Raw genomic sequence first — 144,179 nt, forward strand, 5'->3', positions numbered from 1 at the left:
CTGTATAAGTTTAAGGTGTACAGCATAATGATTTGCATTACATACATTGTGAAACAATGACCACAATTAGTTTAGTGAACATCCAACATCTCATATACATACAAAAGAAGAGAAAGAAAATGTTATTTCCTTGTGAAAACTCTTAGGATTTACTCTTTTAACAACGTTTACCTGTAACATTCAGCAGTGTTAATTATACTAATCATGTTGTACATTACATCCCTAGTACTTATTTATCTTACAACTGGAAGTTTGTACCTTTTGACCTCCTTCATCCAATTCCCCTCACTCCACCTCCCACCTCTGGGAACCACAAATCTGATTTCTTTCTTGAAACCCTTTTTGACTCCTGGAATGCTTATAGACCTACATATCCTTGAACACCTGTGATACTTAATAGTTTAGAATTTATCAAATTACACAAAATCTAAGATGCCATCAACTAAAGATGCACCATTATTTTATGTGCCATTAGGAAAACCCTTCTAATTAAACTGGCAACTAGAGAATGTAAGACACCTTTTGATTTCAGAAATGTTAAGCTGTAATAAAAGGACATGTTAGAATCAATGAAATATGGTAATTATTTAGTGGTACTTATTATAATTATAATGGACATTATCACTGTTTCATAATTGCTGTTTATTTTCTGACTCCCCTACTAGAATAAGGACTTCATGAGGACAGATTTCATGCCTGGCTATTCACTTACCATCCAGCTCACCCTGGTACTCAACAAATGTTTGCATAAGTAGATTTCTAAAGTGAACAAAAAGTTCCTTGAAGACAAGAATTATGTATTACACTCTTATGTATACTTATTTTTAAAGTTGACATGTAACACACGTAAAGTGCACTAGTCTTAAATGTAGAGCCTAAAGTCTTTTTATATATGTATACATCTGCATTATAATCACTCAAATTAAGATATAGAACATTTTCCTACAGTACTTTTCCCAGTGCTGAGGAAATACGAGGTATCCGTCTATACTTATTGATTGATTAAATGGTCTTCAGCTACCCTTGTATTGCTCGGTTTCAACTCACTACTGTTTTCCCTAGTTCAATGGTTCTCAAACTTGCAAGAATTTGGAGAATCACCTGGAAGGCTTGTAGAAACACAGATTGCTGGACCCCAACCCCAGGTTTCTGATTTAGAAGGTCTGTGGTAAGCCTGAGAATTTGCTTTTCTAACAAGGTAGTGCTGACGTGGCTCTAGTGGGATGGAGGAGGGGGGCGTGTCTTTCCAAAGGTATTAAATTCTCCCTAGTCATATGCTTATTCTAATCAGGGGTTCTTCACCTTTTCTGAAAGCCCTGGCAGTGTGGTGAAGCCCACGTACTCCCTAGAATAATATTTCTAAATGGAATAAAGTAAAATACTTGGGACTACAAAGAAAACCAATTATATTAAAATGGATTGTTCAAATTATTTAAAAAATTGTAATATGTACAATATTTGTGACAAGTCAGCTGTGATGTGATATTAAAAAATTTGAGGTTTCTGTTGGTGAAAAACTCCCACACCTACCGATAGTACTACTGTGGTTTGTTGCATACATTTACAGTTGAAAGAAATGGTAAATTTCAGATAGAGTTTAGTGAAAATAAAGAACCTAGGTTAGGAATACTTGCCCTTGTGCAATCTGAAATGGGGCGCTCTACTCTTGACATTTGGTGAAGTTCCAAACAATTCAGTTTGGTGGTTCAATATTATTAATTAAGTATCTCCTATGTGGAGACACTTTGATAGATGATCGACATTCAGAGAGGAATAAGACACTGTCTCTTCTCTGTACAAGTACCTCCCATTTTGGTGGGAAATATAAAAATATAAAGTGATGATTAAAGTGGAGTGTGACATATGCAGAAATAGAAGTATGCACAAGGCACAGAAGTAAAGAATGGAATGATTTATGCAGAAGCGTGGGAGATGGGGATAAGATCTAGAACTCGGTCAAATGGAAGTTGTAGTGGTAGACTATTACCTCGGTGGTCCTTGATGAAACATGCCTCCACATATTCAGATCCCCTGTATTGACTCTAAACTTGGCCACAAAACTTGCTTTGGCCAGAGGATATTACCAAGCATGACACAAATAGTTGCACATGGGGGCTTGTCTCTTGTAATGCTGGGGTTCAGCTGCCATTTCAGAAGCTTGGACTTAGAAGACTGGATGAGGAAAGGCCATGTGGAGAGTGGCCCCAGAGGATGAGAGGCCATCTTGGATGTTCCAGCCTCAGTTGAGCTCTCAGCTGAATGCAGCCACTTCAGAAATCCCAAGCAGTAGTGAGGGAACAGCAGCAGTACCGCCCAGCCTACAGAGTCGTGAGAAGTAGTAAATCGTTGTTTTAACCACTATGTTTTGGAGTGGTTTGCTACACACCAGTAGGTGATTGAAACAGTTGTTTTTATTTTATTTTATTTTTTTAAAATAAATTTATTTATTTATTTACTTTTGGCTGCATTGGGTCTTCGTTGCTGCACACGGGCTTTCTCTAGTTGCGGCGAGCAGGGGCTACTCTTCCTTGCGGTGCGCCAGCTACTCATTGTGGCGGCTTCTCTTGTTGCGGAGCATGGGCTCTAGGCGCACAGGCTTCAGTAGTTGCAGCTCGGGTCGCGGGCTCTAGAGTGCAGGCTCAGTAGTTGTGGTGCACGGGCTTAGTTGCTCCGCGGCATGTGGGATCTTCCCGGACCAGGGCTCAAACCCATGTCCCCTGCATTGGCAGGCGATTCTTAACCACTGTGCCACCAGGGAAGCCCGAAACAGTTGTTTTTAATTTCTTTACTTTCTGTCCTCTTCCATTTGGCTTTTAAAAAATGCAGAGGACAAAACACTGTTACAAAAAAAAAAAAAAGCTGATGCAGAGATTTTTCTGCAAACAAATAGGCACAATTTCCAGGGAAGTGTCTAGTGCTTCATACTTTTAAATCCTGTAAGATCTATGGCTAGAGAATTGATATGATAGTTATGACTCTGGTAAACTTAAATGCTGATCTTCAGAGAATGATTACTTTAAATCATAAACTCTTAAAACCTGGGATTTTGAGCAGGAAGACATCTTGGAATCTATGAAGTCTAATCTCTTAATTTAAGGACACTGAGGCTTGAGAGGTTAAAACCACACAGTGTGTTGTTAGTAGGGTCCAGAAAGGAAGCCAAGTCTCTTGGCTTCTAATGCAGTGTCTTTTAATAAGTAAGAAATGGTCATTTGTAGATTACCACTTTCATTATCTTATTTTCACAATAGGCAGAGTTGGTATATTTATACTTTCCAATTTTATAAATGAAAAAACCTGAGATTTGGATTTGAAGAGACCTGCTCATTTCACATAACTCATAAAACCAGGACTAGATTCTGGGCATTATGACCCCTGGTCCAGGGCTTTTTTATTATATCAGGCTGCCTGTGATGTCCAGTGTAATAAGCAAAGAAATAAATGAATATATTTTTGAAAGAGAATCAGCAGCAGACACTAATCTGGTTCATCTTTGAATTCCTCATAGCAATATACCATGTACATAATGTTCACTCAATAAATATTTGTAATATGAAATGAATATATGCATGAATGAATGAGCAACTGAATAAACAAAGGATAGACCAAGATTATGTTTCATTTTAACCAGACATTCCGTTCTTGAAATGTATGATTACTCAAGATCCCTCTGTACTTGAAAAGGAATAGGGGATAAAACCCCCAGTCAGTAGTAATGACAACATTTTGTAATTATTGTGCTTTGAATTCGAAAGCAGAGTAATAGACACAAAGGTAAGCTCTTTCAATATGTCTCTCCTATTTTGTACATAATAACTCAAAAGGCCCTCTCTGGACATGGCACAATGGTGGGAAGGAGGTGAAGGGAGAACTTTCTACTGAGCCATTGGGAAATGAAGGTTACTCCCCTTCTCCCAGTGAAGAACTAAGGTAGCAGAAGTGACCCAGGCAATCTTGAGGGGCCTTGACCAGTAGAAGGAGAATGAGAGCAACATATTATTTATTTATTAAATAAATAAATAAATAAGTAAATTTAATTAAATTATTTATTTATTTATTGGCTGCGTTGGGTCTCTGTTGCTGCGCGCGGGCTTTCTCTAGTTGCAGCGAGTGGGGGCTACTCTTTGTTGCAGCACGCAGGCTTCTCATTGTAGTGGCTTCTCTTTGCTGTGGAGCATGGGCTCTAAGTGTGCAGGCTCAGTAGTTGTGGCGCACGGGCTTAGTTGCTTTGTGGCATGTGGGATCTTCCTGGACCAGGGACTGAACCCATGTTCCCTACATTGGCAGGCGGATTCTTAACTACTGCGCCACCAGGGAAGTCCCTGGAGGTCTTTATTTTTTGAAGTAACATGTTATTTCTTTAAACATTAAAGTAAGAAAATTTGTTCTTATGGATAGAGTAAACCTAGAAATGTTTTTAAAGAATAATTAATGTTGGAATGCATGTTGATGTGTGCAGATGAAAGGCACTGAAGTAACAAATTATGACTATTACACATACATATCTGAGGGAGATGATCACCATGAAGGTTTTTCTTTACTTTTTAAAAGGAACTCTGTATGAAAATATATGCACATGAATATAAATTAGGACGTCTGCATAAGACCGTTGCTCATAAATGTCATAAATAATCAAAATGTTCATGAATATCAGAAATCTCTCTGGTTTACAGATCCTTGGGTTCCAACCTTGGCTGTGTCACTAGTGAGCCATTTGGCCTGAGCTTGGGACCTGATCCTCTCAAGTCCCCCCTATCTTCATCTGTAAAATGCAGATACTAATAGCTGCCCTTCCTACATCATAGGGTTGATGTGAAGATCAAACAAGATAATCAGAGTGAAAGAGCTTTGAAAATACAAAGCCCTGTAGAAATGCAAGGCATTATTAAAGACTGTGGAGAGATTGCTAACACAATTTGATTCAAGGCCAAAGTTTTGTACTTCCAAAAGTTAAAAAGATATTCAGCATTTGCAAATTATTTAGAAAACCAAATTCCTGCTGTGGCGACCCAGTACTATGACTGAATTATATGCTAAATGCTGTACATTTGATACCTACTGCTTGCTACAAGTCACATAACCACATTACCACACTAGATGTAATTGTACAGCATTTTGCAATATCTTCCATTTTTGGTGGGTAAGAGGTTATAAATCCACAGAGCTTAAAGACAAACTCATGTCTTCACTAGAAGATTTGGTTTTTGTTTAATTTCTTTTACTTTTCCATGGTGGCAACAGTGCTGCTCTCTGTAACATGTCTACTATGAGATGCAATGTAACAAGCACTAATTGAGTGCCTATGGTATACAGTCATTTGGGGTAGAGATGGGGTTGGGGGAAGGGTGGAGGTCATGAGAAGAAACACAAAGAGAAAAAAGGGGTCCTTGAATTGGGAGAGATTTAAAACTGGTGGGGAGTGGCGTATCCTGTGACAACTAACTATAAAGACACAATGAAATCAATGCCGAGAAAAGGCTTAAGGGGCTTCCCTGGTGGCGCAGTGGTTAAGAATCTGCCTGCCAATGCAGGGGACACGGGTTCGAGCCCTCGTCCAGGAAGATCCCACATGCCGTGGAGCAACTAAGCCTGTGAGCCACAACTACTGAGCCTGCGCTCTATAGCCAGTGAGCCACAACTACTGAGCCCAGGAGCCACAACTACTGAATTCTGCGTGCATAGAGCCTGTGCTCCCCAGCAAGAGAAGCCACCGCAATGAGAAGCCTGTGCACCGCAATGAAGGGTAGCCCCTGCTCGCCACATCTAGAGAAAGCCCGCGCGCAGCAACGAAGACCCAATGCAGCCAATAAATAAATAAATAAATAATAAATAAATTCTTTAAAAAAAAAGAAAAAGAAAAGGCTTAAGTAATACATCATGCGGGTTGGAGATGTTCAAAGGATTGATTCATTCAACTAGGAGGGCAGAATCTTGTGAGATTTGTCCCTGGTCCTGATGCCTGAGAAGGATTCCTTGGGTCAGAAATAGAGGTGAGGATGTCCTGAGCCTGCAGGAACCACACCTAGCCTATCCCACAAATATTTACCTGCTAACTGGCTGATAAAACTAAACAACTTGGCAATGTGCCTGTGACTCTACAAAGTAACAGCTGGGTGGTGTTAGGGTTTAAATCCCAGGTTCTCATCTGAAAGCAAGAGCCTTTGGCATTCCACCATCCCAGGAGGCCAGTTCAGAGGGCAGTCATACACACCTCTGCAAACAACACTTCATTTTATTTCAGTTCCATAGAGTTGCAAGAATTTAATCTTTGTTCAAACGGAGGTTCCAAATTTAAATAACCCACGCGCAGCTGGAAAACTCTCCAGGCCCAAGTTCCACCTGCTTGTTTCTAAGCTAACTTCTGCTTGTGTCCCAGTCAGTTTTCACAGATCCAGCACCAACCTTTACGTTTGAGTTTAGTTTTGGGGGGAGGGATTACACTTCCCCTTCCAATTCATTACTGTTAGATTACTTTTCCCTTTCCCCAAAGTATAAGAACTCTCTTCTAACCATTATCATACTATTAGCTAACATTTATTGAGATCTTACCTTGGGCCAGGCAGTGTGCTATGCATATTACAGCATCTCCCTTACACAAGACAGGTAATATTACTATTTCTATTTAATCGCAGAGGAACAGAGGCTTAAAGAGGTTATGTAACTTTTCCAAAGTCACCTAGCTAGTTTAGTGATGGAGTCCAGTGGAGTCAGGACACGCACATATAACCACTGCACTGCATTATCCCTACCCACTTGTCTTTCTCTTCAATATCAACAGAGAATTCTGTGAAATTTATGTGTCACTTGTAGGCAAACCATTTTGAAGGGTGGCAATCTGTAGGTTAAGAGGAACAAGCCGCTCCTGACTTGCTAGGATCATGTTAACTAAGATTTATTCAGCACTCTCTATGTGCAAGACACTCTGCTAAACACAGGCACTTTCTCATTTTAACCTTCACAGTAGCCTTAGAGAGGGGCATGATTATCATCTCTTTAACAGATGAACAAACTGAGGCACAGAGAGGTTATGCAACTGAGCTCAGGTCCTCTTAGAAAGTGGTGGGGACAGTATTTGAACCTTGGCCATTTGATGTCAGAGCTCTAGCTTTTAACCTCTGAGCGATATGGCCACTTCGGATGAGTTGAGGGTCGCTGACAAGACCCTACCTCAAAATTTCTCCCCCACTTGCCTGCCCCAGAACTTGAAGTGAGAAGCCTTAGACCCTCCTTTGCAGTTGGGAGTTGCTGTTTGTTTGCTGGAGAGGAGTGACGCTGGGAGTAGCGAGTATCAGTTTCCCTCAAAGCCCTGTACCAGGTGATGCAAGGCAACCATCAAGGCGGGGGGCGGGCAGGGCAAGACCCAGTGCCTGCCCTCCAGGCTGGAGAGGAGCAGGAAGGAGATAAACAAGGCAGGTGCAATCGACACTGAAATTGAGGCACCAAAAGCAAATGAGGTCATGCCACTCCTTTGCTTAAAATCATTCACCAGCAGTCATCACCGACAGGATGATGACAGCCTGCTTCCCTCAGCAAGAGAGGCACAGCTACTCCTCCTGCATCTGTCTGCCTTCCTCCTTAGCTTCATCTCTGCCCCCCTGTCACTCACTCTGTGCAATAGCCAGGCATATGACAGGCATCTTCATGTCCTCTTTGCGTCCACCTGACCTAAGTTATAGCGCTCCTTCAAGACTTATCTTGGTCGCACTTGTATTCAAGCTTTTACTGCTCTCCTCTCCCCAGTGTATGCGACTCTATAACACTTTGTACACCTATTATAGCAGTTATTACCCTAAATTGAAATCGTTTACAAATTTGTCTCTTCAAAGGCTTAATCCTCTTTTGCATCCGGAGTGCTCACTCAGCACGGGGGACACACTAGGCTCTCAAAGCTTGGGTGAGAGCCAAAATACGCCCATTAACCCGATGCAAGGATTCCTAGGTCGATTAGCAGTCCTGCACCCAGCGCTAAACGAAGACACTTGGGTATCAGCACTTGTAAGTTCGGGAGAAGGAAGATCTTTGGAAGGACCCAAGGCAGACCTGGGCTACACTCAACTGGATGTTCAACAGTAACTGGGGAGATGATGAGGAAGCAGAAGGCCTTAAAGTTCACCAATTTCGGAAATTTGCCTGGTCTGGCTCCAGCATCGGTAACTTTTTTTTCAACTGGCCCTGATACAATATTGTATTTAAAGGCGTGCCTGCCTCTCCACCAGCCAGCACCTTCCAGCAGTGTACCAGTCCTCATTGCGCATCCATTGGGTGGCTCAGGCCGTACACATCACCCTCACCGCTTATCCAGGTATTATTGTATTAGACATTTTAAAATCATCAGCTCATTTAATCCTCTCAACAACCTGTGAAATATTTTTGTTTGTTTTACTCGTGAGGAAGCTGACGTCCGGAGTGGTGAAAGCACCTTGTTCCGTACCACTGTGAGCTCCTTTCCACTGCGCCGGGGCGGACCCCGCTCTCTGAGTGGAAGGTCTCCTGGCGCTCCACGCTCTCGGGCTCCAAGGACCCCTAAAGCAGAGTGCTCAAAAAATGTGTTGCATTCTTTATCTGCACGGTGAAAAAGTTGTTTCGGGGTAAAAGTTGTTGAGAAGGAAGCCAAGATGGGGAGCTATGGGGGAGAGAAGAAACAGGAGGGGGGCGGGGAGGGGTGGGAGAAGGACCCGAGAGAGGGCTGGAGTCCAAGGCAGCGGAGGCCGGGCCGGGCCGGGGCGGGGCGCGGGGGCGGGCCGGGCGCGGGCGCAGAGCTATTGGCCCGTGCGTCCGGGAGTGGCCCCTGCGCGCCCGCACGCCGCCCGACGGGGAGTCCGCACGCGCCTCCCATCGCTCACAGCGGCCGGGCGGCACCTGGACCGCAGGGCGAGCGAGCCGGGCAGAGCCGCCAGCACCTCGCCGGGGGAGAGGAAGCTCGCAGCGCCCAGTCCGGAGGAAGGTAACGCGCCGCACCGCGCTCGGGGTTGCGGGGTTTGCTCCAACCGGCCGGGGTCTGCGGCCAAGAGCACGAGGGAGGCGGCGAGAGGCTGTCCCTGCCCGGCAGCGCGCCCGGCTCTAGCCTCGACTAATATGCCCACTCGCTGTGTTACCTCGGGCAACTTTCTTTCCCTCTCTGGGTCTGTGTTTCCTCCTCCGTTAAATGAGGGAGTTGGTGTTGAATGATGATGCTTTTCTGGTCTTCTGAGTTCTAAAACGTGAACTTCGTTTTGGCACACTGCAAGCGCCCTTTCTCAATTTCCCACTCACGAAAGAGCCGGCTCCGCTGCCCAGGGGGCGGTCTCCAGGGAGCCGAGGTGCTTGGGTAGGCGGCGGTTCCGTGGGCTGTCGCGTTTCCTGGGGCTTTCGAGGACTGAGCCTGGGCTTGGGGCTGGCTGCTGGGTGGCCCTGACTACAGAGCAACTGTCCCTAGATTGCTCAGGTGGAGTAAGGTAGGGCGTTAGGACCTATCTACAGGTGTGGGGTCGGGAAGGGGGAGTTGGGTGCTGATGATTTCTACCTGGAAAATAAGCAGATTTGTTTTGGAGTTCTCCTCCTACACTCAGACCTTGTCCCGTGGTGAGTTATAAATTACAGGAATGAGATTTATTATCTTTCAAAGTAGAAAACCAACTGCTTCAGCAGCTAGGACAGAGGGCTCTCCCAGCATGTAGGAAGTGGGCCTCTCTCTGTGCAGCCATCCTCCTCCCTCTTCCTTTTCCTCCCTCCTCCCTTTATAAATCCCCTTTGACTTTGAGGGGCTCCACTTCCTGCCTGAATGAAAAGTCCTCATTTTCACTGAGTGCTGGTTTGTGACCAGCAGCCTCCAGGGCTTTGGGCTCTGGGTTGAGATGGAAACCTAGATAAGAACAGACTATGAATCACACTGTCAGCCTCTACCATGCAAGGATGTGCAGAGGAAGCCCCATGGGGTTTCAGACAGACAGACAGACAAACACTGGAAGGTGGGATGGATTCCAACTGTTGTTCGGCTTCCCGTCCCCTTCTTGGCAGCCATTCTCAGCTATGCAGCCAACTGTCAGTAGGATGGAGCAGCCAAACAGAGGAGGGTGCTTGAAAGCAGCAGAGGACTTTGGTGGGTTTCTGTGGAAGGTCTCCAGCAATTCTCTCCCTTCTCTTTCCCTCAGCCCTTAGTGTGGTATCCAGGTGAAATTAGATTCCAGGGCCCATCAAGAGCAGCGGAGGAGGGGGGCAGGGCAGTGGCAATATTGACCTTTTGGCGGGCACTTATGGGCCAGATACTCTTCTTTGCATGGAACACGTCCTTAGTTCTCACAAAGCCACGTGAGGGCTGGTATACTGATATTTACCCCATTTTACAAATGAGGAACTGAGGCTCAGAAAGATGGCTTCCCTTAGTCACATAGCTAGTAAGTGGCAGAGCTGGGATTCAAATCCAATCTCTCTCATTTTAAAACCTGTGTTCTTTTCCCTTTTTTGGTGCTCCTTGAGTAAGGGCAAGTTGGAACAGTGACAGCAAAAATGATTGTTATTGAGTTCTCACGAGGTGACAGACTCCATTCAAAGCACTCCAGAGGTGTTAGGTCATTTATGATGCAGGCGTTTCAGTCATTCTGGTGGGCATCAGTGATGCCTTAGCCTCTCTCAAGCAGCAGTCCCATTCCAGAACGCCTGCCTGACCCCACCCAGCTGCTGGTGAGTGGGCTGGATGAGGGCCCTGTTTGCTTTATCCTGGAGGTGGCTTGAGGTCTCATGAAAGATTGATTGTCCACAGCTGATCCATTAGACCTGACCGTTGGCTTGTGAATGATCCCACTGTCCCCTAAGAGGCCTTTCTCAGGCTTCGCTCAATAAACATTTGTGGAATGAATGAATTAGCACCTTGTGCAGAGTGGTCTGCTGTCCTGAAGAAATGTGAGGCGGCCCCTGGGGCAGCCTGGGCCCTCACCATCCTCAGAACCCGGGATGCCAGGCCAGGTAGTTCTCCCCCTTGGGCAAGGAAGGTAGGGCGAACTGTGCCCCTGTGGGCTTACAGATTTCCCTGCTAATGTGTTGGCTGCCACCTGTTTTATAAAGGAGTTTTTAAAGATAGTAGATGAAGGGAAATTTGACTTTTTAAAAAAGTTAAAAGGAAAAGTGACTTAGTTTTAATCAGGTTTCTGCTCTCTCAAAAAAGGGGGGAAATAAGATGGTACTATTTGCCTTAGGGCTTCCCAAACTTCTCCATTAGAAGAGTCTCTAATAGCAAAAGAAGCCTGACAAGTGCTCCTGGGGGTTGGGTTATAGTTCAGATTGGCCCCAGCGAGCACAAAAATTGTTTTAAGGATTTATGCAGGTTTTTTTCGTTTGATTCCGTATGTCTGTCAAATTTAGTTTTTCTGATAAATATTTATATATGGTTTTCTTCCCCAAAATATTTGTGTAAAATTGGTGTCCTGGCATATTGCTTTATGTTCTTGCGGGGCTGAGAGTACCCAAATGGAGAAACAGGGCAAAGGTTCTGGTCTGGGAGCTTTAAGTATTGTTTGCATTTTCTAGTCACTTGGTTCATAGTGATAGAGCTTCCCAGCCTCCTGTGGTGATAACCTCTTTTCCCATTTTTCGGAGTGAAGAACATATTTAAAAAATAAAAACAATCATTGTTTTCCCTCCCCACAGACTTATTAAGATATAAATGACATTGCATAAGTCTAGGGTGTACACATGATGATTTTATACATGTATATATCACTACTATTTTTCTTGTAGTGAGGACGTTTAAGATTTAGTCTCTTAGCAACTTTCAAGTATGTAATACATACTATAGTCACCATGCTGTATATTAGATCTTAAGAACTTATTCATTTTATAACTGGAAATCTGTATGCTTTGACCAAGATCTCCCTATCTCCCCCACTCCCCAGCCTTTGGCAATCATCGTTTTACTCTCTGTTTCTATGAGTTTAGCTTTTGTAAGATTCCACGTGTAAGTGATATCATTATTGTTTTCTTATTACCAAAACTATACTTATTTGTTGTAGAAAAAGATAAAATACAGATTAGCATTAATAATAATACATCTGTACTCAGAAACAACTAATGTAAAACTTGGGATACAGCCTTCCAAATCTTTTCTCTGCATCTGTACGTTAAAAAAAAAAAAGAACAAATGAATATAACTCTTACTTTTTTTAACATAAATTTATTTATTTATTTATTTATTTTTGGCTGTGTTGGGTCTTCGTTTCTGTGCGAGGGCTTTCTCTAGTTGCGGAGAGCAGGGGACACTCTTCATTGCGGTGCGCGGGCCTCTCGCTATCGCGGCCTCTCTTGTTGCGGAGCACAGGCTCCAGACGCGCAGGCTCAGTAGTTGTGGCTTACGGGCCCAGTTGCTCCGCGGCATGTGGGATCTTCCCAGACCAGAGCTTGAACCCGTGTCCCCTGCATTGGCAGGCAGATTCTCAACCACTGCGCCACCAGGGAAGCCCAACCCTTACTTTTGACTGTATTATTGTCAGGGCTAAGAGCCATCTCAGGTTGCTTTTGAAAGAATGTTGAAAGTAAATCATGAATAATTAAAGACATCATAAAGGTTAATCCTGTTTGTGAACCCCAAAGTTCACCCCCTAGAGTTCCCCTGTGTCATTTAGTTTCCAGCAGAAAGAAGTGCCCGCAGTGGGGCTGCTGCTGACATTACGGGGTCAAGTTGTGCTCCTTGTTAAAGTGACTCAAGCATCTTAAATGTCTCAGATGTAACAAAAAGGTAGCTCTTCAGCGTTGTTGATGTGCAAAACGTGAGCAGAAAATTCTAAAGCTAATAGCACAGTGAGGAGGAGAGAGCCTTAGAAAAGGTCCTTGCTCCAACATTGCATTTTAGTACCTGTGTGACTTTGGGTAGCTTCTGGGAACCAGTTTTTCCTTCCGTAATTTGGAAATAATGACACCTACTTGATTTTTCTCCACCGAAGTCACTAGGAGGGCCAAGTGGCAGGTGTTATTGTTTGTTACTTGAATTGCATGTCAGTGTGTATGCAATTTAAAAAAAATTTAAAGGTAGAAAAAAACAAAAACATTGTCGGTCTTTATAAAAATGCTGAAATCTAACTCCTGGGCCTAACGTTAGTAGGACTTAATTATGATGCAGATGCTCTGTTGGATCCCTACTCTGTTTTCTTCAAAGAATATAGGATTCCTACGTGGCTGGCATGTCACTGATCTTCATCACAATCCTGAAGCGAAGAAAAGGACAGAAAATAGTCCCATTTCACAGAATAAAAAACAAGCTTGCCATTCAAGGGAGCTGTTCCTTTGCACAGGGAGTCCCAGAGCTCCTGAGGGCTGTCTCTAGCTGCCTAAAGCAAGGCAGAGGCATGCTGGGAGGAAGCAGTGAGAGCAGCCGGAAAGGTGATGATGTACCCCTGGGGGCACTCACCCAGCTCGGAGCAGCTCTGCCGAGAGGAATGGGCCCTGTAATGGGAGGCAGGTGGCTTGGCTTCCACTCCTATCTCACGGATAGGCTGTGAGCTCTGGGTTTAGTCATGTCCTCTCCCGGAGCCTTGGTTTTTGTTTTTTTTTTAATCTATAGAGGGAGTTGGACCAGATGAAGTTCTTTCCAGTCTTAAAAATCTATGATTCTGGGTTATTTTCCATTCACATTTGCCCACATAAAAGTTTGGTAGAGAATCCAAATGAATCAGGTGTCAGAAAATGTTCCCACTTCCTGTTGCTTTCAGTGCCCCCTCATTATTTTCTAAGGGTCTCCCCAGCTGACTGCCCTCATGCAGAACACGTGATCCATAGATCGTTGAGGGGAGAGTAGTTTCTGCTCATCTATTTGTTACTCTTAATCTAGAACACCCTCAGACTGTAGGAGGGAGAACTGCTTTGAGGCAACTTTTGGGAAGGTAGGTTGACAGAAGTATAATGAAAGCAGGTTATTTATGTTAATAAGGCTGTGTGTGTCACAAAGTACTCACTTCTGAAATCACTAAGTACAGTACTTTTCTTTAGTGCCCACTGGGTATTGGTCCTGTGCTGGGACCCTTGCAGAACGTGAGAGAAGCACACTCTAGAGTGGTTCAGAACCGTAGGCTAGGGCGAGGGAGGGAGAGAGGAGACCGGAGAGAGGAGAGAGCGCCAGGTGTGGCTGGAACACCTTGGAGATGAAAAGGCCAATTTGGGAAAAGGTTGAGGCTCTAAGGGCTTGGAATCTCTGGTTTAATTCTGCATCCAATTGCCTGGCACTCAATGGGAACTTAGTAAAGTATTTTCAATGAATTAATAAATGAACAAACGGAAGAGTGAATGAATCACTCTTCTGAAATGAAGTCTATGCTGAAATGTGGTGTAATGATCCTCAGGTGGTTGCAGTGACTTTACATATGTGAAGTACTTACCACTTACAAAAACACGTTGCTATGCATTATCCCTCAAAATGATGATAGAGATTAAAGAAAGCCAAAATAAAAGCATTTCCTAATGTCATAGTTTCTAGATATTTTGCAGCAACTAGTAGAACAGATTTGGTTTGTTATTCATAGATAAGTCTTCTTTCTATAAATGCATCAAGAAATATTTGAGAGGGGGGTATAGGACCTAGTAAACAATTCCACAAATTTGCATTGTGAGTTAGAGGGAGAAAGAAAGGCATTGCTTAACTTCTGAGTGAATAGACGTTCTTTTTTCCCTTGTAGAACATTGTTTTACTGTAACTCCTGGTGTAACTGACACCATCAGCTTCTGATTAGACAGATGTGTTTTGTGCTGCCATTACTCACGGCCACAGGCGCCTGGTCTCTCCTGCCACTGGCTGAGTCAGTTGATTAAAACACAGGGCTCTGCGGCTGAGGGCATGGGCTGGATCCCAGGCCAAGCCAAGGCGCCCTGTCAGATCCGTGCCTCAACCACTCCGCCCCCTCTGCCAGCCATCTGCGCTGGGAGGAAGACTGAACTCTGGCATGTTAGATTCTTTAGGGCAGAATCTTCACCACTGCTGGTTTTAGACTAATCATTTGAGTTTTAGAAATAAAGGGTCTGGCTCACAGACTTAGAAAATGAACTTATGGTTACCAGCGGGGAATGGTGAGGGGGACAGATAGACTGGGAGTTGGGATTGACGTGCACACACTGCTATATTTAAAATGGCTAACAAGGACCTACTGTATAGCACAGGGAACTCTGCTCAGTATTCCGTAATAACCTAAATGGGAAAAGAATTTGAAAAAGAATTAAAAAAAAAGAAATAAAGGGTCTGGGTTTTCAGTTTAATTCTTTGATTCTTTTTTTTTTTTTTTTAAAGAGTAACACTTTTTTTTTTTTAAATTTTATTTATTTATTTATTTATTTTTAGCTGTGTTGGGTCTTCGTTTCTGTGTGAGGGCTCTCTCCAGTTGCAGCGAGTGGGGGGGGCACTCTTCATCGCGGTGCGCGGGCCTCTCACTATCGCGGCCTCTCTTGTTGTGGAACACAGGCTCCAGATGCGCAGGCTCAGCAGTTGTGGCCCACAGGCCCAGTTGCTCCACGGCATGTGGGATCCTCCCAGACCAGGGCTCGAACCTGTGTCCCCTGCACTGGCAGGCAGATTCTCAACCACTGCGCCACCAGATTCTTTATAGAATGGATTCTAGGGTTGTTTTAGGTCTGCCATCTTGGGACATGTTGAAGGGCGCATCCTGAGACCTTGGTTGTCCCCCAAGTCTGCAACTATCGCCATAGCATATCACTTCCTCAATGTGTGTGTAAAATGGGAATGATCAGACCTGCCTCACAGGTTGTTCAGAGGATTAAATGAGGGCGTATATTTAATGGTCATATATTTAACGTGGGGGGGCTGATGCCCAAAGGTGAAACCAGGCTAAAAACTTGCCTCTTATCTTGAAGGCAGCAAGGAACTAATGGAAGTGTCTCAATATTGTGTGTGAAATAACTAGACTTTAGGACAGTAACACTGTCCAAAGTATGGAAGGTGGATCTGAGGTTGATCGAAGGCACGCTTGTTTGGACTTGTGGGAACAGATAAGATATTTTAAAGCTTTTGGTAAAAGGTACTTGTAGGAGCAGAGATGGTGCTGCTGTTTAATTCAAGACTTCTGGAGGGAGGTACACATGTGTTGGAAAATGGTGACTCCATATACTAATTTATGGACTGGACCACATTGGAGATTAATTCCAAGATGATAACTATGCCTGCCGTGGAGTTAAGCGTATTTACCACTTTTAATAAGGACCCAGGTGTGCTTCTGGCAAGACGATTGAGGCTTGGACCCAGAAAGAATGTGTAAGGCCCGTATTTCCAGAATTGAAGTTCTGGGAATTGTTGACACCCAGTACGTGCTGAATTTGGTTCGTGCTTTGCAGAATTTCTCATGCTCAGCAGGCACTGCTGTGGTTAGCAGTCTCTGAGTTTCCTGGCGGGGGAGGAGCAGGGAGGCGTGGGCCACGAAACTCTCATCTGTGGGCAAATTGCAAGAAACTGAGTGGCCCTTTTCCCCAAGCCATCAGCGTCAGACACAAGTACACACAAGTGTGTGTTTGTATGTTTCTGGGCCTGTGTTTCTGTTTCCCTGAGTGTTGTCGGCTTTATCCAGACCAACGGGAAAACCTGACATATACCTGGAGTTCCTCAGGGAAGAGCCCCTGGGGAGATCAGCCTCGGTCGCTAGAGTTGCATAGTTGTGGAGAGGATCACCTGCTTCCCACATGAACTGGGTGGTGGCCCGAGCCAAGGGTGTGGAGGAGATGTGGCTCCACCTGTCAGAAGCTTCCGGGAACAGATGTTCGTGGAATGGAGCACAGGTGTTTGCTTGGTGTGTGAGGAACTGCGGATGGAGCGGACGTGCTCCCTTCTTCCCTTCTCTGGTAACCTTTCCCCATGATCTCACTCTCTGAGTCATCAGGAACTGAAAGCTAGTCTCAGGCTGACAGGTGGAACACAGGGAGCAAGATGTACCCTTTAACCTCCTGGAGGCACCTCACCTTGGGCTTTTGGCATGTGAGACCTTTGAGCCTGTCTTCCTCACGTGCCAAGCCCCAGGTCCTTCTCAGTGGGTTAATCAAGCGGAGGAGGAATCCTTTGATAGATTTGGGTTTGGTCTCTCTCCTTTGAGACCACAGGCACCAAGACAGATGAGCTGTGGGTGGGAATGGTCAGCTCTTTGAAGGGTGTGTTTGTGTGCTTCACTGCCTACAGGTACAATGACCACGTGTTTAAGTTTAGTTTGATATTTAAGTATAGTATGACTGGTTGATCTTTGGTGAAATTTTGTTGCTACTCTTTTTAAGCTATTAATAAATAGCGAACGTTTGTTGATAAAGGGGCAGCATGCTCTGGGGGGAAGGATATCAGACTTAGAGACAAGAGTTAGTTCATTCAATAAATACTCAGTGTTTACTGTGTGCCAGAAATTGTTTTAGGCTCAGAGTCCAGTGGGGAAAGCAGGCGTCTATAATTACACATGGTGTGATGTTAATAGTCAGATGTGAGTATAGAGGGAGGTGGGGTGGTGAGAGGGAAGAGGGAGCAAGTGCCAAGGGCTTCTTGGAAGAGGTGACACTTGAGAGGAGACTTGAGGGATGAATAGGGATCAGAAAGTTAAGAGGGGCAGGAAATAATGTGACGGGCACAGTTTCACGTTCAAGGCAAGGTTGGCAGGAACTGAGGCCAGAGACGTAGCGAGTAGGCTGAACATGGAGAGCTTTGTAAATCTCATTAAGGAGACTGGACTCTATAAAATCCTAACTTGTATTCTGCACTGTGTGAAAATTGGGCAAGTATTTCCTCTCTGAGTCTCAGTTTCCTTATTAGTAATATGGAGATGATAATGATTGCCTGGCTTTATCTCATGACATTATAGTGAGACTCAATATAATAATAGTGGCCAACAATTACTGAACACTCACTATGTGCCAGACAGACTTTGCATTAAGCTCTTTACATGATTTAACTCATTGAATCCTCACCACAACTTTATAAGATAGGTACTATTATTGAGCCCATTTTATAGATGGGAAATCAGAGGCATAGAAGTTAAGTAACTTGTCTCAGATCAGAAAGCTAATACAAGGTGGAGTCAGGATCTGAACCGAGGCACTCTGGCCACAGAGCACTTCTCAGTAGTGTGCACGTGTGTGTGTGCGTGCATGCTTATGTTTATAGTGCTATCTCTCTGTCAAGCTTAAGAGCCTAGTTGTGTTTGCTTGAGGCAGAAGTAATGCATAGCTCTTGACTTGCCTTGTGTAGTGTTTGGCTTCTCCTCTGCTGTAGCTGAGCCTCTAAGCTGGCTTCCTCCACATTTGCCATTCTAGTCGCCACCTCCTTCCTGAGCACTGGTTCCTCATCTCCATCGGAGTTCTAGACACAGCCACTGAATTTTCTGCCCTGCTATTAGTTTTTACCTTTAACCTGGCTGCCCTTCCAGGCACTTCTGGTTGAATGCACTAATCCCGCAGTTGACTTAAGAACTTTGAGTCTAGTTTGATTCCTGCATCTCCTGAGGAGCATTGTTACTGCTTCCTTCTCAATGTTGTTCCCAAAGGACATTTATATTTCACCTCTTTGCACCTTCTAGCTCTCTGCGGCTTTTGTGAGATCTAAGGCAAAAGCCCTGGTCCTTTCAATTATAGTGACTCCTCTCATTCATGCTAAAGTAACATGTTTAGAAAAGTAAAAAAACTCACACACAGACTCCCCCATTACCCACTGCATAAAACTCAATCTCCTTAGTTTGACATCTGAGACCTGTGTTTTAGATTCATGTCTTCCACTATCCCCTTCTATGAACCCAGTCTTCCATTCAAACCGTATTCCCCTTTCCCTATAGCAGCCTCTGTGCATTGTTTACATAGCTTCCTGTCTGTGCCTGGAAGGATACTTTTATTCCCCTTCTTGAGCTCTTCCCTGCCCTGCCACTTACTCTCAGATCTTACCTCTTCCTAAAACTGCAGCTCTGTGGTAATTCTTACCAAAATCTTCCTGGTTCATCACAGCAGGAAGTTTCCTCTCCCTTCTCTAACTGGTTTAGTGTTTGGCTTATACCTCTTTTATGGTCGTCATCGCATACCACCTTGTGTTAATGCTCTTTGTGTACTCATCTTATCGTCCCTATTGGTCTGAAATTTCTTAGAGGGCAGGGACTTATTGTTATTTCCTTACTGCCTGGAGCCCAGCAGGCTGACACAGTACAAATGTGCTGAATGAATATATTTTGAAGCACTGAGTTATATTCACTATCTGTTTTTTTTTAATGAGAATTTCAATATGTCAGTGGGCTCTAAGAATTTAGTGGTCAGAGGGCAGTTATTAATTAGATATTTGGGTTTTTGCTTTGTGTGTGCGGGAAGGAATTAACATAGGGAGCCTGAGACGGCTTGTCCTTAGAAACACCTGCTTGCAAGGTTGGTCCTTGACTGGTATCTGGGAACCTGGATTGCAGAAGGGTTCCCATCACTCTATATGATACCAGTAGCTCACTGTATATCTAAACTGTGCAAACAATGCAGTTTATGCTGAGCACCTACTTTCCTTCTGGGAGTCTGGAATTTGGGTACATGCCAGGCAGGGGGTATCTACATGACCAGTCTCCAATAAAAACCCCTGGACGCTGACTCTCTAATGAGCTTCCATGGTTGTTAACATTTCACACATGTTGTCACAACTTGTGTGTATGACTCAGCTGAGATGGGCCTCTTTGAAGCCCATGCCTGGTTTTCCCCAGACTTCACCCCATCTACCTTTTTTCCTTGCTGATTTTGCTTTGTATTCTTTCACTGTAATAAATCACGGCTGTATGATTGTATGCTGTCCTATGAGTCCTCCCACTGAACCATCAGAAGTCTGGGGCTGGTCTTGGGGATCCACTCAACACACCATGAAATGCCACAAATGCAGACCCAATCCTTTTTTTTTCTTTTTTCTTTTAGCTAAGCCTTCAGAGTTATTAAAGTTTTGGAGAGGTTATTGGTCCTCACATAAGAGAAGAACCCAATTCTTAAGACTGTATGCATATGGGCATGTGAATGAACATAATGCTCTGTGAGATAAAGCTGAAGCCTTCTTGATTGCTCTCTGTAAAATTTGGGTGAGAAAGAGCTATTGGAGGAGGCTTGGTTTGATTTTTCATAACATCCCAAGTACTGTCAGAGTCCTAAAAATATTAGTTATCAGAACTAGGCTCTTAGAAAAACTAGGGGCAGTATTAGCCTGGGATCCACCCATTCTTATTATTCCTCTAAATCAGGAGTTGAGTTCCTTGGGACATTTTTCCTGCCTGAAAATAAGGGGTGGGCAGGGCATCCATAAAGTTGAGATTCTATTGTGTCAGACATCAGCTAGGTGCCTAACGTGAATCATTTCCTTTAATCCTCACAAAGATCCTCAAAGGTAGGAATTTTAGGCTGTACAAATATAGTTAAGGAAAATGAAACTTAGAAGAAGTGAAATACTTGTCAAGAGTCACACAGCTAGTGAGTGGTAACCCTGGAATTCAAGCCTAGGTCCAAACTCCCAAGCCAGTGCTCTTTTTTTTTTTTTTTTTTTCCCATTGTGCTGCCTGAACACAATGGTGTGACTTCATAAAATAATTAATAATCAATCAGTATATCAGCTCTTTTACAAGTGGCTAAGCCTTACCTGGGCCTCAGTAAATGTTAAGTTTTGAGAAGTTTTATCTTCTGGTCCCTAGCTGGAAGGTTTAGAGAAGGAGGAAGTTTCCCTGGCAATGGTGGCTTCCGTGCATGCCCTATGCTTGTGTATTGCCTTTCCAGGGTCCTGGCTCTATTCACACGGCCCAGGAGTGTGCTGCAGTCCATGAGTGGGTGGAGGCAGGCATGGCCTGCTCTGTCATTTTGTCAGTTTCAGAGCAAGTGTGCCTGAAGTCTTTCTTCCTGATAATCTTGGATAAAAACTTATCTGGGAACAATTGCATTATGAAATTTGAAAGTAAATGGAGAGTTGTTTTTTTTTTTTTTTTAAAGAATAGAACTATAAGGAGGAGAATAGAAATAGGTGATTTGGGGTGCCCTCTTCTATTCTTATTAGTTTCATCCTAGGAAATGTTTTTATACCGCATTGCTTTTAGATGATAAGCATATTTCAATAAGGAAACAAGGCCTTGGGCTCCACAGAGTACAGTGGGAAGTGCTGGGTATGAGCAAATAAATTTAGCATCCGGTACAGGGCCCAGCACAGACTAGGTACACAATGAACATTTGCTGAATAAATGCAACTGGGGGTAAGTGTCTTACCTCTTTTGCTGCCCAAAGGACAGAGTAACTTGGGCCCCAGTTCTCATTAGTGTGCTCCTGCTGAGGAAGGGAAGATTCACTTTTTTTAGATCAGATGTTGAACCTGGGGCCAGGCCATCATCATTTCAGAGAATGAAATGCAAATGGTTTCTCCTTGGTGGGATGAGATTTTATTTGTGATGCTGAGAATAGATTTAGTGGTGGAGCTAGTACTTAGGTAACAGCTAGTACTTAGGTAGTGTTTATTATGCGAGACTAAATGCTTTACACATACAAACCCATCTAATCCTCACATCATACCTTTATGTAGATATTTTACCAGTGAGGAAGCTGAAATGCAGAGAGACTAAGACACTTGCCCAAGGTCACATATAAGTGGTAATTCTGAAATGTAAATGTGGATACCACTTAACTGCTCTTCAGTGATATTATAAAAGAATAGGAACCTAGGCATTTTCCCCCAATTTTTTTTTATTGGGGTAAAATACCCAGAAAATTTATCATCCTAACCTTTTCTAAGTGTTCAGTGGCATCAAACGCATTCACAATGTTGTGCGGCCATCACCCTCATCCATCTCATAACTCTTTTCATCTTATAAAACAGAAATTCTATACCCATTGAACAATAAATCCCCATTTCCCCCTACTCCTACCCCCTGGCAACTACCATTCTACTTTCTGTTTCTGTGATTTGATTACTCTAAGTACCTCATGTGAGTGGCATCATACAGTATTTCTCTTTTTGTGACTGGCTTATTTCACTTAGTATAATGTCCGCAAAGATCTCCCATATTGTAGCATATGTCAAAATTTCCTTCCTTTTTTAAGGGCCAGTAATATTCCAATATATGTATATACCACATTTTGTTTATCCATTCATCCATCAATGGATACTTGCGTTGCTTCCACGTTTTAGTTGTTGTGAAAAATGCTGCTGTGAACATGGGTGTATAAATATCTCTTCCAGACCTTGCTTTCAGTTCTTTTGGGTATATACTCGGAAGTGGAATTGCTGGATCATATGATAATTCTACTTTTAATTTTTTGAGGAACTGCCATACTGTTTTCCACAGAGGCTGTACCACTTTGCACTCCCACCAACTCTGCGCAAGGGTTCTAATTTCTCCACATCCTTGCCAACACTTGCTATTTTCTGTTGTTTTTTTTTTCTTTCATAGTAGCCATCCTAATGGATGTGAGATGGTATCTCATTGCAGTTTTGGTTTGCATTTCCCTAGAGATTAGTGATGTCAGGTATCTTTTCATGTGCTTATTGGACATTTGTATATCTTCTTTGGAGAAACATCAAGTCTTTTGCCCATTTTTAATTGGGTTGGTTTTGTTGAGTTTTAGTAGTTCTCTATAACTTTTGGATATTAATTCTTTATCAGATATATGTGATTTTCAAATTTTTTTCATTCTGTGGGGTGCCTTTTTACTCTGTTGATAGTGTTTTGATGCACAAAGCTTTAAAATTTTCATGAATTCCAATTTATCTATTTTTTTCTTTTGCTGCCTGTGCCTTTGGTGTCATAGTCAAGAAGTCACTGCCAAATCCAATGTCATGAAGCTTTTGCCCTATGTTTTCTTCTAAGAATTGTATGTTTTAAGTCTTATATTTAGGTCTCTGATCCATTTTAAGTTAATTTTTGTATATAGTGTTAGGTAAAGGGCCAACTTCATTATTTTGCATGTGGATATCCAGTTTTCTCAGCATTATTTATTGAAAAGACTGTCCTTTTTCCATTGGGTGGTTTTGGCACCCTTGTCAAAAATCATTTGAGAGAACCTAGGCATTTTGAAAGGCCATCTAGTTCTTGCTATTTCTTTGCTTTATTTATTAAAAGAATAGTACAGGTGAAAGGCTTCTCTTTCCATGAATTCCTGGAGCAATTTCTGGAAATTCTGCTTTTCTTTTAGGTCTATATAAACCTTAAACAATATTTTAAATTTTTATCAGAAAGAAATGAAAGTTCATGTTTGAGTCTTTTTATACTTTTCACCCTAACATAATGTTGTTGTTTTCTTCCCTCAAATACCAGGCAAATAGTAGAAATCAAGTTCAAACAAGCAGCAAAGACTTTATAAACTCAAGTTCCCCCACTGGGAGACCAGTTCATGGAGAAACATGATGACCGGTTGGGAATTTGGATTCTTTTGAGTTTTGTGATATGAAAGTCTATTCTGTGACCTTGAGGAAATGGGAGATTTTATTGCTTGTTCTGTTGTCCTTTAGAGTTGAATGTGCATTTTTGAGTCATTGGAGCATGGGGGTTGAGGAACTGTGAGCTCTTTTCTCTAATGAGTTTGATAGCATCGTTAATTAAAGATGGCAAAGTGTTAACTTCTCATTTGGACATGTTTCCAGTTGTGCTGGACTTGTTTTTCAGACCACATAGTTATTTTTAATTAAATATTTTACAGTGTTCATATTTGCATTGAGGGAGCGTACTGACTGAAACAAAGTGGAACTGCAATTGCTTGCCAGATTCCAGCCACAGATCCTCCAACCTTTTTTTGGTAATAGGATTTTTCATTTGTGCAGTACTAAATAATATGACAGCTGTGAGGCCTTAACCATGGAAATGCCTATTTATTTGCCTGTTGGAACAATTTCCATGACAGAGAGTGTTGAGAGCATGCCCTTGATTTTTAAGGACAGGTTTATAAAAACATCAGTTATGAGATATATCAGCTTACATTTCATGCATGTTTTCAAAATTTGATGTGGCTGAAACTTTCCTCCATGTCTGTCTCTTGGAGAAAGTTTATAATTCAAAATCCTTGAAGAGAAAACAGAAAACTACTCGTCTCTAAAACATAGAATTTGATTAATAACAGTTCTCAAATTACTTTCTTCCTGATAGGTATTTGTATTTTGTAATGAAACTGGGCAGGTGGAGAAGCAGTTTATTAATAAACAAATAGCTTTTGTGATTACTTCTCTTGTGAAATCATTTTGATTCTTTGGTTTATTGTTTCTAAAAGGTAATTGTTTGAGGAGGAGGAAAAATCCTTCTGGAGACTTCAAGGTACTTAAAGTGACACATTTCATAGGAGCCCCATTTAGCGATGGTTTGCATTAAATGAACTAGAAAGTTAAGCTACAGGTTAAGAGAGAAATGAGCAGCCCTGACTGAGAAGAGAACACAGAAGGGCAAGGGACATGCGGCTGACAATGGCCGCCACTGCCCTGTCAGATAACCCTTTCTGATCTATCCCAGAAGGGTCTGAGGGAGCTCTATTGGTAGAGCCCAGGGTCACCCCTAATTTGAAGAGGTTAGAGGCTGGGTTGGTGTCATATTTTCCCTGGTGAGTTGTGTCTTTTTCAATGATTCAGAGTCCAATCTATAGAACAACGGGCTTTCGCTGAAGCAGACTATACCCCACATCGGACCTTGCTCATCTGGCTTCCTTTGACTCACACTGGGTACGTACCCAAATTTAGCACATAATAATAATCTTTCCTATAGAATTCACCAGTTACATACTGTGTGTAGGTTCAATCTCAGCTAGACTGTCAGCATGTCAAGGTTATTCATCCCCTTCTCCTGTAGCTTTTGTATTCCTGTAACAGCTGGTAGGATTCCCAGGGAATGAGGTTGAGAGTTATGGGTCTTTCTCAATTTCAAGAAATTGAGAAAGCAAACAGCTATTTGCTGCATGTATTCCCTTATTTATGAGCTCAAAGTTTAGCTATATGACTCCACATGAGTTACTCCCAATATCTTGCTAACCACACGACTTAAGCCAGAGGAGAGGGATTGAAGTGGGCACACATGAGAGACTTCAAGTATGTATTTGAAGAACGGTTGTAGGCGTGTTGGAAAACAGCTGTTTGCTGTGTCCACAGTGGACGTGCAAAAAGGAACAGATGGCAGATTAGATGGTAAAAACTTAGATGATAAAGGGCTCGTCCACCTTTATGATAGGAAAGGAACTTAGAAGTTGTCTCTTTATTCTACAGATGAGGAAACTGAGGCAAAGGCAGGTTGAATGATGAATCCAGGCTCACAAAGCTACTGAGTAGCACAGTTAGTGTTGAATTAATGTCTTGAGGCTTGCCGTTTGCTGTTTTCCCATAATCCTCTACTCCCAATCTTTAATCATTGCAAATGCTGTGACTAGATGCTCAAGTGCTCTACCCAGCAAAACTGAGGTCTCTTCCTTCTGGATTTTTTTTAAATTTAAAAGGCTAGATGACTATCTTCCTGGTGGAGGGGGTGTGCAAGTAAAGTCCAGAAAAAAGAATATTTTCTGGAGGTCACTGTGAGCCAGTATACTTACTGAGAGTTCTTTGTTTTGGAAGATGCACATTTGTACACATGTACCATTTCTCTGCCACACCATACTTTATCTCTTCACTCTGAAGTAGTTTCTAGGTCATTTGGTTTTCCCTTATGCTGTGGAATGGTGATGGGGCAGGAGCTGCTAGCATCCTACGACACATGCCAGTTTCCCTAAATAGAAGGCAAGCAAGAATCCTCAAGCTGGGTTTTTATGTCAAGAAGTGAGAGCCCAGGGATCAGAGGAAGCTGCTGGGAGGCTGTCCTTGAAATGCAGATGAATTTAGAATGAAAGAGAAAGCACAGTGTTTGGTATGTAGTTGTCACTTAAGAAATAATTATTGAACAAATGAATTATGGTGCGTCTCTTCCTTCCCTTGTAATTATAGAGCTGGAAGGGAACTTAAAGACAAATTCAGCTCAACCTTTTCATTTTATGGGATGAGACAAGTGAAGACTAGTGATTTGCCCAAAGTCTCACAGCTAGTTAGGGATTGTGCTGGGGCTAGGCACATGTCATTCTCTGTCTTGATATTATATTACGTTGAACCAAGTGAAATTGTCATTTCTATGGATCAGAACATTTGCATATTGGCAGTTTTGTGTGGTTCCACCAATATTTTTGAAGGACCAATACTAAGTATACTTTCTTCTCAGTAATAGCAATAACAACCATGGCCTTCTCTGTAAAACAAGCCCAGAGTAGTGTAGCTTAGTGTGAAGATCAAGAATACTGGTTCTGAATCAGATGATCCTGGTTTTATATCCTTGGTCTTTCTAAGCTGAAGTTTCCTCATCTATAAAATAGAAAAAATATTATGCACATCGCTCTTGAGATTGTTTTAAAGGTTAAACGAACTGATTCTTTGAAAGGCTTAGTATATACTGCCTGGCACATAGTAATTACTTAATGAGTGTATGCTATTATTCATTGCATTAATAAGGAAGAGAATAGAACTCATAAAGTTTTAAAGATTTTTAATCCTTCTAGACAGCACATTCATTTTTTTTTCTCTGAAATCTGTGGGTTATGCCGTACGTTTGTTGTCTAACTTGGACATATCTTTATATTCTATTTCATACACTTCTGCTGGTTATAGGGAATATGCTTGGAATGATGTTCTTCTTTTAAGACCTTGGCTTTGACAAAACGTGCTGTTGTTCCATGCAAGATCATCATGGTAGAAGTAAAGCAAACATGTGTGAATATGCAAAATTAGACCAGGATCTCCATTAAGGGACGGGGTCTGTTCTGTAACAGTCATGCGTGATTCCTCCTCAGTTTCTAGCTGAGGCCAGGTGTGTAGTCAGGGCTCAAAATGACTGACCAACCGACTAAGTATATTCTTTTAAAACCTGGACCCTGGAACTATATCCAGTGTTTGTCCGTCTCTGTCTTATGGGTCAGCAAATATCTCCACTGCCTGGGCTTGGAAACAGCCATGTGTAAAGTATTTCTCATAAAACTCTTCATAACCCAGTGACACATCCAGAGCAAATATGTTTTCAGACAGCTGCATACTTAGGGGAAAAGTTATCACCCTCTGGGTAAGAACGGACTAAGGCACTCCCAGCCCTGAGAAGGAAGCAGTAGACTTACCCTGAAAACAAATACTTCCCTGGCAGAGAAAATAAACAGAAGCCCTTTCTCCTTCTCTTCAGTACCACCAACCCACTATTCTTAGGGATCGTAGACTTTTGGGGTGTCTTGCCCTAGTATCTATGCTGCTTTTGGACAGGACCAAGGCATGAAACCAAGGGGAGGAGGCCATGCCTGAGATAAGCTTTCTTCCACAGTGATTTGCAGGGAGGGGTACTTGCGGTGCACTGTCCTAACAGCTACCAGTAAATTCCCTTGTCAGCTTCCACTTGAACTGGTCTGCTCCCATTTCTCCATCCTCTATCTCCATTTACTTTGTACACATTACTTTTGCCATTGTAAATGGAAGTAAAGTTCGATCTTTAGAGAAACGTGCTACATGAATAAAACACTATTTATTGAAAAGGCATAAACTTACTAAGAATTGGCCACCATTTTGCAAAAATAAGCAGTATCCCCCATTTTACAAATGGGAACACTGAGGTTCAGAGAAATTAGCTGGCACAAGATCACACAGCAAATAATCAATGCAGCTACTACTGCAGCCTCAGTGGGAGGTGATCTTTAACCTCACTGTAGGCCTGTAAGGCTGGGGTGGGGAGCACAGCTTTTACAGGCCTTTCAGAGTTGAGAAAATTGGAGCAAAAGGATTGTGAATTACTGGTTTACCCAGCTCTACTATAAGGAGTAGAAGATGTATACATTCCTTCATTCACATATTTATTAAAACCACTTTTATTCAGTCTCTGCTCTTGGTTCAACATTGTGCTAGGCACTGAGAGGGTATCAAAAAGGTAGAGGACATGGGTCCTGTCGCAGGAGCTTTTATACTATAAGGAGATAAGAGTCCTGAAACACCTGTCCTTAATGTAAGAAGAGGAGTTTGATTATGTGATAAAAACAGTCGGTGCATTTAGAGGCGGGAGAGATCTATGTAGGTGGTAAGGAAAGATTTCATGTCTTAAACATTCAGTCTCAAATGGTGGTGCTTATGGTGGCAGAGGAGAGATTTCTTAAGATTTTTAAAAAACTTTTAAGATAATTGTAGATTCTTATATAGTTGTAAGAAATAATACAGAGAGACCTGTGTACGCTTTACCCGGTTTCCCTCAATGGTAACATCTTGCACAACTATAGTATAATAATCACAACTAGGATAATGACATCAATACAATTGTGATATCCTCAGTATTACATGTACTCACGTGTGTGAGCAAGAGTGCTCACCTGGGTGTGTTAAGTGCTGTACAGTTTTATCACGTGTATTCACCACTATCAAGATGCTGGTCAGTTCCATCCCTACAAGGATCTCTCCCTTTTTTCTTTTACAGCCATCTCCATCTTCCTCTTGCCTCCTCTATCCCCATTCCCAACCCCTGGCAACCACTCTTCTGTTCTCCATTTCTACAATCTTTCCATTTCAAGAATGTCACATAGATGGAATGATAGAGTATATAACCTTTGGGATTGGCTATTTTTTACGGTTAGCATAATTCCCTTAAGATTCATCCAAGTTGTTGTGTGTATCTATAGTTTGTTCTTTTTATTGCTTAGTAGTATCCCATGGTAGGGATATACTGCAGTTTAACTCTTCACCTCTTGAAGGGCATCAGGATTATTCCTAATTTCTGGCTATTACAAATAAAGCTGCTATGAACAAGATTTTTTTTTTTACACTATTTATGTAGCATAGTTGGGTCTAACCTCAGGCAGAGCATGAAGTGGGAGTCACTGTCGTGCCTTCCCTGGGGATATTTTGTTCTTTCATTTAGCACTCATTCAGTGAGTACTTTTTTGAGCTAAGCATTATACTACTTACATTCTACTAAGAAGTAGGTGAATGAAAATTACCTTTGTTGACTCTTGGACTTAAGTGGCCTACGGCTCTCAGTTTATGGCTTCTTTGGAAAATCAAGCTGGAAGTCCAGGGTGTGGACCTCATTAAGCTCCTGTGCACTCTGACAGGCCTCAAAAATTCAGTTTTCAGGGTTTTACTCTCTGAATTCTCCTGGACCAAGTCAGACTTTCTGTAGCATTTAATGATTAAAAATTTAATTGAAAATCTTACCAGTCAGCCTTTGGAATTATTTTGGAAACAGAAGAATAGAAGAAGTTTCTGCAGGAATTGTTTACAAATCTGCTCTTCCTTAAAAACAAAAATTAAAAAATGGGACCTAATCAAACTTATAAGCTTTTGCACAGCAAAGAAAACCATAAAAAAAAAAAAACGAAAAGACAACTTACACAATGGGAGAAAATATTTGCAAATGATGCGACCGACAAGGGCTTAATCTCCAAAATATACAAACAGCTCATACAGTTCAACAACAAAAAAACAACCCAATAAAAAATGGGCAGAAGACTGTAATAGACATTTCTCCAAAGAAGACATACAGATGGCCAGTAGGCAGATGAAAACATGCTCAACACCACTAATCATTAGAGAAATGCAAGTCAAAACTACAATGAGGTATCACCTCACACCAGTCAGAATGGCCATAATTAAAAAGTCTACAAATAACAAATGCTGGGGAGAGTGTGGAGAAAAGGGAACCCTCCTACACGGTTGGTGGGAATGTAAGTTGGTGCAGCCACTATGGAAAACAGTATGGATGTTCCTCAGAAAACTAAAAATAGAATTACCATATGATCCAGCAATGCCACTCCTGGGCATATACCGAGACAAAACTTCATTCAAAAAGAAACATGCACTCCTGTGTTCATAGCAGCACTATTCACAATAGCCAAAACATGGAAACAACCTAAATGTCGATCGACAGATGAATGGATAAAGAAGATGTAGTACATATATACAATGGAATACTACTCAGCCTTAAAAAAGAATGAAATAATGCCATTTGCAGCAACATGGATGCAACTAGAGATTATCATACTAAGTAAGTCAGAAAGAGAAAGACAAATACCATATGATATCATTTATATGTGGAATCTAAAATATGGCACAAATGAACATATCTACAAAACAGAAACAGATTCACAGACATAGAGATCAGACCTGTGGTTGCCAAGGGGGAAGAGGGAAGGGAGAGGGATGGACTGAGAGTTTGGGGTTGGTAGATGCAAACTATTACCCTTAGAATGGATAAATAATAAGGTCCTACTGCATAGCACAGAGAACTATATCCAGTCTCCTGGGATAAACCATAATGGAAAAAAAAATTTTAAAAGAGTGTGTGTGTGTGTGTGTATATATACACACACACACACACACACATATATATATGCATAACTGAGTCACTTTCTGTACAGGAGAGATTGGTACAACATTGTAAATCAACTGTACTTCAATTAAAAAAGTCAATTAAAAAATCTTCTTTTCTTTTTATAAGACTGGTAGACAAGGACTTTGACTCCTAGGAAGATATTAGACATTTGCCAGATAAAAGCTAGTTAAGGGGAAAGTTGAAATCCCACTTTTCCTTCTGTTTTACATTCCTGAAGGGGGTTTATTTCCATCTGCCCTCAAATGAGCTGTGTTGTTAGTTTGAGCCCATACTGAAAGTCTGTTCTATCCCCTCTGTTATTTAGCATATGTCATTTCATTTGAGTTTTGTTCAGAATTACAAAAGCCTCTGTCCTCAGGTGAGACTGAGTCCCACAGAATAGACCTCATTGGTGTTTTGCCTTCTAGCTTTTAGGGGCCCCCAGGTGCTTTTCCCTTTAGCGGGGACCATACATCATATATAGCTGTGATTTCAGTGTGGAGTGGGTGTGGGATTTCTCTTGACTCAAATTGCCCTTTTCTCACCTCCTACTTCTTTCCTCCCTATCTTGAAACCTCTTCTGACTGATCCAAGTAAGAAGTAACACCCAAGTAAGAGGATACCGCATTAAATACATGCAAATACTGGTGTGTTGTAGCAGACAGAAGGCTGTGATGTGAGTAACTAGTGATTCCAAGGGCTGATAGAAACTAGTTTGTAAATGTAGATGATGGAAACATTTTCCCCCTACCAGCTCTGTGGGATTGTGGGAAGAAATGAAACACTAAAATTTAAGGTGGTGGGGGTTTTTTTTGTATAATTCTTTTTTTAATGAATGTTGAAGGATGGTAGTTTTCTATGCTTCTGAGGTACATGAATGTAATACAGTGAACATGTAATAAAGTGACGCCCCATGATGATATCATTTATTTCCCTTGTATCTCAGCCTATAGTAGTGGCATTTGAAAGCTATTATTTTGGGGAATAATATAATTATGGACCCAGAATTTGAAGTGAAAGAGCATTGCAGGCTGACTAGTTTTCCTTGATCTCCTCAGTCTTTTCTTCCATTCTTTTTTCTTCTCTTGTATCTAAGATGAAAAAAAAAAAAAATCAGGCAGAGGATATCATATCTTTAGATAAGGTTTTTTTTCTTCACATCTCTATTAATTTACTTAATTCCTTTCTGCAACACATTCATGAGGTTCACCACACTCCTTTTTTCTTCTTGGTGGCTTTGGCCTTCCAAATGGAAGAATAAGGCAGAAGGAATTTGAGGCATGTGGTGGTTAAACCTGCCCTTAAAGCCCAAGCTCTATTTTCAGACCATTGTGTTGCACCATCTCCACCATTAAACTTTTACAAAGTTTAGTCTTAATTTATCTGAGTTCATTAAATGCTTTTCCTGGCGAAATGTTTCTTTTCTCCTCTGACTTGTCTCTTGGTGAAGATGAGCGTTCTCCCTGGGTTTAAGAAAGATGAATTTTCAGTTACCTTGTGAAGGTTGATTTTAGGACATTGTGTCAGGTCAGACCGAGAAGTTGCTCTGGGGCACGTGACCCATGGCTGTTGTGGCTGAATAGTGTCCACTAGGCTGCTGGAGGCCTTCTGGCTCCTCCTGTCCTTGGGCTGCTTCAGAAAGTTCAGTCCGAGGAGACCTGTGGGCAGAATCTGTCGGAGACTAGAAGATGAAACAAGCCGGAGAGTCTGCAAGGGTCAGAGAGAAAGGGGCAGGAAGCGCCAAAGACTTATAAGGCTACAATCCAGGCATCTAGAGAGTGACACCGTTGTCCAAGAGGGGCAGAGTGGCATGGAGGTCAAGCGTGTGGACACTGGTGCTGAACAGCTGAGTAGAGTCCTGCACTGCCACTTACTAAGTTACTTAGTCTCTCTGTTTCCTTATCTGTAAAATGCTTACCTTGGCATATAGTTGTGAGAAATTAATGATACAAAGTGTTTAGAACAATGCCTGTCATATGGTAACTGCTGCCTAAGCCTTTGATATTCTTATAGTTATTATTAGTCAATAATAACTAATTTTGCTGAGTTTGCTATTTACTGTCAAGAATAAGGGCTATTTAATTTGGTTGTAAAATATCTTACTCTTTAGAGGAGCCTGAGCATTACTGAATGACTGCGTTAACTCGCTCCTGCCAGATTGGGATGGCGTCATTCTGGGCTTTGAGATGAAAAGTGTTCTCGTGAGTTATGGGGCCATGGCCTATTGTAGCCAAATTCTGCTGCGGTCTGAATTTTGCTCTCTGACCAATATGAATCAGAGCATTTTATTGCTGGCTCTAGGAGATCCCTCTTTGGAAAAGAAAGATCATCTTTTTCAGTGCCATTATTTTGCAAATGAGGTGAACAAAGACCCAGAAGGTTAAGTGACTTGCCCAACATCACATAGGTCAGGAGTGTCTGAGCTGGGAGAGAGATTGACCTTGATTCTCATGACAGTGTTCTTTTTCCAGTACATTTGGGTTTTCCACAATCACAGCCCTCCTCTGAAGTGTAACGTACCTGATAAGTCTCTCTCACACAGATGTCCTTAGGAGGTATTTATTGATCAGTCTTCATTGATTAAAAATTTATAAAATGAGTGCTCATCTTCTTCTGTAATCAAAGTTATGGGTAAGATTGATTTACCTAAATATTTTCAGCTTTCCATTATAGCTTGACCATTTATTTAATATCTACCTCCGCTAGGAAAAAAACCAGAATAATAAGAATTTATAAGTATTACCTGACCCATATGTTTGTAGTTTTTGAAATGAAAACTTGAAATTCTATTATCGGTTTGTAGACGGTAACTATTATCTATAAAATACACACATATACCCATATCTGTGTGTGAATTAGTATTTAAGAAGACAGACGGGGGTGAAGTTCCTCCACTCCTCTGAGCCCAGTTCCTCTTCTGTAAAACAGGAATGATAATGATACTTTCCTTACAGTGTTGGACTGACGATTCAGTGAGACAGCTTATGTACGTCTTCTAACATGGTGGGTCTTCATAGTGACAACAGCAGTAAGTAACTTCACATATAATCCTGCTAATCTCCCCGAAAACAAACAAAAAAACCCCAACTACATCTGAACCAAAATAAGCCTTGTTAGGACGTTGTTTTACTGAGGAGACGTGCCTGATTTTACCCCCTACCTGGGCATCAGAATCCTGGCTTTATAGTCACTTAGCAACAGTCTTCTTTATATAACAATGGGATGAGGAGTTCTCAGGATTTCATAAATTGGTTGTAAATGATTGAGAAGTAAATATATATATGTGTGTATATATATATATATATATATATATATATATTTATAGCATATATTCATGTATACAAATGCTGTTATATTCAAATGTGTATATATATTTGAAAATATATGTATGTATACACACTATATTTTAGATAGGTGGATAGGTAGGTAGATAGAGTATGTGTGTGTCTATTCTGGTTCCTCCTCACTAAGCTTAGTCATTACTCGGCACTTGCTCAAGGACAAGTCTTCAAGACTCCACTGGTAGATGTCTGTGGAAGGCTCTGCTGCGTTCTGATGAGCTCCTCAAGATGCCAGAAAGGCTGAAAAGATGCTGGCACTGGTTCTGCTGTCTAGTTTGGAGCTCTGTTTATCTTTGGTCATTGTATCCACTCTGCAAATAGTACTGGGTTCATGTGATGGAAGAGAAGGTTTAAATTCCCTCTGATTGGAAAGAGTCACTTTCAGCTTCAAGTCCAAACTCCAAAACCGTTTCCTGGGTACCATCATCATATAGTCCCAGCCTCCATCCCATCCCCACTGCTTTCCAGCTGCTTAGGGTTGGAGGTGAGGGGGGATTGTTTAATATCCTCTATTGTGTGAATTATGCCTGTGAATTCCATCTCAGAACCCTTGATGAAATAGGTATTGTTTGAAATGTTACCTGATGAAATAAAATTGGAATCAGAATTCTGGAGGATTGACTAAAGTCTTACTAGTAAGAAATAAGATCTATAATTCTGCAAAGAGTAAACTGTAGAATTCCTGTCCCCTAAATTCCCTACCCCAAACAGGTCTGTGGTTTAACTTTAATCTCACTCTTCTTTGTGTCTAAAGTCTCCCCTCTCAAGGACCTTTAGCCTGAATCCACAATCTCCCCAATTCCTGTTTTTTGACTTAAATCCCACTCTCTCTGATATACAGAGCCTGGGCCTGTGTTATTACACACTTAGGTAATTTTGAGGCTCTATCATCACCTTGAAATCTTTCTCAGACATTCTCCTCCTCTTCCTTCCCACTTTAGGACAGGGTCCAGGTTGCTCATTAATTACATTCTTGAGCCTAGGTAGCAATGAATGCAGTTTGGGAAGGTAGGCTGGCTGTACAAGCAAGCATGTGACTAGTCTCACTCACAGAGAAGAATACCTGACTGAGAAGGCCAGTTCGCTCAGGTAGTTACTGTAACGGTCAAGAGTGCCAAGTTCAAGGATTTTCACCCTGGGTCATTGGGTACAGATCCCATGCCCCTAACACCACATGGCCCTTTCCCTGATGCCCACTGCGAGTGCCAAGGGAAAAGGCTCGGAGCCACCCATTTCATTGCTCCTGAGAAAAATACTCAGAGCACACACATGCTGATTACTGTTGGTGGCTAAAGAATGTCCACTTCTTAAATGAAAGACAGTGTGCTTCTGTGTGCATATAAATATAGACATCCTTTTGTTTTTCTGCACTCCACCCTCTCTAGAGTAGTGTTATGCTGTCTTCTGCATTGAATTCAGTGAGTGTAGGTTGTGAATTGTCTAAATCTTACCCCATAGTCAAAGCTCCACTCAAGTTTCACCACTTCCCAGCTCTGGCCCTCATCTCTTCACTTCCCCACTCGTCACACAGTTGTCACAAATATACCCCTTTGTCTGTAGTCCTTTTCCTCCTCTGCAGATGTGTTGTCTGCCCAGCTCTGTCACTTAGCAGCTGTGTGACCTTGGACAAGCCACTTGACCTTGCTGAACCTCAGCTTTCACATCAGTAAAAGAAGGATTATGATGACACTTGTTCCTACCTGCCCTCCCGCCCTCCCAGGGTTGTTGTGAAGAGCGCATATGCCAGAGTATAGTGTAAACCCCCAGCCTTGTACAAATGGGAGCTGTTACTATTGCTGGAAGCCAAATCTTCTTGACAACAGGAACCAGGTCTTACTACTTAATAGTTGTATCTGTAGTGCCTCACCCAGTCCCAAACAGGGGACACTCTGAATGAGAGAGGGAAGGAGGACTTTTGTCAGTTTTTATACCCTATTTTACTAGTTATCATTCTCTCCTTCAATATAGCTATATCTTATCATAGATTTTTTTTTTTTTTCCTAAAAAGACATTTTGCACTGGGCAGAGGATGACTTTTTTTCTTTCTTCCAATATTCTTCCTCTACATCTCTTGCTCCCTCAGCTAGCTGGGTAGTGGTGTTGGAATTTACTCTGATCATTTTATGCTCATGAGAAAAAACTTATACAATTGGAGGATATCTGAGAGATCAGAGAGCAAATGCCTCATTTTATAGGTGAGATCACCCAGGGAGGTAAGTGAAGCCACCAAAAGTTTCAGTCATAAGCAGCAGAGAAAGAACTGGTTTTCAGCTGCTCCTCCAGGCTGACTCTGAATAATGAAGTATCGGTGATCATTTCTGCCTGCCTTTGGAGGGTATTTTAAGTGTTGACTGACACTATAAAGCTCTTTCTCAGATCAGTGCAGGGATTTTTGTTGTTCAGGAGGGCTTAGGAAAAAAAAGATTTGCTGATGCTGGATCATCATATCATCATACTCCCTGCCTGCTGCCCACACTTTAGGAGTTTATTTATATATGCTGATAAACTGGATCACATAGAGCATTAAAAATCCCTTTGTAACGAGTTGCATTACACGTCAGGTTTAACAACATTCTGTACTGCAAAGCTCAGTGTCTTGGGTGTGTGGGCATTGAGGGAAACGCCGCTCCTCTTTGCATCTTTGAGTTCCTTCATAGGAACCTGTGTGCCTGGCCCTTCCTTCCACTTTTACCACTCTCTTCCTGGTGTGTCGGACAGCACTTTGGAGCCAGGCAGACCTGGGTTCATATTCCAGCTCTGTAGCTTAGAGGCAAGATAGGTTTAGGCAAGTCCCTTAACCGCCATGAACTTCAGTTTCCTCATCTGTGAAACACAGACGATACTGCCTACTTCGCTGGTTCGCCTTATGGTGTAGAGGTAATGTGTGTAAAGATGGAAGAAGGTATTGAAGGAAGATAAAATGTCTGTTTCTTCTCCAACTTTTCCGTCAAGTCCAAGTTCTACCTATTAATTTCATTAACTTAGTTTTTATCTTTTATAACACCCATACATACCTTTCAATATTATTAGTAGTTAATAAGGCATTTTGCTTTTCTATACAAAATCACATTCTTTCTTGTTGCCTTTCATCTGATTTTTCCAGGGTTTGGCTGAGAATTTTCAGAAGGCTTAGTGTATAATTTATCTCTTTTGGAGATTTTCCTTCCTCTTGCTAAAAAAAAAAAATTTTTTTAAAAACCCCACCCCAAACCAAAACCCACCAAGTTGGACATCATTTCTAAATTTGAATCTCCTTTTTAAAACACTGTGGTTCAGTTAGTTTAAAGAGAGGTTTCTCAGAAACAAAGGTAGTGCATATTTTTCATCTCCGTGAAGATTATGTCACAATTCCAAACCGCTATATATATTTTTTCCTAATAAGGCAAAGGCTTGGAGATAGTTTACTTTCTCGCTTTTTGAATAGAGAAAACATTCCTTTAAAAAAATCAAGTTCTGGTCCTTTGTAATAACGCTTCAAAGTGCATGTGGTACTTCAGTGGAATTCGGTCCAGTATCAGCAAACACTGTATGGCAGGCACAGGGTCAGGTAGTGGGAATACAGAGGAGATGGACACGATGTCTGTACCTTCAGGGAGCACCCAGGGTCCTTGTAAGGGAGACGGACAAGTCAGCAGGCAGTTGCTGTGTAATACAGTCCTGTGAGACCACAGAGGAGAAGACTGTAACCAACTTGTGAGGAAAGGGCTAGACTCACCTCCTCAGAGGAGATGACAATTGGACGGTGACTTGAAAGATGAGGAGGAGTCTGAGAAGCTGGGAAAGGGCATTACAGGCAGAGGGAGTCCTGTGTTCTAAAGGCACAGAAGTGTCAGAGGCAAATTTAAGGACCATCAGGGTATGATGTCGGGGAAAATGGAGGGGAAGGCAGGGCCCAGATCTGGAGGGGCCCATGTAACACTGAGGGGTTTGACTTTTATCCTGAAAGCAATGAGGAGCCATTGAATGGACCTCCCAGGGAGTCTTACACCAGAAGGAGACCTTAGAGGTCAGAGTCTAGCATTTCATTTGACAGATTTGGAAACTGAGGCCGAAGAATGGAAATTGATGTACTCGTGGCCACACAGCTAGTCAGTGGCTGATAACGCACATCTTTGTATAGACCCAGTGGTGCCTGGGGAGTAGGGTAGAGGGGAGCCTTCACAATGAAATTCCAGTGTTGACCTTGTGAAGGCAGATTCTCATAGGAACATTTAGCCAAAAATTTATCATGGGGACTGCATGATTTGGGCTAATGACCCCAGCATGCCTTTTTTGCATATTATGTCCTTTAAAGGAAAGGCCATCACTAGCTAGAAATGCTCTTTGACTATTTTTAGGCTGTGTGGTAGGGGGAATTAGTGGAATTCTTAAGGTCAACTCCAGCTGTTTTTCTCCAAAAGACCAGCTGAGTTTTTCATGAGATTTGCTCATTAGGGCTTTTACCCTTCAGTGAGGCATTGTACTGAGTCTGAGTCAGCCTGTCCTGGGAAATAAGGGACGAGAGTTTGGGGAAAACTAGATTGGAGTTGGGATGGCTGCTGCCCTTTTTTTTAAATGTTAAGCACTAACTAATATTAAGTGCTAATTAACGTTAAGTGCTGTCTTAGATGTGGTTGGTTATTTCTCATACCTTCTCAATCACAGTGAAGGTCCTTCTGGATTACAGCAAATACCTCAAAGGATTGTGGGGTTTTGAAGATTCAGGGATGCCATATATGTAGAGTCTGACACGATGCCTGGGTAGAGTTCTGACTAATTGCATCGTAGTACACTGAATAGCACCTTTCATTCAGGACTGTCACCTTGGAACACTCTACAGATATCAAGTCAGATATTCCTTAAGAATCCTGTGAGGGGAACTTGCCCGTGGTTATTTGGCATCTACAATTACATACTACCTCTCTATTGTGGGTCAGGGACTCTGGGAAGGCAGGTGAAGTGAAAGTATTCTTCATTTCTTCTGGAGTGTTCTGTGAACCCTTACTCCTATCGAATCTTATGGGTGTCTGTTTGGAGCTCATGCTGTGTTAGAAGGTAAATGGATAAATATAGCTGTAAAGCATTTTTGCAGTTCACAAACTGTCTTTCCATATGTGGGCTCGTTGGCCCCCTGTAGTAATTCAGCAAGGGAGGTGGGCAGTGGTTAGAATCAATTTTAGAAAGGAGGAAATGGAGACTCAGGTAAGTGCTATGTTCGTGGTCACCAAGCTAGTCAGTGGGTGACTCGTTTTCAAACCAGATCGTATGACTTTAAGTCTCATATTCTTTCCTCTTCATGATGCTGCCAACTAGATTGAGAAATAAAGGGCTAAGTTTCTCCTCTAGCATAAAAGTGGTTTAAGGAATGCCTTTAAAGGAAGGTAACTGTTGCATACCCAACCGAGGAATGAAGGATCATGTCCAGCATGGGATTTCTAGACATGATGGAGTAAAAGTGAACTTTGTCCCACTAGCTCCAGAATAACAGCTATTTTCTGATCTAGAACTCAGTGACATTAAAATAACAATGTGTAACTTATGCTAATGAAAACAATACTCATTTAAAATTGTTGGTTGGGTTGAATGGTAGTTGAGAGGCATTAACCAAAGAGAGTAGGTCTTACAAAGTTTCTATCTTAAGAATTCTGTCTAACACAGATGATCTGAAAGAGAACCAGAATACTTCTCCCCTTCTCTCTTAAATGGAGAAAAATGAGGCCATCCTTACTATTCACAGAACAGGAAGCCTGAGGAGATACTCCCAACACTTCAGTGACTTACTTAATAGTTAAGAGTTTTTTTTGTTTTGTTTTGTTTTACTACTATGTGCAAGGTACTGTGTGGCTACAAAAATGAAGTGGACATAAATCTTTCCCTTAAAGAGTCTAGAAGTGGGAATTTGATATGTTTATAAGTTTCTGTAATGTTTATGTAATTGTTGAATGCTTATTGTGTTGGGCACTTATATATGAGCTTAAATCTTCTTAACAACACAATAAGACAGGTATGATGCCCATTTTACAGATGATAAGCCTGAGGCTCAGAGAAGCTAAGTAACTTGCACAAGAGGGTCACATTGTACCCAGGTCTGACTCTAGAGCCTGTGCTCTTTCCTACTTCAGATGACAGATGTACAGATAAGAGCTACGAGGGCTCAGTGAAAGAAGTAATTATTGCTAGCTTGTGGAAGGGATATTTTTGAGGGGCAGGGGGCTGCAGGAGCAGCTTCATGGAGGAGGTGTCATTTAAGCTGGGGCTTGAGTGATTGGTAAGGTTTGGATGTGTGCAGATATAAGGGAAAGACATTCTAGGTGACGAGAACAGCAAGAACAAAGGTCTGGTGATAATAGTGTAGAGCTGATATTGAGGAGTGATTTGGCTGGAATTCACGGGGTGAGAAAGGGTCCATGGAAAATAAGATTGGATAGGGAGCTTGGGATGAGAAGTACATCAATACTAGGAATTTGGACTTACTCTGCCATCAGGGAAGAGCTAGGGAAGGTTTTTAAATTGAGTATGGCATGCTCAAAGTGGGGCTTTGGAATATGAGTCTAGCTGGACAGTATATGGTAGCCAGAAGTAGGGTGAACCAGGAAGTAAAGAAGCCATGTTCAGTTCATGTTCCCTTCTAAAGGAGTGGTAGAAAAGGAGAGAAGGGGTTGAATTGGAGGGAGAGTGCAGAGGTTCAGTCAACCGAACCTGGCAACTGACTGGCTATATGGCAAGGAGAGGAAAGCATCCGCTCTCAGTGTTGCTTTTAAAGATGTATTTAGGGCTTCCCTGGTGGCGCAGTGGTTGAGAATCTGCCTGCCAATGCAGGGAACACGGGTTCGAGCCCTGGTCTGGGAGGATCCCACATGCCGCGGAGCAGCTGGGCCCGTGAGCCACAATTACTGAGCCTGCGCATCTGGAGCCTGTGCTCCGCAAGAAGAGAGGCCGCGATAGTGAGAGGCCCGCGCACCGCGATGAAGAGTGGCCCCTGCTTGCCACAACTAGAGAAAGCCCTCGCACAGAAACGAAGACCCAACACAGCCATAAATTAAAAAAAATTTAAAAATTAAAAAAAAAAAATTCCAGTGGCTAAAAAAAAAACAAAAAACAAAAAGATGTATTTAGTCAACAGAGTTCCAGGCAACAAACTGGGGGTTCAGAGATGAATAAGGCACATTATCCTCAGGCTGTATTAGTTTCCTATTACTGCAGTGCAAATTACCACAAACTTAGTGGCTTGAAACAACACAAATTTATTATCTTACAGTTCTGGAGGTCAGAAGTCCAAAATGAGTCTTACAGGATAAAGTCAAGGAGTTGGCATAGCTGAGTTCCTGCTGGAGGCTCTGGTGGGAGAATGTTTCCTTGCCTCTTCCAGCTGTTAGAGGCTGTCTGTATTCCTTGGCTCATGGTCCCGTCCTCCACCTTCAAAGCTCATCACTCCAACCTGTCTTCATCCTCACATCTCCTCTCTCCCTTTTAGACCATCTTGCATCCTTATGAGGACCTTGTGATTCCACTGGGTCTGCTGAAATAATCCGGGATAATTTCCCCGTCACGATATCCTTAATCACATATGTAACGTCCCTTTTACCGTTTACCATATTCACAAGTTCCAAGAATTAGGATGTGGACATCTTTGGAGGACCCTTATTCTGCCTACCAGGGAGTTAACAAACACATCTGTGGACGATAACTTGACAAAGCTTTTTGTCCCTGTAATCTCTTTTTTCTTCCCTTTATTCAATCAATGAGGTACCTGTTGTAAGTCAGGCACCATACCAGGTGCTGAGGGCACGGGGATGCCGAGGCGCCTCGCTGCCCACCTCTAGAGGAAGAAGAATTAGAGAAGGGCTGTTAATGTAGAACCAGAGACCAAAATGTCAGACTCTTGGCTCTTGATTTTCTAAAGCGGAGGTCCAGGCCTAAGACGAGAAGGTTTAGAAGAATTTTGGTAATTTAAAAATGGGATCCTCCTACCCACCCTCTCTACTGCCAAACCCCAATCCCCAATTTAGATTTTTTTATCTACTCAAAGGCCTCTGGGGATGGGGGTGTTTGCAGAAACCAGGAATTTGACTCCTTCTTAAAATAGGGTGGGAGGTTAGAAGAGGGAGACAAATAGAAAAAGCAGCAGCAGTAACATTCCAACCTCAAGGTAGCATAGAAAGGTGATTGAGTTGGTGAAATGTTGAAGATTTATTGTCAGCTGGTGTTTATGAAGCCCTTACTATGTCCCAGACCATTTAACCTACAGCCCAGTGTCATCCTCACGGTAACCCTGTAAGGTAGGCCTTACTGTCTATGTAGCACAGACCCAGAAACAAACCCAGAGTCCGTAGGGGAACTGCCAAAGAACTAATGAAAGATCAATCCCCTTCCAAGCATCTTTTGACTCTAAATTCAGTACGTCCTACTCCATCACAGCAGCCTCTTATGTCAAGGGGTATAGTTAATGCATGTGGTTGGCATTATCCACCTGTATCCATTTCAAAACAAGTGTCTCTCAGAGAGGAGCAAGAAAGACCTTGCACACAGTTAAGAACTTGATGTATCTTACACTAGGGTGGTATTTCATAGAGGAAAGACTATGTGAGAACATCATGGGAAGGTGGCCATCTTCAAGACAAGGAGAAAAGACTCAGAAGAAATGAAACCTTCTGATACCTTGATCTTGGACTTGTAGCCTCCAGAACTATGAGAAAATAAATTTCTACTGTTGAAGTCGCCCATCTTTTTGGTTTTTGTTATAGCAGCACTTTCAAACTAATATAATGTAGGCAGAGTATATAGACATTCTTTGTGCCATTCTTGCAGTTTTTTATGAGCTTGAAATTAATTTTTTAATTTCAAAATAAAAAAAGGAAAAATTAAAGAAAAATGGCACACATCTGTCTATTCTAACATAGAAACAAAAATATTGAAAGAGTATTGTTAAAATTTTAAAACCCAAGTCACAGAAACAATATCCACTTTTTTGTTGAGATATGTGATATGAGCATCTGAATAGAAAATGCCTGAATTGACATATAATACAGTGTAAAACAATGATTACTTCTCTGAAATGAAGTTGTTAAGTGTGAGAGAAAAAGAGGTCATTTACTTTATACCTTGTATGATTTTGTGATTTTCAAACATTTTTTTAACAAAGAAAATGTATGTTACTTAATGATAATAATAATAGTATTAGTAATAAATTCAATGAAAAAAAACAAAAAAAGAACTTGAGGGCTTCCCTTGTGGCGCAGTGGTTAAGAATCCGCCTGCCAATGCAGGGGACACGGGTTCGAGCCGTGGTCTGAGAAGATCCCACATGCTGCGGAGCAACTAAGCCCGTGCACCACAACTACTGAGCTTGTGCTCTAGAGCCTGCGAGCCACAACTACTGAGCCTGTGTGCCGCAACTACTGAAGCTCGTACACCTAGAGCCCGTGCTCCATAACAAGAGAAGCCACTGCAATGAGAAGCCCACGCACCGCAACGAAGAGTAGCCCCCACTCGCCGCAACTAGAGAAAGCCCGCATGCAGCAATGAAGACCCAACACAGCCAAAAAAAAAAAAAAAAAAAAAAAAAAAAAAAAAAAAAAAAAAAAAAAAAAGAACTTGATGTCTCTTTGATGGGATCATTAATGGCCTGACCAGAGAGATTTGAGCAGGTCTGGGCCAAGGGTGAGGCACATAAGGCACCCAGGGCACAAATCTATGGAGAAAAGGTCACACAAGTACTGGCACTGCACTTGCCATACCCTGAGAGTGAGCGTCTCCTTACATCGTGTGCCTGGGTGCCCGACTGGTAAGGAGGCCTCACTCTCAGGGTGCTCCAGTACAGTGTGCTGTGCTCACACAACCTCGCCTCCTTGAATTTGGGGCCCTGAGCATCTTGCTTGCCTCACCCTAGGTCTTAAATTTGAGCGGGGGCCAGAAAGAGGAGAGGACCAGTGAGTTCGGTGACCTCAGTGCTGGCTGCACATTCAAACCCCCTGAGTAGCTTAAAAAAAAATATCTCGGGTAAGGTCTGACCCCAGACCAGTTAAATCAGAATCACTGGCATGGGGTGGGAGGAAGGGAAAGAGGCCTAGGCACGGATATTTTTTTTTAAAGTTTTTCAGGTGATGCTAATATACAGCCAGGTTTGGGAACCCCTGAGTTTGTACATTTGGAGAGAGTCCCTCACTGCCAGGCTGAGTAGGAATGTACGTGATTGTACCAAAAGTGAGGGTTTATGTAGTCCTTTTAAAGTCAGAGCTGAGGACTGCTACAGTTCAGTTAACTTTATGATCCTGGGTTTAATTCCAGCCTGGTTAATAAATCAGCTGGTTCTTCCACTCCCTTCCTCTGAATTTGAAACCTAGAAAATAATTAAATCTAGAATTCATCTGCAATGCCTGTTGTTATCATCAATGTGCTGGTTTCAGGGGTGCTGGGAAATGTATCTCAACCCATTTTATTAGCCCGTTTGCAAATCCTTATGTGGGTTGAAACTGTATCTGTCCCGGAAGATAAAGGAGGTCTCCTCTGAGTGTCCCAGCTCTCACATTAGGTAGCTGTGTGACGTTAAGCAGTTGGTCTAACCCCTCTGTGTCTCAGCTTCCTCATCTGCACGAAGAACTGGTTATGACTCCATGATTCAGCCATTGCTTCATTTTTGCGTTTGCTCTTGTTACAGCTGGAAAACAATTGATGTACAAATGAACATGCTTAATTTTGCTGTACTCTTTAACCAGACGTCAGCCATTTCTGACCTGTTGGGAATCCTTTATAGCTGTGATTGCCAAACCTGGCCAAACATCTGCATCCTGTGGGAACATTTTAGAAAATGCAGATTCCTGGGCCTTGTCCCTGAAGATCTTGATTCAGTGGGTCTTAAGCAATGTCTGGAAATCTTCTCATCAGCCATATTTTGATACAAGCAATGATAAGTTTGATTAAGGTGGTAGAACTCCCAATTTAGATATCACTGTAGAGTTGACCGTTGACAGAGATCATAATTCTTCAAGGAAACCTTCCCTGGCCCCCCGAAACTACATTAAGCCCCCTGGTTAAAAGTTTTAAGGCACCCTGCTCTTCTGTTTTGTAGGACTTCTCAGGCTTGTTCAATATCTGTCTTCCTTTCTGGAATATAAGTTCTCTAAGGGCAGAGACGGTGTACACTATTCCAACATTTGGGACATACGACCTAATCTCTTCCAGAGTTGAGATCTGTGGTGAATGCTGCCATGGCAAAGGGAGAGGAAGTCTCCATCTGGCATTTTGAACTGAGGCAGGGCTCCAGGTGCTTCCCAAGCTGTGTAACCAATAAGAGCCCATGACTGTGTTGGCTCTTACAGCAGCTCCGTGCGATGTCCAATGAACCTTGTTATACTGTCTTAAAGCTCCTTGATGTGTTGTAAGTCATCCCTTTCGTAGGTTGTCATCCCTTTTTTTAGATTTGAGTTTTCAGCCCAAGTGTGAAGATTAATATGAATTTTCAGCTGCCCATTTCCCCAGCTCCTTTCTCTTTACTGTTTTTATCTTTTGAAATCCTGATATTCCAAGACAATACAGATTAAAAGGGTAGTTCAGGCACATTTATCAAGACTGAAAAATGTGAAAAATTCCAGTTCCAGTTCCCTCCTTTGGCATTTCAGGCCCCTCAGGGTCTGACCCCAGATACTGTTTCCCCATTTGTACCCTACACTCCAGTTACCAGTCTTCTTTTTGAACACCCTACCTTCATGGTTTCATGGCCAGTGCACTTGCCCAGAATGCCCGCTCCCTTCTTCTCAGCCTCCAAGGCTCTCCTCATTTGATCTCCTTCCTAAATCCCTGTGGCCCCTGACACTTGGTTTGTGCCTCCTTTATTAGTACTTGACATAGTACTTGTACGAAGGTAGGTTGTGTGTGATACTGTCTTCTTCACGTGGCCCATTATCTTACCCTTGACTGGGACTTGATTAAACTCTTTGATTCCTATGGGTACCATAAGTCTAAACTTGCCTAGGAATGGCAGAAGGTGAGCTTTTCTAGAAATCCAGAGACATTATCATTAGGTTTGAAGAGGAGATTAAGGTGTAGGGAGCATTGTCACATATGAGTAGTCTTTCCTTCTCTGCACTTTCTTCATCCTTAGTTTGAGATCACCAAGTCAGTCTATGGGAAATGTTACCCGTCAGCTGCATCAGCCCCGGGGCTGAAGGAGGTGACTGAAGTAGAAAAATTTCTTCCACTTTTGGAAGAATCCTCACAAAAGTGAAAGCTTTGTATCTTATGGTGCCTGTCAGTTTTGACTTTCAGTTGTTCCCCTGTGAAAAAATAAAACAGAAACTTATTGGATAAATTATTCTTTCTTATTCCATCTATATTTTTTCATTTGTTCACTTCTTCCCAGGTTCATTTCATTTGTTCATTTTATTTATTCATTCAACTCAGGTTGTTTTTGAGAAGCTACTTTGAACCAGTCACAAGGCGATGGTTCTTTCCTCTCAAGAAGCCCAATTTAGGCAACACAGTAGATTGAGTAATTTACATGTTTTTTAGTAGACTGATGAAAGCAGGGACCATGCAGAAACAAAATATTCATACAGCGTTGTTTCCTGACAGTGCTGTGGACAAAGTTTGCTGTTCACATAAGCACATTTCTATTAAAAACAGCAACAACAACATTCTGATTGAGTTTAAGCACCTCTGAAGAAACTTCTTTTAGTGATAGTTTCTGGTTCCTGGGATTGCTACCATTCTCAGAGTCTAATGAGCACATATAAACACCCGCATATTGACACAGGTGCCTCTTTCCCTCTATCCATGCTTGTCTTCTTTTCCATGTCTATCCGTAAAACAAACCCAAAGGGCCCAATCATTTTCCTTTTCCTGGCAAGTTCTGCAGAGCATGCCGTGCTTTGAGGGCCAGTGCAATTCACTCATAGGAAATGACAAAGAGAAAAGTAGGACGTCCAGAAGGAGGAACAGCTGGGTGAAAACAGGACTGGGCTGGGAATCAGGACACCTGGGGGTCTCGTTTCATCTTTGTGCCTAACTAGCTGTGTGACTTCTCAGAGAATAAGGGGGGAGGGGTGTAATGAAAGATTAAAAGTGGCAGCTTTAGAATCTTAACAGCCCTGGGTTCCAAATCACATTCTGATTGAGCGACTGTGGACGAGTTACTGAACTCCTCAAGCCCAGTGTTATCTGCACGATGTGGAGAAGACCTGCCGTACTGGGTGGGCAGAGTGATTAACTGACCTCCTGTGTATGAAGGATCTTAACACCACCTGCTCACTTTTCAGCCCGGAGAAAAATGACCAAGATGGTGAGAGGCTTAGAAAACATCATGTGAGGAACCCCTGAGTGAAGGAGGAAGTTCATCTTTCTCTCAACAAAGCAGATTCAGGGAGAACATGAATGCTGTCTTCCTTTCAGACTGTTGTGATGTCATGGGGCTGTCAGAACAATTTGCTTCTCTTCTGAAAACCTCATCATGTGAGAGTCACTACTTAAGTTTTCCTCCCCTTCCTTGAGGTCCGCAGGCTTTGGTACAGCAGCAGCAATCTGGGAAAGGAGAAGGTGCAGAGAGAGTTGGGGGAACGAATGCTGCTGTTACTCAGACTTTAACCTGGGTTTGGTTGGCAGAATGTTGGAGATTAGGCCTGCAAGCCTAGCTCTTCTCTTTGCTGCCATCAAAAGCAAACACCAGCTGTTTGGGGCCTTTTGGACAGCTGACAAAGAGAAGAGTATAGGCTTCTACAGATGTGGCATAGCAGGGCTGACACATGCAAACTATTTTGTTTGTTTGTTTTCTTCCAGTTTCAGTGAAATACAATTGACATACAGTACTGTATAAGTTGAAGGTGTACAGAATAATGATTTGACTTAAATACACCATGAAGTGATTATCACAATAAGTTTAGTGAACATCCGTCATGTCATGTAGATACAAAATTAAAGAAATAGAAAAAATGTTTTTCCTTGTGATGAGAACTCTTAGGATTCACTCTCTTAACAACTTTCATATTTAACACGCAGCAGTGTTAATTATAATCGTCAGGTTGCACATTACCTCCTTAGTATTTATTTATCTTGTAACTGGAAGTTTGTCCCTTTTGGCTGCCTTCCTCCAATTCCCCCTCTCCCCACACCCCACCTCTGGTAACCATAAATCTGATCTCTTTTTCTGTGAGTTTGTTTGTTTTTGAAGTATAATTGGCCTACAATACTATGATAGTTCCTGTTATACAACATAGTCATTTGGTATTTCTATGCATTTCAAAATGACGCAAGGAAAATTTGAATTAAGCACAGTTTGCATTTGGAGCTCTCACATTTCCCTTTTACCTGCTGCTCCTGTGGCTGCTCATTCCTTACTTGTCCTCGACACTTTCTTCCTTCTCGCCAGAGCCTCACAGTAATCTCCATAAGGAAGGGAAGGTAGGAGTGAAGAGACCCATCATACAGGTGAGGAAACTGAGGCTTGGGGAAGTCATGTAATTTATTTAAACCAGACAGTCATGTGAAGGACCTGGAGCTGGAACCCAGTGAATAACATGGACCTGCTTTTTCAATGATGGACCCTAGAGCCAGGTTCACATGAAGGGGGAAGTGGAAGCTCAGTCTCCTTCCACCCGTGTTCCCGTATGAAATACCTGAGTGCCTAGTACGTAGATGGGTGCCACAGTGGCAGGTGCTGGGTGGGCATACAAAGCACTTAGAGGCCCTGGCCTTGCGCATAAACTAGTGGAGGACAGATGTGAGTAGATGGGATTCGAGATGGTGTGGTGAGTATCCTGAGTGAGGAAGTTAGGTGCTAACGGAGCACTCCAGAGGGGCACCTAACCTGGCCTTGGGAGGATGGGGAAGGCTTCTGTGCAATAAGTGACATCTCACCTGAGATCCAAGAGGTATTTTCTCAGGAAAGGGTATTCTAGGAGCCAGGACAAGCATATGCAAAGGCCTGAAGGCAAAAGGAGCTGAAAAAGTTCAGTGGGGCAGGAAAAGAGCTTGGAGAAGAAAGCAGGTGTGAGTTCACGGAGAGCCCTACAGGCCATGGTAAGGACTTTGAGCCTTAGCCAGTGGACAGTGGGAAGTTGGTGAAGGGTTTTAAGCCTGGGAATATGGCTTTGTCATATTCATATTCAGCAGCATGAGGAGGATGGGAGGGAGGGCTGAACCTAAGGAGAACTGTTTGCTCATCCTGGGAGCTACTCCTTCTGTAAACACGTCAGGCATCCCTGTTGCCAAGATTCATCCCTCCCGAATTTTTGCACTGAGGTTGCCTCCATGCTGACAGCCAGCTCTGGGCCAGTGATTCTTTTATGCTTAAGCAGAGAATGAGGGTCCACAGCCAGACAGAAGAGCATTTTTCTGCTTCCCCAGTTTGAGGATCTGTGTGCAGGGGAGAATTAAATGAGATGTCAATATTGGGATGACCTATTCTAACAAAGCCACTGGCAAATGCCAGCCCCACCACACACAAGCTTGGTGGCAGACACCTCCCTGGGCCTCATGGTCCTCATTTGAAAAACAAAGGTAACAAAATACCTCCCTCAGATCTTTGTGAGGATCCAATGAGATGATACATGTAAAGTGCCAGGCGTTAGGAGGTGCCCAGTAAATATTTATTACCTTCTTTTTTTTCTGCCTTCCCTTATTGCTGCTGCAGAAATCTTACAGTCCTTGCAAAGCCCGATACAGTCTGACCTATTTCCTTTCTGACCCGCTCCATCCTTCTCTCCTCCTGGCACACTGGCCTTCCAGCACTGGCTCCCTTGAAGTTTCTTGAACATGTCAAATACACTTCCACCTCAGGACCCTCTGATACCTGCGTGGCTCGTTCCCTCATCTCTGGCAAGTTTTTGCTCAAATATCATCTTCTCAATGAGACCTACCCTAGCCACTCTCTTTAAAACTCCAATGCCCCTCACCTTATTATTCCCTTCCCAGCTTTGTTTTCCTCCAGAGCTCTTATCACCTTCCCAAAAGTTACATAATTGTTTTTATTTTTTATTTATGTTTTTATTATTTACTTTGGTCATTATCCCCTCCAACTGACATATACACTGTACAAGGATGGGAAGTTTTTAATGTCTTATTCATTAATGTATCTCCAGTGCTTAGAACAGTGTCAGGCACATAATAGGCCCTCTATAAATGTTTGTTGAATGAATGAATGAAATTGGTTAGCTCTCATGATAGATATCATCCAGAATATTGGGAGTTGGGGGAGCACCTCGTACTGAAGAGGCTTGATTGCCATCTGAGGGCTTTCCCACCATCTGGCCGGGTAGTCACTCCCTGCTACCCAGTTAGGAGTCAAGGGTTCGAGCACTTCACTTCTTTGTAAAATAAGGACATTGCCCTTTGCCTCACCAAATAGCCTATTTTTAGGAAAGACTTAACCCTAGAAGCTTTTACACAGAAGCACTGGTTAGCTTATAGTTCTATTTGAAGGTGTGGTAACCAGCATTTCTCCCTTTAGCCCCCCTGCCAATTACCACTGCTGGAAAATTTAAGTTGTTTTTCTCCTTTGTTCTCTTCCTGTCCTCGACTCACTGAACTTAAAAACAATCTCCCGTTGAACCTGGGAGGCAGTGTGATGCCTCATGAGGGACATGGTTCCAAGAATGTGGCCTGAATCTATTTCCTTGCCAGCCTTTGAGATCTAAGGAAGTTACTGCACATGAAAGAAAGCTACTGTGCATGAAAGAATTGAGATAGCCATCCCCTGGTGAAGTTGTCTATTTGGATTAGGTTCACTAATTCATTTACTCATTTACTTAGGTTCACTAATTCATTTACTCATTCACTTATTTCTTTTCTTTTTTTAAATTAATTAATTAATTTATATATTTATTTTTGGCTGCGTTGGGTCTTCATTGCTGAGCACGGGCTTTCTCTAGTTGCAGTGAGCGGGGACTACTCTTTGTTGCGGTGCACAGGTTTCTCATTACAGTGGCTTCTCCTGTTGCAGAGCATGGGCTCTAGGCACGCAGCCTTCAGTAGTTGCGGCACCCGGGCTCAGTAGTTGTGGCTCGTGGGCGCTAGAGCGCAGGCTCAGTAGTGTGGCGCATGGGCTTAGTTGCTCCATGGCATGTGGGATCTTCTCAGAGCAGGGCTCGAACCCATGGTCCCCTGCATTGGCAGGCAGATTCTTAACCACTGCGCCACCAAGGAAGTCCCAACTCATTCACTTATTTCTTCACGTTGAGAGACTCACAGTCAGATGGGAGAGATGGAGAGCAGACAGATAATTATAACGGTGGAGATACGTAGGTGGAGGAGAAAGTTTTTGTGTTAGTTAAGTTCCTGCTACAAAAGTGTCTGTTGTATAACAACCCCAAACCTCAGTGGCTTCCAACAAAAAATATTTACTTCTTGCTTCAATACCTACAGGCCAGCGAAGGTGGCCCTGCTTCAGGTGGTTCAGGTTCTGGTCTGTTCTTGTATCTCTTTTTCTGAGACCCTGACTGAAGAGTCATTGGCTACCTGGGGCAAGCTCTTCTTGTGGTCTGTGGCCAGAGTACAAGAAGCCAAGCCAAACCACACAAGCACATCCACAGACTATGCTTGTATCACATTTATAACGTTCCATTGGCCAAAGTAAGTCACAGGCCAAGCCCACCACCAGAAAGATAGGGATGAATACTCTGCTTACTGTAGTGGCAACATGATTGTATAGCTCTGTTTCAGGGAGGAAGTGAAGAGTTAGGAATAATCGAATCTACTACAGCATTTAACTCTGGCTATGGGAGTGAAGGAAGGCTTCCTGGAGGTGGTGACTTTCATCTTGACGGATGAGTTATTTTTCAAGACAAACAAGCAGGCAGTAACATATGCAAGTGCAGGCAAATTAAAAAAAGTGTGAAGTGTTGTCTTAATATTTATTTGAGTCATCACTGTGGGCAATATGCAAAGAGTTACAGGAAGATAAAATAAAGGTCACCTGAGTACCTGCCTATGAAGTCCAAGCTTCATGGGGGAGATCAGAAAGATACGAAAGAGAAAAGGAAATTATGTAACCAGTACACTCTTATTGAGCTGGATGGGACAAAAGTGTGAACTCAGAAAGGAAGCTAGAATATATTTTTAGCTATTTTTGGTACAGGATGCAAGATATGCACTCTTTTATATTCATTATTTCATTTAATCCTGACAACCTGCGAGGGATGTCCTAACGAGAAACTTGAGCCTCAGAGTGGTTAGGTAACTTGCCTAATGGTTTGTAGTTAGCAAGTAGTGGTGCGAGTACTTCCTAGTAATTCTGTTTTGCCAAAGAGCAAAGAATTTATTCATAAAAATTACTAGTGTACACACTGTATTTTCCTAAGTAGGGCTGCTTTAAAATTTACTAAACCCATGTTTTTTAGTGTCTACTGTGTATGCAGTACTGTGCTTGTTACAGGGCCCCGATCCTGGAGTAATCTCTGAAGTTCCACCTGGCTGTGGCATTCTGTAGGTCTCATCTACTTCTCATTGCTCATGGGTTTAAAATGCCTCAAAGAAAATAGGATTCTTGCCCATGGTTCTACGCAAAAATGCTCACTTTGAATGTTGAGGAGTTTTGAAATTATGCCTCTTCCTTTCCCCCAGATTATATATACACAATACCAGTAAGTGTTCTTTCTCCTTGGAAATGAAGGGAGACAAGCTAGGTGAGTTGCTCCAGGTCGAGCAAAAGTTAGAGGTGGGACTAAGTGGAGAATAACAATTCCCATTGTTGTGCAGATTACCTCTACCTAATACTAATTCTCTTGTCATTACGGAGCACAGATATACTGTAGTGGAATGTCCCTATGCATGAAGAAGTGAGCATTTTTGAATTTTTATTTCTAGTTTCCTACCGGTCATCACTTGACAACTGGAATAAGATTTCCCTGGTCTTCCTGACCTTTAGCGTGACCTTTTAGCCTACCGTCCCATGAGTTTTCGGAGAGACCCACCTCCTTTTTGCAACCATCTCTTCCCTCTGTGGATGGTTAAACATTGACAGGCGTTTTTGTGCGCTCTCCATCTCGGCGGTCCAGAATTGAGTTGAAGCATGTTTCATGACCCATTTTCTATTTGCTCAAGAAGCTGGCAGAACTGGTTTCCCTGATCTCAGACACCATCTCACATGGTCAGTTTTTTTCCCCCCAGACATGTTTTAAATCTGAAAATAACGAGCAATGCTTATAGGAACTGCCTCTCACCGTGTGGTGCTTACTGTCTCACGATTCCGCAGGTATGTGATGCTCAGAGACTGTTGCCTCTCATCAAGTTGACGTCGGACGGGAGGAGAATAAACTGTGCTCAGACTGGTCCAGAAGAGGGGGCGTGAGCAGGACCGCCGCTGTAGGAACAGGTGACCTGTCTGGCAAGCAAGGCAGCATCCCGAGAGCCTCTTCTCGACATCATCCCACAGACCACTGCTTCCTCGAGGGAAAGGGCGCTGAGGATTTTGCTATCAGCCACCTAAAACTTTTGCCTAGCCCATAGAAGACTTTTGCTGAAGAACTGAACAAGATACCGTTTCATTTCGTTTTTGCATCTTCTCATCATCTGGGCTGCAGTAACTGTTGTTTAGCTTTGAGAATCTTAAGCCATATTTGTTACTGTCATTTTTGTGTACACGTTTCAAGATGATCGACTTAAGCTTCCTGACGGAGGAGGAGCAAGAGGCCATCATGAAGGTTCTGCAGCGGGACGCTGCCCTGAAGAGGGCGGAAGAGGAGAGAGTCAGGTAAGAGGCCGGACAGGTCCTCGGGCACGGGTGGAGGATGGGCAGTCTGTAGGAAGGTGGGACACTTTTTTTTTTCCTCAACCTTAAGTGGTAGTTCTGACTTGGAGCCTGACTTAACGGATTCCAATTTTAAGTTTATTTCCTGGACAGAACTTTCTCCTCCATATCTCTTAATTTATCCCATAGGACTCCTGCCAGAAATAGTCTTGATTTAAAAACCTCACTAAACTCCTTTAACTTATTAAACACTGGATTAAAAATGAAATAATGTATACAAACACATACATACATCTCTCTCTCTCTCTCTCTCTCTCTCTCTATATATATATATATATATATATATAAACACACACGTATATATCCACTTTTTTAACTGAATCTACTTAAAAAATGGATCATGTATGAAATTAGAAACATTTTTTAATCTCTAAAGTTTTCAGAAGAAAATAAATTGAGAAGTAGCTCACATTTTTGCACATCTTCAGAAATGTTTGAATTGGTTTCAACAGCAATGGAAATGAGTTCTGACTGAGCCAATTTTTCATTTGTGTTCCATAAGAAGGAGTGGCAACTCTGACATACTATTCACTTTGGGAGGAACCCAAATGTTCCACATCAACATTCCTACCACTTTCACTCACTTGCGGGGTCGGAGGAGCATGAGGTCAGAATGCTGAAGAAGTGGGCTTGAGTCCAAGCCCTGCCATCTATTGCCTTTGTAATCTGGGGCCTTGAAGGCAGTGAAAGGCTTCCTGAATGTGAGTTAGTCATATTAACTGCGTGATCTCCAACCTAGGAGTTATCCAAAGGGAACATAAGCCCTGTTCTTACTTCTTAGGATAGCAGGATCATGAATAATGGAGTTATTTGTGCCCATATTTCGTTATCCATATTTTGACCCTAATTTGAACATGGGTGCTTTATAGAAGAACATGCTGAAATTCACTTCAAGCACTCCAGAGTGTCTGACTATGGCTACTAACAATAATTCATATATCGATAGTGTTTAACAGATTGCAAGGAGCTTACATGACTTTTATTTCTTCTGAGCTCACAACACTCATGCAGTTGAGGGTGCAGGGTGGGATGTAATTACACCCACTTGATGTGTGAGGAAATTGACCTTGAGACAGGTCAGGTGACTCGCCCAAGCTCATGTAGTCCGTAGGTGTCAGAAGTGAGGATTAAATCCTGGCCCTCAGGTACTCATTCACTAACTCCACCTCCCCTCCCTAAGAAAACTATAGCAGACAGGACATCCTGGGACCTGGCCATGGAGGAGGGGGTGGCTGTCTTGGTGTGAGGTAGGACACTGAGCTGTGATGGTGACAGGAGGTGGCTATAGGTAGTGGAGATCATGAGAATGGGGTTCCTTACTTGTCGTGCTCCTTCCCACAAGTCACTGTTCCCCATTCTCAGCAAGAGGGGTGCCTTGAGTAGTTTTCCCTGGAGAGGTGGGGATTTACACCAATCAGCCATCAGAGTCTCTTAGTAGCATTCATCCTTTACCCATTCACAGTTTGTGAATGTTATCGTCTTATGTTCCTCCCAGCAGCTCTGAGATTTGGCAAGACAAGACTGTTAGACCCATTTTAGAAAGAAGGGGAGGGGGCAGCACAGAGAAAATATTAGTTGATTTTTCAAGCATAGTGGGAAATGGGAATTCCTTTAGTCTCTCGGAAGACAAGATGGAGAGGATGGGAAAGAAAGCAGTGGAGCTGGGATTGCACCGGGTCCCATCCCTCTTCCTGCCTCAGGATGTGGGGACTCTGAATCCTGGCGAGCTGCGATCTTTGATTCCTCCCACTTACAAGACCTTACGTGTGGTCTGTAATTCTGTTTCCTCTATCTAGCCAGGTTACGAAGAGAGATCCATTCTCCCTCCCTTCTGTATTTACTTGGCCCCAGAGATTCCAGGCTGCTGGGTCTTCCCTGTAGTTCTGTGATTCTGTATGAGATGAGTGGAGGTGTTTCTCAGGCATCTACAGTAATTGCTGAAAATATACTTAAAAATTCAAAGTTCTGCCTGGAACTGGGCCTTGTAAGGGGTGTGTGTGCAGCCACTAGCGCCAGCCAGTCTACAGCCACGGCAGGAATGCTGTGAGTCCGTTTGTAGCAGGGACTTTGCAGATTCTCCTTCCACGCACTGTTTCTGAGGATGCCTCGGAAGCTGCTGCTGGTGCTGCCCTTGTTTCTTGCTTTTGTAAACTGATAGGAAGAAGGCTTGGGGTGGTGAAAATCTGGTGTGAGTCAAGTCCTGTTTACTGCTACCATTCTGGGGGCCTTCCTAATCGGGCACCAAGCAGCTCATGTGGACTTGGCCACAGGCAGGTCCAGGACTGAGTGACTGTGTGCGGGGGGCACAGATGGGCATGAGGTCCATAGCCTATGGACACCGACAGAGGCCCAACCCATAACCTGCTCCACACAAAAGGAATGGAGCTCTGGAACCCTTTGCTTTAGGACTGATGGGACCTGGGTTGGTTCTGAGACTGTCTGCTCCTGGGCTGGTGGAACCATGACTAGGTCTCTGGTCTCTGAAAATGCTATTCCATGGGTTTTTGCTTTTCAGCCCCGTCACCATCCCCCAGCTGTTTGTCTCTAGCTCTTCCATCAGAGTGATAGCCTGACAGCTCTGGAAAGATTTTTTGGGTCCATATCAGTCACTTTACAGATAATGAAGGAAAAGCCCAGAGAGGGGAAGTGACTTTCCCAGGGTCACACAGCTAGTCAGTGCCAAAGCCAGGATAAGAAAAGCCCTTGGTCTACTGCTTTTCCTTCTGCCCCATGTTGCACACTGGTACTGCTTTTTCAGAAGAACAGTAAGGGCCCTAGCGCGGACCTTGAGTCAAAACTTAGTGAGTCTGAATCCTGTCCTCACCATTGATCAACTATGGTTCATTCAGCAAGTTACTTGACCTCTCTGAGCCTCAACTCAGAGACTGGGAATGACCCTAGTGCCAAACTCAAAGAATTACAGTCAGGATTAAGTAAGATAATTCTTAATCTTCTGAGCACATAGTAGGTGATTGATACATTTTAATTCCCTTATTCACCACTCCACCTATGCCTCTAAAAAAGAACAGAATTCTCTGGTTAGTGGTCTGATTCCTTAGAAGGAAATTACTCCTAAAACTCTCAACTATTTAATACAGTGAAATTTAATCGAGTACTCATTAAGTCTAGGGAACTTCTCTGAACAAATGGAAGGAATTTTAGGGTAATTGAAACATGGTCCCAGTGCTCAAGGAATTTACCATTTAACCATTTAATGGATTATCAATTGCAAATTTAAAATCTCAATCTTGTTTCCCTAACATGATTTTACAATGCCCCAGTCCTCCTCCAAGTTAGTATATGGCTTTAGAAACATAAATTAGATAATTCTAATACTAGCCTAAGCAAAACATCATTAGAAAGGCAAATCTGCCACTAAAATTCAGACTGCTATTTCAAATGCTAATTCATTATGGGCTTTGGAGTATAACCCTCCTGTAGCCGTGAGGACATTACTAATGGATTATAGCACTGCTGCCCACTAAGACCAGACACTGCCTCAGAGTCCTTTTCAATATGGCTGTTGATGAGAGTTGGATTTAAATTGAAATCTGTTTGCCATTCCTGATTTATCCAGTGCTTTGACTTGTTCTCATCCAAGCTCTTTCAGGGCACTTTGGAGATGATTTTTATGCTACCTCCCATCCTGATTTCATATATGAGAAAATGAGTGTCAAACAGGGGAAGCGTCCAGTTCCCAAATCACTCAACCTGTTAATAGTAGTATGTGGATTTGAACCCAAGGGAATGTCTACTGTGGTATCTCGGGGGTTCAGTTAGAAGAAAGCAATTCCAGGTCACTGTCTTTCATGCTGCCTCCCTACCTGTACCACAGTGCTAGGCCCAGTTATTACCATGCCTCACTACCCAGCTTGCTTTCCTAACTACCAGCTGGAGACATTTCACAAACCAGCAGTGAAACAGACATCAGGATGGATTCTTTTCCTCTCTCCCCGCTGCCTCCTCCCTCTCTGTCCTCTGTTTTTAAAGAAACACCACCATACATACATAGATGTAACTTTAGTCTCTTAGGGTTTGAAAATGACACACTCTAGAGGTGGTATTTCCTGTGCTTTGCATCACACTGCCAGCAGGAAATCATTGCCGCTGTGTGTCTGTACACCGCCAGCACCACGTCCCCCATCCCATAAACACACAACCACATCTAGGGTGATGGGCGTTCTTGCAGTAGATACCATCTCAACCACGACCGCATCTTATGATCAGCTGCTGCCTTAAGACCTACTTTCTTTTAAACAAAGGCAGTTGTCATTGAAGAACTGCTTTCTAGGACCTCTGATGGCATTTTCCGTCAAAGCAAAGGGGAAAGGAACCAGCATTTGTCCAGGATTGACACCGTACACAGAGCTTCACATTTTCCCCTTTCGTCCGCACGGCAGCATAGCTGAACCCACTCAACAAGGGGGAGGAAATAGAGTGGAGGAGGTTAAGTGCCCTGTAAGATTGAAACCTTGCTTATCCAGCTACAAAGCCTGTGCTTCCCACACACAGTGCTGCCTCGCAGCAGATTGTGGGGATCTGTGGTGTGTCCACAGCACAAGTGATGCATGTTTCTTCTTGTTTTCCGCTGTAAAGAACTTTCGCAGTTTATTTCATTTTCACGTGTTTGTTTTCAGATTCTCTATCAAAGGTTGAATGCCTTTGTAGAAAGAGTGAAGTGTGATAGCCATCTTAGAAATCAAAATCATGTTTGGGTCTCGCAGGCAGGATGACGGGGCAGTGGAAAGAACGTCGGCTAGGAGTCAGGCTGGCTTCCGGTCCCAGCTCTGTGTGACCTTGGGCAAACCTCTTAAACTCTCTGGGCCTCATCTCATCTATAAAGCGAGGCCATTTGTAACTATCTAAGGTCCATTCAAAACAAACATTCTCTCATTCAAAACAGACATCTAAGAGTACTTTCAAATCACAGAGTCTAACCACCTTGCCCAGAATATACTGAAAGGTTAAAAAAAAAAAATCTGGGAATGGATCAATCAACCTCTCTGGCCAGTCTGCTGATTCTTATTAGGCACAGCTGAGCAGATAATATCGACCAGGTCCTGCCTATGATGTTAGGACTTTGCTTCATCATGATGAATAGCTAGAAGCTGGGGTGCGCTATGTGAGTACAAGCAGGAAGAATGTTGAAGGCAGGATGAAGGGCGCCACTGCTCTTCTGGCTTTCCTCTGAAAGTGCTCACACTCTCTCTGCACCGCAGGAGTTGACGTTAGCAGTTAGGGCTGTGGACTAAATTTTTTATGTACAATTCCAAGCATGTGCCTGGTATATGATAGGGAATTAATGAACTCTTGAACGAAAAAATGAACAGATATGGCCCTCACAATAAAGAGAAAGCAAGATGGCCATCTTTTGCAGTTGACTGAATTCTTTGTACATCATGGTGAAATTGTAAGGATTAAATGAGATGATGCATGTTAAGTCCACGCGTGAGGCCCAGTACCGAACACATGCTTTGTATGTATTAGCTGAAAGAATGGGGTGTGACCAGCATGTTCTGCCTGGAGGACCAACCGGACAGTGTCTTCTCTGGGTTGAGTGTTCTTCTGCCTTCACTTCTGCCCAGCAGCAGCCCATGGGTGTTTATTGAGCATCTTCTCTATCCTTAGCTCTCTACTAAGTACAACATGCACGTGTGGAGAGGATGGTAAGGTATAAAAAGTGTGAGTGCCAAGAAACTTACCTTTTTCCCACTTCAGCTGAATGGTACAACAACGAGAGAATCAAGTGCTAATTTGGTTGGTACAATTAGAGTTCAAGAAAAATGAGAGATCAATATGGGCTGGTAGAAAAGAGTTTATTTTATTTTTTATTTTAACTTTTTTATCGAAGTATAGTTGATTTACAATATTGTGTTTCATATTATATTAGTACTGCATTGTGATTCAGTATTTTTTATAGATTATACTCCATTAAAAGTTATTACAAGAGAATGGCTATAATTCCCTTGCTGTACAATATATCCTTGTTGCTTATCTATTTTATACATAGTACTTTATATTTCTTAGTCCACTACCCCTAATTTGCCCCTCCCCCATTCCCTCTCCCCTTTAGTAACCACCGGTTGGTTTTCTATGCCTGTGAGTCTATTTCTGTTTTGCATGTACATTCATTTGTATTATTTTCTTAGATTCCACAGGTAAGTAATATCATACAGAATTTATCTTTCTCTGACTTATTTCACTAAGCATAATATTCTCTAGGTACAGAGAAGATTTTAACAGCACCACCTAGATGGTGGGATTTCTTTTTTTTAATATACACCTTTATAAAACTTGGGCTTTGATGTCATACATATAGATTCATCTGTAAAATATTCCAAATGACTAAGCTAGAAAAAGAGATTGATTTACCCTAGTAGTGATTATCATGATAGGAAGTATATAAATAGCACTTACTGAATTTGAAAGAATTTCCTATTCTTTTGCAACTTTAAAAGAAATGAGCCAGAAACCCAACCTCAATTCTTTACTGTAATGGCTTTACTATGAAGGGCCACGCGCTTCAATGAGCCTGACTCACATGGCGCGTGCTCATTGTGCGCTGAAAGCTTAGTGGGATCAGAGGCTTGCAGACAGTCAGGCAGGAGCAGATCAAGAGTTGCATAAGGACCCTTACAAAGTGCCTTTCACTTGAACAACAAAGATAAGTGAATAAATAATCTCATGAAGAGAAATTGGGAGTTGTTATGCTATGAGGGTTTGTGGTCTTCTTTAACATGATGGTGGCTGATACCGTATTTCATCATGCTTTTCCCTAATCCACCAAGAGATGAGGTGGCCTGCCTCATTAGGAGAAGGCACTGCCATTGTGATGGAGCGTGGTTCACTTAACCCTAGCAGCGACAGGATCTCTCTTATCTCTTGTCTTTACTCAGACTGAGCTGGCTGCTGAGCATTTATTTGTTAGCTGATTTATTCACTCAACAGTTTCTGGGTATCAGCTCTGTGCCAGGCTCTGTGCTGGATGCTGGTGTTACAAAGGTGATTATGAGTTAGTCCTTGCCTTCAAGGAGTTTGCAGAGTTCACAGATTATTTGTAAGACAGATGTGCAAATAGATCACTGGAACACTGGTGAGTGCTGTTGTGGAGAAGCTGTGGGAGCATGGAGAAGGGCAAGCCACACGGTGCCCTCAAGGATCAGGGAAGGCTTCCCTGGGGGGGTGCTACCTAGATCTGAGGGATGAGGGGCCACGTGCTGGATAGAGAAGTGAGGGAAAGACATCTGGAGAGAATTCACATTTATTGGTCTCTTACCAGGATCCGGGCACTGTTAGGTACTTTCAGGTAAATACCACATTTAATCATCCCAGAAGTCCTGCAGAGTAGGTCTTATTTTCCCCTATCTTTATAAACAAGGAGACTGAAGCTTAGAGGGGTTCAGTAACTTGCCAAAGATCACATTTAGGAAGGGTCACAACTGGGGGTTGGACCTAATTTGGGGAGACATCAAAGTCCATAGTCTTTCTGCCACACCTTCCTGCCCTTAATGTCTACAGAGGTCATGTAAGAGCAGTGTGGAGATCAGTATGAGGTCTAGTGTGCTGGCACGTGGGGGAGCATGGGAGCAAATGCTGGAAAATGAATCTGAACAGGTATCCTGAAGCCAGGTGGTCAGGGACCTCATATGATATCCCTTCACTCCAAAAGCGCTGAATAAACACCCACTGTTTTCCAGACACCAAGCAAAGCTATATTGAGTACAGGCCCTGCCCCTAGGGGCTCACTGTCTAGTCAAGGAGAGCTGGAAGGACTTCTCTTTTCTGGAATTGAACTTGAATGTGGTCCTTTTGGGAAGAGAAGGCAAAAGCTCCACCAGCAGCTCAGGGTGGATTTTTTGCTGTGCTGAAAAGCTAGGCAATGGTTCCACATATAAGCGATATCATATGATATTTGTTTTTCTCTGTCTGACTTAACTTCACTCAGTATGACAATCTCTAGGTCCATCCATGTTGCTGCAAATGACACTATTTCGTTCTTTTTATGGCTGAATAATATTCCATTGTATGTATGTACCGCATCTTCTTTATCCATTCCTCTGCTGATGGACATTTAGGTTGCTTCCATGTCCTGGCTATTGTAAATATACACACTACTGTATATAAAATAGATAACTAATAAGGACCTACTGTATGGCACAGGGAACTCAATACTCTGTATAACCTATATGGGATGTATGTGTATGTATAACTGAATCACTTTGCTGTACAGTAGAAACTAACACAACATTTTAAATCAACTATACTCCAGTAAAAATTTTTTTTAAAAAACAGAAAATTTAGGCAATGGGAAACCATTAGAAACATTTTATAAGAACCATGACCTCTCTGGTGATTCAGAACCATGAGATGAAGACACGTCCCTGTCTGGATTTGGTGATGGGCTCTCACAGCAAGGTGTGTCCAAGGGTTGTGATTGGACATGTTTGGCATAGGGTCACTTCTTTCTAGGTAACTGGGGGAGGAGAGGAGTTTCCAGCAGAGAGTGGGACTCTGGCTGGAAAGACTCTCTGCAGGCACACTTGGGAGAGAGAAAACGTACTTGCCAGAACCCAGGTAAAAGCCCCTCCTGCCTTCCCCATTCCCAGGTAGGCCTGCGTGCAACCCTCACACACAGCCCTGCCACCACCTTGGGTGTGGCCGCCATACACGTTCTCTGGCTAAAACACTTAGATTGGCTACTTTAGGAAGCGTGCATATTGGCTCGAACGACAATCATAAAACCCTCTTGGATTTTGTAGCACATTACCCTCCAAGAGTTCAAAGTCCCCTTAAGGCTTTTATTCCACTTTATTGTAAGTACAGCTCTATCAAAAAGAAAAGATAGATTTTTTGATTCTCATTTTATTGACGTGGATAGAGAGATGCAGAGATTATAAGACTTGTCATATAGAACAGTGTTTTCCCCTCCACTGTAAATGAGGGAGATCTTAGGGGGGTGGTACTTGGTTTGTTCTTTAGGTTTTAACTTTTCAGTGAGCATGAATGACGTGGAACCCTTCGATGCAGTATCTGCACAAATGGAATTTATGTCTGCCTCCACTCCCCACCCCATATAAATATGATCTTTCCTGATCCCAGCCAGTCTTGTTGAATTCATTTCCCTAACATTAAGAACCAGGGACCTCATGCACTGTCCCCCACAGGCTTCCAGGAAAGTCTCTGATAAGCTCATTTCAGTGAAATGGCAAGAACTGATGAACCGTTAATTTCCTCACCAGTTATTCACTGAGTGTTTATTAGGTGCCAGGCATGTGCAAAGGGTGGTCTGCATGCATTAGCTAATTTAATCCTCATAGCAACCCCGTCAGGTGGGTTACTATTATTAACCCCTTTTTAAAGATGAGGAAACCAAAGCTTGGGGAAGCTTAATATGTCATCTTTCTCTGGGGTATTTACATTTGAACAGTGAACAGCAAGCCTGCAGCCAAAAAGTGAATTTGCTCTTGAGAAATTTCAGGCATCATCTGGGGATCATGGCTTAAATCTTTGAATTTTTAAAAAGTGTTGGCCTTGGCTTCTCTGACCTTTCAGTCAAAGCATACATTTGTTAGTCATCTGGGAGGTTTGTAGGATCTTGTAAGATATTGAGAACTTCATTTTGGCTGTTTGTTTACAGATTTCTTTATGCAGTGTCATAATAAACTCATTTATTTACTGTGGGTTCTTAGCAAAGTAAAGCTGTTTTTTCTTTTGTAGACATTTGCCTGAAAAAATTAAGGATGACCAGCAGCTGAGGAATATGAGTGGCCAATGGTTTTATGAAGCCAAGGCAAAAAGGCACAGAGACAAAATCCACGGAGCAGATATCATCAGAGTGTCCATGAGAAAGAAGAGGCACCAGGGAGCAGGTGAGTTGATTGGGCTAGTACATTTAGAGCCAGCATTTGTTTGGGAGAAGGAGTCCTTGGGAGAAAGGAAGGGTGTCAGAATCGTTACTGAAATCTGCAGCGGGAAATCATTAAGGGGTGTGCTTTGCATAATGTATAGTTCTCTAGGTCGTAATCTTCTTGCCCTGGGTTTGGATGGATGAAGGCAGGGCTAAGTGACTTATTGTGGTGAAGAAGGGTGAGGAAAGCCCTTTAGATGCCATGTTGAATTGGAGTAGCCTAGACAATTGGGGGTTATAAGGGATCTACCACCTCCTCTTTCTTTGGCTTTTAACTCTGAAAATTCAGAACCTTTTCTCCTGAGTAGGGTGACAGGAAGAGATTAGCCTCCCTGTTCAATGACCTTGACACCTGGTACTTCTTTAAAAACCAAGTACATCATTTAAGGGACTGTAAAGACAGCATTTTGAGGGCTTCTTTAGAATTCTGTTGAGTTCATCAAATATTAACCGGGTGCCTTCTCTCTAATTAACTCTGCACTAGCCAGTATAAACCTTTATCCCTAAGAACAGCCACTGTCTAGTTCTAGCCTGTACTCAGTAAGGAAAATAGCTGTCACCTCTTCAGTATCTAATATATGATAGGCGTTTAGTCCCTATTATTTCTAATTGTAGTAGCAATCTTGTAAGGTAGGTATTATTATCCCCATTCTATATGTGGGGTATGTGAAGTTCAAAGAAGTGAAGTAACTTGCCCAAGGTCATATAGTTGGCAAATGACAGCTCCGGGATTTCAGTCTTTCGGACTCAGAGCCACGCTCCTTACAGATGAGGGCTGACCTCTTATGATGTGCTATGTATTGCTCACAGCCCTCTTGATTTCCAAAACTACCCAGACCTTCAGAAATCTTGAAGGGTGCAAGTTAGTACTGTAGACTCCGTTTTGCAGCTGAAGAAAATAGACTAATGTGTAAAGAGACCTATGGATGTCAGTATTTGGAAATTGGGAGCCCTTATATTGCTTCATCTTCTTAACACTGATGAAAGTATTCCTGGCACTTACTGGCTATGTGGCCTTAGACAAGTTTCTTGAACCCTTTGATCCTCAATTTCCAAATCTGTAAACTTGGAAAATAGTTCCCTCCTCATAGGATAATGCATGCAAAGGACTCAGCACTATGCCTGGCACTCAGTCATCACTCAGTTGATGCTAATTATCTAAGAGGTTCAGGTAAAGAGTTCCGGGTGTTCAGAGGCAAAAGAGGTTATTTCCTGAAGAGGGATCACAGAGGTTTTAAGGGGGCCCTGGCATCTGAGCTGGCTATTAAGGAAGATACAGAATTTGGATGTGTAGAGATTGGGGAGGAGGAGGCAGTGGAGAGGGACATTCCAGAATAGAAGCACTTGTTCCCCTTTGTGTCCCAGAACCCAGCCTCAAGTTGGGCCCATTGTAGCTGTTCAGTAAATACTTGGTAATGATGGTGTGTCTGTCCCAGTGAGGACTCCCTGCCCTGAGCGTCCCCTGGCCATACACATTTGGTCCTGACCCCAGTTCAGGTCAGAATCACCTAGGGCAGTCGGAATTTTGCTTTAGTCATCTCTGCACATTTAAAGGTGCACCCATGGTCTCTGGAGACTGTACTTGTAGGGAGGTAACAACATGGGAATCTACTGACTTCTCTCGCAGATGTAATTTTTTTTTAAATTACATGATTTCTTTTATTTTTATTTTATTTATTTATTTGTTTTTTTATTTATTTATTTTTGGCCGCGTTGGGTCTTCATTGCTGAGCGCGGGCTTTCTCTAGTTGTGGCAAGCGGGGGCTCCTCTTCATTGTGGAGCACGGGCTCTAGGCGCGTGGGCTTCAGTAGTTGTGGCACATGGGCTCAGTAGTTGTGGCATGCGGGCTCAGTAGTTGTGGTGCGCAGGCTTAGTTGCTCTGCGGCATGTGGGATCTTCCCGGACCAGGGCTCGAACCCGTGTCCCCTGCATTGGCAGGCGGATTCTTAACCACTGCGCCACCAGGGAAGTCCTGCATGATTTCTTTTAATTTTTACAAGTGTCTTCTTTTTAAGGAGAGGAAAATTAGGCTCATAGAGCTCAAAAAACTTTCCCTCTGCCTCAGAGCAACTTAGTAATATAACTAGGTCTTGTATACAGGTCTTTGTGTTTTGGCTCCTCTTGCAGATGCAATTCTGATACCAAGTACTCAGACTCATTAGTGACTACCTGGGCACTCAGGGGAGGCCTGATGTTCAGGTTCCAGCCTTCAGTGATAAGAGCTGATGTGAGAGTTGTAGGTCGTGGAGGTAATAGATAACCTTCTTGTCTTTATCGTTTCCTGTTTCAGCTGAGCAGAGTAAGGACAGAGCAAACAGGGCAAAGGAAAGCTGGGTGAATAATGTCAACAAAGATGCTTTCCTCCCCCCAGAGCTAACCGGTGTTGTAGAAGAGCCAGAAGAAGACGTAGCGCCTGCAAGCCCAAGGTAAGACTGAGCTCATGGGGAGAGCTGCTGCATGTGGGATTCGTGGCTTGGTCCTGCTGTGTGAATGCAAATGCCAGACAGGTCTCATGGGCATGAGAAGGGGGCATGTATGAGAGAATTCTGGGCCCTGATGTGGACAAAGCCTGCGCAGTACTCTTTCTCAGCTTCCAGAATTTCTAACAGATCTGCATAGTAAATAAAACTAAAATGTTAAGTGGTGATTTCTTCCAGCACCAACAAGAGCTGTTTTTTATTTGTGCTAAGGATATCTCCATAGAGTAAGTGAAGAGGTACTCCAAAATGAATGTAGGGCAATAAGTCATTTCAGGAAAGAGATGAATGATGATCAAATTGTAACAGCTTGGTTCAGTAGAAGAAGCTCAAGCACAGGAACCAGGCAGATGTGAATTCAAATCCTGAATACGCCACTTATTAGCCATTTGACCATGGGCAAGTCATTTAATCTCTCTGAATCTCTTTTCCTAACTATAGATAGGAATCATACTATATAGGAAAGGTTATGGTGAGAATCAGTGGTAACGTACGTAGAATACCTGCACATGGTAGGCACTCAATAGATGTCTCTTAAGGATGCAGATTGTCCTCAATATTTCAGTCTTGATTTTTTGTGTTTTCCATACATTTTTATCATCTGGCCAATCAAAGCGTACATTTGTACAGTACATGGTTCCTGCGATATAGCTGATTATGGGGTTACGTTGCCACAGACCTTTTGGAACCATGATGATTTGCTTTTAGGTATTTAAGGATCTTCCCATTGGTGTCTGTCCCTTGGCAGTATAGTTGTTACCCTTTGGTGGGAGGGCAATTGCATTTTATCTCTACTTCCTCAGTGAAGACAGCTCAATTCAGAGTCTCCAACTGGAATGAAGTCAATGAATTTGCTAGTGGGACAGTCAGTGAGCCAGGATCCAAGGCTGAGGCACCTGGGGAATAGGGATGTTTCCAACATAATTTACAGGTGAGGGAGAGGGTCTATCCTGTAGGCACCAACCGGCATTTCAGAGTCAAATATAAGTAAAGTTATGTCACATGGATAATGGAATACTGATTCTATTGTTTCCCATTAGTTATCCATTTCACTTTTGGAGAGGACTTGCTTTGTTTTCCTGGGTGGTAGGTGGCACTATTTCCCCTCTAGGATGATTTGTAATGTCCTGTTATGTCTGTAGAGGCCATGTCAGCTAGAGGTTGAAACACCTTAAGAGTAGCTGCGAATTGACTCTGTGACCTTGCACTAGAAGTGACTTAACTTCTTGGGCTGTTATTTCCTCAGCTGTAAAATGGGAATGAAATAGTTTGCTAGCAGGATTGTTGAGACTCTAATTAGCTAGTACATGTAGAATTCCTAACACATAGTTCATAGCGCATAGTAGTTGCTCAATGAATGGAAGTGTGGGCTCTCACATACATACAGGTATTTCAGGGAGCTCAGGAAAGGATGTGGAGAACACGTTACCTCTTTCTCCTTGTGACTCCCCATGTACCAGCTGCCTGCAACTTCCCTAATGGGATGAAGGCCTTCCTTCCTTCCATAGAGCAAAAGGAAACCTTAAATATTAGAAACTCTGGGAGTGAGAACACAGGCATTTAGATTCCCCTTCAAGGAACTGAGAGCAGCTCCTAAGAGCTGGGTTTGATGGAGACACCAGAGCACTGACTGACTGAGGGAAGAGGGGGACAAGAGAAGATTTGGGGGTGTCAGACACAAACTTAGCTCATTGTACTCTTTTATCTGGGTCAGACTTCCTGTCCTTCTCCCAGGAACTCGTTTCATCTCAAAGGGCCTAAGGGACCGAGGTGCCACTGCCCTTAGAGCATATAGTGTCCACATTTGCATCTCCATTGTTTGCTGCATTTCTCGCGTGACCTCAGAAGAGTCTTTCGGGTTTCATCTGTATGTACATCAGAACTAAGCTGCCTCACCAGGATGTTATGAGACTGAATGAAATGAGGTATGGGAACCACTTGGCATTTCTCAGGAAGAAAGAAGATTGGCAATTTGCAGGTGGCCTTATAATTATGTTATTATAACATAGATGAGGTAGGTTGAGAAGGCAGGAATAAAAATGTTAGATGTATCCAGCATGCCTTGCTCATTACGTGGCACGGGTGGTAATCACCCAGAACTGTAGAAGGAGCTGTTGTTTAGTTCCTCCTTTCCGTGTCAGAAACTACTGCTTTACTCAGTATCAGGTTCCAGCATGTTTTTCACCTATACTTTAACATTTGGGAACTGGGTGTGTTAAGTATATTTTGGGGCCTGTACTTTTAGACTAAGTGAACTTCAATAGAATGACTCAATACCTGTCAATATTTTGTTAGCCAGGAGTCAGGAGTTGGGGAGTGTGAGCCAACAGTGACTGGATATTGGAGATTCTGAAGGAGTTTTTTCTTTCTTTTTTTTTTTTTAACATCTTTATTGGAGTATAATTGCTTTACAATGGTGTGTTAGTTTCTGCTTTATAACAAAGTGAATCAGTTATACATATACAATATGTTCCCATTTCTCTTCCCTCTTGCTTCTCCCTCCCTCCACCCTCCCTATCCCACCGCTCTAGGTGGTCACAAAGCACCGAGCTGATCTCCCTGTGCTATGCGGCTGCTTCCCACTAGCTATCTATTTTACGTTTGGTAGTGTATATATGTCCATGCCACTCTCTCACTTTGTCACATCTTACCCTTCCCCCTCCCCATATCCTCAAGTCCATTCTCTAGTAGGTCTGTGTCTTTATTCCCGTCTTGCCTAATAAGCTCTGGGGGCAAGAGTCCTTCTTCCGTTGTGGACACAATTCTGTGGGCTTCTGCCTGTGAATAGTTAAAACACTGTGGGTATTCAGTGTGTATTCAAGCATGGGAAGCTACCTGCGTTATTTTGGAACTCATCTTTATTTGCATCTGTAGCACGGGGAAGCAGAGAGAGGTTTGACGAACAGAGCAGCAGAGAACGAGGTTCCCTTTCGAGTGGCAAAGAAAACTCCAAGGGATCCCAGTTCTAGTTCTGGTTACTGGTTGTCAGCATGGTAGTATTGGCACACACGGTGGTAAAGGACCAGTGTTTTGGGGTTTTAAAAAAAGGCATAGCATATTTTTGAATTTGCTTCACTCAATCCCTGAGCCATTTCTTCATGTGTTTGTTGATGTGTTGAAGCCTCATTCAGTGTAACACGTGTTAGCACAGCGCTGGGTACTGGGCATGGGCACAGCATTAGCTGCCAAGGAGAAAGGGAGACATCAACAATCCAAAGGGAGAAATCAACAACAAAAAACACGGGGGGAAGAAAAGAAAAACACTTGCAAAATTTGCTTCTGATTCCAGACACAGTTAATATTTAAGCTGAAAAATACCTCAGAAGAGGGTACGTCTGGTGTTATTTTTAACTGCTTTATTTATTTTTTAATTTTTTGGTTGTGCCACAAGGCTTATGGGATCTTAGTTCCCCGACCAGGGATCACACCCATGGCCCCTGCGGTGGAAGCTCGGAGTCCTAACCACTGAACTGCCAGGGAATTCATTTTTAACTGCTTTAGAGGGAAAGACTAGTTAAGGTTCAAAAGCTTTAAAAGTTGCTGCATGTGCTTGGAAACATTTTACGGCTAGGCATAGAAGCAGATAGACTGTCCCACTGCCCACGTGGTGTACTTCTAAGACTGCTATAAAGCCCTCCCTCTTCCCCAGATGTCCCTACCACGGTACCTAACGTTATTCTTCTTTTTAGTTAAGTCTTCAAAGACTTGTATTAAAATGCAAACACTTTTAGGAGGGGAACCCTAACAGTAGTTTCGTAGTCTGATATTTTAATAATCTTCTTACGGAAGTAAACCCATTTTGACTAAGTGCTACATCTAGTATTGCAGGTAGTTTTTGAAGGGTACCTGAGGGAAGAAATTACAGAGCTCAATGTGTGAACCTTGGCTTGCTGTACAGTTTTAAGAACTCATCACGTGGAATGTATTGAATATCTTATATACGCAGGACACACCCTGAGAATAGAAATCTGATCCCTCTGAGAGGGATTCTAAGAAACAAAAGACACAATATCTGGCTGTAAAGAGACTATATTCTCTTAGGAAAAATAATGCTTCCGTATATGAATATCTGATCACATGATAACAAATAGTACCAGGCAGGGAGCAAATCCCAATCCCAAGGTACCAATAAAATGTGCTATAAGACTTGAGACAAGGAGACCCACTTCCAGCTGAGCTGATAGGTGACCAGCATCACAAGGGAGGTGAGATTTGGACTGGGCTTGGAGGTGATAGTGAGGATTTGGGTCAAGAGAGTAGAGCAAACACTTGAGGGAAGGGCTGGGGATAGGTTGGGGGGACAGCAAAGAGGGACAGTGAGTCATGTTTGGCATGAGGGTCAACAGGAAGGCGGAGTGGGAGGGTACAGTGGGGCAGATGGTGGAGCGTCTCCAGTTCCTTCCTGAGGAGTTCAGACTTCAACTTCATTCCACAGGCCTTGAGGATCCGGGAAAGGTAATGCGCAGAAGAGGGACATGATCAAAGTTCTGTTTTAGACCATTCCAGCTTAGAGGTGGAATGCTGAATGGATTAGAGAGGTGGAACTTTGGCGTCAGGAGGTCAGATATGAGGCTAATACAGATGACAGAAATAAAGGAGGAATCAGTAGGGGTGGAAAGGAAGTAACAGAAGTGAGAGTCACTGGAAAGGAAGAAATTGCCCAGACTTCACTCCAGTCCTCTTGCCATAAACCACTGCTTTACTCGTGTGAGAACTCAGAGGCAGTAGAGCCTAGCCATTACAATGATTGTCTTTGGAGTCAGGGTCAGACACACCTGGTGCAAATCCCCAGCTCTTTCACTGACTTAACCTCTCCAAGCCTCAGTTTTCTCGCTAGTGAAATGGGGAGAAGGATACATACCTCACAGGGATGTTGCAAAGATCAACTGAGAATACGATGGTTGCTGTATTGATGGTTGTGCGATAAAAGACAGGCAAACAAAACATTGTTGCATTCCTCAAGAGAAGCAAAGCCAGAGCTTAACTGAGGAAGTAACTATATTTTCAGAGACAGTGTGAGGCATAAGACTCTTGTTTTATTTTTTTCTAGTAAGCAGACTTGTGAACTGTACTTAATCAAGTATCTCACCCTCATCCCATTTCCCACCAATCCCAACCACAAGGTAACCCAGTGAATACTGTATGTTTCTGGTGTTTGATCGTGTGCTCTGAATACCTCATTTCTTCTTGTCTTTTGATTTCTGAATAGCAGGAACAAAGACATTTTGTTTAAAACCTAAATAATGTGCCTCATTGTAATTTGGCAAACAACATAGATATTTTAAAAAACCATGGCACCTGTGTGCTGCTGCCTTCCCTGGCACTGGCTCAGTTGGCCTTCAGTTGTTCAGTCGTTCACCAGTTGTGTACCAGGCACTGTACAAGGCATCGTGGGGAATAGAAAGAAGGTCAGGATACTCTTTAAGGATCTCCCAGTTTACTATGAGAGATAAGGTATGTATGCACAGAATGACGTTGCATAGCAGACATGAAATCCATAGCTGCATAGAGTTTAGTAGAGAGAGACTGGTTTCATCTCTGGGCAGGAGGGAACAACATGATATGCAATGTGGACAGTTGTGGGCCTGGTGGCTAGAGGCGCAGGAACTGGATTTCCAGGGAGCAGAGGGAGGAGAGTGTAGAGACTCTGCTTGTCCTTTGTTCTTGGTGAGTGGGAAGGAGAAAGGAGGAAGATGACAGGAGAAGATGGCTGTTCCATGGAGACCCCAACCATCAGCATTTGGCCCAGGTCCTCTCACTGTGTGACTGATTTATTTACTAAAGGAGATGATACAAAACACTGTGAGAAAACGGAACATGGCCTCCGCTATAAGCTTCCTCGTATCACTCACTGGCTTCTTAAAGTGACACTCAAGAGACATTGCTTTCTAGTCCTGAGCTACTGGCTGTTTTTACTCTGAGTTCTGTCAGTGACCAGGGTTCTTTTCTCACATTGGCCGCTAGATAACTTGCTTCAAGTTTGTGCTCACCTGGTTCAAGAACAGAGGCCTCCTGCCATGTGTTTTTCTATTAGCCTTAATTCTGGCTCCATTATCAGTTCCTCCTCTTGTTCCCTGCCCTTCCCTTCCCCTCCCCATCCTTTTTCCCCCCCTTTCTCACATCCCTGCGGTCAGATTGTATTTGATATACAACTGCCTCATCTGCTGTAATTCCTTTCTGGAACAGTGAGGAAGGTAACAAAAGGGAGCATGGCTTCCTCAAGTGTTCAGCCTGTCCCTGGGACTACAAAAGTAGCAATCAAAGTGCAGAGAGAAGGAAAGGAAATGAATTTGCAAGAACATCTAGTCCATAATTTTAGTGACAGCAATCTTGGGCAAGGCTCTGGCCTTGGGGCAAAATGCTCCCCTCCCCGCCTCCCCCAGTTCTTTAGCTTCGTGGTAAAAAGCCAGCACCTTCCGAGGTACTTCTTCCAAGTCCTTGACTCTGTGATGCCACTAGAACTGGTGGAGTTTAACCAGGCACGGTGCTTTCAGCCAATAGTGACTTCCCCTCTTATGCCTGAGGCAGGGCCACTGGAGCAGGAAGTCTGAGTGGGTAGTTTTCCTCCCTCTCGGGGGCCACTATGACCCTCTTTGCCCTTCTTACTCAACAGCCAAGGGAGTGGTTGTTCAAGAGGGAGCTGGCTCAACTCACTTTTCTCCATTCACCCTCCCCGCACTCTCACCCTGGGCTGCCCTGTCCCTCCGGTAGGCAGTCATGGTCTAGAGAATCCTCCTCTCCCCTCTAAGCCAGCTCCAGGCTTCTGAACTCCCACCATCTTCTGGATGCTCTGCTTGTCTTTACTCCTCTTGTATTCAAACGAGAACTCACCTGGCCAGCCTGGAGAATTGGGTTGAAAGTTCCCAGTAAGTTGCCCCGATCCGCCATCCTCCCGGCACAGCATGTCTTAGATCTGCTGTTTCTTCTGTTCTACTGCCCAATCAGTTGTCTCGCCTGCGTCTTTTCTTTAGCTATTTTCTACCTGAGTTAGAGTAAGCAGTGCCATTCTGGTCCTGGCCTACGGAATCTCTGAAATGCTTTGGGGCCTTATTTCGGCAGGGATGTTCCCTTCTTGAGAACAACTGCTCACTGTTCTAGTCTGCATCTGATGTTAGGTCCTGACTTTGAGGTGAGTTTATTTGTACAAATTTAAACTGTGAACCTTCTGTGTGCCTGGTACCGTGATAAAAACTTCAAGGCTTCTGATGGATGGTTTTGTCTTGTCTCATGCCTGTTTTCATTTCTGTTCTACCATTGCCTTTGCTTTGCTGCTTAATCATCTCTAGGCTCCAACTCCCTCTACCTTCCTGGCAGTTTGATTTTACAAACTTCCTCTCCTATCCTGCCTTAATAGCTTCTGGCTTCAGAGGCGTGATTTACGCTTCCTCAAAGGGTTAAGTTTTTATTCGCTGAATTATTGTTTCTTTTGCAGTTCCAGAGTGGTAAATCCAGCTTCCACCATGATTGATACATCCCAGGAAAGCACAAGGGAGTCAGCTGTATCTCCAGCCAAGGTAGATTGAGCTCAGACTTTGAAAATCTCATTTGGGGCAGGAGTGCCATTTTTCTCATTTTATCAAAGCACCGTGAAGTAAAGAGAATTTCATAGTACTTTTTTCCTACCAAATATAGATAATTTTTACTGTTTAATATAAGAAATCACTCTTGTGGTGCAAAATTTTATGGATATCATGTTACTGCATTGCTGAAGACCTAGAGTTTTTGCCCTAAAGAATGAAAAGTCTAATGCTGTTGGGGGCTGCTTCTTTTAAGCATAGGAATGTGGCTTGTTGGTTCCATATCAGTCCTTATTCCTATTCATGGCTTCCTGAATCTCTGTTAGAGATCTGCTTATGGGAGGGAATTGTCAATTTATGAAACAACAGATAGCAAATATTGATATTCAGTCTTACATTAATAAAAAAATGCTGGGGGGAGGGATAAATTAGGAGTTAGGGGTTAACATATTCACACTACTATACATAAAATAGATAACCAACAAGGACCTACTGTATAGTACAAGGAACTATACTCAATATTTTGTAATAACCTAAAGGAGAAAAGAATCTGAATAAAAAATATATATATATATATATGTATGTATGTATAACTGAATCACTCTGCTCTACACCTGAAACTAACACAACATTGTAAATCAACTATACTTCAATTGAAAAAAAATTCTATTTACTGACATGCTTTCTGTCATTAGAATTGATGATCCTGATAGTGACTATGAACCACTTCAAGATACCTTGTCTTTTAAATCCTTATAGGAAAGGTCAGTTACAATTATATTTAGTACAGCTTTAATCTAGCACAGTGAGTCTCATACAGTAGGAAGAGCACGGGTGGGAATCTGCCCTAATTAGAGTCTCAGATTTACCCCGACCTTGACCAGCTCTTTGATATGTTCAGGCCCATGTTTTCTCACATCTGTAAAAATCTCACTTCTGTGAGATTTAGATTTGAATGCCTGATTCTGGTTTAACTTTGTAGGACTCTGGAATTGAGTATATTTTATACAATTTTGTTCTGTGTTTTTTTTGGTTGTTTTTTTTTTTTTTGGTATGGCATATATATGGTAATTCTTTGCTAACCAGATTAAGACCATCATTTTTCAAACATGCCAGATAGAATTTACTGGATAAAGCTACCAACTATTGGAGATAATAAGCATTTGCTGACACTGAGTTGCTGTTGTGACATTTAAAATGAATTTAATAAACAATATTTTTCCCCAGCAAAGGAAGAATCCATTTAATAGCTCTATGCTGCCAGAAGATCACTTATCTCAACAAATCAAAAACGAGCAGTCAGAAAATGGAAGGGCTGGTTTCTTTCAGACTTCAAAAGAGGGTAAATATTATTTTTATGGGCTAGATATTTTTATCTTTGTTATCTATGGACTAAGGGAAATTCTCAGAGTTCCTTTAACCAAAATAGCTTTCAAGAGAAAGTGAAAAGGCCTGATGGTTTTCTTCTACTATGCGCACTGGTTTCCTGCCTCAGGGAAGGAAGCAGAAATTTTAGAAACCGGAAGTTCATGCATTCCAGTCTCGGAGCTGACACTTGTGTGACCTCCATGCCTTGGGTCCCCCCACAGTGACCTGGGAAATTTTTTGACCAGAGACATTCAGTCATTCATTTAACAGTCTTTATTGGACGTCTACCAGGTACAGACACAGTTCTCTGTTTAAAATCGAGAGTTTGCCTCAAGATAAAAAGACCACTTGACAATGTTACAATCGTCTAATCTGTAATTATCAGCACAGTCTTCCAGGAGCATTTGATCAGATTTGTTGCTTAACTGATTGAAGTCTGCCTCTTCTGGAATATTACCATTCTTATGTACCATTAAGAAGAAACATTAGACAATTTAATCTCTTCAAAAGCAACTGTAAGAAGATTCCACAAGCATCAAAGATTGGACGAGGGGTAGAAAATTAACAAACAGTAGAGTTAGGAGTTTCAATTAGCCTGTTTTAATATTAGTGTATTTTTCCTCTCCATTGGATACACTTTATATAGCATAAAATATTTTACAGAAAAGAAGTCACTGGAACATTACCTGTTTTTTTTAACTTTTTGACAAAATTAATTTTTGTTTTAGGTATTGAGATTTTAAAAAATTGAGCTCCCTTTTCTGGTTTCCATACGTGAATTTTTTAAAGTGACTTTTGTGTTTTTTCTTTACCCTCCTTGAGGAGTTTTTAAAGTTTCTTTTTTAAAAAAAATTTTTATTGAGTATAAAGTACCACAAAGTATGTATGTAAAGCACAGCAATCTTAAATTCAATGAAGTTCATGCATGAATTTTTTAAGGCTTTTTAATTAGGTCTGTATTTATGCTTCATGCTTCATTGTCTTTAATATTTAGTGTTTTTGCTAAATGTAGATTAAGTTTATGATAGGTGTTTTAAATTATAGAGTTATTCTTCATTTGGTATATCATCTAATATGTTTTACTTTTCAGGTGAATTGTCAGAGTCCAAAGAAAAGTCATCTATCCTGGATATTTCAAGCCAAAAGTTAGAGAAAACAAAGCAGACTTTTCCAGGCCCTGAGAATGGGTCCCAAATCAAGGCTCCAATCCCCAAAGCCAGGAAAATGATCTATAAATCGCATGACTTAAAGCAAGATGATGACCAGTCTTTTCCTAGACAAAGGACAGACTCCCTGAACACAAGAGGGGCTCCAAGAGGGATCCTGAAACGCAATTCCAGTTCCAGTAGCACAGACTCAGAAACTGTTCGTTTTCATCAGAACATTGAACCCAAAAGCAAAATTGTGTCACCTGGCCTAACCATCCATGAGAGAATTTCTGAGAAGGAGCATTCTGTAGAAGATGACTCCTCCTCAAACTCACTGGAGCCATTAAAGCACGTGAGATTCTCTGCAGTGAAGGATGAACTCCCACAGAGTCTGGGGCTAGTCCATGGCCGGGAAGTAGGAGAATTTAGTGTTTTAGAATCTGACAGGTTGAAGAATGGAACAGAAGATGCAGGGGACATAGATGAGTTCTGCAATGATCCTAAGCCTTCCCAATACAGAAAGCCTTTGCTTTTTCAGCCATCCGCCTCAAGCCCGAGTACATCAAAAAATGAAACACATCAGCCAGCAACTTCTGGTTCCTTTCCAATTAATGAGCACCATTCTCCCAAAGAAGTTTTAACTACAAGAGCACAGTCCACTGAGAATTCACACACCATCGATGAACACAAAGCTAACTCATCAGAATTGTCAAGGCTTGAATCAAAATTGTCCAGAAGCCCTGCTGGTAAGAGATTCGTCACTGCCAGGCTCTAAAAACTGAGCCAGTGGGCTTGGAATGGCCAGGCCAGCCAGCCAGCCTGGTAGAAACCCATTTTGCTTTCTAGGTATTCCTGCTAAAATTCAAGCAGATGCCACTGGGGAATGTTTATGCCTCTTAATGGGTTTGCATGTTTTCCTCAATCACCAATAACTAAAAGAACCAGGATAGCACACTTTCTGGCACATTATGCTTAATCCAAAAAAAAAAAAAAATCATATCAATAATTTAACTGAACAAATTATAGTATTTTGAGTTAAATCAAGGTGTGTATACAGAGTGAGAAATAAACATATACTAATACCTTTGTACAGAGTAAATATATTATTACTCACCTAATGCAAATTTATCAATGACCATTTAACCAAACTTCGGTTTCTCTTTTAATTTCAGGAGAACCGTCACTTTCTTAGCCTCAAAGGATGGGAAACTAGACTTTAAATTCTTACTATGAAAAAGCCTCATACTTTGGCCTGCCCAGGGCCTCCATCCGTTTGTTCTTAGACTTTAAATGCTCTGAAGGAACTTTCTCCTTCAGCTGGTGTGAGCTGAGAGGCAATGAGAGTACTGCTTTTTCCTGCTAACTAGCTGACTAGTTCTTTCTTGAAGATCTTAGAAATCTCAGGGGATGCCTCAAACTGCTTTCCTATACCTATATGATTACTTCACAATTCTTATGTTTTAAAACAGAAGCAATGGGAAAAATCATTTTGTGTACTCTCTCCCATCTTCACTAAGTCCTAATATAACCCTATGATAATTTTTATAGTCGGGAAAATTTACAGTAACAACAGTCAAGTTTCTAACTCATTTGCTCTCCTCCTCCCTTATTAGTCAATGTTAAGTTGACCCTGAGTCACTTTTGCTTAGCGGTACACTTTCATACTTATTCAAACCTATCCACTTCTTAAAGGACAAAGCATTTCCATCACCCCTCTCCCTGGGTATTTTAAATCACTTGAACAGAAGAGAATATTTCTTTTAAAAAATTAAAAATTAGCTTCTTCAAGATATAAAGGAACTCATTTTAAGGAAACTACTGAAGTTTGAATAAACACTAGCAAATAATTGGGTAGTGCTTACTTAAATGTTTATCCAAAAGATGAAAAAAATTTCTTTGGTAATATTTTCCTTTGTTATATTCCATAGAAAAAAAATGGTAAACCTTTCCTCATTTCCAAAGTGCACCTGCTTTCCCATAGACTACCTTTATAATTTTGTATTAACTATTTATTTGTGCTTTCTGATTTTTAAATCTCAATCTCAACTCACCGTGAAGTCTGGGGAGAAGCCATCATCAGCTAAACCCATTTTGGTTGACAGACAGGCCTTCTGGTCTCAGAGCTTATAAACAAAGTTCTGCTTACTCATTAATGCCCTGCTTTCCCCCTGCTTACCACAGAAATATATACAAGTAAATAATGGAGCATAAGAAGAAAATCAGGACCAAAAAAGAATGGTAAACTCTTAATTGTGTGAATTATAAGGGTTTGACTTTAGCTCTGAGCTTTCGGACAGTCATTATCACACTCATTATATTATACTGGAAGAAAACAAAAGAATTCCTCAAAGGAAACAAAACATTATCTGGCATCAAATTTTTAAAATAACTGTTCTTATTTTTAAAGTAATATACTTTCATTTGAAAAGTGTAAAAACATTTGAAAAGAAGAAATGCATACAGAATAAAACAATTATCATCTGTGATATCACCCAGCACTACCTATCACTAATGTTTAATTGTAGTGCCTTCCAATAATTTTCAGGCATGGATATAATTTAAACTATGTTTATACTGTCCAGACCGCTTTTGTCACTAACAGTGTAGTACAAGCATTTTTTTCATTGTTAGTCTTCTGTTAAACAGACTAACAAAGAATTCTTAAGGATTTCTCAAAGGAACTTTATCATTACTGACATATATTTAATAGTATAATGTGTAGTTATGAAAGGAAACCAGTATCCACTATGTGCCAATTACTGTATAAGCCTTTGTTGTTTTTACATTTAGCCAGAGTTGATGATTAAAATTAAAGAGATAATTTTATTGACTGACATCTCCTCTGGTGCATTTCAGATGTAGCTAACGTCATAAAAATTCAGCTCACGTAATTTTCAAGAACATATATTGTGTAGCTTAGCATTTATAAGGAAGAGCAAGAACTGCTGAAACACCTTTAGTCTTAACTAAAGGGAAAGAATGCCTGAGTTCCCTCATCTACATGTGCCATGTGCCCTGTGAATAAAGCTCAGAAAGGTCTCTCCTTACTTTTTCTTTTTTTTTTTTTTTTAACATCTTTATTGGAGTATAATTTCTCCCTACTTTCTTGGTAGCCTAGAAAGAATTTAAATGTCCTTCTCTAGCCTCCTAGCCATTGGTTGGCAAACATCAGGGAACAGGTAGAAATCCCATTCTCCACCAGTCCTCATTTTACTTTGTCTCACAGAGACTATCTCCAGCTTACAGATTGTAGAAGGGAAATAGGGGATAATGGAGGAGCCTCTTGAGACCATGGTCCTCAAACTGCAGTATGTAAAACAACCACTGGGATAGCTGGTAGGAAAGATTCCTGGGCCCCATCTTCAGAGATTCTGGTTCAGTATACCAGGAGTAAGTAAGGCCCCTGGATGCAAATATCCTCCTTGTGCCATTCTGACGTTTTGGAGGGAACTCCTTGTTTAATCTTCCTTGAACATTGTTTTACCATCTCCTGAAATCTTCTTTTTCCATCTCCTGAAATCTTCTTTTTCCATCTCCTGAAATCTTCTAAGTCTGTGTTTCTCGAACTTGAGTATAAGCCCTCTCTAGGGTTTATGAGTGGGCCAGTAGATAGGTGGCGTCATAAAATCAACATGATGTATCTTCCTGGAGTGTCTATTTTATGCAAAGCTTTGAAAAAAATTAATATTTAAAATGTAACATGGGTCAGAATACAAAATCTACTTGATTTTTTAGAATAAAACAGGCACTTGAAAGAAATTCCCCAATTCGGCTTACACCCCATACTTCCAGGGGCCTATGTTTACCTTCCTTTACTGTTATAGGGCATCTTTGGTAGAATATCTTAATTAGGATGGTTTACATTATAACTCCTGATAAATGCTGGTATAAACAGCTAATGGTATAGAAAATGTAAATACAAAGTGCCTTTTTAAAAGATAATGTGAGTGATTGAATAATAATTCTTTAAGCATTCTCTTTTCTTATTCAGAAAAGCATTTCTATGTTGCAGATGAACTGTCTCACGTTGAGCCTGAGTCATCTCAGGTGCCAGATCGCAGTTCTAGAGACCATCAGCAAGGTAAGCCCCCTCTTCTCAAGTCCCTAAAAGCTAAGACGTCCTCATGCTCTGGTCCACATGCCACTGACATAAGGAAGACAACCGATGATTCCATATCTAAAGTCCTAGACTGGTTGAACCGAAGTTCTCATTCAGATGACAAGAAATCATCTCTCCAATATTCCCAAGAAATAGAGCCCAAAGAAAAAACAGACTCAAAGTCACGGATTGCTGTTGGCTTGGTGACAGATGATACCAGTCAAAAAGAAAATGGCTCAAAGGCTCTGTTATCCACCAAAGTTGAATTGACACCTGTGGGATCTGATTCAACGTTCCAGGTAGAGGAAAATATGCCTTTTGGAAATGGCGAAAATGTGAATATCAAACCCAAATCTATTAATTTGTCCCCACAAGGCAAGGAAAGCCCAGGCATACTGCAACCATTTGAAATCTCCAGTCCAAATCAAGAGAGTAAAACTGTGGACTATAGCCAAGTTTCAAAAAATGTAGGAGAAGGAATTGGGGTACTTCCTCCAACCAATAACTATTCCTACAGTGTTTGCAAAGGATCTCATGCAGAAGATCAAGTTCCATGCAACATTAAGGATGTTGACAGTTTAGGTGAAGAAGAGCCCAAGCTTTGTGTTTATGAAAAAAATAGAAGGAAGTCAGAAGTGAATTTTGAGTCTTCAACAGTTATCGAACAACGGAGTTTTAAAGACAATGTGAAGGCAGAGAGAGAGAGCAAAGGAAGAGATAGTTACATCCTAAAAGCTTCTTCAGAATCAGAGACTATTGAGTCACCCCCTGAGGCTACCAACAATAAATCTCCTTGGAAGAAGCCTAAGGTCCAACTACAAGAAGCAGGTGAGGTTCCCCAGAAGCAAGTGCAAAGAGAGAAATACAAAAGAGTGAGTGACAGAATATCCTTTTGGGAAGGTGAGAAAGCTGCTGCTAACTTAACTCATAAAGAACCGACATCTTCATTTAGTCAGGAACGACTTTCTGCTAAAGCATATCAGCCTGTGAAGTCCATGGACAGTTTATCTACGGGCTGTAGTAAATATAATAATCAAGTCACTGCCAAACAAGTGTTCCTAGATAAGGATGATCAAGCAGCCCATCTCTGCCATTTTTATTCCTCAAATAAAACTAAAGAGACCAGGCCCCAAATATCAGGTCCATCCAAAAATGATCCTTCAGCTGACCAACCAGGTAAAGTGTCTCTGTTTCAGAATATGACAACTGAGCCTATAAGATTACCAGTGACAGACAGTTTGCATTATGAAAAGGACATTACTCTGCCACCACTGCAACTTCCTTCAAATGTTGGGAGTGAAATACATACCTCTTTGGAGAAAGACAGATCTCTAATTGGTGAATGGAATCCCAACTTTAAAGTTATATCCCTAAAAGAAAGAATGGATGAACCCAACACAGAACAGGTCTACAATCACTCTCAATTTGAGAATTTGAGAAAGTTTTGGGACTTAGGAGCCAATCCAAACAGTCAAGATAATATTGAGAAGAATACTACCACAAGCCAAAAAAATTCTGTGCCTTTTAATAGCCAGAAACACAAAGAATTCAGTGACATTAAATCATCAGGAAAAAATACCCATGAAAGAGAGACGCTTCTAAGCCAGAAAAAAGTTCCGGCAGGACAAGAAATAGAGAAATTAAATTCAAAGGGCACACTCCAGGTGTTACCAAATGAAACCACATTTCCATTGAGACCACCCAGAAAGTTCACTCATCAGTTGCCAGGATATGAGTCATCAAAGGAAAACATGGGAAAAAATACAGAAGGGTTTGTTACTCCAGTGTTCAAGGAAGAAAAGGATTACTCTGACCGAGAGATTCAAGAGATTGAAGAATCCATCGTGAAAACAAGTGTTTTGTCTAAAGACTACAGAGACACATTTAATGACAGCTTACAGAAGCTGCTTTCAGAAGCCTCATCACCAGTCATCCAGCCCTCTGGTGGAAAAGTTCATAAAAAACAAGCGCTTGAACCAGGTATTTCTGAAAATAAGACATGGCCTCGAAAGACAGATTTTGCTGATACTGAGGAAGAAGCCAAAAGACCTAAGGAGATCATTAATGAGCATATAGACAAAACAGTAGCTCCTCCAAAGGTCAATTCGAACACTTTGACTGCTAGTCTAGACAAACTGCTGAAGGAAGCAACTGGAACTCCACCCTCTCCCTTGCAAACCGAATGTGAACCGGCAACCACTAGGATCAACTCTGAGTCTGAAGAGAGTAGAGTTTATGAAAAAGGGATAGAATGGAGTCAGAACACATCAGCCTATCAGAGAGAGATAATAGCTTCTTTTCCAGAGGCAGAAACTTTGGGAAATACAGCTCTCTCCCAGAAAGCTCAAAGTGGTGAGTGCCAGCTAAACATGGAGAACTTGTTTCAGATGGCTGCAGAAGGTTCTTACCCATTGGATCAGCCTTCCTATCACCACAGAAAGGGTTCTTTTGGGGATGTGGCCAACACTCCCCAAGATATGCCTTCTTCTAAGGATGCCCATCTTGCTCCTCAGAATAAGGCAGTACCTTCTCAAAGGGAAATTTCTGAGACTGTAGAAAAAGTTCTTCTTCCATCCAAACTTGCACTGAATGATGTAAAGGCTGTATTACAAAAGCTACTTAGAGAAGCTTGGTTGAGTTATCCAGTTGGGAGGGAAGTAGTTTCTGGAGAAGTAAAAGCAGAATTTCCTGAAGGGGCACAGGTAGAAAGTAGCCCCTCAAATTCTCTGGGAGTTATCCCATCACAGACTACAATGGACAGCCTAATTCCAGACAGAAAGGATTTGTGTTCCTTCAGTGTAGTTCCTGATAAAACTCATAAAGTTGGATCTTATTTAGCTGCCCAAATGCCTCCATCAGAACAAACCCTTAGCTCTTCTGCGTCTACTGTTGCTCAGTATGGCAAAGAGTTATCTCAGGAAGTGACAGAAATTGTGAGGGAAACAATTATTCAGCCTAAATCAGAGCTCCTTGAATTCAGTGCTGTCTTAGAAAAACTACTGAAGGAAACAATGGAAACCCCCTGCTCAATATATGACAGTGATACAGGGACTCTTTATTCATCAAAGTTAATAGGTAGTACTGAGGTGCCCAGGCAAGCTGCTTCTGAATTCCATCCTAAGGAAATAAAAGAAACAGTAGAAAAGCCTGAGACTCCATCAATTACTGGGAGTGCTTTTGAGATTGGCTTTGAGAAACTCCTTAAAGAATCATCTAACGGTCCTTCTTATCAGCTCCAAGTGTCAGTGAAGGAAGAAACTCCTGAGAAGGAGCCTTCACAGTCAAAGCAGGCCAGGTTCTTGGGGAAAGTGCCCTCTTTTTACTGCACAGCCTCAAAGGCCTCGGAAATGAAACTTAAGAGTAATGTTTTCAAATCTCAAGTCAGTCAACGTGATAAAGTGTTGGGAAGAGACAAAGCTGTGACTGACTTACGAATAGATCTCTGTGGTTTTGAAGGTGGGGTTGAGATCCCTGGAACCTCACAACTTTCTGTGGACCATGAAATAGGGACCACTGAAACTATAAAACCCCCAGAGGACAGGAATTATGAAAGTGAGGTTGCCGTAGTTCGAGAAGGGGCTTTTCAGGAGCTTGGTTTTAAAGAGGCTCCTGAAGCAATTAACGTGCCCAGAAATAGGCAACCCATTCCTCTCCTGACAAACAAAGAAAACTCTACAAAAATAAGTAAAGTTGAATTGATTCTGGCATCACCATATAAGAGACAAGAGAAAAAGGAAGAAAAAGAAGGTTTCTCTGACTCTGATTTTTCAGATGGAAACATCATTTCTAAGGCAGAAAGCTGCAGAAATACCTCCAGTGAGCATTTTGAAGTTTTTAACTGATTGGTTAATGAGTTGATTTATGTAATGCTGACATAAAGGATGGTGTAGTTTTTAGAATTGGGATTAATTTGACAATCCCAAATAGTACTAAATTCTTCTTTGTACTTCAGTTCTCCCTAGATTTTAATAAAAAACTACATTTCCTTTTATATTCTATAATCAAATGAGTTACATAGAGATAGCTTTACCCATCAGGCAGTGTTTCAGAATCTGACTTTATTCTCAGTGATCAATGATAGAATTTTTAGGTTTCAAAAATATTTTTTAAAAAACTTTTGGGGTTTAGAGAGTACCTCTAAAACATCCAAGTGTGCTTTCCTCTTGGAACTAATTAGAATTTCCTAATTGGCAGTCCATACAGGAGTCTCTAGTAAGATTTGTGGCAAGAAACTCCCATATTGGTCACACATTTCCCTTTTAAGAGCAGTAGTTTACCACATTAGTGGCTAAGTACCAGGAACAAAGTGCAAGGCTGGAAGTTTCCCTCAGATACCTTGGGCTGTGGTGTTTCTGTTGCCACTCTCCCTCTTGTTTGCAATTATCTGCAGGATCCTCCCCTTCTAGGGTATGCCTCAGTCTGATGACCTCACCTGATTCCACCTATAAGGGCATTGCCTGGCCTGCTGCATTTCTTTGGCTCCAGCCTTGCCTTAGCTAAGTGGTTGGAGATCTTAATCAATTACCATATTCACCTAAGTGGACTTGTGCTTCTGGTTTCAGCCAGGCTATAGAAGATAGGGCTTGTCTCAGTTTGCTATTCTGAGCAACCTGGCTACTTTGGGAGAGAAACCCAGGAACAAATAGGGATTAGAAGTTAGCTGATTAGAGTGATGAAATGATAAAGGATGCTCTCTGGCTGGAACATTTTAACCAAAATTGCACAACAACTAATGTTGATCACCTTCCTTAGTAGAAAATTAATAGAATTTGTCATTTTCTAGCTCCCTTCAGTCTCAATGAGAACAAATGAGCTTTACTGAGTGGCTGATTTGTGAGGTTTGGGCTCCTTTGCAAGTAGCTGTAGGGCCTCTTATTGAAAACTGACCGAAGAATCTACCTTTAATCCTAATTAATCAAGCTGAAGCCCCTTTAACATTTGTAACTGGTGAGAAAAGGAAAATGAAATACCAGTCTCTCAAACCAGACATATGCAAGAGTGTAAGGCAACATCTTAAACTTGTTGAAGTAGACTTTTACTAAGCTATCCCATGAGTTACTAGGGCAAATTGACCTATACGAGGTGAAGGGCTTGTAAATTTGCACTTACTTTACAGACTATTGCTTAATGTATATGGCTGTGTTAAAGTATACCAGCATAACTGATTGAACAGCAAAAAAGCCTATCTAAAAAAGAAATCATCAATATAAATAACCACCCAGACACACAGAGCCCAGAGAAGATATTTTAAAATTATAAGCCAAGTAGGAGGTATAAAATAGTACATAGTTTTGTATCTTCTAACCTAAATTATTATTTTTTAAATAAATGGGTGGGGGTGGAGTGAGAGTAGGGAAGAAGCTGACAACAAGGCACCGTAATTTTGATGAGCAGCCTAACATGTTTGACTTGTGGCTGAGCTCTTAACCAACCAATACCTCAGTATGTTCCTTTAAAAAGGGGGGGAGGGAATGCTGGGAGATCGTGCACATGATTAGTACACTAAAGCGTATTAAAGTCACTGAGAAGGTCTGCAGTAAGAACGCTTTTAAGTTTGAACACAGAGCATCCCAAATCTAATTCATCTTAGGATCCATTTACTGGAGAATGCCTATTAACATTGGGCAGAACTGGGATGCATTTCAGGAAAGTATTGTCTAGAGAAGTAGTTCCCAAATTCACTGACTCATTAATGGAATCATTCATTGATTTAGCAAACATTTTCGAAGTGCCTGTTGCCAGCCACTGTTCTAGTCACTGAGACTACAACAGTGATGAATGAGAGTACTCAGACCAGGGCTTATCCATGATGGAGTTTCCACTGTCAAAATGGAACAATTAAGGACTATCTAGAGAAAAACTTTTATAAAATTAGATGTATTTAAAGAACTGTTCTTATTCTCTGGTTATGCCCTTTTTCTTTCTTTTTTTTCCTTGTGGTCCTAAAATGCCTTTCCTTTTATAAAATAAAGGCATTAGTAGATAATAGAGACCTTCCTCTCCCCCCCCCACCCCCCCTGCCAAATGCCTTAGTAAAATAAAAAGTTGACTACCTCATGTCATTACCCAACATTTTGTTGGAAATTTCACCAGTTCATGAAACCCAAAAAGCCTACATTTGTTGATCTGGAGAATTCACCCATCTGTGCACCCAATTATACACAGATGTTAAAACATCTGAATCCTGCCTTCTATGGTTTTCAGCTAATTATTTTAATGCTCCTAAAACCATTTTGTGGCTGTCTTCAAAAGCTAGAAGTGAAGGGGAAAGATTCAAAGTCTGGCGCAGAACAAATCATGTGCCTAAAATAGAGGTGTAAAAGACTAAGAGAGCACATTTCTATTAATGTGGGAATCTTGTTAATCTTGTTTCTGTATCATTTATGCTTACAAATATTTCTTGACCAGGAAAGTTATTTAAAGAATATACTAATATTCTTTAGTGGAGAAATTTTATTTTCTTCTGTTGGAGTGCTTCATAGAGTGAATAAAAGTATAGAGGCTTATGGCATAATGCCTCCTTTCAACCTACCATTTCAGTGTCCGTTGATTATTAAGAGCTTGGTTGTTTTCTTTTTTCTTTTGTGCAGTATTCATCGGTTTTGTCTTGCAACAGGTTCAGAAGAAGAACCCAGTCCTGTTTTGAAAACTTTGGAAAGGAGTGCTGCTAGGAAAATGCCTTCCAAAAGTCTAGAAGATATTGCATCAGATTCATCAAGTGAGAATAAAGTTTGCCCCACTGTTCATGCCCCCATCTCAGCTTAAAAATGCGTATGTGCTCTTCTGTGGCCTCACTGCATGCTGAAACTGCTGAAAACCCTAAAGGGGGGTTAACAGATGAGACTAACTTTTCCCAAGTGAGCTGAAGAGGCTCAGCCTAAAGTGGCTGGAACTTTGCTTTTAAAATAACACGTGAGGTTTGGTTACTAGAATACTAGGTTTCCTTGAAGAATCCCAGTTTGAGTGTTTATTCAAGTACAGTGAGTTTTAAAAGACTGTGGTAGCTAGTGGTTCTAGTGGTAATAACTAACATTGATTGAGCACTGTGTGCCAGGACCTGGCTAAGTGTTTTACATGCATTTTCCCATTTAACTGGCATAGGCAACCCTGTGAGGGACAAATTGTTACTCCCATTTTACAGATGAGGAAAGTGAAGTTCATGGAGGTAAAGTAGTTTGCTTCCTTTCATACAGCAGAGCTGGGACTCAAAATCAACAGGCTATTAACAAGAGCATTTATTAAGTGACCGTGTTACATATGACAGTGTTGGATGTCTGATGAATTTTTGCATGATATAGAGATGAATTAGTCCCTGGCTTCAAGGACTTTGCTTTCTCTTTTATGCCTTTTCATGCATTTCTTTTGGATAGTGGAATTATAAGCCCAAAGGCTATCTGACATGCAACACTTCAGGCACACTGTTCCCCACTGGCTGCTGCTTTAACTGGTGAAGGATTTCTAGAGTACTAACATACAGCGTAATGTATATAGGGACTTAGAGATTGTGACTTCTTGGGGTTTTGTTCTTAATATTTTTAAGCTAAAATTCACCCCTGGGATTACAGATGGTCATGCGAAAACTTATTGAGTGCGAGTTAACCACTGCCAAACTCATATGATTAAAATTGACCATTGTCATGTTTAGAATATTTTTACGCATCTGCAATTGAGACTGAAAACTCAGATTTTAGAAAAGAAAAGAAAAAAGAAAAAGCTATGCCACTAAACAATTCTTAAAATTCAGAGATTTTCAGGGCTCTGGGGGGCAATAGTCCCAGTTTGGAATGCAGTCCTCACCCTACCAAAGATCTTGGAATCTCAGGGTTGGAAGGGACCTTGAAGGTCACCCATTCCAAACTCCCCCCAGTGCAGGAATTCCCTCTAAAGCCCCCTTAACAGGTGGCCAACCCCCCACATCCGCCTGAATGCTTCCAGAGAAGGCGAGTCCAGTCCTTTGTTGGACAGCCCTGATTGTTCTTCCTGATGTTAGTGATGGGCCCTGAGGAAAAAAAAAACAACAAAAAACTCAGCAACAATTGTCCAATTTGGCAAACCTCTTGCCTGAGAAGCATGTGGCTATTTCCATGGCGCAGCTTTAAAGTACTCAGGAATGTGTAGGGTTAAAATAAAAAACACCATCAGCTGACGGGTATTCCTGCATGCTCCTTTCCAAATACCGATACCCACTCTCACAGTAGCCTGCCAAGATTCCACTTAGCAGCTGGTCCCCAGTTACATCTCTTCAGTTGACTTCCCAAGCAAGGCTCCCAGAGGCATACACAAATGATGATGCACGCACAGAAATATTTGTTAATGACCGTGGGTTTGAGAAGGTGTTAGTCATGGCTAGCATCTTACCCTTTCCAGAAGCATAAAGAGGCTGTTGCAGCCCTGTGCTTTCTCCTGCTGCCAGCCGATTGCTTGCTCTGAGCTAACCCTCTAACCCTTGGGAGTCCGTGTGCAGCAGTGTGCTGATGTAAGCTGCATCGGGGCTGAAATGGGAGCTCCCGCTATGGCACTGGCTCAACTAGCTAATCTAAAGAGAAAGTATTTTGGGGAAGACATCTTGGTTGCACCCCTCACCGCATCTTGACTAATTGCTTCCAACTCCGGGGGCTTCCAGGGACAATCTCACTGTTCTTTCTCGCCAAGGGTCAGTCGTTTTAACCATTTGTTAATTTCTCCTGCACAGATCAAGCAAAAGTAGATAATCTGCCAGAAGAATTAGTGCGTAGTGCTGAAGATGGTAAATATCTTTATGTATTTGCATGTCTGTCTGTGTATTAGGTTCTGGGATGGTTTGGGCAGTCACCGGGATGCAGCTGTTAGAGAAATAGAAGAACGTCATTTGTCGCTATGTGATGAATTGTGCCTAAGTTATTATAAAATGGTTCTGACTTGGTGCATTTAATACTGCTTGTATTCTTAAGGTTTCTGCTGGTGATACTGTTGTGAGGATCTCATCAGAGACCCTAGGGAAGCGAGGGTTTCTAAAAATAGGAAATTGTATTTCTATGGGTATGAGCAGATTTTTGCTACTCTGACTTGCAAAACTCCTTGTGAAGGCAGGGAAAGTGGAGTGGGTTCCTGGGTTAAGTAATTCCTATATTTGATTCTCAAGTCTCAGCATTTAGATCTCTCTAGGTATAACTGGTAAAGATTTAAGGTCAAAGGAAAGGGTTCCAGAACAAGAGTGGGGATCCTGCCTCTGCTCAAGTAAATAACTAAGTATAGACCAAGGGTGAAATTAACTGATTCTGAATTTTAAGGAGCCAGAAGGTCTTGCAGCTTGTCAATGGATCAAGTATTACTTGGTTCGGTTATAAAATGAATAGGGTAATAGTGGTGGGAGGGATGGAAATGAGTCTGATTTTTATGGCTCAGCATTTATGTAAACATAAATATAATTTATACTTGTATGCTAGAATTTTGGTTTCTAAGTTGCCTGCACTATAATGATAAAAATGTATATTAACTGAGCTTTCTCATGTAAAATGCAGCAACAGAGCTCTTCAAAGGTCATTCCTTACTTTTATGTAATAGTTTTGTCTTTCTCATTTTATGTTTACAGCCACCTCACTGAAGTAAGTGGGTCAGTGATTTTTATCTTCATTTTACAGCTAAGAAAAGCTCAGAGAAATTAGGTGATCTGTCTAAGCTCTTGTAGCTAGTCAGTCTGTGGGAGGGTGGGGACCGGCATCTCAGCTTCACTACTCCTAGTACAGTGCTCGTTCCATTTTCCATGCTGTGGCTTATTGAGGGAGAGGAAAGACACTGCACATCTCCTGTGCTGGATGTTGGATATTTAGTTGAACAGGAGACCTCAAAGAGGCTAATGAAGAATTGCACTGGGGAATGGAGGAAAGCAAGCTGAAAAACTGTCAGATGTATTCTGCAGTCTTAGTTGTGAAACTGACATTTGAGCTTTATTTTCGTGTCTCTTTCATCTTTCTGTTAAAATGGTATTTATTCTCAATGTTGCTCTTCTGAGTAGATCAAAAAGCAGATCAGGAACCAGATACAAATGAATGCATTCCAGGAAGTGAGTAGCAGGATCTTTCTCACAGATGACTAAATGTTGCCACTCTACATGGTGTTAAATGTACTGAAATAACTAACCCCATTAATAACGTAGCATTTATTATTATACTAAACTCTTGCAGCTTACAAAACTATTTCATTCTGACAAGGGTTTTATTAAAAATATTTTACCACTATCTGTGTTGAAAGATTAATTCATGATTCCACTGAGGGATAGTTATATATGTTTAAAATTTTTATGTATACATATGTATATGTATTATATATACACAAGTTATTGCTGAGTACTACTATACTTTTGCCAGTCTCTCTGCTCTTTGAGTCTTTACTTAAAATGAAGTTGGCACCTTCTAATATCACTTGGCTTTTATGTTGCAGTATGGTCTGGAGTATTGGATCTCTTATGGCCTTTACGCAAGGCTATAGACATGAAGCAATTTATAATGTATCTGGACCTAAGAAAGGACTGTACTTTGACAATTAGTATGTAGTATGGTCATATATGCCTCTCTACATTATCTATAGGAGCAAATTTTATAATGTGCAGGGTTTAAGCTCTGAGGTTCAAAACTAAACTCAAATAGTATAGTTCAATATATAAAGCAAGTGAACATCTGAATCTCAAGTCATAAATGTATGTGACAACATGGATGGATCTAGAGGGTATTATGCTAAGTGAAATAAGTCAGAGAAAGACAAATACCATATGATCTCACTTATATGTGGAATCTAGAAAAACAAAACAAAACAAAACACAGACTCAAAGATATAGAGAACAAACAGATGGTTGCTGGGGGGCATGGTGGGTGGGAAAAGGTTAAGTTTATTTTATAACTTAACCTTTTAAGGTTAAGTTATAAAATAACAAAGCTGTGGGGATGTAATATACAGCATAAGGAATATGGCCAATAATATTGTAATAACTTTGTATGGGGACAGATGGTTACTAGACTTATGGTGATCATTATATATGCAAATGTCAAGTTATTAATTAGTACACAACATAATATTGTATGTCAACTATATTTCAATTTAAAAAAAGAAAGAAATGTATGTACACTTGTGGTAGCTAATATGCATCAACTAATTAATATCCACCATGAAGAAAAGATAATGATTATTCACCATTTTCTGTTCAATCTTAAGACTGCTGTTCTTAACAGTGACTATTGTCTTGAGTACAAATAGTGAATTAAAAAGGTTTTTGTGGAGGCTAGCAAAGCATGCAGATATGCGTGTGTGTCTTCTTGACGTCCCTGTTTCAGGTGGTTTCATAATCCTAGGCACTGGAGGGTTGAAGATAATGATACACACACCTGCCCTCAGAAGTCCACAGAATTTTTAATAACAGTTTCCCAGCAGTCTTTGGATGTGCTGATAATTCTTAAAGAGAAGAGCAGCCAAAGGAAGGAGCCATTAGGTAGAGAAATGCTGATGCTTGAAAGCCGTGACATCTCATCTGAAATCTGAAACTTTGCTCATGAGGTTCTCCTGCCAGAGATGGAGGAGCTGAGCTTTGGCACATGACCTGACAAATTCTTAAGAACCACCTAGGAAAGAAGGCAATCCAGGCTTCAGCCCTTGGTGTGTGTTCTCTGTCCGGCTGCTGCAGAGGAAACAAGACTTCTGTCCCTCAGGGGTGTTGGGTAAAGAGGCTTTTCCAGTTGCTTTTGAACTGGCAACTGGATACTTAAGTTTGGGCATCCTAGTTTATCTTTCTGTGTTTTGTTCAACATTTAACTTGAGGAGTGAAAACAAAACATAGGCGTAGACAATGTATGCCTATATGTCTGTGTCTTCATACGTGACCTCCTAATTAGCTTAGTTATTGGTCAAGGGACATAGGCTAATCGTGTGCTAAATTCTGGGTAAATTAATTTCTCTTTTTTGTGATATTTTCCAAGATGACTCTTAATGTCTGGGCTGGGGTTATTCCTTTTCTCTAGTAAAGAGTGTATTCTTACCACAAGACAAAATGAAATGCATGATCAAAACACAAATAACTAAAGCCCAATAAATGTAAAACTGACTACATTTGAGTAACAGATATATACTTTTGAAAATAATAGGGAGTAGTGTTATGTTAAAAAAGTTTTGCATACTCATTGGGCTACATTGTGCCCTTGCAGGATCTCATCTTATACTGCTTCAGTATAAGTCACCTGAATACACACACACATGTGTTATTATTTAATGGGAAGTAATTAAAGTAGGTATCATCTTGTGAGACATCATAAATGCATTTTGATGCATTTGTGAGGCTAAAGCTAGGTGAGAACTATTATGTGAATAAGCAAATATTTAATATGTGTAGTTCAAGTTTCTGTCTTCCTTCATTAGATTTCTTTTAACTAAAGATGAATTTAGCTAATGCTCAGGACTAAATTTGAGGCTTTTGAGTTATATGTAGAAATAATAACAATTATTTTGATTTTTTTTGACAATTTGACCATTTGACAATTTTTTTTGACAATTTGATTTTTATTTATCTGTTTTCCTAGTATCTCTTTCAATGAGAAAGTCAAGTCAGTATATTTATATCACATTGAAAAGATAATTTAAAGATTTCCTATCAGATAATGTTTATTTGTTTAGCAAATATTTACACAAGGCCTAATATGTGCCAGACACTGTTCTAAGTGCCTTGAAAAATATTAAGCCATTCAATATAGAAGCTCTGATTCACCATAAGAAAAGCTTAGACATTGTCATTCTTAGGCAAAGAAGAAGAAAGTTTTCTAACTAGAGTTACACAAATGAGGAAGCGAATTCATCATCTTACTGTGACTTCCACACATATACTTACTGTATCAGAAAGAAACCATATGCTACATTTTCATAGTAAATTCTTAGAGTATCTTAAATTGAATCATTCAAACTTGGCCTTGGGATATCTCTGTTGAAAACTCTCTGAATTGACAGGTATCTAAATAATTTCTATTTTCAAAAAATAATTAGTTTTGAAATTGTAGTCTTTCACGACTTTCTGAGGGCGAAACACTCTTACAGGTAATCCCAACAATCACTAAAGAAACCAACCTCCTTTTAGACACTCAATAGCCAGAAAACTTTTATGATTGAGTTGTGTACAAAGATCCTTGCTATCTGATGAAATAGTTTTTCAGCCTGCAGCATGTTCAAAATGTAATATATCTCAAGGAGATGAACCAATAAAGTACAGATCCTGTGGTTCAAAGCTCTAATATGAAAAAATATAAGTTAAAACCAATTCACATTGGTAGTAGGTTTCAGTATAATTCAAATCCAGTCCTGCAGTCCAGTAAACCTAGTGGTTTTTAAATTTTTGTTTTCTATTTGGTTCAACTCCTTGCTAGTTCTCTCTCTATAATTGCATGTTGCTTACCTTATGGTCCTGTGCATGTGAACTACTATGCCTTTAACCAATTTACAAAAACATCTCTGTTCATAGACGAAAGAAAAGTGTGTTTTCAACTTATGCCTTATGTTTGTCTGACAACTGTGAGGATAATTTTGAATGGAAATGCTACTGTTTAGTTTCCACAGTGCCTTCACAACCTGATAATCAGTTTTCCCACCCTGACAAACTCAAAAGGATGAGCAAGTCTGTTCCAGCATTTCTCCAAGATGAGGCAAGTTTGTGTTTTGTACCTTCCGAAAAATGGAACCAAATAGGTGGATTTGCTATGCCAAGGTTGGTGTGTCTGTATGCAGCCATAGCAGAGACTGAAGAGGTCAGCAGGACTGACCTTCGCCTCTCATGTCAATAGAGGTAGTGTTGTTAGTCCTGGAACAAGGCAAGGCACATCTCATTTGACTCATACAGTAACTCTTATTGGTGGTGAAGTCAAAGTGCATAGATTTGGGAATGTGACTTTTGTTTCAAAGTGGGTACAAAATAAGAAATCCAGCAGAAAAATGTTGGCATGAGCTCCTCTGTAGTTTAGAGTACAGTTGATTTGTCAAAGCTTAGTCTAGGTAGCATGACTAGCTTGAAAGCATATGTTAAAATAGTAAAGTAACAGTGACATAGCAAACTTTATCGACATCAACTGGGGGTAAGCACTTTATGTACATTATCTCATTTAATCCTCCATTAACCCTGGGAGGTGGGCACCATCATCATCCCCAGATATTACAGATGAGGAAACTGAGAGTAAGAGAGGTAAGGTAACCTCACTCAGCTAGAAAGGGGTTAAACCAGCACTGGAGCCCAGATCTGACCCCCATGCTATTAACTACTATACCTACTGTCTCAAGTAAGAACATGACTATTACCTATTATTCATCTAGTACCTAGTAAGTACCAGGCACTTGATATTCGCTCTGATGTCTAACTCTCACAAACAAAATGTGGTAGGTACAAATTTCTCCATTTTATAAAAGAAGAAAGAGCCTCAGAGAGGTTAAGTAACTTTCCCCAAATCCAACAGCTACTAAAAAGTAGATCTAGGATTTGAACTCAGGTCCTTAACTAAGATTCCATGTTCTTGCAGCCAGGTAGTTAGGAGCCTGAGCTTTGAGGTTAGGCACTCCCAGTTCTGGCTATGCTACTAATTTGCTACGTGATTATGGACAATTTCCTTAGCTTCCCTAGTACCTACCTCGTTAGATTGTGAGGAGTCAGTGAGATAATGCAGGGAAAACACATAGCACAGTGCTGACACAGAGTACCTTAATGTTAGCTGTTCCCGTTTGCAGTTTTGGTCTGATTTTTAATGGTGAACTAAAAGCTTCATCCTTAAGTGTTCTCTTAGTAGATGGAATGTAAGGAAAGCTCTGGACAATATATAAATTACATCCCTCCTCCCCTACCGCCTGGGCACCGTTCTGTCTACTCTTGAGCCTTAGATGAACTGTATCTGCAAGTATTCAGCCCTTGCATATGCTTAAGAGCCCACATTACAGTTCCTTTGGAAAGAATCACTCGTTCTTTGAAACTAACTCATTAGCTGGAAGCCAGCATAGGCACCTCATGGAGTTCCTATGGTCTTATACCTTTGTAGATATGCTTTGGTCTTGGTTGGTCATATGAATGAACCGTCTAATAATTTGAGAGGCCAATGATACCTGACTGGCCTGATTTTTTATTTTTCTCCTCCCTTCAGTTTTAACCTGCTGCCTCACTGCTCCACACAAAAGACAGTCCAAATTGTTTGAGTTTGTACATCAGAGATGCCAAATTAAGCTGTATCATTTTACCTTTCAAAGTACCTGGGGTTGGACTGAATGTTAAAGGAAATGGGATGAAATCAGGCATTGCTTCTTTGTCCACTGTCCCTTTGAGGCTTAGTGTCAGTCACATTTGTTGAGTACCAACTTTATGAAAATCAGTGTTCCAGGTCATCAAGACAAGGTCCTATCCTTCCAATAATCACTAATGATCTGATGTACCAGGTAGAATGTATTACGGCTATGATAGGGGGAAATGGTCTGTAAGCATGTGGCAAGGGAGTATGATAATAGAGACATTAAAAATGTATAGATTTTTTTTCACCCTTGAGTAAGGATTCTTTTCTCATCCATATAAATCATAATTTTTTAACCCTTTTCTTAATCTGCATTAGGTTTGGCATCTGTTATATTGACATGTAATTGCATGGGCCCTGGAATACGTTGGCATGAACTAATCACTCCTCCATAAAGGTGTTTCCCTAACCCCAGGAGCCACTGAACTGCTCCATAAACTCTCTAATCCCAAAAGGAACTCATTCTGAAGCATAAATTCTTAAAGCTACCATCTAATAAACTATAGATCTAAATATAATAAAATTTATTATTGTCACTTTTCTTTCTTGACCCAGGTAAATATTTCCTGGGACATATTTAAAATAAGTATCTTGTTGCTATTTTTTTTTTTTTAAATTTATCTATTTATTTATTTATTTTTGGCTGCGTTGGGTCTTCGTTTCTGTGCAAGGGCCTTCTCTAGTTGTGGCAAGCGGGGGTCACTCTTCATCGCGGTGCGCGGGCCTTTCACTGTCGCGGCCTCTCTTGTTGCGGAGCACAGGCTCCAGACGCACAGGCTCAGTAGCTGTGGCTCACGGGCCTAGTTGCTCCGCGGCATGTGGGATCTTCCCAGACCAGGGCTCGAACCCGTGTCCCCTGCATTGGCAGGCAGATTCTCAACCACTGCGCCAACAGGGAAGCCTATTTTTTTTTTTATTTGTTAAAATCTAATGTGGGCAGAATGTACAAATCAATATACTTCCCTTTAGTAACACAAAAGATAAGCACAATAACACTATAGAAATACCTAAGAGGTGGTTTAAAATTATATATACACACATATATACATATGTGTAAAAAACTTGAAACACAGATCAGATTAGCATTTGTTTTCCCTAGTTTAATAGTGTCTCAAGTAAAATGAGACACTATTGATTTTTAGGGAAGTTAAGCCTATGTTAACGAGAGGAATTAGGCATGACATTTTATGATTTGATAGTAAATGTTAGACCATTTATTGCCTAGGTAAAGTTAATTTCTCTTATATATCAATAAAGTTTTCCAAGCAATATAAATGTATAATATTAAGAGAATGCACCTTGGGGCCACACCTTGTAGGTGAAAAAAATCGCTTTGTTATTTCAGTACCTAACCACTGCTCTCCTCCTAAGATGAGGTCCAAGGCAGACCACCCACCCCATCTTGAATACCATTCCTTGGCAGTTAGCACTTTGACCTTGGAAAATGTCATAGATCAGTGGGATACCAAGATATTATCTTTATCTAAACAGATTTTGATCTTGACTCATTCTGAATTTAAATTTTGTATATATTGTATGATGTTTTGTAGAGTGATGACAGAGAAACAGATACAGCATCAGAAGGCAGTTACCAGCTCAGCAGACACAAGAAGAGCCCGAGCTCTTTAACCAATCTTAGCAGCTCCTCTGGCATGACGTCCTTGTCTTCTGTATGTAAACAAAGGCTTCATGTTAATATCCCTCTGCTTCTGCGAACCTTGCTCCCCCATGCTCCTGCTACTGTAAAAGGGCCTTTTGTTGTATTTCTCAGATTCCAGGGGCATGAGAGCTTTTTCTCTAACCCACAGTTGGCTTCTGGCTAGCTAAATCTTCCTTTTTCTCTGTTTTAATCACAAGAGAGTTCATATCCAAAATAAATAAATATGGTTTTTTGGATGTAAGTACTTAAAAAATAAACCTAAATTACCAACAAGATGAACCACTAAATTTTTCTGTGCAACAAATGGGGTAGCTATCACAAGGTATGCTTATATCTGATATGCTTTTATATACTGTGTGCAGGTATAGAATTGTACCTCTCTTTTAGCAAGACTTTTATTCTGATGAATGAAAGTACTGATTCACATAAAAGAATAGGAGAGGCGATTCTTTGCCCCATACAGGGATTCAGAATGGAGTTTTCAAAGGAAAGCTCCCTAAGTGTAGTTGCTCAGATTTGATTTAGAGAATTTGACTTTACACAGAACTTTCATAAAGTGAGGTAGTTTTGTGTGTGCATGTAAGATGTGTGTAGAAATATATATGTAAATACGTCCACATACACTTATCCAAATATCTCTGATACACATACACATGCACATATCTCACCAGGTATGCTAAACAAATGATAAATCTGCGCTTAAATTCTTACTAGCCTTGCATTTTTCAAACTCTTTGTTAAAAAATCTATTTAAATTGAATTTCTGCTGATGACAATCAAATGTGTGACCTTGGGAAGGCTTTAAACTTCCTTCATCAATCATCCATTTTCTGCCCTTCCTGACCTCTAAAAGTGTATGGCTCAGTAAGCATTTTCTTAGATTCAGTGGATGGGTAACACAGTAAAATTCCTTTTTAGTGCCTTGGAAATTTGATAGAGCAATGTGTCACTGTGATTTGTGTGCCTGGGGTTTCTCACATCCTCTTTCTTTAACACTTTAAATTCTAAGCATGCCTAAAAATGGAACTCTGAATGCCCCCTACCATAAAATCACCCTGCTTTGAAATGAGTCAGCATCTAAAAAACTTTGCATTTCACTTTTCATCTATGTCTCTTAGAAGCAATTTTTGGTAAACACTAGTCATCATGTCATGTATATCATGTCAGGTTGTCTGTGTTGGTACGCTTTTTTGATGCCGTATTAAATTAACTGCTTTTATATGCAAACTAGAGAAATAATGGCAAGCAAAGATTACATCCATGATCCTTGTGTTGGGTTCAAGAATGAGATAGCGACAAACACTGCCTGTTTCCGACGCTTTCAGGTGAGCGGCAGTGTGATGAGTGTTTATAGTGGAGACTTTGGCAATCTGGAAGTGAAGGGAAATATTCAGTTTGCAATCGACTACGTGGACTCACTGAAGGAGTTGCATGTCTTTGTGGCCCAGTGTAAAGACTTAGCAGCAGCAGATATTAAAAAACAGCGTTCGGACCCGTAAGTACATTTTGGAGTCACTATTTTCTCTTCGTTACTCTTAATCTTGTAGAAATTGGGAAGGAAAGAAAGTAATTGAAGGGAGGGTATGTGTGTGACTGTGTTAAAAGGAATGTTTGGGAAAAAAAGTTGGGGGGAAATGCTGTTTACTTTATAGATTCATACGCCAAACCTACTAAATTATAAAAATATCAGAGAAGCACAAAATGTTTCAAGTTGGAAGGGACCTTTGAGGTCATTTTGTCCTGATTCCTTCTTTTTACAGATAAGGAAACAAGGGACAGAGAAGATAAGCGACTGTTTACATAAATTTAGCAGCAAAATGAGGAATGATGGATTGAGCCCCAATCTCTCTCCACACACTTTCAAACTTTCTCTAAGATTAGGGACACGTGGGACATACTTTATAATGCTCTGTGGTGCAGAAATAGTTAAGATTCTAGAATAAGGTAGTTTCCATATTTAAATCATATTCTATAGAACTTTAGGGGGAATTACCAATTCATCTTTGAAATCACAGGTTTAATTGCATTTCAGTTTAGTTACAAAGTTGAATGGTATTCCCTATTTATCCCTATGCAGAAGTCTGATTCTTAATTATTTTGCTAGCATAAACCCAATCCTAAAAGGAACTGGGCTTAATAGCCTTTTCGTTTCTTTTCTTTTTCTTCTTCTTTTTTTTTTAACATTCATATGGCTTGATTAGGTATGTACCAGATTATTTTTTTTCAAAAGACAGTCACAAAAACTTTTTTAATTCTGCAAGCATCAAAGCCTTTTCTTAATAGGAAACTAGCCAATAGAATTAAGCATCACCTTAGAGGTCTGTCGTCTTCCCCTTGCCCCACATTAGTTAAGGTCAAAGGAAGAAAGGAATTCAGGAAATATCCCTTAAAAATCTTCAAAACAATATCAAATTATCAATTCCACTGAAATCACTTTAAAAGCTTAAGTGTGAAGGTGTTGGTGAGAGCATTTATTACATACTGCTTTTCCTAGTGTCATGAAATAATTATTTCTATCAATTTCCGAGGCATTTTTAAAAGTGGAGGTAGACACATCACTTTTATTTTCTCTAACCTTCTTGTCTGTTCAATTCTCTTTTTAGATATGTAAAGACTTATCTGTTACCAGACAAGGGCAAAATGGGCAAGAAGAAAACGCTTGTAGCGAAGAAAACGTTGAATCCTGTGTATAATGAGATACTGCGGGTATCTATGACCTCTCTATCTAGGAAAATCCTAAATGGTTACCTATGCATTTAAAAGGCCATGTCATCTTGGGTAGTATCTCTACAGAGGAAGTCAGTCACCACGAGAACGAGAACGAGAGAAGGAAATGAATAACCATTTTCTGAGAATCTGCTTTGTATGAGATGATGCACCGTGACTGTTGTATGCATTATCTCATGCATGCCCTCCATACCCTGCCAGGGGGATAGTATTATATGCGTCTCACAGATCAGGCAAATGAAGCTTAGAGAAATAAAGGAACTTGCTCAAGGATACACAGCTGATAAAGTTGAGCATTGCCGCCAAAACAATCTTATAAAAACCTAATTCTGATCATGTTATTTCTTTGCTTAAAATATTTGAGGATTCCCATTATACTTAGGGTCAAGTACACCCATCTTAACACACACACCACTCCCTTGATAACCTGAGCTCCAGTCTCATCATTCCACTTTCATAGTCTTTCTTCAGATCACCCTGATTCCTTTCTGTTCTTTTGGAGGAACTACATTTTCTCACACTGCTGGGACTTTCTGTTCCTTCAGACTGGGATATTCTTCCCCACATTCTGTCCATAACTACTTCCCACAGCCTGAAATGCCTCTTCCTATGAGAAGCTGTCCTTAACCCCTAAGTTTCCCTGCTGTCTGCTGCCTCAGTCTCCTTGTTTTACAATAGGCTTTATTATGCTGCCTTAGTCATGAGTAACAGATTATTTAAAACTACAAATATGAGAAGTATTATTCATTCCCTCTTTCTGAAAATTCTGTCCAAGTATTTGGTTATCCTCTGAGAAAAGGAGCAGCATTAAATTAACCCTCAGTCATCCATGGGTGAATTTTCTGTAGCAAGTTTTTAATTATGATTTGACTATGATATACCTCAGCACCCTAGCTATTTCTAGGTCAGCTACTTCAACCCTATACTCAGGAAAAGCCAGCTAGTTTAAATGGTAAACTCAGAGAAAGGCAAGTCTGCTACAACCAAAATGGACAGTCAAGTAGTATATCATAAAGCCAAGTAGAGATTATTTTTAGATTAGAAACACTATTATCCCTTCCATGGTTATATATAATCAAGGATTGACTACATTTTAGATTAAAACTATTAGGATGCCAAAAAAACCAGGTTGATCTTTTCTTGAAGAATAATCTTGTCCTTGCAGGATAATGGTGGGAGAGGTTGTATGTATATGGGACAGGTGATATATGGGAACTCTTCTGTACTTTCAATTTTGTGTGAATCTAGAACTGCTCTAAAAAATAAAGTCTATTTAAAAAAATACTTTGTCCTTAGGTAGACAACAGACCATTGGATTAAACTTCATTTGTATTTTTAGACTGAATTTGATTTATGTTATATCTAGTTAGAACTAAAAACATCCAGTAAAAATTGAATAATTGGCTTTTGTTTTTAGAGAGCTATTACCGGCTATGATATTTGAGCCATCATTTGCTTTTCCAGAGGGGGAAAGAAAAATGAGCTTTTGTGAAAGATGAATTTGAGCTCTTTGAAACAAGACACTTAGAATAAGATGACTTTGCAATATTCTTGAGACTTGAAACCTAACAGATGAGAAAATCTGATCTACCCAGATGACTTTTTTCTTCATCTCTATGTCATAACTTTGGCATAAAATAATATTATTTACCACTTTAATTTCCTTCTTTGAACTGCAGTATAAAATCGACAGGCAAATCTTAAAGACACAGAAACTGAACCTGTCTGTTTGGCATCGAGATACATTTAAGCGCAATAGTTTTCTAGGGGAAGTGGAACTTGATTTGGAAACTTGGGACTGGGATAACAAACAGAATAAACAATTGAAGTGGTACCCTCTAAAGCGGAAGGTAAGTGCAGAGTTTTTTGTTTGGTTTGTTGGTTGGTTGGTTTGGGGCCTAGGATACAGGAGAGAGCTGCTGTAAAGTTGCGTTTTCATTCAGAATGCTTATCCATAGTTTGGGATCATTATGTCTTTTCACTCTGTCCCATATGTTTCTTATGCTCTTTTCTATATTTTCTATTCTTTTTTTTTTCCTCCTCTCTATTCTTTGGGCTGGCTACTTTTTGCTAACCTATCTTTCAGTTCAATAATTTTCTTATCTGCTGTGTCTAATCTGCTGTTACACCCATCTACAGGTCCTCAATTATACTTTTCAGATTTATATTTTCATTTCATTCTTTTTTATAGATTCCATTTCTCTGCTAAAATTCTCCATCTTCACATTATCTTTATGAATTTATTAATCAAAGTTATTTAAAGTGTGTATCTGAAAACTCCAATATCTTAAACATTTGTGAGTCTCTCTTATCTAATTTTTTATCTTAGTTTGGTCATTTGGTCCTTTGTTCTAATATGCCTGTTCATTTTTTATCGCATGCTGGACATTGCATATGAAAAATTCTAGGGATAATTTGCGAGGGTTTACTTTTGCATCTGACACACAGAGTAAGGACACACTGCCTTAATCTAGTCTGGTAATGAACCGACTAGAAGCTGGGGTTCAGCTTTCACATGGTCTGATCTAGTTTTTCTCTGCCCATATTCCTAGGCTGTGGTCTTTCATGGGTTGCAACTGAAAACCTAGGTAGTAGTTCTCAAATTTTAGCATGTATCCAATTCACCTGAAGGACTTATTAAAACATAGATTTCTGGCCCTGTTTCAAGGATTTCTGGTTTGGTAAGATCTGGCCCAAGAATATGCATTTCTAACAAATTCCCAGGCATTGCTGATGCTGCTGGCCTGGAGACCATACTTTGAGAACTACTGGTCTAGAGTATTTTCTGAGACCATCTCTCCTTAGCTGGCTAGTTTTTGCCTCCCCAGCACTGTGAGAGGCCCTGCTCAGCTTCTTAGTCTCTTTCTGCTAGGCTTGTTGTGCTCTCAGTTGGCACTACTCGAAAATCAGCTAATGCCTCAAAGTGGAAAGCAGAGAATGTCAGGCTCCAACATCTTGTCCATTTGAGTCCTGTCTATCGTAATAATTCTTCATCACCTTCAAATAGATTCTTTTAATCCAGTTTTTTTTTATCCTCATCATGAGGGTTGGTGTGATCCCAGCTAGTCCATCATAGCTGCAAGTGATACATAGAATTAATACAAACTATTATTAAGTATCTACACAATAAAACAGTTCCACAAGAAATGGTTCCAAAATATCGCATCAGAATCACCTGAAGCACTTATTTCTAGGTCTACCCAAGACTTGCTAGATGAGAACTCCTCAGAAGTTGTCAAAAGCATCTCATTTTTAACTAACTTCCCTTGTGTTTCTGACATGTAGCCATGTTTTGGAAATAAGGCTCTAAAAGACCAGAATTTGAAAGTAGAACTCTCTCTCTCTTATAATAGATATGTTTTAAAATTATTGTTCAGTCTTTGTTATTCTTACAGGCATCTCCTCATTTGGTCTAAAATAATTAGGTTAATGCAGCTTTGAAAATGTAATATTTGTCCCCCGCCTTGCCCACCCCCACCCTGAATCTTCTTACTCCTTCAAAGAAAGAGAATACAAATAAGTTGTTTTATGTGCTGGCTGAATGACTGACAAAATGTATGTGTTTTTATAAAAACCAAAGCATCCCAGAACACCTCTCCTGTCTCCAAGGAAGCCATTCTGATTTCTCTGAACTAAAGGCCTTGAAATGTTTTCTGGGTACCCCGCAAAGATATGCAATATAGCTTTCTCAGATATAAAAGCAACAGTCTAGCTCTGATGGGGAGGGAAATTTTAATCCAGGGCACTCATGAGTGATACCTAATCTGAGAAATGAGGCAGATATGGTCCTGTAACAGAGCACCAACAAACAGGGTAAATGGTTTGTGTCTCATACCTGCTGACATTCCTTCATTTTCCAGACGGCACCAGTTGCCTTTGAAGCAGAAAACAGAGGTGAAATGAAGTTAGCTCTCCAGTATGTCCCAGAGCCAATGCCTGGTATGTAGTGATTTTCTGTCCAGATTTATGTCCTTACCTTATGCCTCCCCTCTTCAAGGATTTCTTTGAGTTCTATGAGTTTTTCAAAGGTGAAGCCCTAAATAAACTTACTAATTTAGTAATCGTATAGACCGAATGAGTCAATCCACAGTTGTAAACTACAAAATTTTCTTTTTTTTTTATTGTGGTAAAAACACATAGCATAAAATTTTTCTTAACCATTTTTAAGTGTACCATTAGTAGTGTTAAGTATATTTACAATGTTGTGAAGCAGATCTCTGGACTTTTTCATCTTGTATATCTGAAACTCTATACCCATTAAACCACAGCTTCCAGGTTCCCCTTCCTGGTAACCACTATTCTATTTTCTGTTTCTATGAGAAAAATTCTCATTTTTTTTTTCAGTCCAGCTTACAGCCCTTGTTTTAACTTTTACCTCACTCTCCCAAAAGTTTGTATCTGCACAGCGTGAATTGGCCTTTCCTGTATAGTGCTGTGATACAAATGGAACTGGTGTGTTTTTTTCCCCCATAGGTGGGAATTGGGAGAATTCATATGAAGCCCCTAAGAAATTAGAGCTCATTTGTCCTCTACGCTCAAGGTCTCATTAGGGGAGAAAGCTTTTTCTTCAGAATTTTTAATTGCATCCTTGATGTTAGGGCCTCAGTTTCCAGCACAGTTAAGGAGCAAGAGACTGTCAGGAAATGAGTGCTAACCCCCCTCTCATTTCCCACACAGTTCCCCAAGTTGTCCTCCTTAAGAATCTATATGAATGTTAGGACTGAAATCAGGGGTTGCAAACTCAGGTGCTTTCAGTAGCCTATCCAAGTCTTAGATGAAGTCCCATCTCCTCCCTAAAGCTTTTCCTGAATGTTTTTACCTCACTGATCACATCATCTTCTAGAACGTTACAGTAATAACTTTGCATTTCATTCTTATATTACATTTTTATAGTTTTTATTGTGTTTCTCTCTCTAGCTTAACTGTAAACATCTCCCAAGGACATAGATTTCCTGTATTCCTTGTATGTCCAATGGCATTCCTAGCATAGGGCTGAGCACATAATAGATGCCCATTAAATACTGGTTGGTTGACTGATTGGGTCCACCTATCCAGAAATATACGGTAGTATTCCTCCATCCATGTGCACCCAACCTAGACAACAACTTCAGACTAAGCCAACTTCTGAGTAATTCCCTGTCTATAATACTGGCTCTTATGTGTGTCTATACAATAGTCCTATAAAATTTGTAACTCCTTCTAACAAGAAGAGTGACTGTACCTTAACCAGTACCTGTTTTGGTTACCCTATACTCAAATATGTTTAAAATGCCTCCTATCAGCACCAATTGATATTGGTAATAATATTTGAAAGGTATATGCATTTCACTGAGTAGTTTTGAATATAACTGTAAATGGATGATTCACATACCTAATATCTATAATTGATCTCATTGAGTCAAGCAAAACCCAAAAAGAATGATGTAATACTCTGTACTTGGAATCAATTAAATTATTTTCATAGAGCTATCTGAGCTCAGTATAGCCAGACTATGAAAGATATAGTTAAGAATAGATACAATCAACTAGGATCATATGATCAAGCACTAGCTAGCGTCACTATGTCAGACCATTTTTAGGTTGGCATCTTTGGATGCAGTACTGCCAAGAGAGGAGTGGCAGTGGAATTTCATTTTCTCTCTCTCTTTTCTGTTACAGGTAAAAAGCTTCCTACAACTGGAGAAGTGCACATCTGGGTGAAGGAATGCCTTGATCTACCACTGCTAAGGGGCAGCCATCTAAATTCTTTTGTTAAATGGTAACAGCATTGATAACTCTCCTCCCTCAGTTCTACAATAGCCTGGCCTTTGCTGCTTGGTTTTACTTTTCTGTATCTGTGATGCTGAAAGTCATCATTCGTAGTATAAATGAAATAACTTGAGACAATGGCGACTTGAGCTAGAGGGATCTTTGACATGAACCCCCTCCAAGGCTTCATTTAGTTTTTTGCGTTTTGGTTTTTTTTAAATAAATTTATTTATTTATTTTTTTATTTTTGGCTGCATTGGGTCTTAGCTGCTACGTGCGGGCTTTCTCTGGTTGCGGCGAGCGGGGAGCTACTCTTCGTTGTGGTGCACAGGCTTCTCATTGTTGTGGCTTCTCTTGTTGCGGAGCGCGGGCTCTAGGCGCACGGACCTCAGTAGTTGTGGCACGCAGGCTCAGTAGTTGTGGCTCGCGGGCTCTAGAACACAGGCTCAGTAGTTGTGGTGCACGGGCTTAGTTGTTCCGCAGCATGTGGGATCTTCCCGGACCAGGGATTGAACCTGTGTCCTGTGTCCCCTGCATTGGCAGGCAATTCTTAACCACTGCACCACCAGGGAAGTACTTCATTTAGTTTTAAAATCATAAAGATAAGAGGGAATATATACAATGGAAATCAGAGATGACATACTCAGATACGCAATGTCTTCTAGGAGGTACATCTGCTGATGAGGACAATATTCAATACTAAAGAGTTTATGAAATGGCTAATGGTGATGCCACACCTCTTGGACCCTTTGTGGAGCATCTGTTTTGTGGCCCATTTGCAAAAGGCCTTTTGCATCAGTCTGTAAATACCTGGGAAGTTATTTGCTAAATAGACCCATATTAATAATTAGCTCATAAGAGCTGAAGACAATTTGGGTTTTTAAGTTGCAGCCTTTTTCTCTGTTGTAATATAAATGCTTGGCATCTAGTAAATAGTAACTAAACAGATATTATTGTGCCATCCTAACTCTCTCTGACTAATTTTATCTGTATATATTCTACCAGAGGACCAGTTGTAGCTATTTAAGTTTATATGACCTTATTTATGATTTTCCCTATACATATTCTTCATAGATGTCAAACTGATAAGTTTTTCAGCTCAGGTCAGTCTCCCATTCCAAGACTAGTCCCGGCCCTTCTTGCCTTCACAAGAGGCATGGTAGGTTAAATTAATTTCAATTATTACCATAAAGTAAATGTAAATAATTGCAAGTATGTAACATAATTTATTCCCAAAGTCAAATCTAGCAAATTGGAGAGGTTTCTCTTCTTTTTCAGTTCTGTACAAGACTGATTTCTTAGGCTATCACAGATAATCAGGAAGAGATTTTAGAGGAATCCTCAAACAATTGCTACATAGTAAACACTAAGTGCAGGTACTGAACTAAGTTGTTTGCTTAATATGTAATTCTAATATTAACCTTTTGAGGTAGGCATCACCATTCCCATTTTATAGATGAGGAAGCAAGTGTCTAAGAGGTTAAGTCAATTTCCTACACTACACAGCCACTAAGTGGCAGAGTCAGGATTCCAAGAAAGTGTGGTCCACTCTGGTGCAGAGAGTCTTTCCAGCAGGATGCCCCACCATCGCCATCACCATCACCATCTCTCTACACTCTTTTTTTCTTCCATTTCCTCTCGCCAATCCTCAGTAGCTGAAGTACACTGAAAGCATGAGTTTACTGTCTTATTAAAATGCTCTCACAATAATGTTTCCTTTTGTAGTACCATCCTTCCAGATACAAGTAGGAAAAGTCGCCAGAAGACGAGAGCTGTGGGGAAAACCAGCAACCCTGTCTTCAACCACACCATGGTGTATGATGGGTTCAGGCCCGAGGACCTGACGGAAGCCTGTGTCGAGCTTACCGTCTGGGACCATTACAAATTAAGCAACCAGTTTTTGGGAGGTCTTCGGATTGGCTTTGGAACAGGTAACATTTGTTACATTTTTAATTCTCCATGAGTCAAATGCTTCTGGAGACACTAGAGATTGGTTGGTTTGTTGTTTTGCTTCTTCCTAATGAAAACAGATATTGTTTCTGTTAAGTATAATGAAATGAATGAGTGAAGGAATGTCAGGCTGTGTGCCAAGGACTCTGGATACAAAGATTAACAGGATGCAATGTCTGTCCACACAGAGCTTAAGTTATTGTGGGGGAAACCAGAAAAGCCTTCATCACTACTCTTTCCTGAAAAAATATTTATGGCCCTTCATGGCTAAAAGTGTGCTTTGCATAATAATAGTAACTAATATTTATGGAGCACTGATCACTGTACTAAGTGCTTTATTTGCATTATTTCATTTAATCCTCACAGCAGTTCTATGAGTTGTTTCTAATGTTATCCCCAGAGAAACTGATGTTCCAAGAAATTAAGAAACAGAGCTAATAAGTGGCAGAGCCAAGATTCAAAATTGAGTCTGTTAGACACTAAAGCTGTAACTGCACTTCCCTAGAGATCACCTACTGTCACTTCCAACCCAATGCTGGAATCCTCCCTACTATCCCCTTATGCACCTGACAGATTCTCATCTACCTTTTATATGAATGTGAAGAGAAATCATTACTCTGAGGGTAATGAGAATAATCCCAGTTGTGGTGGGTCCCATTATTGGATATCTCAGATGGTTAAACAGTTCTTTCTCTGCCCTCCTGGTGATGTTAAAACTCTTCCTAGCTGTCTCCATTGGTGATTATAATTAGAGAATGACTCAGTTTTTCCCAATGAGCTATTCCTTTCTAAATGCAAAGCTTCCCTTTTTTTCCAGGGAAAAGCTATGGTACTGAAGTGGATTGGATGGACTCTACTTCAGAGGAAGTTGCTCTCTGGGAAAAGATGGTAAATTCCCCCAACTCTTGGATTGAAGCAACCCTGCCTCTCAGAATGCTGTTGATTGCCAAGATGTCCAAGTGAACCCAAAGTCCACTGGCTCCTCCACTGAAAACTACTAAACAGGTGGAATCTGATCTTAAAAATCTTACTATGTAGACAGAGATCCTCACCTTCTATCTATTGCAGTAACAAATGCTACACAGCATGTTAAAGTCAACCTGCATGTACTTCTTCGGTTACAAAGCCCAAGAGACTTAAATGATAACAAAATATGTAATGTGTTTGTGACTCCAACATTAAAGAAGATGTTTGAGAAAGTTAAGAAAATCAAACCATTGCTGCTGCTTCAAAGAAAAACCTGCCAAAAATAATTAAATGTGGGGTGTTAATGAACAAAGTTTTCAAATTTGCCATCATGTGTTTCTTTTTTTTTTTCATTTTTTGGCCGTGCCACAAGGCTTGTCGGATCTTAATTCCCCGACCAGGGATCGAACCCACACCCCCTGTACTGGAAGCGTGGAGCCTTACCCACTGGACCACCAGGGAAGTCCCACTGCCATGTGTTTCAAGCCACAGTTTTGTGCTACAGTTAGGAGGGCCTGCCACTTGATCATTGAAAACCCTTGCATGAACTGAAAAAATGTTGGTTATAGAAGAGTGACTGAAAGATACTCCTACGAGGGGAAAAAAAGGCAGAATATCAGTGATGATAAAGAATTTGTTCATAAGAAAACTATTTACTCTGTAATCTCTATTGAAAATGGAATTCCATGTTAGGGCAATGAGACTATATTTACTGCGTATATTTTTTGCCTTGAGAAACTTTCCCTTTGCCCAGTATTAACGTCCCAAATGTGCTTTGGTGCCACCCGCTGGCCATAGGTGGAATTTAGTTTTGGGCTTAATTTTCTCCTAAGGTAAGTCTCAAGCCTGTATTTTGTAATAGAGTGCCAGTATATAAAACAAAAACCTTGCGTATATGAGATTCTGTTTTTCTTATAACTCTACTATATGAAAGCAGCATGAGAGTGGTTGCAGACATGCCTTGCAACAAAGTTTTAATTAGAATGAAAATTGTTAAATTATACTGTACTTCCTGTGTCTGTATAATTTTCATAAAGTATTTTGTAAAAACCCTTAGAATAAATTATTATATGATTTAATTGTCAGATTAATCTGACTTCTTGTTTTAAATGAAATACTTTATGTTAAGAACCCTAAAATCTAAATTCCCTAGCAAGGCTAAAGAACTTTGGGGCTAATATTTCTCCAGAGTCTTTACTGCAACTCTGGGCATCATTTCCTCTAAATTGGAAGCTTCAGCTATGTTATTAAGAGTAGAGCTTTTATTTTTAAAAAGTAGTTGAAAAGCTTTGAAGATACATTAACATTTATTCTTAAAGTTTTCCACAAACACATTTTCGGGTCATTTAATACATAAAGCATTACTCCCCCTTAGTACCCCACTAGCTCTCCATTTGCAAAACAAGCCCTGATTTAATACAGCCTGGGGGAAGCCTGGGTGGTGAGGGGAGGGTGAGATCTTACAACAGGTATCTAACGAATGTCATTGAAAACATCTGGAGTGCTTGCCTCCCTTCCCCGAAACAGATGCGAGAACCTTCGACCCACTGGCCAGTAAGAGCAACTAACCTAAAACAATGCCCTTCCCTCACTGTCTCTCCAGGTCTTTTAGGAGGGTGGTTAATCTAGCTGTATTTCCTCTTCCTGTTCTGGCTGCAGGGAGGGACAAGATGAGGTGAAAGGAGGCACACCTCCAAGGTCGGCTAGAGCCATAGCAGAAGTGAAAATCCTGTTCCAGCTCCTGCCACTTCATACTACAAGCTACTTTCTCAGCCCTTTTTCCAGTTACCTGCTCAGCCATCTGCCAGCATCCAGCCAGCTATGAAGCATGAATGAGATGGGTTCTAGTATCTCCCCATCTAGGACTAGGAATGCCCACCTTCCCCATCCCCAGATCCCCAAAACACCAGAGGGGACAATAGAACCATCCTTGCATCTGCCCACAGAACTTCCAACTGCCTTGGGTCATCCAAGGGGATGTCGTGTCACATTGTTTTTCCAAAAAAAAAATATAAAAGCTTTAATCTCACCTGGCTACAAGAGGAAGGCTAAATGGGATTTTCATGCATTATAAAGTGTAGGCAACCTGAATTCTTTGGTGAACTCAAGTTGACAGACTTTTCATCCAGTGGGATTTTTAGGCAAAGTCCCTGCTGAGTTTTTTTATTTTCTTAAACTGGAGGCATTTCCTTGAACTGCATGTTTTAGGGCTCTTTTTCTTTTTCCAGAAACCCAACCAGAAATAAGCCCAAAAGGGGGATTTATTGGAAATAAACTGTTAGCCCAGAGAATTAAGGAAGTACTACAGGAACTAGATTACTTTGGGGACTCGTGGGCTGGAACCAGGAACTCAGATACTGTCTCTCCTCTTCCTCAGGGGCAGGCAGCTCCAGCATCACAAGCTCTCAGCTAAAGCACTTCTGTTTCCTGGATTCAGCTTGAGAGAGCTCTGGGAGAAACTGGCCAGGCTTGGGTCACGTCCCCACCTGTTGGACCACTCACGGTAGCCAGGAATGGATAGGGTAAGATCTTATGCTTGGCCCTGCGTGGATTATGTGTCCACCCTGTGGCCAGGGAGAAGTGATCCATTTTCAGAAGACTAGGGTATCATACAGATGGACACTGGAGAAATCAAGAGCTAGGTAGCCATGTAATTTGTTTCCCCGTTTGGTGAAAAATGCTTCAAAATTCCATTATTTAAAAAATGAAGTAATATTCCAAAGAGTCACTGCTGACTCTTTCCAGGGAGGCCGAAATTTCCCCAACCATCATGACTGCTGCAGCTTTTAAGTAGATGGTGAGGATCCTGGAAACTGCATAACCTGTTCACATGGCCTAGGAGCCCACCAAAGCATGATTACTGTTAGCCTAGGCTTACGTCCAGGGAACTTGCTTGGACTTCTTTGTACATCTCTCATCCATACTCACCATTTAAGTAAAAAGTCCCCGAACATCTGCCTTCTCTTGTACTCTTAGGCATTTGTACATCTTCTCTCATTTAATTCTGACAATATTCTTGAAACATAGGCATTATTATCCACATTTTAGAGTTGGCAGGGAACAAAGAAACTAAGGCAGACTGAGGTTAAGTTGTCCCAAGAAGAATTCTTGTCCCAAGAAGAATCCCCATTCTCCTTTGGGATTGCTCTCCTATCTCCTCTCCTGTCTCCACTCCCCCGCAGGCTCATTCACTAATTTCACTAGTTTGTTTTACAAAAGAAGTGCTCCCACACATTTGATCCAATCACAGAACATTCCTTCCACTTCTTTGGCTGACTTGTTCCAAAAGAACTGGTTCTCCTTCAGCCTTACAAAAAGAAGACTCTCACTCTTCACATTCAGCACCTCAGTCAGGATGTGGGATCAGACTTCAGATCATTTTGCCCCTATTTTTATTCTTTGAGAAGAGTGATGTGTCCAATTTATCCATGATTATGTTAGCAGTTATCATACTGAATTGCTGTTTTTCTATTATTTGTCTCCATCATTAGACTGTAATCATCTTAAGAGCTGGTACTGCAAATCTTGGACATAACAGTTTCTCAGTATGTGAATTGAATGAATGAATGATTAAGCAAATGAATGAATGATGAACTAAAGACCATGGGGTTAGGTATCAAAAAATCTGGGTTTGAATTCTGTCTCTATCACTTACTCTCTGAGTGACTTGGGACAACTTAACGTCTCTGTGCCTTAGTTTCTTTGTTCCCTGCCAACTATAAAATGTGGATAATAATGCCTATGTTTCAAGAATATTGTCAGAATTAAATGAGAGAAGATGTACAAATGCCTAGTACTATGTAGGGCATATAGAAGAACTCTGTAAATAGCAGCTTTAAAAAGGAGATGTTAAAAGACTTAACAAAGACAAGTGGAGGGAACTCGTTGGTCACCACTAGGGAGAACATTGGCCAAGGTTCATGACTTGGACCTCTGGAAAGGGAATATACTGGATACCTTCAGGGTCAAAGGTAGGTGGGAAAATGGCATAACAAAGAAAACCATGGCAGAAAGGAGCCAAAAGTCATTATTACTAAACTGAAAGTTCTCTGAGAAGAGTGATATACCTAATTTATTAATGTATACTTAGCATCTAGCACCGCACCATACATGACAAATGTTTGTTGAATAAATCAGTGAATGAATACTGATTAGGATCTTTTGAGATTCTTAACCTTGACAAGTGATCTATGAATTTAATAGTTAAAATAATTTTAACGTAGAAGAGATATATAAAATATTCCTAATGTAGGAAATGTATTTAATCAACAGATTTCATTGAGCATCCATTATGTGCAAGGAACTTAGGTACAAAGAGAGGGGAAAACATCCATAAGCTCTTCCTCAAGAAACAACTGCTATTAACATCTTGAGTATTTTTCCTCTTTTCTTTTCTTTTCTTAGGAAACATATTCTGTGAATTCGCTTTACTACATCAGACAACCATACATAATAATCAGCAAATAAAATTTTCAATGTATGTCTGACCCTTTTATTTAAATGAAGAGGACTATTCTAATTTTCTAGTCACTTGCCTCAACTTTTCAAGTTCCATTTCAGCATATGAAGCTTGAAATTTAAGGAAAAGTGAAGAAGAGATGTGAGGGGGAAATTAAAAATAAGTTTCACTCACATTTTTTAATTCACTTTCACAAACCCTAAATAACCTACAATTTAAGTTATTAAAATTTTAGTTCAGGAGATTTTCCCAGCCTTTTGCTGGTGAAAGCTTTCCCTGATAGACAGATTCGGGATTTGGGACAGGAGATCCTGATCTTTGAGACCAAAGCAAAAATCTCAAACTCTTCTTTCAGATCTATTTTGCTCCAAGTGAAACCTGAAGCATTTAAAAATCCATCCATGTATAATAACACCCCAGGCTTTTTCCTTATCATCATGACTTGAGAAATTAAGTCTGACCACAGACTTAACAGTGACTGCAGGAATAGCTAACTCTTTGCTCTGTGCTTAAGTTTTCACATCATTAAGATCATTCTAAATTTTAACTTTTTTATCTTGCTTTTTTCAATTATCTTTCAAACACAAGTATTTCCATGCCATTAAATTACCTATAAACATGATAATGTTTAATGTCTACATAATATTCTATTATATGAAAATATAATTTTCTTAAAATTTTCTCTTTTTTGGATATTTTGGTTTCCAACTTTTAGCTGTTATAAACCACACTTTGAGCAAAACTTTTTCTTTCAGAGAAAGGTCTTTCTTTCAGAAGGACAAAAGGACAATCATTAGTTCAAAAGGCATAAAGGTGTTTTAAGTTCTCAATACATCAATTGACTTTTACCATGGTATAAGAGAGCACCTATTTCACTATACCCTTACCAGTCCTGGGTCATCTTAAAAGAAGGGGAAAATTTTTGACTTATTTGATAGATGAAATGATATCTAATGTTAACTTATATTTATTGGATCCCTGATAGGGTTCAATTCTTGGCCATTTCTGTCCCCTCATCTGTGAATTCAATTGTTTATTTCTCTTTTAAGATGTTAATGCTTTATTGATTTGTACAGGTTCTTTGTAAAAATATAAATCTGTTGTCTGTCATATTTATGGTGGATATTTTTCTCTATTTGATTTTTGCCTTCAACATCCATTCAACAGATATTTATCTGAGTCTCCCCAAGGCATTGGTCTAGTCATCAAGGATGAAACAGACACAGTTCCTGCCCCTAAGGATCTCAGAGTTTAGCAGGGGAAGGCAGGGGAGTAAATGATTAGTGCAGTAAGGCTTTCAAATGCTCTGTTGGAAGTACAAATAGGCTAGAGTGGCTGCACTAAAAGAGGTGAGTGGTCACGTCTGCACTTAGGGGCTAGGAGAGGTTTCACAGAGGAGGTGATTCTTATCTAAGTATAAAATGCTGAGTAAATTACTAGAGCGACAAGGGACAAAGTGGGAAAAAGCATTCCAGGCAGAGGGAACACCTACAGACAGGGCCTGCTAGGGAAACGTCAATAGCTGGTGTTAGGCTAGGGAATAAAACTAAAACATCAGGCAGGTCCTGAGGAAGAAGGGGCTGGAGAGACCTCAGAGTCACATAATTTTTTAAATTATATATAACTTTATATGTTTAAGTCAAATTAAGTGTTACCTTATTCATCTCTTACATAATATTTAAGCTAAGAAAGTCCTTCCTGACCCAGAACTTGAATGCTTACCCTTATTTTCCTCTAGTTTCCATTTTTAATACTTTGTTTTCATTTTAGTCTTTACATTTAACTGTTTAATCCATCTGGAATTGACTTTGGTGTGTATAAGGTAAGCCTCATTTGAATCTTTTTTCTGTTTTAATGTTTGTCACGTCTATATTGTCCATTAAGCTTTTCTCTGTAACCCTATTGTGCCAGTGGGTAAAACAGGGAGTGCTGAATAGCTAATAAAATGTATTCCCAGTTGGGGACAATGCTTCAGGAAACAAAAGAAATTTCTCTGGGGTTTGCTCTTTCACTGAGGTGTGTTAAACACTACAGGTACAAACTCACAGCCATTTAGGATCACCGCTCTCAGAGTACTACTGCTACTTTGTATTTATAGATTGCAAATTTTTTAAGGAGCCAACCCTTTCCACAGAGAGGACTTTATTCTCATGACCACTGAAGCGGGGAGAGGGAAGAGGAATATGTCACCACTGCTTGATTTGTTTACTCCCACGAGAAATTATGCGGAGTCAGGCTTCTTCCCCTGATGCTGGCTGGAAATCAAGTGGGCTTGGCATCTCTGTACAGTACAGGCCAGACACTGGGCTGAGAGCTGTGACTGGTTAGAAAGGCAAGTATAACCTGACCAGATTGGTTCTGGACTCAGCCGGGTCTCCCTCTTGTTAGTTCACAGCATTCTGAAGACCTGTCCACCAATCACAGGGCTCCTTACTGGGTGCAAAAACAACTGCTAGACATTGCCAGGAGTCCCTAGCAACACTGTGGCTTTTGAAATCTGGAGGGGGAGGCCGTGCAGTCAGCCGATAGTAGAGGAGAGTGCTGATGCCTCAGGAAGAGACGGCTCTCAGGATGGACACCCCACCCTCTGAAGAACCCTTAGATAAGCAAAACAAAAAACTAGAAAACCAGGAAGAGGAGATGGAGTTTAAGGAACTGGATGGTCTGAGGGAAGCCTTGGCAAACCTCCGGGGACTGTCCGAGGAGGAGAAGAGTGAGAAGGCGATGCTGTACTCCCGCATCCAGGAGCAGTCCCAGCTCATCTGCATCCTGAAGCGGAGGTCGGACGAGGCCCTGGAGCGCTGCCAGATCCTGGAGCTGCTCAACACAGAGCTGGAGGAGAAGAGGATGCAGGAGGCTGAGAAGCTGAAGGCCAAGAGCCAGCAGGCCCAGAGGCTGGAGGAACGCTTTATGACCCTGGCAGCCAACCATGAGTTGATGATCCGCTTCAAGGATGAACACAAAAGTCAGAACATCAAGCTGAGAGAGGAGAATGAGAAGCTGAGGATGGAGAATGACCACCTCTTCAGCCAGGCTCTGAAGGACCAGGAGGCCAAGGTATTGCAGCTCACTGCCCGGAGTGAGGCCCTCACCCAGGAGCTGGAGTCTCTGAAGCAGAGGAGCACTCAGGAGGCCTGCCAGGCCCAGGCCCAAGAGAAGGAACTGCTGGAGCTGTGCCAGAGCCAGCAGGCCTGCGCCCACACCAAGGACACAGAGCAGCTGCGCAGCCAGCTGCAGAGCCTCAAGCAGCAGCACCAGCAGGCCGTGGAGCGGATGGCCAAGGCCGAGCAGGCACACAGCCAGCTGAACCGGGAGCTGCAGGCCAGGCTGCAGACCGTCACTTGTGAGAAAGACGAGCTGGTGCAGCTGTCCATGGAGAGGGGCAAGGTGCTTCAGAACAAGCAAGCGGAGATCCGCCAGCTTGAGGAGAAGTTGGAGACGGCCGATGTGGCCAGGAGGCATGCGCTAGAGCGGTTTGAACGAGAGGCAGTGGCTGTGGATAGTAACTTGAGAGTCCGGGAACTCCAGCGCAGGGTAGATGGGATCCAGAAGGCCTACGATGAACTCAGGCTGCAGTCCGAAGCCTTCAAAAAGCACAGCCTGGATCTTTTAAGCAAGGAGAGAGAACTCAACGCCAAACTCCGCCATCTCTTTCCATAAGGAAGCTTCTGGTTCCTCTGGCCTCCAATTTAGAAATCAAGTATTTGTGCCTTGTGGCGAGAGTAAAGATGGGATTCCGTTTATTCTACTTTTAAGTACAAGAGACCACTCAAAGAAAAACTACTTTACTATGATATTGTTGTTGCCATTGCCCGGATAACACTAATTTTCAGTCCTACCCACCTAGAATACACGAGATTTACCAAATTTCTTTCTGTGCCTTTGAAATCTTCCTAAGTTTGCTATCAGTATCTCCACCTCCCCCATAACTTATTCATTCTCAACCTCAGATATCTTCATGTGTCCTAAGTTTTAAAATTAGCAGCCGTTATGGACTTGAGTGAATCTTCAAAGTGCAATGGGATGTGTTACTGTGAAAAGAAAAAAAATAGCATAATTAGCCCTTGTAGATAGGTAGGCTTGTAATCTCCCGTAGTTGAGACTGTAAGCTATAACAGTTAATAGCATATTAATAGCATGGATAACTTGCAGAAAAGTGTCTGATTTTGCAACGGGCCAAACAGTTGCTTGCTTCACCTGCTTTATGGCAGTATCCTTTCTATTTTATTTTATTCGCACTAGCTTGGAGAACAAAAATTGAGCTCATTAAATTCTTTTCCAAAGTAGGCAAACTTTATTATAGTCAGTCTGTATTAGCAATAAGATTCAAGTAAGTAAAATCAATCAATTTTAATTTTTCCTGCCAGCTTAGATCACATTCCATTTTCTTGGTTTTTCTCCTTAATAAAAATAGGATTTACAGGTACAAAAAAGCAAATATCAGTAGTTTCATTTAATATTGCACAATATGCTAATAGACAAAAGTCCCCAGTTTGGGGTAATAGGTCATAGCACACTGGATATGATACATATAGCAACACATAGTGATTGTTGTGTTCCTATTAACATACTTTTTTTTTATATAATTTTTTTTTTTTTAATTTATTTATTATTTATTTTTGGCTGTGTTGGGTCCTCGTTTCTGCTCGAGGGCTTTCTCCAGTTGCGGCAAGCGGGGGCCACCCCTCACCGCGGTGCGCAGGCCTCTCACCATCACGGCCTCTCCCGCTGCGGAGCACAGGCTCCAGACGCACAGGCTCAACAATTGTGGCTCACGGGCCCAGCCGCTCCGCGGCACGTGGGATCCTCCCAGACCAGGGCTCGAACCCGTGTCCCCTGCATTGGCAGGCAGACTCCCAACCACTGCGCCACCAGGGAAGCCCTCTATTAACATACTTTCTTGCAACTCTTTACTTCTAAAAAAAAAACCATCTAAATGGAATGTATATATGTATACTTACAGCATTTTTGTAGGAATACTTAAATGTGTAATGATAAAAGCAGATAATAGTTTTTATATATATTTATGCAAAGTTCTTAAAGAGGTAGATGTAAAAATACACTTTATGCTTCCTTATTTCCCTGTATTTAGTTGACATAGAAGCATTATTATGAATACTTCCCTAAATAGATTACAGTGTAGTATTTTTCTCACCCATTTAGTGCCAAGAGTGCCAAGAGTTACCTAATGATTTATTAAAAAATATTACTTGGTACCTTTTTAATAAATAATTTTAAGCATCACTTGCCTTACCTAAAGCAATTTTTAAAACCTATTTTCTCACAGTTCTATTAAGATTGTGGTATTGAATACAAATTCCAAGGATCCACCTTGCTGGCATGAAAGGACTATTTACTTCCTCTTACACATTACCAAGAATCAGAATATATAGGAGCTGATTAAGGTTACCCTTTATTGAGTCCATACTATTTATCATTGTGCTGAAGCACTTTCAATGTATTGTTTTATTTAATCCTTAGCACCACTGAAGAAGCTAATAGTGTTCATTTCTATTTCAAAGAACAGGAAACAGATTCAGTAATTTGCTCAAGGCCACTTGGTCACTGGGGAGCCGGGATTTTGATGACAACATCACACTGAAAGATTTATTGACTGTCTACTGAGTACCAAGCTCTGGGGGTGGGCACTGAGAATAAGCATGAAGAAGCATGTTTTCTGCCCTGGAAGAGCTCCCACACAGTCTAGCCCAGGGGCAAAAGAGCAGTCACATACAGTGTAATGTGTTTTCACAAGGGGTGTTGTAAGATCACAGTGGGTAAAACACACACACACACACACACCAGTTAAAAGCCTGAGGGTAAGGGTTGGGATGATAGAGAGAATTGCCCGGGATGACTAACACAGAAGTTGATATATAAGCTGGTTCTTAAATAACTAGTAGAATTTTATCAGGTGTTGAAAAGGGAGAAAGATTGCAGACAGCATCGTGTAGAAAGTCACAGAGGTTTGTAAAATTGTCCAGAATACTTGGAAATCATAAGTAGTTGGGAGGAGGTGCGGAGAAGCATCTCTACAGATAAAAAGAAGAGAAGAGAGGCGGGAGGAGACTGGCAAGCGCACTAACAGGAGCCACAGACGAGCCCTCCTCCTCCTCCCATACAGGTTCGGGCGGATTTGCGAAGAGACTGGTGCGCATGCGTGCCAGCATCTCTTCCTGCTCGCTCCTCCACCCCCGCTGGCCCGTGCAAGCTCCGCCCACTGCCCCAAACAGCTGTCAGGTGGGGTGATGATCTCTCCCGTTCAGCTTTTGTGCCCAGGCTGCGAGGAGGAGGAAGAGGCTCCTGGGCAAAGGCCAAGCGGGTCCTGAGGGCCATTTGAGCAGGGAATTCTGGGATCCTTGTACAGGAGTGTGGGCTAGTAGAGGACTTGCCACCTGGGCTATTCATTAGGAGGGAAGGGTGCGTCTGGAAGAGCATAGGGGATGGGTAAGGTGCATGCTCCCTAAAACGTGGGCACAAAGAAAGGGTCTCAGTTGCCCGGGTCTAAGGACAATACTGTTCAGTCATGCTAAGGAGTTTGTGTTAGGTTGAACCATATAAAATCGCCACTTTGTAGGTTACAAATGATTAGATGTGGACCATTTCATAATGCTCACTCTAATACCCTTTTGAAAGATATTGAAAAGAAAGTGGGTAATGAGAATAGAAGGTCAAAGATGGATGCCTAGAGAACAGCTGAGGAAAGGAGCCCACAACCCAAAGGAAGAAATAAGAGTAATGTGAACCTATCATGTGTCAAGTGCTTTTCATGTCACCCTCATACCAACTCTTCAAGGGAGGTTCAGTTATCACTATTTTATAGATAAAAAATGAGACTCAGAGAGAGAGGATGACTCGCCCAAAGCCAGGAAGTTTTGGGATGGCAGGGGTGAGATTTGAACCCAAGCCCCTCTGGCAGGACCGGCTTCGTGGACGTGCCACCTGCACGGGGACCCTGCACTTGGTTCTACTGCTGCTGCCTTGAGATTCTTAATAATTGTGTGGCAAGGGGCTCCACATTATCATTTTCTGCTGGGCACAGCAAATTATGTAGCTGGACCTGCTTTCTGGCTCTAAAACCCATGCTTTTTCCCGGTATACAAACCACCTTCTAACCAGCCACAAAAGGGCACTGTTTTTTGTTTGTTTGGTTGGTTGGTTTTTTTCCCCTTCTGTGCTCCACAGCACTTTGTAATTCCACTCTCAGTGCTTATCTTGTATTTAATCTGTGACCCAGACCAGATTAGGGCATGGGCAACTAGATTACTTATTGTGGTATGCTCATCTGTAAAGCCATGCTTATCATTGGAACAAACTGTCAAAATGTAAATCAGCCACCTCCAAATTACCGCCCTTGAGGAGAAATTTAAAAACAAAACAACAAAACTCCTTTCTAAAGCAGACCTAGATCCCTAGTGAATTTGTGGCATCCACAAGCAGTAACCCTAAAACGAAAATCCATAGAACAGAGATTCTAAAACCAACTAATGTGTGACTAGTGCTGTGTAGCTATGTGTGATCTTTTGTGTTACCTACACTGTAAGCCCTTCAGTGTGCCTCTGAGGAACTTGTCTGGTTCAAAAAAAAATCAAAGAGAGCTGGAAAAGGAAGGAGAACTACAGGAAAAGTGAACCGACTGGCTGATGTTTTCACAACACTGTCTCTGTTTCACTTCGTGAAAATTAACTGAAGTTAATTTGTTTCTAATAAAGTATTGATAGAAAATCGATTTCTCCCCAAATCCACTACATTGAAGTTAAACCTTTAAAGAACATTGTTTGAAGGAATACCTGCCCAGGTGCTTGCTGTTCTATCCAGCCCTCATTGACTCAGGTACCTGTGGAGTAGCTGTGGCTGGGTCGGGGCAGGAATGATTCTCTGTTCCCCACTATGAGAAGATCAAGAGAACTGGGCAGACATTTGAGATACTACCTCTTGGCCCATGAATAAAGGAAAGAGGGCCACGACCCTAACTACTCTCCCTAAAGCTGAGCAGATGACTTGTCATTGGCCAATTATCATTGGCCAAAATCGGGCCATATGCAAATACCCCAACCAAACATCTTCATGGGCAATGTTGCCACCATGACTGACTTGGACCAATCAGGATCTGCCTGGATCCTGGATAGGATAGGAATGAAGCCAATCTCTGTGGCATATAGTACATGGGGCTACCTGACAAAAGCAGGGCTTTGCCAGCAAGGATGAAGGGAGATGGATGTTGGGTGGGCCACCAACAGTGTCTGCTGTACCACATCTACTTAGATTGACAGGGCTTTATCAGGCAGGGAGTCTTTTTTGTTTTTTTTCAATCTCAGCCTCTCTAAAAAGTTGTTGGAATTTTGGGAGGTGGCCAAGAATGGGCTTTTCTAATCATTTGTCCATCTCCTTAAGGACAAACTGGATATTATTTTCCAAACACTAAGAACATCTTATTAAATTTAAGGGCCTAGGCTATACAGATGAGCCTCCCTACTTGATGTTGTTCTTTTCAAACCTTCTGTTTATCCCATTGGGCAAAAACTAATCCAAGAAAAAAATTTTCCCTTGGATAGAACTCCCTGGTCATTCATTACACATTCAACTAACTACAGTGCCCCTTCCCCAACCCGCTCACTCCTCAGTTCAACAAAGGGACTTTTCCTAGCTATTTGCCAGACTCTCCCTATTTAATGCTTCTAATCCACTCTTATTTGCACTAGTGTAAAATAATCTTCCCTTTCATGTTTAAGATGATTCATTACAGAATTGTTTGTAATAGCAAAAGATTGGAAATACCCTACATACCATCAGTAAGGAACCAATTAAATAAACTGTGGGCCCTCCATACCCTGGAATACATTGCAAATGCAAAAAAAAGAAAAAAAGAAAAAAGAAAAGCAAGAAAAAGGAAGAAAGAAAAAGGAAGCTCTCTGTATACTGACATAGAAATATCTCCAGGATATATGTAGGGGGAAAAAACAGGGTGCAGGGACTTCCCTGGTGGCGCAGTGGTTAAGAATCTGCCTGCCAATGCAGGGGACACAGGTTCGAGCCCTGGTCTGGGAAGATCCCACATGCCGCGGAGCAACTAAGCCCGTGTGCCACAACTACTGAGCCTGTGCTCTAGAGCCCACAAGCCTAGAGCCCGTGCTCCACAACAAGAGAAGCCACCGCAATGAGTAGCCCCTGCTCGCCACAACTAGAGAAAGCCTGCGCACAGCAACAAAGACCCAACGCAGTCAAAAATAAATAAATAAAATAAATAAATTTATTAAAAAGAAAAACGGTGCAGAATATCTATCATATATTACCTTTGTGTAAGGGGGAGAGAATGGGGGGGATAAGAATGTAAACATATGTACCCCCATCTGTATAAATAAATATTGGAAAAAAGAAATGCTAAAAAGAAAGTGTTTATTAGTGGTGTGGATGAGTGTGGGGACAGGGCTGGTTAGGGATGGGAGTGTGAAGGAAACTTCTCAACTTATCCCATTTTGTATCATTTGACTCTTGAACCATGTGAATATATTACCTCTTTAAAAATATAGTAAAATTGGGAATTCCCTGGCAGTCCAGTGGTTACAACCCTGTGCTTTCACTGCCGAGGGCCTGGGTTCAATCCCTGGTCGGGGAACTAAGATCCCACAAGGCGCAGGGCACAGCCAAAAAAAAAAAAAATATATATATATATATATATATATGTATGCACATGTATATTAAAATTAAAAACAAAAAATATCTTCTGCATAATTGCTTCCCAATAAGCTGTATTTCTGTGCAGATGACTCAAAAAGCCTACAGATTTTTCTTTCCCCAAGAACTGAGTAGACAAGACATATTTTCTATAGAGCCAAATATGGCCTGACAGATCTGGGTCAGGCCATTCAGCTGGAAGCTGCTGCTTTCATTAATGTTCAGCCACATACGGCTAATGACAGTATCTTTTTCTACCCTAAGGAGTGCCTCGTATGATTCCTATTTCTCTCCTAAGTATAAAGATTTAAATGTATTAACTTTTCTCATGGATTTTCACATGTCTGTGTGAGACCTAAATTTTAGATTTTGGAAAGCTTATTTTCTCATCTGTTCAAGTTTTTAGGCTTTGGGTGTTGGTTTTTGGTTTTGCCCTAACAGACAAAAAAAGATGTAGAGGTAGGGCAGGCCAAGCCATTCTGATATTCAATTTTAATTAATAACTAATTTATTTAATAGATCTCATTAATGTAACAAATATTTATTGAGAGCCTATTATTGGCTAGGCACTATGTTAAGCGCTGGGCACAACGTGAGCAACGCAGAGACCTATCCTCACTGAATCTGCATTCTAGTGGGTAAGAAGAAAATGCTAAAGGATAGGATGACATGGGAGTGCATAGCAGGGTTTCTTAACATAAGGTAGAAGAGGTTAGGGAAAGCTTTTCCTAGAAGTGGCATTTAAGTTAAAGCCTATATAATGTATAAGAATTGTCCAAGAGCAGAGAGGAGGAAAACATTAAAGAAGCTCAGAAGCCTTCATAGCACTTCCTGTTCTTGGTAAGAAAACTGCTTTCAAAATAGCCACACCATCTAGGGCTGCAGAATAAGCACTCACAGTAGCCCCTAACAAGAGACTCTGGTTAGATTAATCCAATTATGCTCACATCCATATTTATCTCCATCCCTGTCAGAAATCTTAGCTCAATCCTCCCCATGCCCTATCCCCACTCAAATCCTTTCACTATGCCCTTTAGAAACCCAAATCTGTGATCAAGAAACTAGCCAAGATATTAGTGCAGTGAGTGAAGGGGAGCATTGGCATCAGACTGCCTTATTTCAAATCATGTCACTTACTGGGTTTCCTTAAATAAGATCTTACTGGGTGAAGAGGAAATCAGAGAGCTAAAGCTTTCAGTGAGTGAGCATTTATCCTACTTTTCCTATCCCCTGTATTTCACGGGGGAAATGGCCCATACGTGGTGAGATAAAATTGCTTTTCACTGAAGAATCCCAGATAATAAAAGAATCCCAGGTAATAAAAGTAGTGAAATAATTTATTCAGGCACTGATCATCATTAGACGAAACCATTAGGAGAAAGGTTAATGGGGAATTTACTGTCACCATTTGAAAACATTGATCAATCTCAGCATCACTAAAAACAGGAAAGCTAGACGTTATATGCCTCCTGAGGTGACACGCCATGAAGAGCTGCACCTCCTTGGAAGCATTCCGGCCAAAAACGTTGAATCTTAAGCTAACTAAGCCCTGAGAACTAACTTCCCGCTTAAAGGAAATATGGGGATGAGGGGAAAGTAAAACAATACAAGAAAGCAAACAGACAAATAGAGAATAATGGGACATTGAACAGGACAACTGACCTGGCTTCTTCAGAAAATCAAATGGCATTGGTGAAAAGGGGTGGAGGAATGCTATCTTAGATTAAAAGAGGTCTGAGAGATATAAGGAATGTATTAGAATTCTTTGGGTCCTTATTCAATCAAGCCATCTATAGCTGGAAATTTTTTGAGACAATTGAATATTGACTGGGGTTAGATGATACCAAGAAATTCATAATAATTTGATTAGTTGCAATCATGACATTGTGGTTACAGAAAAAAATGGCCTTATTGTTAAAAATGTATAGTGATGTGTGTAGGGATAAAATGACATATGTCAAGGATTTTTATTTTACAGTATTTCCGGAAAAAAAAGGCAGGGGGATGAAGCAAATGTGGCAAAATTTTAATAATTCTTAAATTTGGAGGAAGAGCATACAAGGGATTCAGCATACTTTTTTCTCTAGCTCTGTATGATTGCAGATTTTCAATATTAAAAAAATTAAAGTTGATAAAGAGCTGAGGTTTGGAAGGAGAGAGGAAGAGAAATGATTTGAAACTGGCAATGGGAAGCAAGAGCAGCTCAGCCAAGGTCTGGCTCTGGGGTGCCTGCGGTGAGAGATAAGACAATTTCCCACCTGAGAAGTGGAGTCCTTCCCGTCAGAACATGAAAAGCTCTGCTCCTACCCTTCCAAATCTCTAATGCCCAAACTTCCTCTACACCTGCTCTCCCTTTCCCCACCAGAGGAGCAAATCTCAACTTCAGGGGCTGCAACTGTGGGGCTTGATTAGTTGGGAGGCATACCAGTAATTTGTTACTATTTTAGTTGGTTACAAATGTTGGTCATTTTAAAATAAAATAAATCAGATTCCAGATTAGTCCACAATACTATAATTCTCATTCATTTACATTCAGAAATGGACTTTGAGAGGAAAGGAATGGAAATACAGCTAGCACACTGAGAACTGAACATAATCCATGCAAATATGTAGCACTTGTAAGCATAATCCTATAGTACCCTAGACAATGTCAATCTTTTGAGTCTTTAATGCTCATCCAATCATAAAAATCCTCTCATGGTCTTAGTTCCTACCTTTTACAGATTATACTTCATGAGTGCATAGGCAAACTATATTAAAATGAGCACTCTGGCCTCTGTAGCACTCTTACCCTTCTGCTGTATCTATTCAGCAAAATCCCAACCCTGATTCAGCTCCGTTCCCTACCATCTCTATGCCAACTCTCTGTTATAGAAAATCCAGTAAATGTATGTATTGGTGATGAAGTACCATAAAGTCACGGTCTTTGTGGAGGATTTGATAGATTGGTACCCATAATGTATTTCAGGCCCTCTTTTAATGTGTTTTTTTTTTAATTTTTTAATTTAATTTTATTTATTTTTTTATACAGCAGGTTCTTATTAGTTATCCATTTTATACATATTAGTGTATATATGTCAATCCCAATCTCCCAATTCATCATTTTTAATGTGCTTTCCTGTATGGCACAAATGGAAAAACTAAAACAGAAGAAACACAAAACCAAATTATATTTTCCAGACACCTCTGCAGTTATATTTGGAAGAGGCAAATGAGGCAGGGATCCTTTCCCTCTGCTTTGGCTGTTTTTGCTGCCAAGCACATTCTTGAAGACATTGGGTTTTCATCCTAGTATTCATTCACTAGTTCTGTCTATCTATCTATCTATCATCTATCAAGTATAGGTGATTTACAATATTATATTAGTTTCAGATGTACAGCATAGTGATTCAATATTTTTATAGATTTTACTCCATTTAAAGTTATTACAAAATAATGGCTGTAATTCCCTGTGCTGTACAATGTATCCTTGCTGCTTATCGATTTAACACATAGTAGTTTGTATCTCTTAATCCCATACCTCTATCTTGCCCCTTCCCCCTTCCCTCTCCCTACTGGTAACCACTAGTTTGTTTTCTGTATCTGTAAGTCTGTTTCTGTTGTGTTATATACATTAGTTTGGTTTATTTTTTTAGATTCCACATATAATTGATAACATACAGTATTTTTCTTTCTCTGACTTATTTCACTAAGCATAATACGCTCTAGGTCCATTCACATTGTTGCAAATGGCAGAATTTCATTCTTTTTATGGCTGAGTAATATACCAGCCATAAATATGTATATATTATATATCCATTTATATATATATGTATATAGCCATTCATCTGTTGATGGACACTTAGGTTGCTTCCTTATCTTGCCTATCATAAATAATGCTGCTATGAACAATGGGGTGCATATATCTTTTCGAATTAGTCCTTCCTTCTTTCCTTCCTTCCTTTCTTTTGATGCTTCCCCCAGGAGCAACCTGTCAGCCACCTTGGAAGTGGATCCTCTAGTTTTAGCCAAGCCTTTAGATGACTCCAGCCCAGGCCAAAATCTGGCTGAATTCCATGAGAATTCCAGAGCTAAGCTGTATAGCCAAGGCACTTACAAATTTCTGACCAATAGAAACCGCCAGAGATAACAAATGTTTATTGTTATTTTAAGCTGCAACAATAAGCACATGTTTATTGTTGTTTTATTGATGTTTTTAGGTTTTGGGTAACTTTTTAGGCAGCAATAGATAATTAATACAACAGGTTGAGAGTTTTGGCAGCAGCGGTGCTCTTGAAGCCAACATTCCAGCTTTCTATTTACAACTTTCCCAACTGGGGCAGAGATAGCAGTGACCTCTCAGGCCTGTTTGGCCACATTGGACTGAGAGGCATTCTTGATCACCCAGCCTAATGCCCACTCCTCCAGTCCTTCCAATTCCTTTGTAAACACCTTCTCTGTATTACATCTTTTTCTGCTTAAAATAGCTGAGTTGGTTTCCGTTACCTGCAACTGGGCTTAACCAAATAAAAATACCCATCTCAAAGCAACAACTAAACACTAGAGGCATTCCTGCCAAAGTCAGGAATAAGACAAGTAAGTTGGTTATTAACAGCATTATTTGATATCGATCTGGAAATGCTGTTTCATTATAAGTCAAGATAATGAAATAAGTATTTCAAAGAAGGAGCCAAAATTGTCATTATATATAATAAGGTGATGTAATTGTCTACCAGGGAAATTTGAATGAATAAGCTAAAAATAAAAACTATTAAGAAAGTTGAGTGGGTGAGTCAGTTAAAAATTTAACAAAACAATCAATAGCTTTCCTATGTAGCAACAATAACAATTTAGAAAATATAAAAGAAGAAATAATTTAGTCCAATAGTAAAAAAATGCATAAAGTCGCTGGGAAAAGTAAATTCATAAATTTAATGCAATTTTCATGAAAATTCCAGCTTTTTTTTGAACTTGGAAAATTTTATAAAGTTATCTGGAAGAATAAATATTCAAATAGAGATTAAAAATTCTGAGAAAGTAAGACTAACAAAAAAGGACTTGTCCTATGACATATTAAAATATATTATAAAATTGCATAAAAATGTAGTGATTTTGCTTCCAGAATGGTTAGACTGATCAATGAAATAGAAGAAAAAGGCCAGAAATAGATTCAACTTTAGGTAAGAATTTAATATATGGTATACATGTTGGGAAATCAGTGTGGCAAGTATGCATTGTTCAATAAATTATATTGTGGCAAATAACTTTTTGAAAAAGTTATACTCCTATGTCACATTTTATACTAGAATAAATTCCATTTGGAGCTAAATGAAATAATCACTTGTTAAAAACTCTTAGTAAATTGTAAATAGAAGTAATTAAAGAAGTTCTAAAACATATAGGTAAATATCAGTATTATTTAGGCTAATAAAGCCTTTTTAGGCTTAACATCAAAGCCAGAAACCAGGAAGAAAATTTTGATAGATTGACCATTTAAAAATTAGAGCGAAACAAGCAGTTTTTACCCCTTCCTCCCCCAGTAAATGATCAACTGGGGGAAAAATTGGAAAATATATAAGAGACAAAGGTATGTTTTCCTTATAATGCAAAGAGTTCATATAAATTAAGAAGGAAAAAGACAGATATTTTCCCTGACAAACATTTTCTCCTACCTCAGAGAAAAATGGGCTAAGGAGATAAAAAGGCTATTCACATTAGAAATCAATTGGTCATGTGAAAAACATTCAACCTTCTAATAACCAAAGAAATGTACATTCACAAAAAAGGATATCACTTTTAATTTTCGGATAGGCACATTCTAAAAAGAACAAATCCACTCTCATGAGTGCATAGGAACTACATACTGTGACCACCACTGGGGAGAGATACCTTCCCGTATGTAATAAAGGTCTATGTATAAAAACTTAGCCAGAAATTCTACTTCAAATACTTTATCCTAAGCAAATCATAGGATAAGTGAACAAAGATGTTTGCACAGTATTATTGTGTGGTTTATGATGGTGAAAAATCCAATACAACTTAAGTGCTATTAGTGAGTAACTGGTTGAATAAAAGTTGGAAAGTTCATGAAATGGAATTGTAGGCAGTTATCAAAAATAAGCATGTGGACCTATATTTAGTTGTATGAAAGATGTCCACAAAATATTCATACCAAAAGAGTAGAGTTCAAAGAGCTAAAATAAACAATGTGTTGTTCTATGTCTGTACATAGAAAAACTCTATTATACACCAAAATTTTAATAACAGTTATTTTGAGGTAGATTATGGGTAATATCCTTCTACTTATTTGTACAGTTCTGCACTATCTGAATCTTTTGCAATGATCATTATAACCAGAAAAAAGAAAAACCAACTCTGAAGAAGGAGAGAATGAGAAGAATGAGGAGAAGAAAAGGGAGGAATGGTGAAAGGGAGGGAAAACCATTTTCTGGGAGTTTTACCCTTGCTTCAGTTGCTTTTTTGTCTTCTGAGGCTACGTTGTAAAAACTTTCTTCTCTTTCAGTTTTCTACTTTCCTCTTAATCCAATTGGAGAGGCTCTTAAACAATGTATATTTAATCCAAAATCTTGTAATTTAGGGAAAAAATGATAAATCAATCCGTGATCTTGATTTTGCCCAGGGAGAAAATGCAGTTCGATGGTATTACCAGCCACACAAAACACCTGTAAGTCAAAATATGCCAGAATATTTATTATCTCAAACTGTTTGCTATCCTACTTTAGCAAAACCTTTCCTAATGGGAAGGTTAAGAAGGACATGGAGGCCACTTATTTCTTCTTCTAGATACCATATGTAATGCTTATTTGTGCCCTTTGAAGAATTGTTTTCATTTGGTTGAGCTTTAGTGTAATGCCTTCAGCTAAAAATTGGAGACCTTCTTCATTCATTCATTCAACAAATGTTTATCGAAGCCTCTCCTGTGTCAGGTGCTGTTCTGGAAAATTGGGACCTATCAGTGTCCAGCTTTCCTGGAACTTGCTTTCTATCCTTCTAAGAAACAGCCATATAAAGGTAGCTATTGGTGAGGCTATCTGTTACTTTATTCAGTATCCCATAGAGAAGTTTCTTTAAGACCTGAGAACTGGAAAAGTAGTTGAGGAATTCATGTATACTTTACTCATAAGCAAATAAAGGAAAGTTTGTTTATTTATCTGGGTTACCAGGAAGCTTAGTCTATTGTTAGCTCAACTTGAGGAATTGTGTAAGATTTTACGTCCATCCTATTCTAATACAAACTTTTCCTCCTTTCAGAACTCCGTATCTTCCTATTTCATCTGTATTTTCACTGGCCTTGCTCTGTAAAAATTTGAGTTGTTTCACTGTATTCTAATGTATTTGTGAACTGCTTCAAATCTGAAATACCTTGTGGGACTAGAGGAACAAGATAATACCATGAGGAAACAGACAAATCCAGAATGTGGTGCATTTTTCAAGACAACTGACCTTGTCTCTTCAGAAAGCCAATATTAAGAAAAACTAAAACGTGGAAGGGACTATTCTAGTTTGACAAATGGGGGAAAAAACAATCAAATGCAATAAGTGAGCCATGATTGGATCCTGGTTCAAAAGAACATATCTGCTATAAAAGATGATTTTTTTTTAAAGTTGTTTTTTTTAAAAATTAATTTACTTATTTATATTTGGCTGTGTTGGGTCCTCCTTTCTGTGAGGGCCTTCTCCAGTTGCGGCAAGCGGGGGCCACTCTTCATCGCGGTGCGCGGGCCTCTCACCATCGCGGCCTCTCTTGTTGTGGAGCACAGGCTCCAGACGCGCAGGCTCAGTAGTTGTGGCTCACGGGGCTAGTTGCTCCGCAGCATGTGGGATCTTCCCAGACCAGGGCTCGAACCCGTGTCCCCTGCATTAGCAGGCAGATTCTCAACCACTGCGCCACCAGGGAAGCCCCCTAAAAGACGATTTTTGAGGAAAGCTGAGCAAATTTGAATATGGTATGGGTAATAGATATTAGCAAGATGGGTAATTTTCTCAAGACCTGATAATAGTATTATGACTATGAAATAGAATGTTCTTATTTTTAGAGGTGCATACTGCAACATGTTTGGGTGGTGTGTCTTGTCTGCAACTTTGGGATGATTTTGCAAAAAAAAAATGTTTTAAAAACATTTATATACAGATAAAGCATATATGGCAAAATGTTACTTGTTGACTTGTTGAGTCTGGGTATTGGGTACTATTGTTGAATTAGAGTGGATACTGTAATATTCTTTCACATATTCTGTATATTTGGAAATTTTTATAATAAAAACTTGGAAAAATTAAATTACATATGAATGACTTATTCACCTCTTTTTTCTTCTAGTACTCTATAAGTGTTTGAGTGAAAAGATCTTGTGATATAGAGAAAGGGGAAAGGAGCAGTTCCAAGAAGAATCTGATCAGCAGTCTTAAGTTCCAGGATAACTAAGATTATTCATAAATTAGGTATCTAAAGATCAATTCTGAGCGAGACTGGCTTCACTGGAGGTGGAAGCTAGAATACAGAGTATTGAGAAGTGAGGGCCGAGAGGGTAGACCACTTTTTCAGTAAATCCCAGGTTTGTTGTTATTTTTGCCGCTGTTACTATGACGTCACTGGAGATCTGGAGCTCCTCCAGCTCCAGACCTTATTCGAACTCTCGCGATACTAGAGCCTGGTGGAGCGCGAAATGCGGTGGGAGGGGCTGGAACGAGATCGACTGACTTCCGGCCAGGCCGTTGTCTGGGTGGCGCGGTCGAGTCATCGTTGGGCCTCGCCGCTTCCATCTCCCTTCCCTCCCCCCCCCGCCCCGGCGCGGGGGGTCGACCAGCCAAGTGGGGCGGGAGGCGACTCGGACCTTCCTCTTCATTTCGTTCTGGCCTGCTGCCCGGCTACCCGCTCTGGGTCCTCGGGACCCGCGAGGCCCGGTCTGAGGGGCCGGGGCCTACGTGGGCCCGCCGTCGGGCCCCATGCGGCATAGCCTGACCAAACTGCTGGCGGCCTCGGGCAGCGACTCCCCAAGCCGCAGCGAGAGCCCGGCGCCGGTCGCGACCTGCTCGCTGCCCCCGGACTTGACCCGGGCGGCAGCGGAGGACGAGGGGACGGCGGCGGCCGGGTCTCCCGGCCGCAAACAGCCGCCCGGCGACGAGGGCGAGTCGGACGCCGGGAGGGGGGGCCGCGGCGTCGTGGCCGCGCGCGCGCCCTCGCCCGAGGAGATGGAGGAGGAGGCTATCGCCAGCGTTCCCGGGGAGGAGACGGAGGACATGGACTTTCTGTCGGGCCTGGAACTGGCGGATCTGCTGGATCCCCGGCAACCAGACTGGCATCTGGAGCCCGGGCTCAACTCGCCCGGGCCTCTCTCCTCGTCCGGCGGAGGCTCGGATAGCGGCGGCCTGTGGAGAGGGGACGACGACGACGAGGCCGCGGCTGCCGAGATGCAGCGCTTTTCTGACCTGCTGCAGAGGCTGTTAAACGGCATCGGAGGCTGCAGCAGCGGCAGTGACAGTGGCGGCGGCGAAAAGAGGCGGAGAAAGTCCCCGGGAGGAGGCGGCGGCAGCAGCGGCAACGACAACAACCAGGCGGCGACAAAGAGTCCCCGGAAGGCGGCGGCGGCTGCTGCCCGTCTCAACCGGCTGAAGAAGAAGGAGTACGTGATGGGGCTGGAGAGTCGAGTACGGGGTCTGGCAGCCGAGAACCAGGAGCTGCGGGCCGAGAATCGGGAGCTGGGCAAGCGCGTACAAGCACTGCAGGAGGAGAGTCGCTATCTACGGGCCGTCTTAGCCAACGAGACCGGACTGGCTCGCTTGCTGAGCCGGCTGAGCGGCGTGGGACTGCGGCTGACCACCTCGCTCTTCAGAGACTCGCCCGCCGGTGACCATGACTACGCTCTGCCCGTGGGAAAGCAGCAACAGGACCTGCTGGAAGAGGACGACTCAGCCGGAGGAGTGTGTCTTCATGTGGACAAGGATAAGGTGTCGGTGGAGTTCTGCTCGGCGTGCGCCCGGAAGGCGTCGTCTTCTCTTAAAATGTAGGGTCAAGTAATCTGCTCTTTATCCGCGTTTACCCCTTTCAACTCCCTTACACCATGTAAAACACCTTAGTGGGACATCTTCACTGGACACATTTCAGAGGAGGAAAAAAAAGTAATATTGAATCTTTAAGTGTTTAGCTAAAAGCATGAATGTGACACTGTAACCAACTCCTAATGATAACATGTCACTATTAAATCTCTCTGACAGTTTCTTTTTTAGGTGATTTCCTTCCTGCCAGGCTCCGTTGTAGGGGTTACAGAACAGTCGTTCCCGCCTCACAACCTGGTAAGGATCCATCTCTTCACGTAACGCTCATGCTCTGCTGCTTAGTCTACTTTAATGGGCAACATCTCAATTTGTGTGTGTGTGTGTGATATATTTTTGTTTTCTTTTCTTTTTTGGAAGGTGGGAGGGGAGTCTAATTTGGGCCCTGTCCACCCTGGAAACAGACTTGTGCTGGTCAATATTGTATTCAAGTTGCTTCTTCTGGTTGAAATAGCTGTTAATGTGTCCCCTTGTTCAGACTTGCGTGTACCTAGCTCTTCTGTCCCCAGTGTGGACATGGCCTTGGATGACATCGGTTCCAACTGTACACTGAAAGCTGCTAATAGAGATACAGTTTGGAGAAAGTGACACAGGTGAAGTTGAATGGAAGTTCCGAGTTGTACAAGGTGCAAATTGGAATTCCAACTTTAGAGCAACTTTTCAGAGGTTGACAATAAGTACTTGGGGCATACACAGATGTGATAGTTATTTTGCGGAGATGACAGAAATCTCTTAAATATTCAAGAATGCCTTTTAGTTTTCATAGATCTAGATATACAATCTATTCAGATTAATAGATTTTTATATCTCACCATTAGAGAAGTTGGAAATTAACATGCATATCAGACTCCTGTGTTAGTTACTTAAAGGAAGAATAAGAATGGTTAATGAAATGTTTCTTTGAGGACCAGCACAGTGATTTACCCTATCACTGAGTATGAATAAATTGTTGAACACCTTTATTTTTGTTGTATTAAAATTTTAGGTTAAATTTATGTATGATTAGATATTGAAGGTTATGAAATGTGAATGAAAACGTGTAAAGTGAGGCTTCACAAAGAATCTTATTCTCCATATTTCAAGGATATTTGTCCTATTTAAAAGTAAGTTTTAAAATTGAGTGACTTAATGACACGATTGACACTTTTTCCAAAGTTGGGACATAGTCTTCCTTTGAAGTACTCTATTATCTATTGTCCAGTTGTATAGATTGAGTCACAGTGTCTTTCAGTGTAAGAGACATTAAGAAATTCTTTGTGAAACATCACTGTTTGATAAAGTATATACGTATTTAGCATCCTTGTTTTTCTTTGTGCTAAAGTGGATACAGCTGTTGGGGCAGAAGAGACGGGACCAGCTGCTGGCCACATTTCCTGCTTTATTTTAAAAGGTAGTATAAGAAATGAGGAAAAAGAGGTAATATCAGGGCTTCTGCTTTTATTTTAAAATGTTCATAATTAGAAAGTATTTTCCAGCAGTCCAAAGATGTAAGTTATTTTACATATAAAATGTTTTATTTTGTTGTTATTTGGTTATGAAAATGGAATCTTGTTCTTGAAGAACTGTAAATGTTTTGTTGCTAGATAATACACTTTTGAGACCTAACTTGGTCTCTGGTTTCCAGTGCATTACAGCATATTTTGTAAAATCATCTACTGCACTTGAGCATGAATGGATAGTAGCCAAACTCACAACCTGGAGTGATGAACCTGCTTATACCTAAGTGCAGGAGCAAGCCCCTCACAATGCAGCTGCATGGATTTTTAGTGCCTACTGAATTATATATATAAATATATATAAAAACCAAAAGTAGTTGGAAAAGTTATTTGAAATGACTAATTTGTGCTATCTTTATGGAATATGTTAAATGTAGCTTTTTGAAACAGAAGCCTTGAATTGAAAGTTAATTAATACTTGAACATTTTGTATATATTTCTTTGTATATAATTTTGTGCAGTACCAATGACAAAAATATGGTGTCATAATAAAACCAGGTTTGTTGATCTTTCAGTCATGGGCTCAAAGAATTTATTCATCTCTAACATGACATTGGAAAATAATGGATGAAAATAGGAAAAATGAGTGTTGTTAATGCTGTGGGTCTTAAAAGGTTCTGGAAGCAGTAAGTGCGTTTTTCTAAAAATTATACCATTCCCTTGGAATATTTTCTTCCTAACGTCAATGATTTTCCTGCATTATTTGAAGTTTGGGGCTGGGGAGAAACAGTCAAAGCTTTCTGAATTGGGATGCTTTGACATTCCAAGTATAGATTTTTAGAATGTCATTTTATAAATGGCAGTTTTTGGAAATACTTGATTAAGAACTTTTGAAAATGGAGATTAGTATCGACTATTTTAAAAGCTGCTTTGTTAGGTTGCTTCTGTTTTAACTGTCTTAGTTTCCATTTCATTCTCTTTTTTTTCTAATTTTGGTAAATTAGTGATTTTGTCATTTTTTGCATCAACGTCATGGTCTTGTTTTTACATGGTATTGCATGTATTTAGGACCTATCTAACAGGGGCTTTAAATAAATATGGTCATATTTATGTGTAAACACGTTTTACTGTAAATGTTTGGGTTTCTGAATTTACAACAGATATGTTTATTTCAGTATGTAGTAAACAATATCCTAAAGTGTCCTATTCACTACTTGTTAATTAAAAAAGTTATGATTAATATGAACCTGTTGTCTTACTATTTTTAGAAAATTGTGTTCTGAATGATTAGTAGTTGGATAAAGGAGATTTCTGGACTATAATATGGATTTAGAAATTTTCAGGTTTGGCTCTATTTACTGTAATGGATGAAAGCAATTTAGTGTTTGGGGAATCTTTTTTTTTTAATTTTTTTTTTCCTAATTGTGCCTCTGTGGCAAAATGATACAGCAAGTACTAGAGTAAAGATGTAGCTTTTAATGTTTGTCTTCTGATGGTGACAGGAATTTATACATTAATTGAACTAACACATCATATTGACTTAATGTTTCTGCACTTCCTTGACCAAACCTAACTAAAAAGTCCACGTTTGTTAAAATGTAGTCACACCTCTGATATAATCCGACAAAAAGTGTTCGAAATATTTTAAATATTTGTGCATTTGATAATCACTAAATTAATCTCTCTCTCTTCTCTTTAAACAGCTTAGCAGTGTCTGCAAAAACGAATCTTTTCCTACAACCTGTTAACTGACTGGACTGATGGTAACAAAGTAATTGTGGGAGCCATGTCGGTCAAAAATTTGGCATCTGCTGAAAAAAATGAATGCCATTTTCAAGTTCCCAAATTACTTCTATACTGATTTCACTTTCCAGATTTCACTTTCCAGAAATGGAGATATGAAAAGATTCTCTGGAATCCTTGAAAGACTTAATAGAAATACATGAGACAAAGTTAATTTTGGAACAAAATTACACTTTTTTTGTCTTTCATGGGAGTGATACTCAGTTCTTTGCATACCTTTTAAAAATTGTAACCATTGGAGAAGAGAATGATAGTATTTCATCAAGGAATATTAGATTCTTTACATAATCAAGCGCACATTCTGTGGAATTAGATTTAGTGGAGTAGAATTACATAAACAGGCCATCAGTGATCACAGGCATATCATGAGTTTGTATTTATTTCCTGGAACATGAGAACTAATCTGAAGTACAGACAGACGTTGCTGAGTAGAATATAAAAGTTAATGTAAAGTCTTTAAAGAGTAGTCTTTTTAAATAGATGCATTGATTTGTCTGTATATCTTTGAAAAATTGATTATGATTAAATGTGTGGGTAGTTAATTGCGATTCAGGGTAATGCCAAGATGTGTGGATTCTGAGGTTTTTGGCTTCTTGAGCTTTCTCCGAGGACTTATTAAAAATATTTTGAGGTTTCTAATGAATGGTATACTAGTTTCTACTGTTTTATATTAAAATTTCTCTAGTATGTAAGGGCTTTAGTATTCTGGATGATGGGAGTGGCTTTTTTCATGGAATGTGGTTGTTTTACTTAATTGAAACATTTTTCCAGTTCATTACAAGTGTGAAAAAACACTCAAAACTCTGGTTGTTTTATGTCATTTTTGTTGGATTATGTTAATACATTCTTTCACCTGGTCTAGACTGAGTCATTTTATCTTACTGACTCACTTGGGAAGTGTGCAGATGATAGAAGTGGGAGGGGGTAGGAGATAGGCTCTTATTTTCTTTCCAGAACGATTCATCATAATAACTATACAGTTTGGTTATTGTATGGTGATATAAAAAATTTATTAAATCCACTCAGTTTCTTGTAATGTAAGTGTATTCAGTGTCTCTGATGCCAGGCAGCAAAGAGCATTCCCAGTGGCTTATTATGTGATTGATGGATGCTCCTACAGTAAGAACAGTACAGCTGGTTGTATTGTAACCAAAATCAGGTAGGCATCAACACTACTTGGTGACTATAACTACTACTTTGATAGAATAGAGTGGATAATTCACTGATAATGAGTCATTACCTTTTAAAGTATGTGATTACCTAGTTCATTATTTTGGAGGTATGCTTTTAAGCTAAACAATCTTATGACTATTTAAGGTTGAATAGGTAGTAAAATATTTTCAAGTATTTAGTTTTTTTCCCCAGGCTATCAATACACAGTTTTGAGACCTTCCCAAATGGTTATATTTTTATATTTTACTGTACTGATTTTTGTTGAGAAACCAGGTAGTTACCATTTAAGCCAGGGATCACAAAGGGGAGGTCCTCCATTAGAAACTTGTAAAGTGTTTGTTTGGCCAGCACAGTTTTTTTTTACATATTTGAACTTGAATACCGCAATACTCTCTCTGCCAGTCACTCCCTATTGTCTTATAATACCAGACTGAGCTCAGAGCTCTGACCTAGACTGCCAAGTGGTCATTTACATGCAGTTTTAAAGTGCAGAAAAATTAAACTGGAGATAATTTAAATTTTATTCAGAAAGTAAATTACTTTATCGTTAGCAACAAATCATGTACTATTAGAGGAAAAATATTTTTTAAAGACAAAGGTTAAAAGAAAGTTGCCCTGTTCATTGCTTTGGTTACTCATAGTGTTTTTATTCCTAGTTTTCTACCTTTCCCCAATTTGTACATTCAGGATTTCTTAGTTAGCCGTTTTTCCCACTTTTTAAAAAGAAACCAGGTCACAGTGGGCTTTCATAATTTTTTGTAGTTTTTTTTTGGCCATGCCACATGGCTTGCGGGATCTTACTTCCTGAACCAGGGAGTGAACCCGGGCCCTTTGCAGTGAAAGTGTGGAGTCCTAACCACTGGACTGCCAGGGAATTCCCAATTTTTTGTAGTTTTGTTGACCCAAAATTTGTTGAAATTCATCTTTTGCTCAATTTTCAGTTAATCTAATTTAAAAATCTAGTCACTTGGTGTTTTGAACATTCGTGTAGCTGTTAATATGTACGGATTTGAATGTTATTGGTGGCCCAACTTCCTTTAAAACGTGCCATCAAATTCTGTATGTTTCCTTTTTACCCACTGAGGTCAAATCCCTCTGGCTTCTAATGTACCATAGGCTGGGGTTTACAAATTAACATCTTAATTTAAGTATAGTATAACATGAACCTTCTTTTTTAAAGCCAAATAACTACACAGAATAAATTTTGAAAGACAGGTTTAAATAGTTTGTTTACTGTGACAGAATTGAAATAAACTATTTTCCTGACTGAGGCAGTGTTCTTTAGGTCTTAGCTAAAAATGACTGTTTCCTTAAATTGTAATGCAGATCACAGCAGGTTCACACAAATTTGCCCCCTGACCAAAAATTTTGGTAAAGTAGATTTGTAGCAACAGGTTTAAAGTAACATGTTCTTTGGCTTATGTTGCCCATTTCTACTAACTGGGAAGATGATTTAAGAAAAATATGGTAGAGGACAGATGTTAGAAATCGTTTTTGGTTGCAGAAACCATTGTAAATTTTTGTGTTTATAGATGGTGGTATGCTAGGGAGTAAGTACTGTGGGAGTGTTTAAGGATAAGTAAGGAAACAATTTGCGCTGAATTATCCATTTAGTAATATCAGTGGGTTTTGAATTATCTAAGTTCATTACACCATTGTTTTTAAAGGAGTCTAATTCAGTAATTTGGGTTTCTTATTTTTGAAGTCAGGAATTTTAATTCTTTTTTTTTTTTACTGTGATAAGTAGAACTCTACTTTAAATAAAAATGACAGCACACACATAAAATGTATAATTTTGGATCAGACAACTTTATTGTGGTATTTTAGCTTGTAAAATAAAGTTTTTTGGGGTTTTTTTTGCCTTTTATGTATGTTTTTCCTAGTTGTAAAGGTAAAGCAAATTCATTTCAGAAAGCTGGGATTATCCAGAAAGGAATCAGAATGAAAAGAAAAATCAGCCTTAATTTTATAACCCAGAGAATATCCACAGTAAAATACAGATTCTTTTGTCTGATAATTGGGATCATTTTTTTTTATCAAACATAGTTTGATAGGGAATTTTTTTTTATAATCTGTTTCTATTTGGTTTTGACTTGGTGTTTTTTTTTTTTTTTTTTGACCTCATCACGTGGCTTGCATGATCCTAGTTCCCCGACCAGGGATTGAACCTGCGCCCTCAACAGTGAAAGTGTGGAGTCCTAACCACTGGACTGCCAGGGAATTCCCTTGTATTTTATTAATTGAATTTTAAATCTTTGGCTGCACTGCTTTCTTTAAGGGACACTGAAAGCCTGTCCCACTCTCAGAGCTGCCTGTTTTAGGTGACAGGCTAAATCCTTTCATATAATTATCAGTAGCATAAGATTATTTAACAGATATATCACTATATTTGAAAAGAATAGTTAAGATGCTTGTGAATGTGGTCTTGGATGACACAAATATTGTTTGGTATGACTGGCTTGTTTCATAAGAAAGTGTTGGTCTAGCTCTGCATTGTGTAATACTGAGGCTATTATCCACATGTGGCTAAACAATTTAAATTAATTAAAAGATTCAGTTATTCAGGTGCACTAGTCAAATTTTGGGTGCTCAGTAGCCACATATGGCTAGTGCTAACATATTATCAGTCATATATAAAATATTTCCTCATCATCACAAAGTTTTGTTGGCCAGTGCTGATTTAGATGCTGTTACATGAGAAAATGGTTTCGAGAACTGAGATGAAAACTTTCAGGACGGGAAACACAATAGATCATTTCAAAATTTAAATAATCTATCTTAGGAATTGAGGAATAGACCTAGGATATTTCCAAAAACAAAACCAGAAACAATAGGAAGAATATGGCTACCTCAGATTTGAGTGCCTGATGACAGGTGCTACGTTAAAGTCAACTTACATATATGATACCAATCTTGAGTGAGGTTAGTGATGAGGAAACTGAGGGCCAGAGAGATCAGTTAACTTGCTTAGCATCATCATACAGCCAAAAAAAATGGCTCAGGTCTATGTGCTTCTAAAGAACTATACCACACTAGATGAAAGCTTCGAAGATGACAGAATTTGCCTTAATCTTATAAGAGTATAGCTTTCCAATGATACAAATAAGATGACTTTTGAAGTAGGTAACTATCATTAGGACAGCTCAAGCTGAGCCTGAATAATCATCTCTGAAGAATACTGGGAATTGATCCCTCTGTGAGGAATGTTTTTAAATATGTTCTAAGATTCTATGAAAGAATAATACCTATGGAAACAGTGAATTGAGAAAATGAAGTGTAACGTTTCTGTAGTGTATTGATACTCCCCGCCCTGGCCCCTGCCATTTTCATTCCTGTTTGGATTCTTTATGAGGTTTTCAGTGAAAACTGCTGTGTGGTTTTTTTCCCTGTGTTACAGACCAAACTGCCTAATGTAAAGGAGTGTAGAGCAAGCAATGTGGGAGAGACGGTATTGGGAACACTAGAGAAGTAGGCTCTTGTCTAAGTGGGTAGTGTTGAATAATTTAAGTATTCAGCCTTTTGTTGTAGATCCCAGAATTGTACCTCATGTGATAAATTACAATTCTTATTTATTCATACTTAGATGTAGGTTATTTTTACAGTTTTATTTTTGTGTACAGATTTGCTTAACCATCACTGAATTTCTAGGTCAGGTTCAGGTAACTGAAGAGCCTTTATAAGTAGTTTATATTGTCTAGACCCAAGGTATGCTGCAAACCCAGTCTGGAGCAAAATGGGAAATAACATCTTTCTAAAGACAGGCTTAGAAATCCTAATCCAGTAATTTAAGATGTTTCCTTTCTCGGGTAGCAGGGCTGAGTTATACCTGTAAGAAGACATTGAGACAGTTCACTAGAAAAGACAGTTGCATCAAGTGGCAAATCTATGTACAATACATATTAATTCCAGAAGTCTTAAAACTAGCTTAAGTAAAGACTGAGGTAATGCTATTCTCTTCAATGTCTACTAGTCATAAAAACTGTCCTTTTGTTTTCTTTTGTCCTTTTCTCCGTTTCACCTCTGGAAGCTCATATAGTATAGATTGCTTGGTACAAGAGTTCATCAGAGAATAACTGAATTATTTTGGCTTATAGCGAGACATTTTCTGATGGAATTTTCTTTTAGAGGAAGTACTCATACCCTAAGAACATTATGCATATAATGTAGCTTTCATGCTAGTCACAGTACTTTTTGCAGCTTTGTAGCTAGCATTCCATATATAAAGTTAAGAACCTGAACGACACACCCAAGAGGTAGTGTGATAAATTTCTAGAAGTGTTTTCAAATTCTTGAGAAGTATTCTTTGATTACCCAGAAAAAACAAGTCTTGTTAACTCTTTCAAGTCAAACAGGTAACATTGCCTTAAAAATAGAAAATGTACTTGCTGTTTTAAAGTTTGCATTTTCTAGGCAATCATTTATATATATTATTAGAGTTTTTCGATAATTATGGAAAACAATCCTACCTGGCTGCTAGGCCACCATTCACAGGGATAGCCAAGAAAACAGGGTACAGGCCCCCAAAAACAAGACCAACCAGTCCACCTCGTGTTATGGTACAGGTTTCACAATGTAAATCACCTAGGAAATAAATTAGTTCTGCAATTGGATAGTCAAGCAAACATTTAAAGAATGCAAGGTCCCCTTATATGCATCACAGGTACTCAATTTTCAGGCAGTAATACAGCAAATGCATTTCTACAAGGCATGTTAAAAGGTATAATTACTCATATGGATAATCTAAAACAGCCAGGAATAACTGATAAAACCATCTTAGGAAAAATTCCCTAATTTGTTTTGAACTTGAATATAATAATCCCAGTGTGCACTGCTTCTAGCTTTTTGCGCATGTATTAGCAAACCTGAGCTAATATTTTTGTCTTTAAGAAACTTTTTTAAACCCATGGGAAATTTAACAATTTGATTTATCTTACATTTTTACATTATACAGTGTGATTTTATTTTTATAAAATTGTTTATTCATTTCCAGATTAGTATAAGGTATTAAAAATAGAAAGCTAAGCTAACCTATGTTTTCACTCATTCTGTTCAGCTTATTCTGCAGTAGGTTTCCCTGCACATAAAAATTCTTTCCACACTGATCTTGGGGATTCAAGCAAATACTCATCTAATTTAAACAAATCTGAAGTAGCACTTAAGAGAATTTAAATGGACTGCCTCCCTACTACCACCTATGGTAATAATTTTTTTTAAATTATTAATCAGAAATTCTTTCATGATTTAGCTATACTTGGAGTACTCAGCAAATATGGTGAACTGTCCAAAGGAAATCAGGTCTCCATGTATTTGATAACTATTGCACATATACAGATTTAGTGCTTTAGAGATTTAGTGATTTTTATGGGAACAAGATAAAGTCTTGTTCCCATAAAAAATTTTTCCCCCTTAAGAAAATTGTATAATTTTTTAAAAATTAAGGCAGTCAGCATTTAAGAAAAAAATAAAGTTTCCAAATATTTCTTACTAAACACTGTGGGAGAGATAAGTTAGATAAAGGAAAGTATTTAGAATTACTGTGTATATATTTTACTTGTTTGGTAGACCATGCTAATCTGAATTAATTGCTGCTTTACATAGAGAGGCTAGGAAGGTTCAGTCTTATCCAAGCAGTGACTATATTACAGCATATAGCCAATTGCTACGATTATTTAAGGATTAATGTAAGGTGTAAATAATGTACATATACCAAAGCAAACTTGCTGGTGACAGTGAAACAGAATTTACCTGTATTCAAAGGTAAACTTACAAAACCTTTGTAAGATACGTGTGCCGTCAAAAATGGGATCACTGCCATTGGTAAGCCAGCAGCTACACGAGCCTGTGTCACATGTAGGATGCGTCGAAAGAGACTATTTGCTATTAGGCCACAGAGAGCAGCATTAAGTCCAATATATGTTGATCCATTTTCAAGCAGATTCCTGAGTCGGTGAGAAAAAACAGTAACTTTTTGGCTGTACTGTGTGTGTAAGCTCTCCAACAATTCTGGCATATGTTACAGAACTTATCAGGACTTTAGGATTAACAGGATCCAACATTTATATCTTATAGCTCCATAAAACAAAAACCTTTTAAAATCATTATGTTTTACATATAGATTTTTATTCTAAAAGGCTTTGAATCTGGTCAACACTTTAAGGATACAGTGATACATTTAGTTTTGCTAAATGTACTGTGGGATTTTGCAAAGAATATTGGTATGGAAATTCCACCCCCCCCCCCCCACCAAGTATATAGCAGGGAAGAGCTTCTGAAGAGTCTGACTTGGATGCCTCTCTAGGCTCCCACGATACCCAATACTTCTGTAGTAAAACACATTATAAGTTGGTACTAGCTTATCACAGATTTACCTGTCAGCCTTCCCAACTAGTCTGTAAACAACTTGAAGACAGTGGATACAAAGATAAAAATATCTTCGTTTCAACAGCACCTGGCACACAGAAGGCATTCAATAAGGTGAAATTGATGTTTCCTTTTACTCTTCCTTGAAGCATTAAAGTCAGGATTCGGGGGGTGGAGCAGTACTAACATTTAAGGGATACTCTATGCTAGGTACTTTATAAGAACTCATTGAAATAATAAATTGATGTTTTGGGATAGTAAGTGGTAGAACTGGTTTTTAAGGAAGGCATGTATGAGATTTAAAATGCATGTTCTATGCATTCTTTAATTTTGGGGAAAAAAACTAAAACTGCTGAATATTGAAAGTATCCAATTCAAAGCCTTCAGCCTATCATTTCTTTACCATCTGCTTTGCTTCCTATAACACAGGCGTCAACCTCTTTATTTTCTCATTACTCTTTTTTTTTTTTTTAATTTTATTTATGGCTGTGTTGGGTCTTCATTTCTGTGCGAGGGCTTTCTCCAGTTGTGGCAAGCGGGGGCCACTCTTCATCACGGTGCGCGGGCCTCTCATTATCGCGGCCTCTCTTGTTGTGGAGCACAGGCTCCAGACGCGCAGGCTCAGTAGTTGTGGCTCACGGGCCTAGTTGCTCCGCGGCATGTGGGATCCTCCCAGACCAGGGCTCGAACCCATGTCCCCTGCATTGACAGGCAGACCCTCAACCACTGCGCCACCAGGGAAGCCCTCTCATTACTCTTAATTAGCCAAACTAGTCACACACAATATCCCCTCTAACTTCTATGGTTAACACTCAAGACAGGTTTTCTAGGAATTCCTAATTGAGCTTTCTACATTGTGTAAGGTACTACTTTTCTTACCTGTCACTTTGCAATCACAGTGGTACTTGTCATTCAGTCATTGAGCACTTATTGCATGCAGCAGACTTGGTGATGAAGGCACAAAAAATTATCTTCAGTGTTTTCATAGTTTATTATTGGAGAATGAAAGATATGTAAACTTGATATATTGGATTGGCC

General features: G+C 40.7%; 4 protein-coding genes across 30 annotated transcripts in view; 3 read left to right on the top strand and 1 right to left on the bottom strand.

The window, feature by feature from the left end:
* The first annotated feature begins 8,804 nt into the window (after window positions 1-8,804).
* Window positions 8,805-109,276, top strand: SYTL2 (synaptotagmin like 2). 14 transcript variants are annotated; one of them, XM_036859636.1, is made up of 21 exons: window positions 8,805-8,944; window positions 33,248-33,321; window positions 52,794-53,291; window positions 63,066-63,217; window positions 65,547-65,682; window positions 73,166-73,247; window positions 74,478-74,592; window positions 75,709-76,512; window positions 79,779-83,681; window positions 86,482-86,583; window positions 88,558-88,611; window positions 89,860-89,907; window positions 93,423-93,517; window positions 96,685-96,804; window positions 98,120-98,289; window positions 99,398-99,500; window positions 101,201-101,371; window positions 103,382-103,460; window positions 105,180-105,279; window positions 106,995-107,200; window positions 108,037-109,276. In XM_036859636.1, the coding sequence occupies exons 3-21, from the start codon at window positions 53,191-53,193 to the stop codon at window positions 108,180-108,182; spliced, it is 6,687 nt and encodes a 2,228-aa protein (XP_036715531.1). In that variant the 5' UTR covers window positions 8,805-8,944; window positions 33,248-33,321; window positions 52,794-53,190; the 3' UTR covers window positions 108,183-109,276. The 14 variants fall into 14 exon arrangements, with proteins under 14 accessions (XP_036715531.1, XP_036715530.1, XP_036715536.1 ...); XM_036859635.1 differs by lacking the exon at window positions 33,248-33,321; XM_036859641.1 differs by lacking the exon at window positions 33,248-33,321 and having other exon boundaries at window positions 79,779-79,847.
* A 5,707-nt stretch (window positions 109,277-114,983) lies between these two features.
* CCDC89 (coiled-coil domain containing 89) lies at window positions 114,984-116,511 on the top strand. The gene has a single exon (XM_036859650.1). It carries the CDS (start codon window positions 115,189-115,191, stop codon window positions 116,302-116,304), a length of 1,116 nt encoding a protein of 371 aa, XP_036715545.1. The 5' UTR covers window positions 114,984-115,188; the 3' UTR covers window positions 116,305-116,511.
* Window positions 116,512-130,951: 14,440 nt separating this feature from the next.
* CREBZF (CREB/ATF bZIP transcription factor) lies at window positions 130,952-136,735 on the top strand. 12 transcript variants are annotated; one of them, XM_036859970.1, is made up of 4 exons: window positions 131,009-132,320; window positions 132,532-132,962; window positions 133,691-133,759; window positions 134,381-136,735. In XM_036859970.1, exons 1-2 carry the CDS (start codon window positions 131,263-131,265, stop codon window positions 132,545-132,547), a joined length of 1,074 nt encoding a protein of 357 aa, XP_036715865.1. In that variant the 5' UTR covers window positions 131,009-131,262; the 3' UTR covers window positions 132,548-132,962; window positions 133,691-133,759; window positions 134,381-136,735. The 12 variants fall into 12 exon arrangements, with proteins under 12 accessions (XP_036715872.1, XP_036715870.1, XP_036715865.1 ...); XM_036859973.1 differs by having other exon boundaries at window positions 132,532-132,609; window positions 134,381-136,734; XM_036859972.1 differs by having other exon boundaries at window positions 135,509-136,730.
* A 1,834-nt stretch (window positions 136,736-138,569) lies between these two features.
* The window catches only part of TMEM126A (transmembrane protein 126A), a 10,056-nt gene continuing 4,446 nt past the window's right edge, over window positions 138,570-144,179 (bottom strand). Inside the window, exons 3-5 of one of the 3 annotated variants that reach the window (XM_036859980.1) lie at window positions 142,527-142,720; window positions 141,248-141,362; window positions 138,570-140,607 (exon numbers count right to left, since the gene is read on the bottom strand). In XM_036859980.1, coding sequence (XP_036715875.1) covers window positions 140,415-140,607; window positions 141,248-141,362; window positions 142,527-142,720 — 502 coding nt within the window. In that variant the 3' untranslated portion in view covers window positions 138,570-140,414. The remainder of the gene's footprint in view (window positions 140,608-141,247; window positions 141,363-142,526; window positions 142,721-144,179) is intronic. The other 2 variants (XM_036859978.1, XM_036859979.1) reach the window with 2 other exon arrangements.

The sequence above is a fragment of the Balaenoptera musculus genome, chromosome 8 (genome assembly GCF_009873245.2).
Source record: "Balaenoptera musculus isolate JJ_BM4_2016_0621 chromosome 8, mBalMus1.pri.v3, whole genome shotgun sequence".
Lineage (NCBI taxonomy): Eukaryota > Metazoa > Chordata > Mammalia > Artiodactyla > Balaenopteridae > Balaenoptera > Balaenoptera musculus.

Coding starts and splice junctions, on each gene's coding strand:
- SYTL2 (XM_036859636.1), top strand. CDS start 53,191: ATGATCGACTTAAGCTTCCTGACGGAGGAGGAGCAAGAGGCCATCATG. Junction 88,612..89,859: donor AGTGCGTAGTGCTGAAGATG/GTAAATATCTTT, acceptor TCTTCTGAGTAG/ATCAAAAAGCAGATCAGGAA. Junction 98,290..99,397: donor AAAAAACAGCGTTCGGACCC/GTAAGTACATTT, acceptor TTCTCTTTTTAG/ATATGTAAAGACTTATCTGT.
- CCDC89 (XM_036859650.1), top strand. CDS start 115,189: ATGCCTCAGGAAGAGACGGCTCTCAGGATGGACACCCCACCCTCTGAA.
- CREBZF (XM_036859968.1), top strand. CDS start 131,263: ATGCGGCATAGCCTGACCAAACTGCTGGCGGCCTCGGGCAGCGACTCC.